Genomic DNA, 144179 nt, shown 5'->3' with positions numbered 1-144179 from the left:
GCCGGGATCACGCCCTGAGCCGAAGGCAGACACTTAACTGCTCTGCCACCCAGGCGCCCCGTGACTCTTGATCTTAAGGGTGTGAGTTCAATCTCCACGTTGGGTGTAGAGATAAAAATATTTAAAAATCTTAACTTTTGCTGGGGATGCCTGGGTGACTCAGTCCATTAAGCATCTGTATTTGGCCCAGGTCATGATCTCTGCCTCGGGCTCCCCGCTCAGCGAAGAGTCGGGTTCTCCCTCTCCCTCTGCAGCTCCCTCTGCTGTACTCTCTCTTTCAAATAAATAAGATCTTTTTAAAAAACCAACCAAACAAAGATCTTTACATTTGCATCGATGTGGATGGAGCTAGAGCATATTATGCTAAGTGAAATAAGTCGATCAGAGAAAGACAAATACCGTATGATTTCACTCATGTGGAATTTAGGAAACAAAATGGATGAACATATGGGAGGGGGAAAAAGAGAGAGAGAGAAACAAATCATGAGAGACTCTTAACTATGGGGAACAAATTTAGTGTTGATGGAGGGAGGTGGGTGGGGGATGGATAGGTGGGTGATGGTTATTAAGGAGGGTACTTGTTTGATGATGAGCACTGGGTGTTATATGTAAATGATGAACCACTAAACTTTACTCCTGAAACCAATATTGAACTGTATGTCAGTTAACCGTAATTAAAAAAATAATAATAAAAAAACTTTTTTAAAAAAATTTTATTTATTTGACAGAGAGAGAGAGACAGCCTGCGAGAGGGAACAAAGCAGGGGAAGTGGGATAGGAAGAAGTAGGCTCCTAGCAGAAGAGCCTGATGTGGGGCTCAATCCCAGGACTCTGGGATCACGCCCCAAGCTGAAGGCAGGTGCTTAATGACTGAGGCACCCAGGCACCCCTTAAAAATAACTTTTAAAAATAAAATAAAATACAAATAATTTTCTTTACTGATGGAGAGAAAATATGTAGGTCAAAGACAAATAAATATAAAATTATTCTTTTGGACTTTGATCAAAAGGATATATACAGGGGTGCCTGCGTGGTTCAGTTGGTTATGTGTCTGACTCTTGATTTTGGCTCAGGTCCTGATCTTGGGGTCATAAGACTGAGCCCCAAGAGGGGTTCCGCAGTCATGGAGGAGTCTGCTTCTCTCTCTCTCTTTATCTCTCCTTCTCCCTCTGCCCCTCTCCCTGCCCTCACTTGCATGCTCTCTCTCTCAAATAGTAAATAAAATAAATCTTTTTTAAAAAAGGATAAATACAGCACTCTCAAAACTGACTCTTTCAGGCTTCCAACAAGCTTATGAATCCCATTATATGAAAAAAAAAACCCACAGCTAATATCATCCTCGATGGGGAAAAACTCAGAGCTTTTCCTATATGGTTAGGAGCAAGACAGGGATTGTTAAACATAGTACTGGAAGTCCTAGCCTCAGCAATCAGACAACAAAAAGAAATAAAAGGCAGGGAAGAAGTCAAACTTCCACAATTCACAGGTGACATGATATTCTATATAGAAAACCCAAAGGATTCCAACAAAAAACTGCTAAAACTCATCAATGAATTCAGTGAAGTCTCAGGATACAAAATCAATGTACAGAAATCTGTTGCATTTCTATACACCAAAAATGAAGCAGCAGAAAGAGAAATCAAGAAATGGATCCCATTTACAATTACACCAAAACCCATAACATACCTAGGAATACACCTAACCAAAGAGGTAAAAGATCTGTACCCTGAAAACAAAAAAAAACACTGATGAAAGAAATTGAAGACGACACAAGGAAGTGGAAAAACACTCCATGCTCAAGGATTAGAAGAATAAATATTGTTAAAATGTCTATATTAACCGAAGAAATCTATACATTTAAATGCAATCCCTATCAAATCCTATATGTTATTTATTTCATTATTATTCACATTTTTATTTTATGGAAATTTTTTTACAATTAAAGCATAGCTGGATAGCGTGATCTTGATCTATACAGCTATTGGCCAGCTCCTCTGTGAGAAGATACCAAATGAAAAGGATTTGGATTGCTAGTAAGGAAACTTCAAGTCCTTTATCTTCTATTTCTTTGTTCCTTCTAGACAACTGGAAATTTTGATCTGCTGGATTCAATAGGTAGGGTAAAAGTTGTAGGAAGCTATTCTGTGCAGGCTAGTTGAATGCTTCAAACGAAAGGAAACAAAGCTAGGGTGATTGCTGCATCAGAACAGAAAACTCCAGGGGCACCTGGGTGGCTCAGTCCCCTGATCCCAGGGTCCTGGGATCGAGCCCCACATCCGGCTCAGCAGGGAGCCCGCTTCTTTCTCTCCCACTCCCCCTGCTTGTGTTCCCTCTCTTGCTGGCTGTGTCTCTTTCTGTCAAATAAATAAATAAAATCTTAAAAAAAAAAAACAGAAAACTCCAACTTCCTTGTGAAGATTAACTGGATACTTTACACTTTTAAGCAGAAATGCTTAAACTTTTCACTTCGTCTTGCAAAAACACTATTTGCAGGTCATTGATTGCAGTTCATTAGTGGAAGTTCACTGCTAGCTTTCTTTTAAGAAGTAGATTGTAACACTTCTGGGATCCAGGTAGTGATGTGGTTTTGGAATATAGGTGAGATTCAGTGGGGTAGAGTCTGAAGCCGACAACCAAGAAAGAATTCTTGAGACGTCTTTGGTGCAAAATGGTGGTTTATTAAAGCACGGGGACAGGACCTGTGGGCAGAAAGAGCTGCTGCACGGGGGTTGTGAGGGGTGGCTGATTATATACTATGGGGTTGGGGGAGGTAAGTGAAAAGAGAGATTGAGAAAATACCTTCATATGTTGAAGAAGACTCACAGGATACCAGAGGCCTTGCCATTGTCAAGTTAAAATTGTTTTTCCCTCTTGCAAGGCATTAGCATTAAGATGGTTGGGGGCTCCCTGGAAGAATGTCACACATGTCCCACCCAAGAGTGGGGGGGTGGGGGGTGGGGGGAAGTTGCAGGGTATCAGCTTATGCTTTGTGTTCAGCCAGCCTTTTGCTCCCTCATCAGTAGGGTGATGAACAGATGATTTTAGATAATTGCCTTCAATTGCCTGGGATTCAAACTTGAGTTTCAAATGTCAGAAGGAAGTAACCTGATCTCTGACTTTCAACCAGTAGTTGTTAGAGTCCCAGCCAAGTCTATCTCCTGCTCATGTTGAAATCTTCAAGAAGATGGAAGAGAGTGGGGGATACCCTCATTTTCTGAAGCCCTAGGATATATCGCTAGTGTGTGTATATATATATATCATATTCAATCTCTAGTATGTAAGCCANCTTCAAGAAGATGGAAGAGAGTGGGGGATACCCTCATTTTCTGAAGCCCTAGGATATATCGCTAGTGTGTGTGTGTGTGTGTGTGTATATATATATATAATATTCAATCTCTAGTATGTAAGCCACTGATAAATTTTCAAAATAAGGTAAAATTATGACATATAAATATGTAATATTTATAAGCTAAGAAATTATTTTATAAGATGTATAAAATAAACACAGGTCCTAGATTTTACATAGCTCATTAAATGATGAGAGAACTGGCAAAATTGTTAAAATGGATTCAAAGGAGGGGTCAAAGAACTACAACCTTATATGGAGTAAAGGAATGTTGAAATGGAAGCAAAACTGGATTTTGCTGTAGGAGTGGGTGGTAGAGACGTCAATTCAACCTTCTTCTGGCAGGATTTATTTGCATATCTATAGATGGTAAAAGGCAGAGTAATGCCTCCTTCCCCTACCTCCAAAATAGTCCAGCCTAATCCTCAGAACCTGGGAATATGTTAGATGGTGAAAGGGAATTAAGGAGATGCAGCCATCTGAATTAAGATTGTTAATCAGTCGACTTTATTACAGAGATTATCTTGGGTCATCCAGATGGGCTCAATGGAATCACAAGGGTCTTTAAAAGTGGAAGAGGTTAAGCAGGAGAGTCTGAGGGAGTTGCAACTATGGAAGGATGGTCAGAAAGATGCAACGTTGCTGGCTTTGAAAATAGAAAAAGGGGCCAGGAGCTCAGGAATGGGGTGGCCTCCTAAAAGCTAGAAAAGGCAAGGAAATATAATTTCCCCTACAGCCTCTAGAAAGGAGTGGAGTCCTGCAGATACCTTGATCTTAGCCCAGCACAACCTGTGTGGGACTCCTGGCTTCTAGAACTGTAAGAGTAAAGTTGTGTGGTTTTAAGGTGCCAAATCTGTGGTGATTTTTAAGAACAGCAATAGAAAACTAACATAGTAGAAAAACAATTAGTTGCATTGCTATCAGTTGTGTACAACTTACAGAGTTTAAAAATAGCTCAGTCAAAAACAAAGGCACACACACTTACATATACATACATGCATAGTTAAGACCTCATTCTCATGCTATATCTGCAAAGCTTATGGAGCTTACTTTTTGGGCAGCAAATAAAAGTAGGAATGTATTCCTAATGAGATGAATGACTCAGCACTTAGCAATTGCAAAGATGCCCTATCCAACCTCAGGATCATTAATCACTGATGGAAGCAGAAATGAGCAAATTGATGACTTGATGGTTCAGTAGAATCCCCCCTAGAAACTGGGGAGAGCCAAATCATCAATAACTCTGGAATCAATTCTTGCTCCATCAGCCAATTTCTAGCCAAAAGGAGTAATGGCCTTTTAGTAGCCAACTGCTCCAGCTTTGGGGTTGTGCTACAGCAGAATTGTCTTCCTTCAATTAAGATAAGCTGGATAACAGGAATTGATGTTCACGCTAAGGAAACTATTATCAAGTCAAAATTCATAGACATGGGGGGGGGACACAAAATAAAATAAGTATCGGATAAAAAATGATTATTCAAGTGGAATTATATTGTTTTTGTTTCCTGGCATCTATACTTCGTTCTTTTCATAGCAACAGGCTTAGAGTTTCAGGTGAGACTGATCCCACACATATTCCTCTTACTACTCCATTCAGACAAGAGTGGGTGAATGACCTAAGACTGGCTCATCTGTCTTAATGATACTTTAAGAATTTTGAGACCAGGGGCACCTGGCTAGCTCAGTTAGCAGAGCATGTGACTCTTGATCTCAGGGTCCTGAGTTCAAGCCCCATGTTGGGGGTAGAGCTTACTTTAAAAATAAAATAAAATAAAATACTCTTCACATTCAAGCACACTCTTTGAAAAAAAAGAAGTGTGTGTGTGTGGGGATGACCTGGTTGGCTCAGTCAGTAGAGCATGTGACTCTTGATCTCCAGGGTTGCATAGAGCTTACTTAAAAATAAATTTAAAAAATAAAAATCGGGTGCCTGGTGGCTCAGTCGGTTAAGTGCCTGCCTTCGATTCAGGTCATAATCCCAGAGTCCTGGGATTGAGCCCTGCATCTGCTTCTCCCTCTTCCTCTGCCCCTCCCAGCACCCCTCCCCTGGCCCCGCTAGTTCTCTCTTTCTCAAATATACAAAATCTTTTTTAAAAATTTTAAAAATAAAAGAATAAATAAAAGAATTATGGGATCAGATTTAACCCATTGAAAACCAAACTTGGATCATTACAGTCCCTCTGGTCTTTTCAAAGTAGTCAATCCTTTTGCCCCTTTTCCCCCATAAGTCTGGGATTAATTTCTGGTTACTTACAGTCAAGGGAGTCCTTACTAAGACAACCATCTATGTTTGGTAAGTTATCTCACTATTGTTAAAGATAAAACGAAGGCATATTAAAAATTTTAAGAGCTTATCTCAGCAAAAATCAATTCGATTCAGGCAGTGCCAAACCAAAAGTGATAAGAAGTGCTCTGCTGACAGGAGCTAGGAGAAAGACTTCTATAGCAGAGAAAAGGCAGAAGCAAAGCAAAGAAATTATTTGATTGGCTATAGCTTAAACTTTTTTATTTGCAAATAAATAAGACTTATTTGGAAAGTCTAGTTGGTTCTTTGTGATTGATTATCCTTAGATTTTCTTTTCTTTTAAAGATTTTATTTATTTATTTGACAGAGAGAGAGAGAGAGAGAGGGAATGCAAGGAGGGGGAGCGGGAAAAGAAGAAGCAGGTTTCCCGCTGAGCAGGGAGCCCGATGTGGGGCTCAATCCCAGGACCCTGGGATCATGACCTGAGCCTAAGGGTTTGCTTACTACACTGATAAGGTATTAGCACCACCTCAGTCTACTGGGTTCTTTGATTTAACACTGCCAAATACACTGATGAAGGAAGAACATAAAGGAATAGACCAGGGGAGGGAGCCCTGGGTGGCTCAGTTTGTTAAGCATCTGACTCTTGATTTCCTCTCTGGTCATTATCTCAGGGTCATGAGATCGAGCCCCACATTGGGCTCCCTGCTCAGCAGGGAATCTGCTTAAGATCCTCTCTCTTCCTCCTCTTCTATGCCCCCACCCTTGGCCCCCATGCATCTGTGCACTCTCTCTCTCTCAAATAAATAAATCTTAAAAAAAAAACAAAACACCCAGGGGAAAAATTCCAATCGTTAAATAAACAAAAGCAAGGGGGTTAAATAACATCTATTCATAACATAAAATGATTCATGATACTTCTTGCAGAAGAAAAATGATAGATGTCCCTCCATTCAATAATTAGCACCAACCCCTGAAAGCTCTTACAGAATCAAATATCTTGGCAGAGTGGCTTCAGCTTCTTCCCCTATGACTTCAGTATATTTTATACTGTCCCCAAGTTGCCTGAAACACTGTCCTACACATCAGGATCTATAGTTATGTGATGCCTTGGTGACATAGTCTGTTAAGTGTCTGCCTTCAGCTCGGATCATGATCCCAGGGTCCTGGGATCAAGTCCTGCATCAGGCTCCTTGCTCACTGGGGAGCCTGCCTGCTTCTCCCTCTGCCTGCCACTCCCGCTGTTTGTGCTCTCACTCACTCTGACAAATAAATAAATAAAATCTTTAAAAAAAAAAAGATCTATAGTTATATTTGAAGCCCAAGGGAATGACACAGAAATGGAGAAAAGACAGTCTTTGTGATGCTTCTGCTCTAGGGAGAAACCGCAGCAGAAGAAAATCTACCAGTTACTAAAAGTAAGCACCATTTGTAAGAATAACTATAGTACAATCTGATAAGTTGTTATCTCCTTATTTTCACCCGCTCAAAATAAATTATTTCTTTTTTGTATTATTCTAAAACCTCCGTTGTAGGGCTACATCTGTGGTCCTTTTAGTCCTCAGCACATCTGAAAATGCAGAAGAAGCAAAAAGAATAAAACCAAAGGAACTCAATTATTTGAATAATATGATTAAGTTGGGTCAGTCAGCAAAATGAAGTCAACCTACTAAAAACAGTTTAATGGGGAGTATCATCCTTCATAAATCAGGCAAACAAACCATGAACCACTTGGAAAGCAACTTGGTTTGTGCCCTTTTCATTTATCTTAATGTAACAGATCCATGGAGCCTTGGCCTGGCAGTGTCTAGTTAAGCTTGGGGTCTAATGTTGTGGGACACATTCTTCCTCCATTCTTCCTCCATATATTTACTTACTGTTTCTATTTAGCTTTCAAAGGCAAAGGAAAAAATTTTTAACTCATTACAAAGGACTAGTATCAAAACATAACTTTAATATTTAAACATAATTTTTTAAAAACTCCAGCAAACCAGTAATAATAGATAGCATAAGAGACAAACAATCCAATAGAAAAAGAGGCAACAGAATAGAAAACCTGAATGGCCAATAAAGTAGTGAAAGGATGCTCAACTTCACTGCTAGTACAGAACATGCCCATTAGGGGCGCCTGGGTGGCTCAGTTGTTAAGCATCTGCCTTTGGCTCAGGGCGTGATCCTGGAGTCCTCGGATGGAGCCCCACATCAGACTCTTCTGCTGGGAGCCTGCTTCTTCCTCTCCCACTCCCCCTGTCTGTGTTCCTTCTCTCCCTGGCTGTCTCTTTCTCTGTTAAATGAATAGATAAAATCTTAAAAAAAAAAAAAGAACATGCCCATTAGAACAAAAGTGATATATACCATTTTCATATGCATAACATTGGTGGAAAATAAAAATAACAAATGTTGGCAGGGATTAGGGATATTCTCGTGATCTAAGTACAACCACTAGGAGTAAATTTGCAATTATTATTAATAAACAAAGTTGAAGACAACCTGACCTACCAATTCCACTTCTACTTTTATTTATTTTTTATTAATACTTTTTTTGAGTAAGCTCTATGCTTAACGTAGAACTCAAACTCAACCCTCCCCCCTGAGATCAAGTTGCACGCTCCACCAGGAGCCCTATATTCCACTTCTAAATACTGACTCTAAATAAGTTCTTGTGCAAAGCTGTCCATTTCAGAATTGATTTTAAAGGTAAAAAAATGTTCATTAAGATGCCACATAAATTCATTTTGGTAATTCATAAATAGGATACCATAGGATAGGTGAACTAGGAGTAAGAGAACTAAACCTAGGTATAGTAACATGGTTACATCTTAAACATAATGTTGACTGAAAAAAGTAGATTCCAAGAGCATGCATGAATGGTATGGTACCATCTATTTTCTTTTTAAGATTTTATTCATTGGAGAGAGAGCACAAGTGGGCAGAGGGGCAGAGGGAAAAGGAGAAGTAGACTCCCTCTTGAGCACAGAGCCCAATGCTGGGCTCCCTTCCACGACCCGGAGATCATTACTTGAGTAACCAACTGAGGCACCCAGGCATCCCAGTATGGTTCCATCTATTAAAAATGTAAAAGGATACTAAACTATACTGTATATTTTTTATTATACATGTACAGAGGTAATACCAACATATGTAATAAAAGTATAAAATCATGAACAGAAAGAATACAATAACTTCAGTGAAAAGGTAGCTCTGGATAGATAGAATAATAGAATGGGAATGGGTTTCAACTGTGTATACTGTTTGATAGAAAAGAAAAAAATCTGAATTAAATATGGCAAAAAATTAACTTCTCTGATACATGTATCCCTGGGAGCACAAAAAAAAACCTCTCTAAAAAATGTATTGGCATTCTATATTTCAATGGAATGAACCAAAGTGAAACTTCCATGTATTTGTTTTCCTAAAAGTTATCTTTTTGAGAACTTGTCACACTGGTTCTTTCCACATTCTGAAAGGCATCTCTTGCAACTTTCTAAATCTTAGCTGTCAAATTTTCCAGGGCACCAAACAAAGGGACAGTTTGAAATAGTAAGATGTTGAGAAAGAATTAAACTGTGTTACAAATCCTTTTGCAATCCAGCAAACTTGCCACAGTTTTCCTTTATTCCTCAACATCATCAGAGCTGACAGTTACTCACCAAGAGTAACAGAGGTGTTTGTGAGCTTGGGGCTCTCCTGGGAACACTGTACTGTGCTCTGTGATGTGTGTTAATCCCTCAGTTTCACCCACTTACTCCTTAAAATGTAAAATGTTGAATAAGAATTTCTGGATACAGTTGTGAGGCCCTTTGTCCTGACTTCCCTTACAGATCCCAGGGCAACTTTTTTCCCTTTACCCATTTAGGGTGTAGAGATTATTTAAAATAACATCTTAAAAAAAAAAAAAGACTATCAACCAAAAGTCCTCCTCCACCTTCTTCTTTTCCCATTGTTAAGTTTCTCATGCTTGCTTCCTTGAAATTTAAGACCTTTGAGAATGTAAAGTCATTGAATTATGAGAAAAGATGAAATAAATTCTCTAAAGGAATAAGAATATATCCAGGGGTTTCAATGAGGATTTTTTCTGATGGGAAAATTGGGAGATCGGTGTTAGTGTCACTGGGCAGTGAGACTGAGTTGGCATTCGAGTAGGCACATAGTGGTATGCTGGAGGCAGCTCATATTGCCTTGCAAGAGCCGGTTGTTAAACTTTTCAGAATTTTGTGAGCTAGTTGTTATGCACAGCCATTACTAAAAGTTAAAGTGTATAAATTTACAATAAATAAAATTATAAACAGATAATAGAGGCATGTGCCTGACTCAGTTGGTAGAGCATAAAACTTTTGATCTTGGAGTTGTGGGTTCAAGTTCCATGCTAGGGGTAGAGGTTACTTAAAAAAATAAGATAATAAACATTTAAAACTCAATAATTCTTAATTATTTTTTACTACATTTTATCATTCTCTATGCCCTTGAGGTTATTTATGTATATTGTGTCTGCATGATGGAAATATTATGTAATAGTGTGTTATGCACATCTCTTCCCAATTCCACATTCAGTGACACTATGTCGATAGTTTGAAATATGTCGTGTTGGGGTATTTACAACATGGCAATACCAGCAAGCATTACAAATCAAGGCTCAATTTATTATTTTGTTGATTGTCTAGACTTAAAAGTTATGGAGAGAATGTTGATGCAGATTAAACTTTAAAGTGTGTTATGTCTGTAGCTGTTAACATTGTGAATAGAATTAAAAAATTGAGTAGGGGCGCCTGGATGGCTCAGCTGTTTAAGCATCTGCTTCTGGCTCAATCATAATCTCAGGGTCCTGGGATTGAGCCCCACGTCGGGTTCCTTGCTCAGTGGGGATTCGCTTCTCCCTCTCCCTCTGCCCCCCTCCCTCTGTCCCTCGCTCCTCTCTGCTCGTGTTCTTTCTTTCCCTCAAGTAAATAAATAAATAAATAAATAAAATCTTTTAAAAAAATTGAGTAAATATTCTTCCAGTATTCAAAAACTATTCAATTTAGCAAAGAAGTTGCTCACATCATTGTTGAAAGAGTGAAGTTTCAATATATGTCTTAGTTGTTTCACTTTCATTTTATTGCTTAACAAAAATATCGAGCAACATTCATGGAATTGTGCTGGTTTATCAATAGCAACAATATGTCGCTTTGGTTATAAGAGCTCAGTAAAAATCAACAAAAGTGCTTTGTGAGAATCAATTGGTTATTTGGAATTTAAATAGAGGACATTTTATAGGTTAATATTTTTGTAACAAGAACATTTTTTTAAAGTGTTCAGGCTTGAACTCATAACCGTAAGATTGAGAGTCACATGTTCTACTGTCTGCTCCAGCCAGGCACCCCATAAGAGGATTCTTATAAATCAGTAATACAGGGGGAGGTGGGTGGGGGGATGGGGTAACTGGGTGACAGGCATTAAGGAGGGCACGTGATGTGACGAGTACTGGGTGTTTAATGCAACTGATGCATTACTGAACTCTATATCTGAAACTAATGATGTTTTATATATTGGCTAATTGAATTTAAATAAAAAAATCAATAATACATATACATATATATTGTTATGGACTGAATTGTGTCCTTCCAAAATTCATATGTTGAAGCCCTAACTCCCAATATGACTGTTTTTGGAGATAACATCTTTAGGAGGTAATGAAGTTTAAATGTGGTATAAGGGGTGGCCCTACTAATAAAACTGGGTGGCCTTATTAAAAAGGGAAGCGAGGGGTGCCTGGGTGGCTCAGTCGTTAAGTATCTGCCTTCGGCTCAGGGTGTGATCCCAGAGTCCTGGGATGGAGCCCCACATCAGGTTCCTCTGCTGGGAGGCTGCTTCTTCCTCTCCCACTTCCCCTGCTTGTGTTCCCTCTCTCACTGGCTGCCTCTCTCTCTGTCAAGTAAATAAAATCTTAAAAAATAAATAAATAAATAAATAAATAAATAAATAAATAAATAAATAAAAAGGGAAGCGAGATCTCTCTCCCTTCCCTCTCCCTACCAGGGAAAGGTCATGTGAGCACACAATGAAATGGCAGCCACGTACAAGTCAAGAGAAGAGGCCTCAGAATGAAACCTATCTGCCAGCACCTTGGTTTTGGACTTTCCAGCCTCCAGAATTGTGAGAAATAAATTTCTGTTGTTTCAGCCACCCAGCCTATGGTATTTTGTTATGGCAGCCCAAGCTTAGACACACACACACACACACACACACACACACACACACACACACACGCACTGCTGATAGGTACACAAATAATCGTAAGAAATGTTAAAGAATGATAAGTGCTATAAAAATATGGAGTAAATGATATGTGAGGAATGCAGGGGAGGTGGCATTTTAGGTAATCCAGGCTATAGATCATGAGGACCTGAACTTGGGCAGTGACCTTAGAAAAACTGAAGTTTGCATGGCTTCAAGAGGGCACCATTTGACTTTTCAGCTACAACTAACTAGCACCTGGACTGCCCATGGGTGTTGGATATTTCTCCCACATGTATGTAAAACAAACCACTTAATCCCATGGGTTTTAGTTTGTTCCTCTTAATTATCCTCCATCCTATTGCCAGAGTGATTGTTCTGAATCTCATGATGTCACATTTATGCTTAAAATTGTATCATGATTGCCTGGATATCAAGGTCAAGTTCAGATCTTCTCCTTAACATGCCTGCCTCTCTACCTTAAATCTTTTACAATCCACTTCTCCCAATCCCACCCCTACTCCCAACACAAACATCCCTTCCTTCTGGTCATACTCAGTCTAGTTCCTTTACTCTGTCCTGTTGCTTCATGAACTTTCTGTTGCCATACCTGAAATTCCCTCTTCTATTTAGCCAACTTCGCCTTGTCCTTCAAAATTTAGGGCCAGAATTACCTTTTCCAGAAAACCTTCCCAGACCCTTTCTGTTTTAGATACCCTCCTCTGAGCTCATTGTGATTAACTTGGCCTCTGCCCATATTTCACAAGTGCTGTGCTGTGGTACTGGTTTACTTGTCTGTCTTTCCCACAGTCTGTGTCATATTCATTCTTTTTATCCTCCATGCAAAACATGGAGCCTTTCACGTTGTAAGTCTCATTAAGTGATGTTGGAAGAATTAATTTTTTTAAAAAAGATTTTATTTATTTATTTGAGAGAGAGAGTGCCAGAGCATGAGCAGGGGTAGGGGTAGAGGCGGAAGGAGAAGGAAGCTGCCTGCTGAGCAGGGAGCCCCACGTGGAGCTTGATGCCAGGGCCCTGGGATTATGACCTGAGCCCAAGGCCGATGCTTCACCAACTGAGCCATCCAAGGTGCCTGGAAGACTTAATTTGTAAGTAGAACCACAGGGCTTAGTGAGTTCCTGGAGGAAAAGAGCAACAAAACATTTCTGAGGCTCAAGTAACAGACATTTTGCGGCTTGGACATTGACAGGGAGGACCACCTGGGAGCTGGAGAAGAGGGAAAATTTGCTTTGCCAGGCTCTCTTCTTAGCTTACACAGCCAATCAGCATGCAGGACAGGTGAAACTGAAACAAGAAAAACTACACTTCCCGTCATGCCTCAAGACACCGCTCTCGGTTTCCCCTCTTCGTCACCGCCTCTTCCCCACGGAAGTGAAAGGAGCACTTCCGGGTTTGGCACTAACCAGCACCCGGCGGCGGCGATAGATCGGCCTTTTTGGGTCTTGCTCCGAAGCTCCGCCTCCCTCCGGTTTTTCCAGAAACCCGGCTTTGCTTTTGGTGGTGTCGTACAGGTATTTCCCGGCCACTTCGGGAGCTCGCAAGGCAGTTCGCTGCTCTGGAGCGGACGAGACTTTTCTGTTGAGGTTTGGAGTTCCCGTAGGGCGCGGCGGGCTTGTGGCACGGGGCAAGGAAACCGGTTACCGGAATCGTGGCCCGGTGCTGACATCCCCTTTCTTCCCTTCCCGATTGCAGCGTCCCAGACGCGTGTGTGGGTCTCCCATGGCGGATACGGCTCCGAACGGCCCCCAAGGGGCGGGCGCAGTGGTAAGTGAGCGAGCAGGGTCTTCTGGCTTGATTTACTAGAGTTAGGGAGGAGCGGAAAGTGTCGCCAAGTCTGTTCTGGGACGTTCCACCTCAGTGCTTAAAGGGGCTGGGATTAGTGATTGAGGTGGGGGTAGCGTATAGACAGAGATGTTGAGGAAGCTACAGGTTTTCTGTTTCTTAAGCCACTGTGGGCCGGGCTGGAGCAGGTGGCTCTCTCAGCTGTATGCCAAGGAAATAGGGCCTTCTTACCCCCTCCCCCCCTTTTCTAATTGTCTTAGGTTCCAAGGTTGAAGATGCCAGCTGAGGTGGTGTCGTGACACAGGCCTCATTCCGCACACGCGTGCTAGCAGAGAACGTCTCTGCCCGTTTTATGCCATTCTATGGAAATTACGCAGTGGGGGAAGAGTAGTCTTTTTTTTTTTTTTTTTTTTTCCTTTTCGTCATTTTGTCCTTCTTTACGAAGAGAGATACTAGGCTTCTGTAAATATTTTATTCTTAACATGGAGATCTGCTTACTAGTTATTTGTACCCAAAGCATTATTGCTCTCTAATTTTAAACACTGTGAATTGAGCATGTCACTTTTTCCCATTTAAACATTTTACGACATTTCCATTTATAGACACAGTTTTCTTTTTTCTCTATTTTGTTGAACACTTTGAGAATTATTTGCATTCACAGTGATGGCTAATTCATAAATACGTAACTGTTCTTCTACAATACCACAATGCAGTCATTGCTGCAATTTTTGCAGTTAAATTTGAAAAAGTTAACATTGATACATGTTATACCTGATTTATAATCCATATTCAAATTTCCTCTGTTGTCTGTTAAAGCTGCTTCCTCCTTATCCAGGATTTAATCCAAAGCATGCATTGCTTTTACTGGCCTTTAGTCTCTTTTAGTCTAGAATAGTTCCCTTTGCCTTCCTCCTGCCATTTTTGACTGTCAAGAGTTCAGACTTGTTTTGCTTCTCAAATTGAAGTTGCCTGTGTTTTTCCTCTCATGACTAGATTCAAGTTAAACATTTTGGCAGGAATATTACATAAATGATAATCTGTCATTTTCAGTGCATTGTATATTTCAGGAAGCATTTTATGTTAATTTGCTCATCATTGGAGATAAGCTTGATTATTTTGTTCAGGTGGTATCCAGCAGACTCTTCATTGTAAAGATACCTTTTTTCTTTTGTAATTAAAAAGTATTCTGTGGCATGATGCTTTGAGACTATGTGAGTAGTTTTTCACCTTAGTAGGTTTTCACCCAAAGTTTCATTGATGTTTTTTGCCCAAACTATTTATAACATGGCTGGGCTGTTGACTCTTGAAGTGTAAACCAGTACACTTTTTTAAACCTTTTTTATTGTGTACTAAAATGTAGATACATAAAAGTGTACAAAATGAATACATCAGTGATTTATTACAAATAAACACCCTAACCAACCAGATTTCATTTCATTTTATTTTTTTAAAAGATTTTATTTTATTTTTTTAAAGATTGATTTATTTTAGGGAGAGAGAGCACATATGTTCATGCACACGGTGGGGAAGGGTAGAAGGAGAGGGAGAGAAACTTAAGATCATGACCTGAGCCGAAACCAAGCGTTGGAGGCTTAACCCACTGGGCCACCCAGGCACCCCAAAAATATTTTATTTTTAAGCAATCTATATCCAAGGTGAATCTTAAATACACAACCTCGAGGAGATCAAGAGTTGCATGCTCCACTGACTGAGCCAGCCAGGTGCCCCTAAGCTAATGGATTTTAAAGAACATGTTCTAAAATAAATTTCAGACTATGGTGTAAAGTCTCAATATTTGTGGAGAGCCCGAGTACTAAGCTAGAATCATTCTTCCACTTGACTGTGGGTGGTCTTTTAAATTTAGAAGAGTCACAATATAATAGGTTTGGATACAATAAACCAGGCATATTTCTGAAATTACCTCCGTATTGTTAAAAAGACATGCAGTGAAACATCTTTGGATTTTAAAATGTACTTGCATTTTTTTCAGAAGATTTTTATATCTTTTTTTTTTTAAGATTTTTATTTGTTTATTTGACAGAGAGATCACAAGTAGGCAGAGCAGCAGGCAGAGGGAGAGGGAGAAGCAGGCTCCCCGCTGAGCACAGAGCCCTATGTGGGACTCCATCCCAGGACCCTGGGATCATGACCTGAGCCGAAGGCAGATGCTTAACCGACTGAGCTACTCAGGCACCCAGTTTTTGTATCTTTCAAAAGATAATTAAGTTGGATTGCTTAGAGTAGTGTTTTAGACTCCACGTCAAGATTTATTATTGACTTTGAAATCCATTTAGTGAAAACACTATTTCTAAACATTAAATAGAATACAAAAATACCAAAATCCATTACACTTAGGAAAGATATTATTTTATGAAACTTTATAGAAGTTTATCCATGTATGGTTGTATTGGACTTTGACGTAAAAATTATTATTATTTTTTTAAAGATTTTATTTATTTATTCAACAGAGATAGAGACAGCCAGCGAGAGAGGGAACACAAGCAGGGGGAGCGGGAGAGGAAGAAGCAGGCTTCCAGTGGAGGAGCCTGATGTGGGGCTCGATCCCATAATGCCGGGATCACACCCTGAGCCGAAGGCAGACGCTTAACTGCTGTGCCACCCAGGCGCCCCTTGACTTAAAAATTATTAATGTAGATTCTATCAAAAAAATGTAAAAGCCACTTTAGAATTTGAATACAAGATACATTTTGGATGAGAAAAACCTTCCTAGGGTTTATTTAATCCAAACTGGCTTTGTGTGATGCCTTTTTACTCAGATCTGAAACCTACCTATTTGAATTTGAGATTTCTAAGAATAGGCATTATGGTTCTCTTGAGAGCAATTAGTTCTTATTTAACGTTCTTTTTAAATAGATGAAGCCAGTATTACAAGTGTTGAAGGAATACAGACAGTTGTAGTTAAATTTCTGTTCAAAGGTTTCTTTCTTAATCAGTCTTTATTTTTTTAAATATCAGCGGTATTTTTCTGTTTAAGTACTTAGCTGCTTTCTGCATCAAAACTATAAGGTGTTTGGAGGTGTTGCTGGGTGTAGAGGTGAAACAATTGTCTTAGGAGTTTTCATTTAATGATCTTACATAATTGCTACAGGATCATTAAAACATTTTGAATAGGAATAAGACTATGTAATATTCATCATTGGAAAGATAATTTGCAGGCTTAGTTTACTACAGTATTTTTTTTTTTTTAATTTAGCAATTCATGATGACCAACAAACTGGACACGGCAATGTGGCTTTCTCGCTTGTTCACAGTTTACTGCTCTGCTTTGTTTGTCCTCCCTGTTCTTGGGTATGTATTACACAGATTTTCTGCCTTTGATACTCAGTTGTTTGGTTGTTTTTTATGGACTACCTTTTATGTGCAAGACTTGTTAAACTGCAAGAGGTTCTGGGACAGATAAAATACAGGTCTCATGCTTTAGGTGCTAATAACTCAATAATAGTACCAATTGGAGGATTATTTTATGTCATCTACTTTTAGAAGCTGACATCACTTTGAAAATCAAAGAAAATGGATGTGTGGGGATGAGAGGAGTTCATATTTTTTTCATTTGTGATTTTTTAACTTAAAAGGAAAGTGACTGCTTTGTAAAATTCATTTGGATGTATATATGAGGTGATGCTTCTAAGAAGGTATAATAGGTTCCATTTTTCTATTGACAAGTAAGAGATTTAGGTGTAGTGCAATTATGATGCAATCCACAAAGGAGGAAGAGACATGGTAGTTGTTAGGTCTCATGATAACCTCTCCTCTGGTAATTTGCAGGTTGCATGAAGCTGCAAGCTTTTACCAACGTGCTTTACTGGCAAATGCTCTTACCAGTGCTCTGAGGCTGCACCAAAGATTACCACATTTCCAGTTAAGCAGAGCATTCCTGGCCCAGGCTTTATTAGAAGACAGCTGCCACTACCTGCTGTACTCACTCATCTTTGTCAATTCCTACCCTGTGACAAGTATCCTTTTTGTGCCTTTTTGACAAAGAAGCCACCCACCAAGTGTATAGGAGATCTCTTCTGATTATTTTTTGCAACAGGAAGGGTTCAGCAATGAGGGTTTCCATGGAGCCTGGTTGGTTGGTTTGTTGACACTTAATTTGAATGAAGGTACATTTAGTGTAAGAATTTCTGACTCTCAAATGTGAAATCTAAATTTGAAGAGCTGATGTGGGAATTTAAAATTTTGTATCTTTGTTCTTGACTCTTGTAAGCTGCTCTGTTAGCAGTGGATATTTTAAACTTCATATTCCAAGCACAGGACTGTGGAAAACTTATTTTAGTATTTACACTTTTTTTCTATTTAATTCACATCTTTGGGAAATTGTCCATATATCTTGCTTTAAAAAAAGAGAAATCCTCAGCTCATTCAATTCCTAACGAGCTAGAAACAAATGGAAATTCATGAAGAAGTAACTTACTTAGGCAGAAAATTGGATAATTAATAAAAACAATAAAAATTTAATATTTACTGCGGATAGAGTAGAAAATAAGGACACATGGATAATCTTTGGAGCTAATGAGAATGAAATAATTCATTTGGAATTGTATGTTTACACATTTCAAAAATGTGTTGGGTGATAATAGGTTTTCTCAAAAGGCTGGGGAGGGTTAGGGAGGAGTGCCAGGATTTAGTATGTTTGGGAAGCACTGGATTAAACAGTTGTAAGTAGGTTTCTTTACTAGAGGACTTTTGATGTGCTAATGTGCGTTGTGAGGCAAAAGAATGACTGGAGTTTTTCAATCATTTTAATAGTTGTGTCGCCACTATCGTCCCTGTGTCCCTCCAGAAAGTATTTTGTGCTTTAGGTCTGCTCTTAAGAGTTCTTAAATGTTTCTGATACATTCTGATATAGTCATAAATGATACATATACGTCTACATAACTATACCTAATGGAAAACACAATAAAATGTGTCTCTAGGGCTAAATATTACTTATGTAGCTAATACTTTCTGTGTTCGTGAAGTATCACATTTTAAATAGATTTTTAAATAGTCTTAGAATAGGTAACCAAAATTTTTTGAGTACCTATTTTGTCAGTACATACAAACTTGGCATATATTAACCTTGCAACACTGAGAAAAATCATAGTGAGCATCATATTGTAAGATTTTATTTATTAGAGCATGCACCAGTGGCGGAAGGCAGAGGGAGACGCAGACTTCCTACTGAGCAGGGAGCCCACTGTGAGGCTCCTTGATCCCAGGACCCTGAGAAAATGACCTGAGTGGAAGGCAGACGCTCCCAGGTGCCCTGAGCAATATTGATAAGGACAGTGAAGCTCAAAGAGTTTCAGATAACTTGCCTGACATCACATTGGCAAGTACATAGTAATGCTGACAAGGTCTATCTGACTTAAAAGGTGTATGTAATTTACAATTAATGTATGAGTAAACTTCAGTATAGTTTTGAAATATTTGTCTGTACCTAGGCAAAGCCAGTCCACATAGCATGTGGTCACTAAGTTTTGTGGAGTGAATCCTTGATGCCAAATGAGGCTCATGACCTGTTAAGACAACCTCTTCGCCTTTTCTATGCAATTGTTTGTTTGCTAGCCCCTCTATGGGAATGTTGAAGATAAGGATTTCGTGTTCCTTAAATTCTTACATTGGGGTGGAGGTTGGGCAGTGGTGAGCAATAGTATAGCCTAAACTAGTAACTGGCAAGAAATACTAATCTGATTCTTAAAGTAGTTGGGTATTATGTTAGTAAATAAAGGTAGCCCGAGTCATATTACAAAGTTGTGTTCTGATCTTTGGTCTTAAAAAAGTGATGCTGTTCTTGCTCGAACAATGATAGGTACTTAGAGTTTAACTTCTAGACTTTCACCCTTTATATTTTCTGAATAGTTTGAAAGTGATATTGAAAGCTAAGATTATGAATCTCTTATCAAGGGTTTGTGAACTATAGAACGTTAGCAGTAAAAAACTCATTAGAGGGGCGCCTGGGTGGCACGGCGGTTAGGCGTCTGCCTTCGGCTCAGGGCGTGATCCCGGCATTGTGGGATCGAGCCCCACATCAGGCTCCTCTGCTATGAACCTGCGTCTTCCTCTCCCACTACCCCTGCTTGTGTTCCCTCTCTCGCTGGCTTTCTCTATCTCTGTAACATAAATGAATGAAATCTTTAAAAAAAAAACAAAACAAAAAACTCATTAGAAATCTGTAGCTTTTTTAGAGGGGAGGGGGGGTATCTTTTAGTGGATTTAAAAAATTTTTTATTTTTAAGTAATCTCCACACCCAGTGTGGGGCTCGAACTCACAACCCTGAGATCAAGAGTGCATACTCTACTGACTGAGCCAGCCAGGAGCCCCCTTCCTGTTTTCAGTATTTTTTAAAAATTTTATTTAGGAGGGGAGGGGGGTGGAGGAATGGGATAGGCTGGTGATGGGTAGTAAGGAGGGCACGTATTGCATGGCACTGGGTGTTATACGCAACTAATGAATTCATTGAACTTTACATCAAAAACCAGGGATGTACTGTATGGTGACTAACATAATATAATAAAAAAACATTAAAAAAAAAAGCACTAAAAAAAAAATCTGTAGCTTTTTTTTTTAATATTTGAGAGAGAGAGTGTGTTTGTGTGCTCTCAGGAGGTGGGGGGCAGGGAGAGGAAGAGAGAAGCTCCAGACGACTGCTTGCTGAGTGTGGAGGCCCTGCTGAGCACAGAGACAGGGCTGAGCACAGAGGCCGACTTGGGGCTTCATCCCACGACCCAAGATCATGACCTGAGCTGAAATCAAGAGTTGGATGCCTGGGTGGCTCAGTCGTTAAGCGTCTGCCTTGGGCTTAGGTCATGTTCCTTGCATTCTGGGATCTAGCCCCATATAAGGCTCGCTGCTCAGCAGGTAGCCTGTTTCTCTCTCTCCCACTCCCCCTGCTTGTGTTCCCTCTCTCTCTGTCAAATAAATAAATAAAATCTTTAAAAAATATATTTATTTGGGAAAATGAGTGGGGGAGGGGGAGTGGGAGAGAAATCTGTAGCTTTGATGAAGCTTGGCCTAAGAAATGGAAGTTAATATCAGAGCCATGATTGGAACCCAGATATCTTGACTGTCCATTCAGGGTTCTGTTTTCATTACTTGCATTACTTCTACTGAATCAGGCTTCAAGTTAGCATATGTGTCAAAGTTTAAATTTAACCATATAAGTAGCAGCAGAATTTTACAGTGGCCATGAAGAGGAGAGGCTTGTAGCTTTCATCAGTTCCAGAGGGATCTATGATTGATTAAAAAGTGCAAAACTATATATACATGGTCTCTACTGAGGAAATTGGCATTTTACTTAATTCTTGTGAGTGTTAGGGAAGAATTGGTCAGGATATCAATTTGGAGAATTATATTAGGTAGGATTTTTCTAATCCTTGGGTATAGGTCACTGTCTTGCTTGCCAGTTGGAATTAGGCATTTCTGGATCCTAATGAGTTACGGTGGTAATGAATCTGGAACTCCTTGTGTAACGATAACCACCATTTCCCATCACAACAAAGCTTTCAGTTAGTGTAGAAAAATATAATGGTTCACTTCTTAGAAACTGCAAATACTTTTTTTTTTTTAAATGAGGGTAGTTTAAACATTTTTTTGATTATTTTTTCAATAAACTCTACACCCAACATCAGGGTTGCCCTCCCAACCTTGAGATCATGTCTCATGCTCTACTGACTGAGCCAGCCAGGCACCCTGGAAACTGCAAATACTTTTAGGACATCTATTTTTGCTATTCATAATGGAATAACAGTCTATATCATTTTATGAAAATACTTGACAAGTTTTGTTGTTGTTCTTGTTATCAGCCTGGCAAAAATTGGGGTAAATAGGGTCTTTTGAGCAATTTTCATTTTTCAAAAAGCTGAATGAAAATTGCATATTTATCTATGACATAAAGCCAAACAGTTGAACTCAAATACGTGTCTGTAATTAAACTGATGAGACTCTCAATTAACTATTACACAAACCCAAATATATATTCACTTTTTATTTGTACAGATTGAGAACACATGAGCTGCACAAGCTCGATAGGTGCAGTATCTTGAAATAATGGGGATCTTGTAGGAAGAGAAATAATGAAAGATCCTTAGTTGAGGAAAATTGGGGAAGTACTTTTTATTTTTATTTATTTATTTATTTATTTTTTTTAAAGATTTCATTTATTTGACAGAGATAGAGACAGCCAGCGAGAGAGGGAACACAAGCAGGGGTAGTGGGAGAGGAAGACGCAGGCTCATAGCAGAGGAGCCTGATGTGGGGCTCGATCCCACAATGCCGGGATCACGCCCTGAGCCGAAGGCAGACGCTCAACCGCTGTGCCACCCAGGCGCCCCATGGGGAAGTACTTTTTAAACGTTTTTATTTTTTTAATGTAAACTCTACTCCCAATGTGGGGCTTGACCTTATCACCTCGAGATCAAGTACCCCCGGAGATGGAGTCCCATGCTCTACTGACTAAGCCAGCCGGGGCACCCCCAGGGAAGTACTTTTTAAACCATTACCCCAGACTCTTTCCTAAGCAATTGTGATGAGGAAAGCAAGACCAAAGACTGTCTTTGTATTTGAAGGCCAAATTATTCTGGCCAGGATGGCCATTGTGGGGTTAAAAGTGGTAATATTTTGAGGTGTCCTAGATTTTGATTGAATTTAGCAAATGTTTACAATATTTTATTATCTAATAGAAAAGAAAAAAACTTTTTCACTGTTAGTTTTCTTAAAAAAACTGTAAGCTTTAGAAAATGAAATTGTTTACAGGTAAAAAAAAAACTTCATTTGGTTACAAAGTAAAACAAAACAAAAGCCATCACTTAAGTCCTTTTAGCAGATGCTGGTTCAGATTTATACTGGGCATAATATATAGTCTGTTTTGCAAAGTACTTGATAAATGTTAAATATTTTCTTTAACTGTTTTCTCCAGTGAGTATTTTCCCAGTCTTGTTATTCTCTTTGCTTCATGCTGCCACATACACGAAAAAGGTCCTTGATGTAAGTAGAGCTATGCTGTTGTTTTGACTCCTGAATTGCAAATTGTTGGCATGAATTTGAGTTCTAAGACATTTTGGTATTTGTCACAAAAGTTTTCTTCAATCCCTGCAAACTTGTTGTAAATTATTAGTGATTTGAAAGTTTTAAGTTTGAAATTTTTTAAGTTTCACAAAATACATTTTATCAGTTAAGGATTATATGGCAAAATATCCCCCAGTTCCCAGAGAATTTCTGAAGTTTCAAATAGATCTCTTTTTTTTTTAAAAAAAATCATTTAGGTTTGGTAAGTTGTCAGAGATCTCTTGTTCTGTCACTGTTTAATTTTAACATACCAGGTAAGTAGAGTGTACTGGATTTCTTTTACATTAGTGTTCAGAACTGCTGCTTTCCAAAAATATTTTCTTATTCCTAGTTTGGAACATAAAGCCTCATTTAAGTGTGCCAGGAGGATTGACTGCATATGCACTGATCTGTGAATTAAAGTATCCAAATGTTTGCCTTGCATTGGCCTGTTTCTTTTTCCTTACAGTTCTTTGGTCACAGCAGTAATTGGACTCTGTAATTGATTTAGTTAAGGATTCACAAATACCTTAACTGTATTACTAGGTAGTCTGGTTTTGTTATGGTTAGATAGAAATAACCACCGTTTTTTTGGTGAAATAAGCTAGTCTTTTTTTTTTTTTTTTTTTTTTTACAAAAAAATAAAGCATGAAAATGACTTACTAAAGCTGTCTTTTTATTTTTCAAATACACAAAATACAACAAAGCAGGAAAATACACTAAATTTTATATTATTTTAAAAACTTTTAAATTACCATTTCCAAAGTAATTATCTTTTGTTATATTACCTGTTGGATATGCTGTTTATCTAAAGAAAGAAAATAATTGAGTAATCAAAATGCTTCATTATTTCTAATACTTGTTTTCTTATGTTTTAGGCAAAGGGTTCAAATAGTTTACCTCTGCTGAGATCTGTCTTGGATAAATTAAGTGCTAATCAACAGAATATTCTGAAATTCATTGCTTGTAATGAAATCTTCTTGATGCCTGCTACAGTTTTTATGCTTTTTAGGTAAGAATAAGAATACATTTGTCTTGAGAGGCAGATAACTAAGTGAATATAATAAATGTATTAACTCATTTTATCTTGCTTAAATCCGTTAAAGTGGATACTGATGTGCAGAGCTGGATTGATCTTAGCAACCATTTTTCATTTTATCATAGAGAAACTGACATGTTATGGTAAACCTAGGAACTTGTCTTATTTGTCATTCCTTGTGATTTACCATTTAACATTTTGAAAATTAATTTTAGAACTGCTGCCTTTGAAGGAATCTTGGGAAGCCTAGTTTAGTGTATCTGCCATTATTTAGATGATTTTTCTTTTATAAAAATTTCAGAAAAATTATGGTCTGGTATTAATAGCTGCCTACTATCACCTCCATGTTTGGTTTGTATCTTTTTTTTTTTTTTAAAAGATTTTGTTTGTGTATTTGAGAAGAGACACAGATAGCAACACAGAGCATTAGAAGGGAGGAGAGCACGAGCTGGGAGGAGAGGGAGAAGCAGGCTCCTCGCTGAGCAGGTAGCCTGACTCAGGGCTTGATCCCAGGACCCTGGGATCATGACCTGAGCTGAAGGTAGATGCTTAACCAACTGAGCCACGCAGGTGTCCCTTGTTTGTATCTTCATCATAGAAGTAATGCATGAGTAAAGAAAGCTATCCTGTTAAAAATTAGAGCATCAGGTTAGTATTGACCCTCCCCATTACGATTCTTGAATTTACGTTTTAAAACTACATTTCTGGGGAGATGAGTGGGAGAATGGGTGAAATAGATGATGGGAATTAAGGAGTGCACTTGTGATGAGCACTGGGTGATTAAAATGAAAACTTACCAAAAAAAAGAAGGAAAAGGGAAGAGCGTAAGTTTTGGTTACCAAGTCAAAAATTTTTCTCTGTCTCTGTTAATGTGTTTATTTTCTTTGTTGTGGGGGGGGGAATTACTAGGTTCAAAGCTAAATTGGAAAAAATAAATAAATAATTCAGATCAGGAGGAAAAAATAAAACTACATTTCTGTTTGGATTATTGCTTTTTTTAGTTTTTCCAATAAGGGGACATTGCAGATAAAAGCTTAAATATCATTTGACTCTGAATCTTTGCAATTCTGTCCTCTCCTATGTGTATGTGCATGTAGTACTTTATTTATACAGGGGCGCCTGGGTGGCACAGCGGTTAAGCGTCTGCCTTCGGCTCAGGGCGTGATCCGCGTTATGGGATCGAGCCCCACATCAGGCTCCTCCGCTATGAGCCTGGCTTCTTCCTCTCCCACTCCCCCTGCTTGTGTTCCCTCTCTCGCTGGCTGTCTATATCTCTGTTGAATAAATAAATAAAATCTTAAAAAAAATATATATATATATTTATACAGATACATAGAAAATACATATTATGGGTGTGGGGTTTTTTTTTGTTTATTTGTTTTTAGTTTTTTATTTTGCATTAGAAGTGCCATAATGCATCAGTTATCTGCATCTTGCTTTTTTCCACTCCTGTAATATGTTTTCATGACCTATTTATATTGATAGATACAATTGTGGTTTGTTCCATTTAATGGCCATGTAGTGTTTGGTCATACTCATATGCTGAATTTCACTACCTGTTCCCCTGTTGGTGGAGAAACATTTGTTTCCAAAGTTTTGCTTTTCCAAATGTTTGATGGAGCAAACATCTTTTTACCTTTTTTTTTTTTTTTTAAATTTAATTTATTTATTTTAAGTAATCTCTCCTCCCAGTGTGGAGTTCAGACTCAGGACCCTGAGATCAAGAGTCGCATGCTCCCCTGACTGAGCCAGCCAGGCGCTCTTCTTTTCACCTTTCTGCTTATACTCTTGTGCCTGTGTTTACTCTAAACCAGAACTAATTTTGCTGAGTCTAAGCTAAGTGGGTTTTATATTTAATAGACCATGTCATATTGTCCTCTAAGATGTCTGTCTGTATTAACTGTTTTCCATAATCTCATTAACTTGTAAAAACTGATTTTTGTTTATGAAATATTTCATTTTAATGTGCATTGCCTTAATTTGTGAGATTTTTGCATGTCTGACTCTTAGCAGTCTATAAGCTAGTAACAGTTTCATAGATTTCCTCATAAATGCATTCATTCCATTCTTTTAAGTAATGTTTTTCTCTGGAAATTCTAGGATCGCTGCATGTTGCTCAGGTTGTGGGATCATGAGTTAGATGATACAATCTAAATAAAGTCTGGAATGGCACAGTGGAAAGACTTCTCATTGGGTGTTAGGGACGTGGATTCTAGTTGATGTGATCATTAGCCTTTTGAGCATTGGTTTTTCACATTTAAAAAACTTAAACCTTAAACTGATTTTAATTTTCAAGATTATTGTAAAAGAGATGAGAATTTACCAGAAATGTTTAAATAGAGAAATCACTTTGTTATTCTAAAACACTAAAAAGTAAGATTATAAGATTTTATTCAGTCCCTAGTTGGAAAGGCTGATGATGCTTTAATATGTCACTCACATATACACATACTATATAAATTAAAAATAACTTAAAATCGTTATTCCTTAGATGCTTCCTCCATGATAGAGGCACAATCTATTATTAGAAGGCTTCATTATATTTTTCTGAGTAATGCTGCAAGCTTTGTATTTAAAATTGAAGGTAAAGTCTGTGAGTTTATCTTATATATACATGAACATGAGTATAAAAAAAATAAAAGGATGAGTTATCTGTAGCTTTATTCATTAGTAGAGAGCTTGTTACATAATAGTAATGCATAAGATGAACTGGTTGAAGCTATAAAAAGAATGAGGTAAATTTATGTGTTGTGATGGGGATAAACTTCAAGATATGATAAATTAAAAAATTTGTTAAGAACTGTGTAGGGTGAACCCTTTTATATTTTGGGGTGTTTTTGTGTATTTAAGGGCATAAAGATATTTTTTTCTGCTTCAGTTTCTTCATCTTTGAAATGGGAGTGATAATGCCACTTTCCTCTTAGAATTGTTTAAGTGGATTCAGTGAATTGTAAAATGAGCACTGTATTAGTGTTAGTCATTATATACACTCATGTATATGAATTTTTTGAGGGATGTATTAGAGACTGAGCTGTAATTCTGAGGGAGGAGCTAACTTGGATGATGGAAAATTTGTTTTTCATCGAATATTCCTTTCTATATTTTCTATAGTATGTGTATTTTTCAGTTTGAAGAGTTAAAGATTTGTCACAGGAGTTATTGGTGAAAGTGGTTGTAACATTTAGTTTAGTGATTACTTTGTAATCACAAATTTTTATTATGAAAGTAATATCACAATTTAGAAGGAACGCTAAAAATTAACTTTAAAAAAACCGTGTTAGCCATCTTTAATGTAGTTCTTCAAAAAGTTTTAAAATACAATTATAATAATATGCATAGTTTTATACTCTGCATTTTTCAAAGTTGCTGTATGGTTTTCATAATCAAGATTTTGGGTAGTTGCATATTAACTCTTATCAAGTAAAGATAATATACTTAGCCTTGCTACCTAACTGTCCAAATAGTGATGCATTTATTTATTTATTATTATTTTTTAAGATTTTATTTATTTGTTTGATAGAGAGAGAGACACCAAGTGAGAGAGAGAACACGAGCAGGGGGAGTGGGAGAGTAAGAAGCAGGCTTCCAGCAGAGCAGGGAGCCCGATGTGGGGCTCAATCCCAGGATCCTGGGATCATGCCCTGAGCCGAAGGCAGACGCTTAATGACTGAGCCACCCAGGCGCCCCCAAATAGTGATGCATTTAATTTGTAGTTATTGGTAGTAAATGTCTTAATCCAGATAATCTTTCCTAGGAACGAATTCTTGACTTAGAATTTCACAAATATATGTCTCTTGGGTATTATAATTGTGCTTTTTAACCAAGGAAAATAGTAGAATAAGCTATGTAAGTTTACTGGGGAGCCTGTGTGATTTTACTAGGTTTTTTTTGTCCGTTTTTTTATATAAAATGACCCGCTTTTCATTTACTATGTTACAAAGTTTCAAAATTTGATGAACAGTTATTAGTGGTAATTATGGAAACATTTGTACATTTTCTTTTTTCTCTTTTGAAGATTTTATTTATTTGAGAGACAGAGAGAGCATGAATGGGGGTGGAGGGCAGAGGGAGAGGGACAAGCAGACTCCCTGACCAATCGCAGGACCGTGAGATCATGACCTGAGCTGAAGTTAGAAGCTTAATCAACTGAGACACCCAGGCACCCGTATACATTTTCTGGTTCATTTTATAGCTTTTAAACTTTTTAAAAGTAATACATACATGAATATATGTTTATAAAAATTTAAGAAATAACATTTTACTCCTTAGCAATCATATATATTCTTTTATTTCATTTTTTTTAAAGTAAGCTCTATGTCCAACTTGGTGCTTGAATTTACAACTCCAAGATAAAGAATCACATGCTCTACCAACTGAGCTAGCCAGGGGCCACTCTTATTTCCTTTTTAAAAGGATAACTTTGATTTGGGGGTGCCTGGGTGGCTCAGTTGGTTAAGTGTCCAACTCTTGATTTCTGCTCAGTTTATGATCTCAGAGTCATGAGATCAAAGCCCTGTGTTGGGGGTCCACAGGCAACGGGGGTCTGCTTCTCTCTCTCTCTCTCTGCTCCTTCCCCTACTCGCACTCTCTCTCTCTCTCTCTAAAGTAAATAAATAAATCTTAAAGAAAAAAAGAATAGCTTTGATTTAGTCATGATAGGTATTACCATGACCATTTCTTCTTTTATTTATTTTTAGAGAGAGTGCACACGTGTGTGCCAAGCGGGTGGGGAGGGGCAGAGGGAGAGGGAGATAGAGAACCTTAAGCAGGCTCTATGCCCAGCACTGAACTGGACACAGGGCTCAGTCTCATGATCCTGATGTCATGAACTGAGCCGAAATCAAGAATCAGACGCTTAACTGACTGAGCACCCAGGCACCCTTACCATGACCATTTAATGAATGAAGACACACACATTTTCCAATTAAATTGCTCTAAGTTTCGAGAGTATACATATGAATTGATAATGTATATTTCTTATCCTTGTATTTGTTTATTTCAGTGGTCAAGGAAGTTTGCTCCAGCCTTTTATATACTATAGATTTCTTACTCTTCGATACTCCTCTCGAAGAAATCCATATTGTCGGTAAGCTGGTGATTAGTTTAAATGTTTTATTTGTTAAGAGTATTGTGAAATATAGTATTTACAACTTGTAAGAGTTGTTTAGCTTTTATGTTAGAATTGCGAAGCAAGTGATATTTTTGTAAATCTAAATTCCAGGCCTTAGGAGGGTTGGTGAGGAGGTGGTTGTATTTCTTTTTAGAAACGGAGACCAGATTTACCTTGGTCTCCAGTAAAATAGTACTCAAATAAAATAGTATTCAAGTTTAAGGAATTTAAAGATGTCTAAGACATTAGTCCCAAACTCAAAGCACTTTCCTAATTGAAGAAACAAAACCGTATGTCACGTAATAAGGAAACAGTAGTTCAGAATACAGTGTTCACAAACCAACATATGATGCATTTTTATGTTTGCTTTATCATATCAATACTGTAGTCCACAGGCAGGAGAGATCATTGAGCCAGAAAATAAAAAGAGCCCATGAAAATTTCACAAAGCAGAGATTTTAATTTGTCCAAGAAAGATTAAGCCTTTGAATAGACAGAATAGGTAAAAGTATTTTAGGTAGGAAGATAGTAGGAACACAAGTTCAGAGGCAAGAAGGAGCAAGCCATGTTTAAGGGGCATTGAATAGACCTGTTAGACTATACCAGAGTTGCAGCTAAGATTAAAAAGGTATATTGGAGCCAAATCATAAAATTTCTTGAATTTCAGGATAAGAAGTTTGGAATTTATCTTAAATGTGTGAGAATGGTGGTTTGGATATGATCATATTTTGATAGGCTTGTGCAGAATAGTTTGGAGTGGAAAAATGAGGAAGCAGAAATATTTTAATGAGTTACTGTAATGTTCAGGAATGGAGGCTTCTGTGATACAGTAAGTTATGCATGCGGATCTTGGAAGTTAGAGTAAAACTGAAATGGATAGCTGTTTTTAAAAAAGCTTCTTGGTTATGTTATTGAGAATACTAATGTTAACGTAGTTTTTGTTTACAAATTTAAAATGAGTTTATTGTATAGTAGAATTCAGGCAGAAATCCAGTGAGTAAAGTTTTAGCATGATCTTTATTTTCACGAGCTAAGTAAAAACTGAAATTGAATGCTGGTCCATCATTTGCCAGGTGTGTAACTTTAGGCAAGTTATTTAAATTTTAATTTGTTCATTGGTAGAGGAGAAAATCTCCTCTTGGGGATGAAATGAAGTAATGTTTTAAAAGTGCTTAGATTCTGTTATGTTTTTAATACATACTTTATTTTCCTTTTTCTGTGATTCTGAATGTCCTTGGAGGGGCTTTTATGCTCTGTTAGACAATGTCTTTCTCACAGTACTTTCTAAAATAGAGCTGACTTCAGATGTAGGTTCTTAATGAGTCCCTAGTCAGAAATAAACCTTTAGTTTTACTTGATTCCGTGAGTTTTTACCCCTTTTTTTTTTTTTTCCTGGTTCATGTATTCATTTGAGGCAATATCTTCTGGGTCCCTGACTTAGTATCCATTTTTCACCAGCAGATTTGTTTTTCTCTGCTTCTTTATATCCTTTTTATCTCTACTCCCATTTTTTCCACATGCCCTTAAATCAAATTAGCACACAGAGAAATTTAGAAGAGTCCAGTGGGATAAAAAAGGAAAGGACAGCAGTGGACCCGGGTGATACAAATATATGCTAATAAGCATTTTCAAAGATCTCCCGTAAGCACACAAAACAAATCAAAACAGTGGAAAGGTAATGGGAAATATTTGAGCTTATAAATATTGATAAACAGCCTTTAAAACTACATTTTCTATGCTACACTTTTTTGTTAGGGATTTTGCCAGTTTGTACCATTTTCACTTATCATGATATCCATTCTCAAGTTAGTGGTATCAGTCCTTTGTAGATGTCTAGTGTAGATTGGTCAGAGCTGTGCTGTCTAACATGGCAACACCAGCCACATTTGACCTTTTTTTTTTTTAAGTAGGCTCTGTGCTCAGTGTGGAGTCTAACGTGGGGCTTGAACTCATAACTTTGAGATCAAGAGTCAGATGCTTAAGTGATTGAGCCACCGACGTGCTTGCCCCACATTTGATCATTATAATAAAAAATTAATTAAAATTCATAAACTTTAAAACTCAGTTCCTGAGTCACATTAACCACTTTCATGCACTCAGAAGCCATGTGTGGCTGATGGTCACCCTATTAGCGCAGAGAAACATTTTCATCATCACTGACCGTTTGTTGTAAGTGTTGCTCCAAAGCAGCTCAGCGACTTGGTCTAGGTTATGCCAGGGATAGAGCCAGGAATGAAAGAACTAGCCCTGTGACTTTAGGCAAGCCATTGACCTCTTTGGGCCTCATCTGTAACCTGAGGGGTTTGACTAGAGTATTTTCGAGGTGCCGTATAGTTTTATTCATTGGAGTCATTTATTCAGAAGACAGTGATTGTGTGTTGGTGATAACAAGTTTATGTAGGATTGAAGTATTTGCTTTCTAGAGACTTAGAGCTGAGTGAGTTAGAAAGCTGTGTAAGTCTGTGATGGTGACAGTTCTGTGAAAGCACAGAAAACTGAGGGAGGCAGCTGAGAATTCACTGAGGAGGTGGTAATAGAAGCCAAGTCTTTTGAAATCTTGAGTTCTGGCACATGGGTGCCTGGAAGTGCATGTTGCTGGAGTTAAGGAAAGTATGTAGGGGAGTAATGAAGATCTGTGCCTGGAAGGTAAGACAGGGACTAGATCGTGAAAGGGTTTGGAATTTATTTCAAGACAGGAAGAGCATTTGAAGTTCATAATACGGAGGGGTTGAGAACATGATGAGATCTGATTTAGAAATATTCCAGAAGATGCATTACAGGCTCAGCAAGAGGAAGAAAGGACCACTTTGGAGACTGTGAGAGTAGTCCAGAGCCTGAACTAATTCGTGTAAAATAAAAAGGGGATAAATTTGAAAGATTTAGCAGGTCGGAGCTTAGGGTTTGGGGAAGACTAAGATGAAGAAGCCCAAGACAGGATACCGAAAAGTAGAACAGGAATTCTCTTTATGCAGGAGGAGTCAGCACATAAAGTGAAAATTCAGAAGTGAATAATCAAAATTATTTTGGGTGATCTTTCCAAATCTCTTGTAAATTACAGTTCAACCAGCATGCGTGATTTTGTGTCTGCTAGCCTATACAGTGTATGTGTGATGTGTACAGGATGTAATAAAGAGTCCTTCAGAAGCAGCAAGCACAGTTAAAGTCGACAACCTGTTTTCGGCACAAATGTGCAACATAACTGGAATATAGGAGTCATGGCAGAGAGTGGGAGAGGAGGAGGTGAAGCAGAAAATTTGATCAAGACCAGATTCTGGAGGGCATTTACGTTAAGGAGATGGACTTTAGTCTGGAGGTAGACAAGAGCTGGTTTGATCAGTGGGATGATCCCAGTGGGAAGTGGCATTTATTGAGCACCTTCTATGCTGTCTCACTTAAGTTACCGTATGACTGACTCCATGAAGTACATAGTCCTATTTTATAGATGAGGAAAGCTCTGAGAGGCATTATATTTAAGGCAATAGTTTAAGGAATATAGTAGGTGGGATTGCCCATAGTATATAATTTTCACTTCCTTGCTCTCTTTTTTAGAGCTAGTTGAATTTACCAAAGTTAAATGTGAAAATGATGTGACTCTACTGTAAAGAAGATATAAATCACCCCTTATCTCAGCCCTTGGAGATAACCATTTATTTTAGATGCTTTTGTTAAATGAACCCCTCCCCCTCAAAAAAAACCCACACAAATGTTGATGTTGAGAATTTTATTTTGTGCATTTCCTACAGTGCATTCTAGTATTTTTACTTCAGAATCTTTAGTGACTGGGAAATTCCTTCATCAACATTTGTTTTGTATTCTTTTTCCTTTTGTGTCTGAATGAAACTCTTTTATCTTGCAGGACCTTGTTTAATGAACTGAGAATCGTTGTTGAACATGTAATAATGAAACCTGCTTGCCCACTGTTTGTGAGAAGACTTTGTCTCCAGAGTATTGCTTTTATAAGCAGACTGGCACCAACAGTTGCGTAGTATAATATCCAGCTAAGTTATATATAGTAGAAATAAGCATTTTTAGCAGTTGGTACTTCTGCTAGGGGTTGTTAATTCCAGGTGTAAAACTGACCTCAATCCAATTTACATAAATGCATCTCAATGGAAAAATTATGGTTTTCCTGGCATGTTAAATCAAGCCTTTTAAAAAGGTCCCAAGAAAATTTTACTGTGCTGTTAATGGTTAAGGAAGTTTCTATCTTGTGACAAATGTATCAGAAATTTTTTTAAATGCTGCTGTGCCTTTATCCTGAAGTACATTTATTTCTCTTGTAAAAGTAGCTCTAAAATTTCAACCTAATTGGTACCCTAAATTTATATCTGGGATGATTTCATTATGGTAATATTAACATACATGAATTCATTATATTTTGAGACAGTATTCTTTTGCCATTCAGTAATTTTGGTTGATGATGTTAAAAGAAACATTTACCACTGTATTTAATTTCAAATTGTTATTAAATTGATCTTCTCCTTTGTTAGGATTTATTTTGGATATACCATTATAAGAGGAATTCTGCATGCTTCTTGCATCTTATGCTATGATCTTCCAAAATTTTATTCCCATAACTACTTAATGTGGCTTTGAATATTTTTTAAAAAGGCTGAACTGTAAGCATGTTAGCCAATTGGGTAAATATCTGGGGTCACAGCTGTTTTACATCAGAAAGCCTTAGTAGTTATACAGCTTTCCTTTCAGAGACCCATTAAGGAACCTTTCTCAAATAGGAAACCCTTTTACAAATGTGGACACACAGATGATTAGTATTATTATAGTTGATAGAATTACTTAGATTCTTGACTGCTAAGGTTTTTTAGGCTTGAATTTTCATAGACAGTTGGCAGCAGTTCAGATGTCTTTTGAAAGGAATGTAACTGAAGATTGAGCATATGCCGTGCTTGGTGTCTGTTCTGAAATAATAATGAAGATTATCCTGTAGATTACATACTTACCCATCAAATCTGATTTAAAAGGTTAAACGGAAAGGTTTATAGGTAAGTTAACTGATTGGGAATGGGGCTGGAAGAGGAATTGTGGGGGAATAGTGTGCATTTTAATTTCGTAATGCATAAGTAAATTTGGGAGTCTTGGGTGTATTATGCAGCTGTGATTTGAGTTGTGTAATATGTTAAATCCTGTTTGTGGAGCTGCCATCAGCTTCTTTATAAAATTCATTCTGATCTTTATTATCGTTGCATGATTAGAAATGTTTAAAACACTGCATAAATTTTAGTACACATTAATGTAATGGTTTTTGTAACCAGTTTTCTTCTGTCTGCATGTAATTGGATTTCTCAGATAGTAACTTGTCAGTAACATCAGTTTTCTTTTTGTTCAACTTTCCCATCTCTGGAAATGTGATATCTACTTGATAGCTCAATTGTAGCCAACTGTTTTTGTATTTTTGTAATATTTATCTACTAAGTTAGAAAAGCAGCCTCATGCAATACAGTTGATTGGGCTGGGTGGGTGGGTGTGTGGTTAGCCTCATTATCACCATATATGTAATCTGATGGTGTTAAGAACTAATTTTCTAGAGCAATAAAGTGACTGTAATGTTAAGTAAATAGTATATTATTGATTCCTAATGATGTCTTTAAAAATTAAGTCTTGAATTATATCAAGAAATTTTGGCAGCTGAAGTCATATTTATTTTTAAGTTACTAGTTTTTTTGTTTTCTACAAGTTTTTTAAATCTTGAGATAATTTTAGATTTATAGAAGAGTTGCAAAAATAGCACAGAGAGTTCTTGTATACCTTTTACTCAGTTTCCCCTTATATTAATATGTTACATAACTATACAGCATTTATCAAAACTAAGAAATTAACCTTGGAACAATACTATTAAAGTATAGAACTTTCTCAAATTTCACCATTTTTTCTGTTAATTTTCTTCTTGTAAGCTGTTTTTATTGATTGTCTTCTAATGAAGTATGAGTATGCCTCTGTTTTGAGTTTTTCCTCTTTAGTTTGGAAATTCCTGTTGGTCAAATAGATTTCCCTAAAGGAAATAATTTCACGTTGGTTTTGACAAAAATAATTTTAATATTAAAACTTAACAATGTGGATACCCTATGCTTTAAAAGTTGAGGCTTTTTTATCACATAGCAGGATTATATTTCTGATATGCTGATGTTGGACTGTTCTTTAATGGAAGGCTTGATTTTTAAATAAAGTACTCCTCAACTCATGAAAAAGTAAGTTTTACAATTTGAGCATTACTAGATGTTTAGTTTGCATGAGATGGTAGCTAGGAATTCCGCAATATGTATATGTACAACCGGCTGATTTGGCATTTGGAATTATAGTTTAATATGTACATCTGTCTATCAAATTAAAATTAAGGAAATACAGTAGCAGTATATGGAATGAATGAAGTAGGAGAAACTATAGTATATAGCTGAACTTAATTTTACTCCCAGGTTTAAAAAAGTTAACACTCAGAATATCTAATTCTTGAGAAGTGGTATAATGCTATTGTTCTTCTAGTACTTTCAGATATTAAACCCTCTTGGACAGGTGGAAGCCTAATATAAAACCCACTTTTATTATAACAGGAATTCTGTATTCTTTTTGTATACTTGATTCCTCATGAATTTAAATTCTATTTTAATATCAGTCCAAAGAGAAATTTCTTAAATAATAATTTGTATTTAAATTTTCTTGGAATAAAATTTACCAAGGTCGATGCTCTTGGAAGTAAGCAAGTAATTAAATTTAGGTACTTAGGAACCTCCCTTACAGGAAAAATCAAGGCATGCTGATATTGAACCAGAAGTTATGAAAGACTTAGGAGGTCTGTTTTATAACTATGAATTGTAAAGCTGTCAGGATACTTTTTCTAAAAGTCAAGATCAAAAATTCTGATTATGTTTGTAAGTTTAGGACGTGAATATTATTCAACGTGGAAAGGAAAATGAGTGTATATGTAGTAAGGTAAGTGGAACCGAGAGACTTTGTTTTTTTTTAAAGTTTGAGATCAGAGTGAATGAAATTAATTTTGAGGGATTGTGGTTAAAGACTCTTATCTAATCCTCAGGAGTTTATTTTGATTAATGTAGTTATTCTGAAACTCTTCCCCCACTGATGCCCGCCCAAATCCCCCTAGGATCTGCTAGCCTCAAAGCTAACACCCAAATTTTAGACCAGTTTTGATTCTTACTCTACTGTAATGAAAACCTCAAGGGAGGAAGTAACCACAGACAGTTACGGATATGATCAGTAGGTGGCACTCTTTCCTCAGGTCACAGGCCCTGTTGGAAGGTTAAATGCCACCAAAAGTGTGGAGTCAGCTATAAAACTAAGGTTCTGATTTCATCCTTTTTAATATGTAATTACTCAAAATTCAACAAAAACTTAGTAAGCATTTACAATGTGTACATAGTAATGTATTGAAACTACGTTACTCTGTATTCAATTATAGTGAAATCGTAGTAAAATATTGAAATGTTGAAAAGCTGGAAGAGTACCCTGCTAATGTTTACTTTCTAGTCAAATGGTAAAACAGGCCACAATTAGGACCGGCATTATTCAGACCATGGGCTCTGTGTTGTTTTTTTTCTTTATAAATAGTGCCTAAATCACCTAAATATACATCATTTGTAAAATTGTTCTTAATTTTCAGATGTGTAGAAAAATGGTACTTAAAATTTTTTCATGGTCATTTTGTAGGTACACAAGGTATAGCCAGTTCAACCTCTTAAAATTCAGACTTTTCATGGTAATATAAAAGCATATTGAGAGTTTTAGTTATTATATCAAGAATGATACCTGGACTTGTAAATTCAGTTTGAGTTGCAGAGACAACTGATTTCTCTTTAACATCTCACTGGAATTTCTCTAGGATTAGGGGAATTCTGCAGAGGCTATATGATAATGTCGTTCAGTAGGTATTGTGCCAAAGGTATGTGTTTGTAAATCCAGGAGTCTTTTCCCGAGTTTGTTTTAATGAGCAGACCTCTTCTAATATTCAGAGTGGAAAGGTGTTACTGCATCTGTATTAAGGATAAGAAAGGAACTGCTAAAAGTTTGGAAGGATTCCTGGTAGTAATTATTCTAGGACATGTGTATCTTCTAAGGTGGTATTCAGGTGGGTTCTTAGAAGGAACCTGTTTTTTCTGTGAGAGGGGTAAACTCTAGAGTGCTCTAGTGCAGTGCAAATAGGAAAACTGCATTGAATTTGAGTGGTTGTGATAGGAGATAAAGTACAGGATTTTTAAAAATCTAAAGCAGATTCTTTTTCTTAGAAAAGTGATAAAAAATTGATAGATACCTTTGCTGGAATCTAAAAATTAATTCCTATTAAAGGAGAAGGAAAGTCTCAAGAGTCGTTTCACCTTTTCCTTCATAACATTCTTAAAGCTAACTTTTTGATATATTCACTCCTTTTAAACTAATTTTTTTTCTTGGTTCATGACAGTTGAATTCCAGATTTTCTTTTGTACCTTTAAAGCAGAACAATTGCTTTTGACATAAATTTTTGCTTACATATATATTTCTAAGTTGAGACCAAATGGGCAAAGTCTTGGACAGGTAACATTTGTGATGTGTCTATATTGGAACAAATGTAAAAGGGTCACAAAGATTAGAAAGAGTCCTAAAAAACTGCTTGATTTATAAATGCATTAGTTCTGGTGCTCCATATAATGGGATATATTGAACTAAAAAATTTGTATATATAGTATGTCAGCATTTCTTAGTAACTTCTCTTGAATCCATTTTTAATATCTAATATTGTACAGTTTGGGGAGTTATACTCTTCAGGCCGATACTATCCAGACTGTATAAATTTATAAAATAAATTGAAAAATTCATCATTCTCCTGTATTCAAGACCAACGCACATAAATGCTAATGTAGGGCTCAGAGGGGAAATATATTTCTCCTGAATATTTGAGAAAATGTGAAGTCCTTTCAAGAAAATCTAATAAACATAATAATCATAGCCTGCTGACACTAAGGAAAAAGGACCTCATTCGCTCTTTCTTTTATGCAGCGATTTACTGGTCCCTCCTGATTTCCAAATTGGATCACTGTAGTAAATTATCTATGCTGGTACCTGTGAAAGTAAGCCCTGGGATCCATATTTGTTTTGTGTTCTGCTTAAATCAGCAAGAATGATAAATTTGATGGTGTGAAATTGAAAGTGTCAAGGGCTTTCTTTGGTGATTGAACAAAATGATGTCTCCACTTTAATTTATTGTGACCCTTTTTCACTCTATGTGCTTTGTATATCTAATATTTATTTCAATACAAATTAAATTCTTGTTCCTTCATCTGTATTGTTATATATCTGAGATTTTATTGATGTAAAAATCGAATTGTGTAATAAAAATCTCTCTGGATTTAAGCAGATTTGAAAATGTTATGTTGCAAAAAAAATTTAGAGTTGGAATTCAGCTTTCTATTGTGCTTCATTGCCTTCTTGTTAGAATAAGGTGAATTTGAACACTTCTATTGTCCTCAGCTCATCACAAATAATAGAAATGGTGTAATTTTGTGGTCTAAGTTGAAACTGGAAAAAAAAAGAAAAATTATAGTGGATCTCTCAGCTGTTTGAGTGCGTGCTTCTGTACTTTTTTGTTTAGTGAGATTTATAGCCTAGTGGATAAGTTATTTATAACCCTCATATTATTTACAATATAGCCAAAGTACTAAATCAACACAGGTTAACATAGAGGAATATATTTTTCTTCTAGGTTTTAGAATTGGCAGATATTTTCTGTGGCAATTTTAACGACTTACACTAAACAAAATGCCATACAAGTAAGTACTTTATAGTATTTTTTTTGGTTGAATTCTTCAAATTTGGACCTCTGCAACCATTATGACTGAGAGTTCCAAGAGTAACAGACCATTTCATTTAAATAACCCAAAACTCTCAAGACAAAGAATTGAAACTTGGCGTGATCCAGAATAAAATGGATGTATTTTTTTTTGTCATTAACTCCCAAAAGATACAGTTGTACGTGCAGGTTTCTCTGATCTGAAATAATGATCCTTGATGCAGTGAACTATCAGATTCATGTTTTACAGTTCATTTTAGTAATATCCAAGGCATATAGTTCATCTTATGAAGTGTTTAGAAAGACCCTTTTTATTCTTTTATCTAAAAAGCTAAATTTCCGGGGCGCCTGGGTGGCACAGTGGTTAAGCGTCTGCCTTCGGCTCAGGGCGTGATCCCACGTTATGGGTTCGAGCCCCACATCAGGCTCCTCTGCTATGAGCCTGCTTCTTCCTCTCCCACTCCCCCTGCTTGTGTTCCCTCTCTCGCTAGCTGTCTCTATCTCTGTCAAATAAATAAATAAAATCTTTAAAAAAAAAATAAAAAAAAAATAAAAATAAAAAGCTAAATTTCCTTTTGGGGCTTATAGTCTTATTGTGCTTATTTTGAATTAATATTTTATATATGAACTTCATATTTCTCTTTCCCAAGGACAGTCCTCAATTAAAAAAAAAAGCAGAAGAATATTCCTTTAAAAATACTGGAAGAGGGGCACCTGGCTGGTTCAGTTGGTAGAGCATGCGACTCTTGATCTCGGGGTTGTAAGTTCAAGTCCCACATTGGTTGTAGAGATTACTTAAAAAAAAAAAAGTCTTAAAAAAAATTGGAACAGCTTTTAGAAAACTATTTTATAATTTTATATGGGCATATTGCTGGGAATAAAATATGTTTTTGAAGTGAGTAAACATTTACCCTAATTAGAACCTACCAGAGGGTTGGGTTGTTTTTGACTTTTAATATTATAAAGTCAAAGGATCTGTAAGGCTTATTACTATTTGTTTTTTTTTGTGTTCATTATAGTTGCTCTAACATGGTTTTGTGGCAGCTATAGTTTTTTGTTTTTTGTTTTTTTTTTTTTAAAGATTTTTTTTATTTGACAGAGAGACAGCCAGGGAGAGAGGGAACACAGGCAGGGGGAGTGGGAGAGGAGGAAGCAGGCTCCCAGCGGAGGAGCCTGATGTGGGGCTTGATCCCAGGACCCTGGGATCAGGCCCTGAGCTGAAGGCAGACACTTAACGACTGAGCCACGCAGGCGCCCCTGTGGCAGCTATAGTTAAGGTATTTATGTAGCACTAATAGCTTTCAATAACATCAGTATTTTTAACCATTTGACATTAAAGTGCCCAAATAACTTTGAAGCAGATTTGTAAAATCATTCTTATTCTGTTGTCTGTATACTGGGAGTTATCAGATTCTCAGACTTTAAACATCAGAATCTTAACTTTAATTACAAACACACTGTCCCCTACTGGCAAATTTTCTGAAAAATTCTAATGGCTCGGTTTGCATGTAATAAAAATCATGGTGGGGGGAAACATAGCTTGACTCCTGATTTTTATTTCCAGTTGGTTTTTATATTAAATGCTAATTAAGGTCATGAAGGGGTTCTTACTCATGATTTCAACCTTTTAATGTTATGAAGAGTTTTTAGACCATTATCATTGGTTAATATAATCACTATTTCAAGATGCCTAAGTGAGCTAATGAATTTTTTCATCATGAGACAAGTAGACTTTTTGTCTTTGTTTTTAGACTGAAAAACCAGAATTCCAGACAAGCCCATGGGAATTCCTGACTGATAATTTGTGAAGGAAATCAGAGTACAACCCTCATTCAGACCATGCTCACTGAATGCACATTTTTATTGTCTAAGTGACGGTCTTCGGAAGCAGCACCCCATGGCTGTTCTTTGTGATACCATCATAATTTGGGTATTCATATAATTGTTTTTCAAAGTTTGTAGAATAAATCATTCAATACTTAGGAGATGCTTTCATGCATTTGCTGTTTGCCCCACCTCAGAAGATCATCTTAGACACCTCACATGTCTTCAGAGTTTTGAGCAAGGATAAGAGGAGATAACTTCTCTAGTAAATGAACATTTTTTTTTTTTTGGTTATTAATACTGATTCTCCTGTACATGGATCTCCTAATTATCATGCCAAGAAGAAACTATTACATAACCATTTAAACCAAATATTCAGAATTTTTTCCTTTGAAATAATATGTTATCACTCTCAAGATATCAGTAGAACTTAACCACTGGTTAAGTATTTTAGTGTCATTTTGTGTAATCTTATTGATAAGGGCGATTTAGCCCGTCCCCTGTATTTTCACATTTTGTTATCACCATATATGGAATATACAAAAAGCCCTTTGAAAATACAAAGCAAGTTTAGGTTGCAATTAGCCACTAGTAAATCTGGTTGTAAATCATGGTGCTAAGTCACATAGAATCTTTGAGGTTTTTTTTCCCCTGAATGTTGATCAAGGCTCTTAAAAAGAAACACATATCCAGGATCCCAAGTTTTCAACTATTTACTGTTACCCAAAGAAAATAAACTGAAAGGATAATGTCACACATGCCAACATCCATAGGAGTTCTAACAATAGATGAAGTTGTCAGTGAAGGACTGCTTTGAGCAATGGGAAGACTGAAGTGAGCAGGAGGGTACATGGGCATTGACATTCAAATTAAAACATTTTGACACTCCCAGTCTCTCACTGTGGACCCCATTCAGCAACAGGCTACCAGCTTGTGGTCTTCCTGGGCCAGTATACACTTTAATAGTGAAGAGCTCTGGCCGAGACTGTCTTTGGTTTCCTGCTGTGGGAAATAGGGCTGGATTACATTAACCTCAAGAACCCATTCCTTTTGCTGGGATCCGTCCCCATCTCTTTGCCCTGTGCTCCATCCTTGTACTGACCCTGTCCCTGACCCACATTCCTTTTGGTAGAGAAAATACTGAAGTTCAAACCCTGCACGGCTCCAATCTTATTCATAACTCCTTTGCCAACAATTTTCAATATTGGCCAGAGATAGAAGAGAAGGGAAAGGAGAATGGGCATCTCTCAAGTCGGGGGAGAACCTCAGGCCCCTGTGGCCTAAGGCTTAGTGCTTTCCCACTTCTCTGAATTAACTGAAAGACAAACCCAGGAGAAAGAACTCCCTGAGGCCTAGAGCTGAGCTAGAGTGAAAAGCCCCCAGCACTCGGAAGATCTATTGAAGACCTACTGATGAAGCATCATTCCACAAATGCTCCTATTGCTTCCTTTTTTCTGAACTTAACCCTGTCTTTATTTCCATTTTTCTCTACCTCTGGACATCTCATGAACCTTTCTTTTGGCAGTGTCCGTAACACTTGCCCCATTGTTCGGTTGCATTTACCCTGAAACCTCAATCTCCAGTCTAAAGTAATACCTCCTTGCACCTTCTCTCTCACAGTATTCTCTGTCTTACACTTGTTAGTGTTACTCACATCTTGTATACCTTTCTTATTCCTTGTCTGCTGTTACTATTAAATCTCAGAAAGGTATGTCAAAGTCTGTTACTGTGATAACAGATATTTGTCAGTTTCTCTTGGAATCTCAATTGCCTTGTGTATTATTTTAAGGTTATATTATTAGATGTAGGCACTTTAAGAAGTTTATTTTCTAGTTGAACACTTTCTATAATGACCCTCTAACTCTTGAAAATAATTTTTGCTTTAAATTTTATTGTTGATTTTAATATAGGTATGTATACACAAGTTTCATTTGCTTAGTATTTTGCCTGACATGTCTTCCTATTCTTTATGCTTCAGGTGTGTCTTTTTTTTTTTTTTTAAGAGAGGGAGAGGGAAAGAAGGAGAAAGACTCTTAAGCAGGCTCCATGCCCAGCGCGGAGCCCGACATGGGGGGCTCCATCTCACAGTCCTGAGATCATGACCTGAACTCAAATTAAGAGTCAGATGCTTAACCGATTGAGCCACCTGGACACCCCTAGGTGTGTCTTTTATGAAGAGCTGCTCTGGATTGTTCTATGATCAGCTTGGTCAAGCTGAGAACTACATTTTCCCAGAATGCCCATTCCTGGGTTAGAGTGGGCCCAAAGACAAATTTGTGTGAGAATTGACAGGCCGAAGTGAAGGAGTGGCCTTTCTTGTGCAGACAGGGTGATGAATAGTTCACCAGGTGCCCAGCAGGGTCTGGCGGTGTTCTTGCTCTTTGTACTTCATCCAGCTTTTCTGAGTGCTGCCCCAGGTCGGCCCCCTGGTGCTTGTCTGAAGACCCACAGAGGAGGTAGCCCTACGCACAGGGGCCGTAGCTTCTCATAGAACTCTCCACAAATTCCTGTTGCGTTCCCACTTCACAGGTGGATGACATGTGCTTTCTCAGTTTTTCCCTATAATTTCCAACACTAATAGTGCTTGGGGGCACTAGTTAGTATCTTTGACTATCCATCTCCCTGTTCCAGATGTTTATCTCCTCTCACATCTGTTTAAAGTCTACTTTCAATATAAATCCCTCATCCCGTAACACAGCAGCTCTTCTGCAACCAAACTCTGACAATAACACATAACTAGATTTTTTTTAAACAGTAATTTGATAACTTTTTTAACTGGATAGTTTAATCCACCGAAACTTACTGTCATTATGGATAAATTTGGGGTTGTTTTTAGTATCTTGTGCTCTTTGTCCTGCCTTTCGTGTTTGTTTTTTCCTCCTTTCTTGATCTTTTTTTTTTAATTGGATTTTTTTTCATCCTATTTTACCCATCTACCATTTTGAAGTTTACTTACTACTATTTCTTTTTTTCCATTAAACTTTAGAAATTTGAACATCCAGACCTAAAGTTCTGTGCTAAAAATTTTAATGTGTTTCTACTAGGGGCTTTGGGGCATTACTAACCTGGGACCACTTAAATTCTCAGCTCTAGATTAAAAAAAAAAAACATATAGAAAGTATAAATTGGGAACACAAGTGTTATGGATGTTGGCTGTGGTTATGCAGATTTTTCTTCTCTCCACCTGGCTCCAAGGATAGAAAAAGGCAACTTTCCTAGCTGCCTCTTTAAACTTCAAATGCAGTTCCTCATGCAGACATCTCTTGTTAGAGTTCTCTCCTTGAGTGGCCTTCTTTATCTCCTGCCTTCTTGTCTGGTACTGGCTTCCCACCTCTTACTCCCAAGTTTGAGAGGTACTAGATTGAACACTTGTGTGTATTCACTTATTCTGAAAATTCTTTACATTTTGTTATTTTGGGGTTATTTTTAAGGGGTGTGTGTGTGTAGGGGGGGTACATTTATTTTCCCATTTGACCAGATTTTTTAGGTTGATTTTAGTGGGAAAATTATTTGGGGTGTTGGCCATACTACTAGAAACAGATCAGTCCTAAGTTAGGCTTTGAGATTTGAGAGCTGGTCAGCACTAACAAAAGAAAGTTCTTTTGGTAGGGTTTCATTCTGAAGAATCCGAGGGATCCAAAGCCTCCCCCCCCCCCCAAGATAGATGGAACTTGAATGATCCTAATGGGATGCAAGGTGCAGAAAAAGAATGGGGAGAAGAGAAGGTGATGGTGGAGAGGCAAGGAGCCTTAGAAAAGGGACTACTGTCTATCTGAAGTGGACTCTGAAATGAATTGATAAGAGACTCCATGGGAAAAGTAAATGTTTTGGCATATGCTCCGAGCTCTTTATTCAGGATCTCTCTGTTTTCTTTCTGGTTGATGGATTCAAACCGACATACCAGCTGTATGTTAAAATATGATCAAGGAGTTGCAAATGCATGTAACATCAATCAAGTGTAATGTCAGAAGGTCCACAAATGGTGGTTACAATCTTTAGACATTCTCTTAGTTTCCTTGGGCCTCCTCAGTTTCCTCATTTGTAGAATGTGGCCAGTAGGGAATTATTTTGAGGATTGAAGTGAACATATTTGTACACTGTAATGGTTTGTACAAACAAATAGCTATGTTTTATATTATGTTTCTCATTTTACCTTAGGGGATTCTGGGACTCCTGGAATTTAAAGAACTTCTTTGAAAATCCTGCTTCAATATTTAGTTAAAACTTGCGTTATCATGTTTTATTTTTTTATTTTTTATTTATTTTTAAAGATTTTATTTATTTATTTGACAGAGAGAGCCAGTGAGAGAGGGAACACAAGCAGGGGGAGTGGGAGAGGAAGAAGCAGGCTCATAGCGGAGGAGCCTGATGTGGGGCTCGATCCCATAACGCCAGGATCATGCCCTGAGCCGAAGGCAGATGCTTAACCGTTGTGCCACCCAGGCGCCTCGCGTTATCATGTTTTAAGTCAGCATCTTTCTGGGCAATAAAAGAAACTGGACCTGTTAAGAGAATCCCTGCCCTGGCCTTAAAATACAAAGCCTTATGTTGGCAGTTGGATTTTTCCAGGGATATAAAGGCTTATGGAAGGGACAGAAAGCAATATTGCTATTACTTGGCAAGCATCAGATCAGCTTCTGGAATTGTGAGAGCTCTCTCCCGAAGTACATCTTCAAAATCAGTAAATGATTAAAAGTCCTCTCTAAAACATGCTCTTTCTGAACTACCCCAAATGAATGCATAAGAAGGATGCAAAAATAGTCTAAGAAATGCTCGAAACTAAATTTATCTGTAATATGCAGAGAATGAGGCCCAGAATTACAATTCTTTCATCTTTAGGGAATTTGCCAGAAATTGAGAGCGACTTCATTTTTTTTATCCCAAGTGAGACACCTAGAAGTGGTGGAGATAAGACCATTATCACTGGAAGGCAGTGGAGCATGGCCCAGCTCTAGGGCTCTGAAATCTGACAGGCTTGGTTTCAGTCAGTTCTTAGCCCTGTGATCGGTTTCTCCTATCAAATGGGGTTACTCGGACCCCGTACTCTGTGAGATGATAAAATGAGCTTAAAGCACAGAGCGTTAGCACAGTGCTTCACATATAAGGGCATACAACATTTTGGCTGTCATCATCGTCGTCATCATCTGTAATTTAGAACAATTCTGTGGAGTGCTTTATTGAATAACTTGAGTAGTTAACATAATTTCCCACTTATCTATATCCCAAACAGAAAATAACTGTAATTATTTTCCAGGTAGTGTTTAGTAATAGCTGATGTTTGTGTCAATGACCACCTCTCATTTTCTCCCTTACCCAGGTTCTGTAAAATTTTGAATTGTCAGAAGTTTGAATTTTGGAAATTACATGATATTGTGATATAATGGTAAGAGCACAGAATCTGGTTAGAACCCAGAATACAGTAGTAACTACTTCATACAGATCTATGACCTTGGGTAATGCATTTAATCACTCTTGACATCTTTTCTCTTTTGAAAAATAGGGAGTAATATAGGATCAAAATCATTTATGTATGATAGGATAGAGTTTTCTTCCCTGCTACTCCCTTCCATTTTCTGGAATGTTGTATTCTAAAGGCTACATTATTAGAAGGCTGTTTTAAAAGTAATGTTACCTAAAATAGGAAGGAGAAAAAGTATCAGTGCAATGAGGAAAGACCTAATTGCATTCAATATTTTATCCGGGGGAGCGGGGGTTAGACTCCCGTAAGGTCTTCCCCCTTTTGCCTCATGCATATTCAAGTTCTAAATCTGCCCACAACAAAAGTAGAACTAGTTGGAGCAGAGAGAGACTGGCAACACCCTTTGGAGGCAAGACCCAAGAAGAGCTGGAGTTGAGATTCTGAGGAAAGTGTAAGTATATCAAAACAACTAAGAGACTGTGTGTGTGTGTGTGTGTGTAGAAGCAATAGAAATACAATGCAAAGCACAAATGCAAGCCACATATATAATTTTAAATTTTCTAGGAGCACATAAAAAAAACAGTAAAAAGAAACACGTGAAATAAATTTTTGTAATGTTTTGTTTAACCCACTGTATCCAAAATATTCGGCAGTTATTATTATTTATATATTCTTTTTTTAATATTGTTTTTGAAATCCAGTATATACTTTATTCTTATAGCACATCTCAATTCACACTAGCCATATATCAGTCACATGCTTATTCTCCACATATAACTAGTGGCTAATTTATTGGACAACATAGGTACTGAAGGTATGAAGGAAGGTAAGAGAGTCTTTGGTGAACTTGGCCTTAGCAATGTTGCTCCCCCAGGGGCTAGGAGTAAGACTCCATGGCTGTAAATGGCGCTTAGGGGCGAGCCGAATGGAGTAAAACAATGACTCTAATCTCCACTGGTTTGTGGGCTTTGTGTGGTTTGGATTACAGGGCCTGAAAAATGAAGTTGGGATTGAACAGTTCTTGGGGTTTTGTGTATATGTTAAATTGGCCAAATTAAGACTGTTAGAGATTAAACCACCTTTCTTTTGCGTAATAATGGTGTATTAGTCTACTTGGGCTGCTACAGCAAGATACCATAGACTGAGTGACTTAAACAACAAAATTTATTTTCTCAGAGTTCTGGAGGCTGGGAAGTCCAAAGTCAAGATGCCAGCAAGGTAGATTTCATTCTGAGGCCTTTTCTCTTGGCTTATAAATAGCTACCATCTCACTGTATGTTCAGATGTGTGTATGTGGAGAAGGAGAAAGATCTCTTTCTCTTCCTCTTACAAGCCTGCCAGGCCTATTGGCTTAGGGCTTGCCCCTATAATTTAACCTTAATTACCTCCTAAAGGCCCTGTCTAATACAGGCACACTGGGGGTTAGGACTGCAATATAAGAATTTAGGGGTTGAGGGGGGAACCCAATCTCTCCACAATAGATGGGCTTAGTGTTTAAGATACATATGTAGAAAGTATTTTATAACTAAGAAATAAAAGTGAAACCTGAGAGATGGTAGAATGCCACTTTAGAGTGTAGCTGTGATAATAGCACTTTAATCTGTGAGTAAAGGATCTGTGGCCATGTTCAAGGCTGGCTCTGCCAGGTGGTGACCTGAGGCAAGTCACTTATGTTTTTAGGGCTCAGTTTCCATATCTGTAAAACAGGTAATACTTATCTCTTGAAGTGTTTGTGAGTTTAATAATGGATGTTAAAGTGCTTTGTGAATTCTAGTGCTATTTAAGTTTTTGGTGATGTTATCAAATTATCATGTCCTGCACATAATAAGCAATGAAGTGTTTTTTTTTTAAGGTATTATTTTTAAGTAATCTCTACACCCAAAGCAGGCCTTGAACTTAACAACCCCGAGATCAAGAGTTGCATGCTCTACTGACCGAGCCAGCCAGGCACCCCCCCCCCCGAAAATACTTTCTAGATGACTTCAGCAGAGTAAGGATGATTGATATACGTCATTCTATGTATCAGGTAGTGTTAATGCTAAAGCTCTCTATCAGTGTAAGAGGGTTTATACTGATGTTGAGAATACATATATTTCTGCCTTTTGATTCTTAGAAAACACATTAGGGGCGCCTGGGTGGCACAGCGGTTAAGCGTCTGCCTTTGGCTCAGGGCGTGATCCCGGCATTCTGGGATCGAGCCCCACATCAGGCTCCTCCGCTATGAGCCTGCTTCTTCCTCTCCCACTGCCCCTGCTTGTGTTCCCTCTCTCGCTGGTTGTCTCTATCTCTGTCGAATAAATAAATAAAATCTTTAAAAAAACAAACACATTAAATCATAAATGCTAATCCTGTATGTCAGAAGTGTGAAGTCATCAGAATGTCCCCAAACCAACCGTCAATAAATGGTGTCGGTTGTACCTTCAAAATATATTCAGAATCAGTCTACTTCTCTTCACTTGCCCCAGTCACCACCATGGAACAAACTGTCTTCATCCCTCACCTCGTTTGTTACAGTAGTTCTTCATTTTTCTCTTCCTTCTGCTTTTGTCCAGCGCCTTTCCCTATGTCTTTTTTCAATGCAGCAATCACAGTGATCCTGTTAAATCATACATGTCTCCTCTGCTCAAAGCCCTTCAGTGTTTCCACTCTCAAAGCCCCTGCAGTAACCCCCCAGTACCTACTGGATCACTCTCCTCTTGGTCCTCATAGCCTACTACATTTCCCCTTGTTCACTGTGTTCCAGCCACACGGTTTCCTTGCTGTTCCTTGAATGTGCCAAGTACACTTCTGCTCGTGCACACAAGTACTCCTTGTTTCCCTTCTGCTTAGAATGTTGCCCTAGATATCCATTTAACTCATTCCTTTACATCCTTCAGGTCTTCATTCAAATGTCACCTTGGTCAGACCTGTCCTTTTTCTTTTTTTAAATTAATTTGTTTTTAAAAAATTATTGGGGGAGGGAGAGGGAGAAGCAGACTCCCCACTGAGTGTGGAGTCCTATGTGGGGCTTGATCTCACAACCCCGAGATCATGACCCAAGCCAAAATCAAGAGTGGATCCTCAACCAACTGAGCCACCCAGGTGCCCCCCTTTTTTTAAAATTTAAATTCAAAATTAACATATAGTGTATTAGTTTCAGAGGTAGACTTAAGTGATTTTATCAGTCTATAATACCCAGTGCTCATCACATTACATGCTCTCCTTGATGTCCATCACTCAGTTACCCCATCCCCCCACCCTGCTCCCCTCCAGCCACCCTGTTTGTTTCTTACGATGAAGAATCTCTTATGATCTGTCTCCCTCTCTGATTTCATATTGTTTTATTTTTCCCTCCCTTCCCCTATGATCCTCTGTTTGTTTCTTAAATTCTACATAAGAATGAGATCATAATTGTCTTTCTCTGACTGACTTATTTCGCTTAGCATAATACCCTGTAGTCCCATCCACGTCGTTGCAAATGGGAAGATTTCGGTTTCTTTTGATGGCTGGGTAGTGTTCTATTGTATATACATACCACATCTTCATTATCCATCTGTGGATGGACATCTGGTCTCTTTCCACAGTTAGGCTGCTGTGGACATAGCTGCTATAAACTGCTGCTATAAAGGTGCGTGTGCCCCTTCGGATCACTGCATCTGTACCTTTGGGGTAAATACCTAGTAGTGCAATTTTTGGGTCGTAGGGTAGCTCTATATTCAATTTTTTGAGGAACCTCCATACTGTTTTCCAGAGTGGTTGCACCAGCTTGCATTCCCATCAACAGTGTAAGAGGGTTCCGCCTTCTCTGCATCCTTGCCAACAACATCTGTCGTTTCCTGACTTGTTAATTTTAGCCATTTTTGGTCAGACCTTTCCTGACCACCCTATTTAAATGTGCCACACTCCAGCCCTGGCATTTTCTTTTCCTTAGCTGCTTTATTTTTCTCTACAATGCTTACAGTCTTATAGTGCTTATCATATGGCATGTAGCATTATCATATATTTACTTTATCATCTGTCTCCCCTGCCAGAATGTAAGCTTTATTAGGACAAGAATCTGTTCCTGTTTTTTCATTGCTAAAAGCCAGTTCCTAGAATATATATTGGATTCAGTAAATATACACTGAATGTTTGAAACAACCCCCCCCAATATGGGTGTAGAGTACTAAAAAAAAAAAATGAACAAAAAAAATTGCAAAAGAATTTCATTAAAAAAAAAATTCCATGTCAGGAGACCTGGATTTAGATAGAAACATTATGTCTAATCTAGAATTAATTTGTTGTTTTTTATTTTAGAAATAATTCATAAAACTCCAACATGGTTAGTCTAACTGTTCTATACAATCAAATGCATATGCTTGAAAGGAACAACCCAGCAAAGAGATATGCTCTTAGCAAGAAAGATCAGGACCACTGTAGCCAGCCCCTTGGCAGCCCATGGACCTGTAGGCAGAGCAGGCCAGTATGTGTGGAGGAAGCCAGGGGTGGGCTCAACCAGTAGCTTTGGGGTGCCAGAATTTGTTTCTAATAGCAACTGTTAAAAAGTCTGTTTTCAGATTTATTTTTCTTCATTCCTGATTTTGTTTCTAAGCTTTGTCAGTTGCATGTTTTCTCATTTCACATCCTGATAAATAATAGCCAAAACCCATTGCCTAGAGTATGATTTCCATCATGAACTTGTACTTCTTGGCCGGAGGGTGGAGTGAGTAAACAGTCTGATGCTTTTTTTTTAGGGAAAAGGAATGAGTGTGAGCCCATTATCAGAAAAAAGTGCAGGGGTGTAAAATATTGGGCTGCCTCAGAGCTTTTCCTCTGTTACCCTAAAAACTATCCAGCAGCTAGGTCAGTGAGCAGGCTGCTGTGGAGCCCAGCTCAAAGACATTAGAATCCAGGACTAGGCTTGATTCCATTTAACCACTTTTTCCCATAAACATTTTCTTTTTTTCATTCTTTTTTCCAAGTGTGGGACAGGAATGACTCTGCCACATTATTAGAGATTTAAGTTTAGAATTACATTGTCATTACTGCACAATTTAGTTGTTGAAATAACATGTAGCAGGGGCTTCCCTGCAAGTTAATGAATAATTATTTTTTGTACTCTGGCCTCTGATTGCAATTCGTTTGTCCCAGCCATATGTGGTTAGTAATTATTTTTTGACACTTTCTAAAATGTTTTTAGCTTTTTAAAAAATATTTTTGCTGCCTATTTTTTATTTCCTTATTTTAGTTCCTTTCTGTTTATTAAATTCTTCCATTTGCCCCAATTCTTTGAAAAGTCTCCTGGCTCTTTATGGTCTCTTTCTGTTTAGGTGTGAAGAAGAATGTGAAATGCTTTAATTGATTTATTCCTTATTGTAAATAAGCCAAAGCCACAGGCAAGCTTGTTTACCATTTTACAGACACAGTTTAGGCTTCAGCCTACAAGGGCATATTTTCAGCTTGTTACAAAGCATGCTTTGGCTTCCCTTCTCCAAAGTCTGCTCCTTCCTAACCAGGAAACAGGGTGGGGACAGTTTTTACACCCCCGCCCCTGCCGTGCTCTAAAATAAATAAATAAATCTTAAAAACAACAACAACAAAACACTAATTTCATATTTAATTTAAAAACACTCATGCCCCTCTAGGGTAGAGTATACAAGACCTGTGGTTCCAACACACTTTACACACACCTGTTTCTCTTCCATGTGCTTGCTCTACGGATGGTGCGGTCAGGAGCTCAACAAGGGAAGCAGGTGATCTCTCAAGTGCATGAGTGTGGTAAAGTTGTTGTCCCCTTTCGGGAGGTCATTGTGGCTTAATCTAGCTATTTGTCAGTGAGGACACATGGGGCTCCCCAACAGGCCTCACTGAGGAGAAATTCAATCACAAGCAGCTCCCTATGCTTTGATAGTTCTTTGCAAGACTTGCTGTGTCCATCAGCTGACTACTGGCTGGCAGTGGTGAAATACATTGGCCTGATACACACATGCCTGTTGCCCCATGTTAATCTTGAATAGGATATGAAAAGGATATCCAAATGGCTAATAGAGATTTGAAAAGGTATCCAGTTTCATTTATCATCAAGGAAATGCAAATTAAAACTATAATGCCATGCCACTTCATACCTACCATGAGGTTAAAAAAAAGATAGTAGCAAATGTTGGTGCAGTCATGAGGAAACAACTTTCACATACTGCTATTGGGAGTGTGTACTGGTACAACTACTTTGGAAAACTGCTAGTAACTGCGAAAGCTGGAAGTTTGCATACCATATGACCCAGTAATTTCAGTCGTAGGAATATATCCATTGGAAACACATACACGTGTCCATGATAATTTGTATTAGCCCCAAACTGAAACTACCCAAATTCTAATCAGCAGTAAAATGGGTAAATTGTGGGATATTCATACAATGGGATCTTCTATAGCAGCGAGAATGAACACAACAATATGAATCCCACAAATATAATATTGAGGTTAAAGAAACTAGACTCATATGTACTATGAAAGAATACACAGTGTATAATTCATGCATATAAAGTCCCCAAACAAGGAAGATCAATCTATGTTGTTAGAAGCAGAATTCATGTTACCTTGAGGGGTGGGAGAGTAGTGACTGGAAGGGGAGATTCTGGGAAGCTGGTAATGCTGTGTACAGGTAACAGTTTTGTTCCTTAAAATCCTTAGAGGTGTGCCCTCAAGATTTGTGCTTTCTTCTGTGTATTATACTTCAATAAAAAGTTAAAATTTTAAAAACCCACGAGAATTTCTTTTGGTGCCCCCACCTGTGGCTTTGTGGAAGAAATTTACTCTCTTCACAAATGCTGCCCTCCCCAAAAGTACCAAATCTACTTCCTCTCAGTCTCCAGCTTATTCTTCTCAAGGATAAAGGTTATCAAACACTTCAGTCTCCTCTGTCCCCAGGAGTATTTAGTAACTTGATTTTCCCAAATGTGATACCTGTAATTCCCTGATTACTAACCTCTGAGGAAAAGAGCCAGGGGCACATGGTTATATACATAAAATTCATATATATAAATATAAATTTACATATAATACTTCCTTCCCAACTTATGAAGTGAATTGCAGAAGGGGTTATTATTGGAGAAGCTAAGATGGATAAGAGAGCTAGGACCCAGGAATATGGTTGTCATTGGAAAGTCATACTTTTTATTCCTGGATGTAAGTGGCAAAGAGTGAACCGATTGAATGCAAGTGGAGTTAATATATAGTTATTTCACATAATTGTGCTTAAGAAACAGTTACTTCACAGAATAATGTGGGGAGAAAACCCATCAGAAGAACCAATCTCTGCCTCTCCCCCGTGCACCCAACGCTCACACACCTATAGAGCTGGAGTCAGAGGACCTGTGTCTGAGTCCATGTTCTAGCCCACCTTGCTGAGTGGTGTTGGGAAAATCACTCAACAGCTCAAAAATGGAGAGGAGGATTAGCAGCCTGGGCAGATACCATATCAACTTCACATTTCACTTTCTTATGCAGATGTTTGTCTCTACATACAAACTGTGTCTGTGCAGACCCACACCGCTTCTGACCATGCCTGTACAGTGGGCACTGACATTCTTGGCCGTGGCCAGGTAGTCTCCCTTTCATCCGCACGTAAGCTGTTTTCTTTCTGAAGTGTTTAGGTGGGCAAGCTCCCTCTGCCCCCAATCCTGAACGCAAAAAACAACATGATGCCCACAAATATATGCATTCAAAATGAGATTTGTGTTCTTAGCATACCTCATGATAGAACCTCTCACTTTATTTTGCAATAGATTATCTAAGTCAATTTTCCAAATAAATGGCCAAGTTTGTCTCATGATCATAATTACTGTTTTCCCAAAGCAATAGACAAGGTGAAAGCAAGCAAGAGCCAGCTCAATTACAGAAGCAAATTCCTGAAAGATGTAGGAACTTCTTCAGAGTTCATAGAAAACCCTGCAGGTGTTGTGGTGTATGCTAATAATCAAATGACACTTCACTCCTTTCCTACTTCTATTTCCATCTCTCCGACTTAACAGTTATATTTAGTCATCTATTTATGTAACAAATCCTCTGAAACTTTATTTTTTGAAACTCAGTATCATGTTGATCATACGTAAAAAAAACCTAGGGACATACTCTCTTGACCTACATTTCAGGAAACAAAAGACCATGTCGTCATTCAAATCTTTTGAAAGACTTCGTATTTTCCTCCAAAGGATAAAACACACTGACTTAGAAAGTAACCTGTGGTGGTTAAAACCAAGATCTCTGCCTTATTTTCCTCATCTATAACTTGCGTAAGTGTTATGAATGAGATAATGCACACGGAGAGTGTGGTAATTAGTAAATGATCATATTATTACTAATATTATTTTTAAGTAAACTGTGTCCCAAATGTGGGGCTCAAACTCACAACCCCAAGATCTAGAGTCACATGCTCTACTGACTGAACCAGCCAGACACCCCTAATAATGTTACTATGTGAAATTATGTGTTTATTTTTAAATTTTCTGTCTCCTCTGATAGAAAATAAGCTCCGTGATACTGGAATCTTACCCATTTAGTACATACAGGATGCTGCCAAATGTGTCTGAAGTGGAGCAGTAAGGCAAAGTCTCTCGGTAAGGATGGCATTTCTTAAAGAATTTAGGGTCACAGGAAATTATCCCAAGGAACTCTAAAACTGACATTGCCTCAATTTTCAGCATTTGGGGAAATTCTGAGGACTGCCCAGCGGGACAAGTATATAATGACAATATAGGTGTAAACACCAAGAGAGCTGCAGAAGTATTTTAATTCAAGTCCATGGAGACCTTATTATTGGATAGAGCAACGTGAGGCTTAAACAAGATAACCCAGCATGATTTGCTTTATTCTTCAAATTTATTTGGCAAGTCAAGGCTTCTGGAGGTTTATCAAAATTAATACAGTATCCAAGTTAAGAAACCAGGGAGTACTTCAAGAATCCAAAGCAGGCAAGCATTATAGTGAAGGTCAATGGATATTTACATAAAATTAGAGCTAAGCCTTTATGTATTTTATAGAGTTGGATTTCTGTGAAAATCTATTTACAAGGAAGAGATAGGAACTTTCCAGTAATAGATATTTGGGTAATCTTGAGGTTATGGATATTTATGGCACAACATTTTTAAATGTCCACTTAATTTTTTCTTAAGGGAAGAAGGGAATCAAGTAAGTGGTGAAATTATTATTATTTTTAAAGATCTGTATTTATTTGAGCAGAGGGGGAGAGAGTGCTGCACCAGAGGGGTAAGGGGCAGGGGGGTAAGGCTTCCCGTGGGGCTCCATCCCACCATCCAGAGATCATGACCTGAGCTGAAATCGAGAGTGGGACGCTTAGGGGCACCTGCGTGACTCAGTAGGTTGGGCATCTGCCTTTGGCTCAGGTCCTGATCCCAGTGTCCTGGGATGGAGCCCCATCCAGCTCCTTGCTCAGCCCGGAGCCTGCTTCTTCCTCTCCCTCTGCCACTCCCCCATCTTGTGCTCTGTCCTCTGTCGCGCCGTCTCTGTGTCAAATAAATAAAAAAATCTTAAAAAAAAAAAAAAGCGGGACGCTTAACCGACTAAGCCACTGAGATGCCCTTACCAATTAACGTTTGTCATAGTAACTTTGTTTACCATTCTTGTGATAACTTCATCACTATGATTTCACTAATCTGGTTATCTCAATTAGCATAAAAGACTTGATTCTCTCAAAATTAGGAACATGCTAATTTATTTCCCTTTGAAATAGCTATTGTGTAGTAACATAGTTAAGCTACTCAGATTGATTTCAAAACAAACCACCATGCATTCCACTCTATTTGTTGTGCCAGCTATTGTTTTACCCCCTTGGAAAAAGCAACGTACAAAACCTAAGATTCCAGCATCCTGATGCTTATTTTCTATTCTGAGAGACAGAAAATTAAAAAAAATACACAGATAATTTCAAATAGCGATAAGCATTTTGAAGAAAATATACAATGCAACCCGACAGAGAATACCCAGACCTACTACATAGAGCCAGGGTTAAGGAAAGCCTCTCCCGAGTTTGCGCTGAGACCTGAACGAGCTGTCAGGGGTAAACACCACGGTGAATATTCTGGTTTCTTTCTGTCTAGAAACAGACTGACTCCTTTTCCGATGTCTGCACATCTCCGTTTACTCAGGCAAATCTTGAACATATGAAAGTCTTACTTTACTACATTACACACGAGAATCAGGTTCAGAGGTTAGCAAGGCATGTACTGATGCCAAAGTGAGTACTTGCTACACAAAGGTGTGTTACAAAGAGAACGACGTACTGTGGCAAGGTTCGGAGACTACTGAGTTCGGTATGTTAGCCGCCGCTTAGGCTCATCCAAGAAGGCTCCCGAAAGAGGTTAAGAAAGCCAGCATCCTTCCTTTCCACCTTTCTTCCCATTTCCAACACCTTCGCCCAAGTTTCGAGCTCAGAAAATAGGAAGGAGCAGGCAAATGCCGGAAAAGGCCCCGTCACTTCTCCCAAAGCTTTCCTAGCTGTTCAGATGAAAACAATTTACGCGATGATTTCTAACTACAGCGAAAGGATACAGATGCGGGCGAAAAACGGTGCTGACACCAAATGCCGACTGCAGCCACGCCCTGCCCGCGCCGACTGTTACGGTCTGCGGAGACAACGCCCCCCGATTTGGGCTCCTCGTCTACGTTACTTCCGCCGCCTGCGCTACCGGCGCAGATAAATGACGTTACCATTTCCGGGTCAATGAGGCCGCCTGCGGCGGCGCAGACGTGAGTGTTAGCGGGTGTCCAGTCTATGGAGTCAGTTGTTCCCCGCGGCGTTGCGGAGGCAGGAGGTGGTATCCGAGTGGGGGCCTTTGCCCCGCCAGGATGTTACCGGGCTTGGCCGCCGCCGCTGCGGCACACAGATGTAGCTGGTCCTCCCTGTGCCGGCTCCGTCTGCGCTGCAGGGCGGCGGCCCACGGCTCCAGCGAGCGCCAGGGTGAGTGTCCCGCTCCGGCCGCAGACTCCGCGGCAGCCGGCCTGGAGGAGCAGGCCGGGCTCGGCGCCTCGCCTCGGGCAATTCGCCCGCTTGCCCTTCCCCAACCCAGAACCTTCCTTTCGGGTCTCTGTCTTTGCAGTTCAGCCCGCCCAGCTGGCGGGGACTTCTGACAGCTTTCCCAGACCCTGATTTTGCCTAAGGCCCTAGCACGATTCCCACGGAAACTTGGCGGGTAGCTCCCGGGCCGGGTCGCAGACATGAAGCCAATCACCTTGTACCAGATAAGATGATACGTGCGCATCGCGGTGTCCCCCAGTGACAACCCCTCTCCCCTAGGCAATGAGAAATTGCGGAATCCTGTTAAGTGCCAGGATTTTTGGATTTCACCGACTCCCCTTCATTGAGCGCCTTTGGCTCAGTAGAATTTCTTGCCCTGCCTCCTTTTCCCATATTCCCAACTTTCCCCTCTAAATTTCATAAAAGGAGGGAGGGAGGGATGGGGGTGCTACTCATCATTTACGAATCATTCTTAAGTATGAGGTGGTGACCGTGCCACAGTCATTGAATGTGCCCAGTTTTGGATCGTAATGCAAAAGAACGAACTCTTCAGTTACGTTGAACAATCCTTTTGGTGAAAATGTGTTTACTGGAGCTGTAACCCAGAAAAAGGAGGTTGAAGAGAATTTTTATCCCTCTCCTTCAACATTCTTTTTTGACTCAAATTTAAGTTGTTCCACAGTTTCCAAAATAGCATTGAACTTGTAAGTTTTAGGCTTACCTACGTTTTTGCCATAGATTGGCATGCTGTAGCTTGACCCCTCGAGAACAGAGGGAAAAATACAGAACTAAATCCACTCCTAGTCTAATTCCTTAGATTCTTGAAGTTACAGAGTATTTACGGAAACATTTCCCAAAAATTCATGTTTGAAAAAATTTGTAGCATGTTTGTGGCCTGGCAATAGAAGTTAGAACTTATAGTCTAGTCATTCAAGTTTACAAGTAACATAGTGACGCCAGTGCTGTGCAGATAAATTAGAATATATTAATATCTTTAATTTGCAATAAATGTAAAAAGTGGCTCTTAAAATTTTAGAAGGGTTAATTTTAAAGTCATGTTCTGAGGCTTTTTGGTGGGGATAGAAAAGTTGAGTTTTTCTTTATTGGCAATATAGCTGGTTCTCTTATGAACAAAATGAATCTTCTGATTATACCGTACTCCAGAATCCCCAAGTAAACTTTCTAGCATAGTTGATTCTATTGACCAAGCAATTTTGGTCAATTAGGTATATTGGCTAAACTGCCTTCTAAGTTGTTAGAAAGGACTTGAAATAGTGTAATTTATAATTCCTATTCTCCGTAGCTGTCATCATGCCAAAAATTATGTACTCTTTGTCTCATCCGCCTGTGAACCACAGATAATAAGTACCTATTTTTTCAGTCAGAATGACTTTGCAAAGTTCTTTGGAATGTTTATCACCAGAAAATTAAAATGTGTTTTCACACTTAACATATAGTAGGTTTTAAAAATAACCTTCTTTGTGAAAATTTAGTTCCAATAGTAACTGAAACAATTTTTAAAAGGGCAGCCATTATGGTAAAATTTAAAAAGCATTTAGAAAAAGGTTACTATTTAAGTCAGATGCATGTAAGAAGGAAAGGATATTTGAAGAACTGTTGGGAAAAAAATCTAAGAACAAATGTTTTGGTTTGTCAAGAAATAAAGTTTATGCTTCTAAAACTCCTGTATGGCCGAGGGGGTAAACTTAGAAAGAGTAAGGAGAGAAAGAAACCTTAAGGGAAACAGTTGCTTTATCTGCATACTTAAAAATGAGAAATGCCTATACCCTGAAAGCTCAGTTTAAAGGTGAAAAGGAAAATAGTATTGTAGAGCCTCACTATCCAAAAGAAAGATAACGTGAGCCATGTATGTAATCTTGGGTTGTCTGATAGCCATATGTGAAACAGTAAAAACAGATAGTTAATTTTAATAATATTTTATCCAGTATATTCAAAATATTTCAATATGTAATCAGGATAAAAATTGAGATATTTTACATCATCCTTTTGTACTAAATCTTTGAAGTCCAGTGTGTATTTTATATTTAGCACATTTTAGTTCAGAATAGCCACATTTCAAGTGCTCAGTGAACAGTGACTATTATATTGGACAGGGCAGTTATAAAATTAGTATCCCTAATTTATGAAGAATTCTTACAAACCTGTGTATCTTCCGGGGGTGGGAAAAGGGTGAAGGAAATGAATGAGTTCATTAAGGAATTCAAGTGGCCAATAAAATGTGAAAATGTACCATACTTACCAATAATCATAGAAATGTAAGTTTAAGGATTTGCTATTCATCGCCTGTCTCATATTGGCTAAGTTTTTCATAATGATACCTCATAGTGAGGGTTCAGGAAAGCAGGAACTCTTTTTTTCTATTGATTGGGACATATAGTTGAACAATGTTTTGGAGGTCAGTTATTCTTTTATGAAAAGAACTTTAGGGGCGCTTGGGTGGCTCAGTCGGTTGGGCATCTGCCTTCAGTTCAGGTCATGATCACAGGGTCCTGAGATGGAGGAGCCCTGCATCCAGCTCCTTGCTCAGCGGGGAGCCAGCTTCTCCCTTTCCCTGTGCCTGCTGCTCCCCCTACTTGCGCGAGCTCTCTCTCTGTCAAATGAGTGAATAAAATCGTTTAAAAAAAAAAAAAAGAACTTTATGCTAAGTGAAATAAGTCAAGCAGAGAAAGACGATTATCATATGGTTTCACTTATTTGTGGAACAAAAAGAATAGCAGGGAGATCATTAGAAGAAGGAAGGGATAAATAAAGGGGGGAAAACAGAGGGGGAGACGAACCATGAGAGACTATGGACTACAGGAAACAAACAGGGTTTCAGAGGGGTGGGGGTGGAGGGGTTGGGCTAACCTGGTGATGGGTATTAAGGAGGGCACGTATTGCACGGAGCACTGGGTATTACATGCAAACAATGAATCATGGACCACTACATCAAAAGCTAATGATGTACTGTGTGGTGACTAACATATCATAATTTAAAAAAAATAATAACTTCAAAGGTTTATACTTTCTGACTCAGTGATTCTATTTTTTTTTTAAAGGTTTAAACCAGGGATTGGGGAGGGGTGGGGCAGAGACAAGCGGACTCTGCACAGAGCCTGACGTGGGGCTTGATCCCAGAACCCTGAGATCATGACCTGAGCCAAAGGCAGACACTTAATAATGACTGAGTCACCCAGGTGCTGCCACTGCCCACCGCCCCCCCCCCCGTGATTCTATTTAAAGTTATATAAAGAAATAAATCAGACAGGTATTACAGTGTATAACAAGTTCATTATTCATAGTGACAAATTGATAAGATTTATAGAGAGTTGGAAACTGAAATATATTATGGTGCCTTAATTATGGGCTGGTGATATATGCAACATTAAAAAAAATCAGTTTAGAAGAATAGTGACTTAGGAAAATGCTATTATACTATTAGGTAAAACTAGAAAAAAGTACAGTTAAGAATATATACTGTGATATTAACAGTAAGTTTCTCTAGAAAAATTTTTTTATTAACTTTGTGTTTTTCAATCTATAATGAACATAATCCTCTTAAATGATAAAAATGTGACTTAATTTCTATAGTAAATATTTCCTTTTTAAGTTTCTCTCATTTTGCATAGAGCACTTATTTTATTTTTCATCTATTTATACCTTGCTTCATTTGGCAAAAATTTGAGATGGGAGGATGCTCCTTTAAGTACAGCATACCAAATTAACAGTAACATGTTTTTGTTTAAATCTGAGGTTAATGGAAGTGTAGTTTTAAATAAGAAGATAAAGTTTTGTATTTTATTTTTGTCTCTAATCTGACAAGAATTTTGTTTTGTTGTGCCTGCCACCCCCAACCTCTCCCCCCTTGAATGACTAGCAATAAAAGACCGTTTTGGCAGGCTGACACCATGATCCTATGTAGTTCAAGTTAATGATAGGATTTTTAACTGTAAAATTATGCTAACTATACCATGTGCCTCATAACTTTCAGTGAGTGAGGTTCAGTTCAGCCAAGAGGTCCAGGGCATTGTTGTTCCTGATGCTGTGGTGCTGAACAAGACAAACGTAGTATCCAACTTTACTTGGCAGACACCAGGAGTGGGAAAACATGTCTAAATGCTGTAAAACAAGTAAATTGGGTGATGGGCTAGAAAGTAGCTAGCAGAGGCCATTTCATTAGGTACGCTGAGAGAGCGGTGACTGAGTCAAGTCTTGAAAAATGAAAATGAGCAAGCCCGGTGAAGAGCAATCCAGGTAGAGCAAACAGGAACCCTAAAGACCAGACTAATAGTATTCAGGAGCAGAAAAGCAAACTGCTGGGCCGTAGGTAAGGGGGGGTAGGGTATGAAATGAAGTTTGAGAGGCATTGGAGCCTTTTATGCCATACGTTTAAAAGGCAATATTTTAAAAATCCCAGTCTGACTATGTGGAAAATGGGTTGGAAAGGAGAGCGTGAATTAAAGAGATCATTTGGGAGTTATGTAGGCAGAGAAGGCTGTGTCTAGGCCATGGTAGTTAGCAGTGAAGATGGAGAGAAGTAGATGGTTTTTAGGTATGTTTTGGCATATAAATTATACAACGTGATAATACAGGTAAAGTATTTTGGACAGTGGCAATTCGTATACCCTCAATATATTAGATATTGTTGTTTTTACTTTTTTAAAGCAAATATTAACAAGAATTAAGGGCAGTAGAGATGTATACCAAGAGGAAGTGCAGGAAGCTGCCAGTATCTCATATTCTTTACTTAAAAAACCCCAAAAAACAAAAAACAGGACTTCCCTGTTGCTGGATAAAAATCGCATCAGCGGTAGTCCTCTAGGCTGAGCTACTTGATCTAGGTCACACTTTTGCTTGGTAGATGATTAGGCACAAAAGGTTTTTCTGCATCTTTGGCTAGCCGAAAGCATTAAAGTAAACTAGATAGTGTTAATATTAGTAGTAATAATAATAGAAGTAATTTGGCAATGACTACATTCTTAGTTTTTAAAAATTTAGGCATTTTTGAAAATACAGAAAAGTGTAAGTCATGGAGTAAAAATTATGCGTAATCTAGATATTTCACCAGTCACATTTTTTTTAAGTAGGCTCTGCACTCAGCGTGGGACTCAAACTCACAAACAAACCCGAGATCAAGGGTCACATGCTCTACTGACTGAGCCAGCCAGGTACCCAGGCTAGGCACATTTTTCATAGTTGAAATCCCACTGTTATTTTTTCTCATCCTTTTTTTTTTTTAATGCAACATTATGAATATTTTCCCGCATTCTTAAAAGATTTAAATGTATATACAATGAAAATATAGGGACCTCTCATAACTTATTTTTCTATTAGGAAACATGTAAGTTGTTTCCAGTTTTTGCCATGATAAATATTACCACGAAGAACAGTTTTTGCATTTTATATTATTGTGTATTTAATGGGCCCAGCAAGCTCCTGCTGTGCTCCTTTGCTTATTATTGTGTATTTTAAGTTCACACTAACCTCTTACATAATTAAGTGTAACAATGATTTAGTTTTTGATATGTCAGTGCTTTAGGAATTTGGGGGAGAAACTACTGAAATAGTCTCTGATCTTTAGAAGACTTAGGCTACCAATTTGACTCTAGTCCTTAAATTAGCCAGTAAGAAAACAGTACAAACTGCAAGAAATCTTTTTGTTTGTTTTTAGTTATAGTTATTGCAGAAGCAACATATGCAGTAGACAGAATTGTCAGTTTGCATGAGACAAAAAGTTCTTGTGTTGTTTGTTGTCTGAAAAAGAAGGCCACATTCCCTCTGAAAGCCAGAGTAGGTGGTAGGTGACAAACCAGATAGGAGAGAGAGGGCAAGTGCTTATCAGCAGTGATTGTTAGGAGCTACAGACACAATAACAGTAAAATAAAAGCAAGAGAAGATCGTTGTAACTAGACTGACAAGTAAGAGTCTCTCCGCAGTCTTGGTGAAGAAATAGCTCGTATATATACAGCAATGAGAAGTCCTTGTCCAAGCCCATAGAATAGTGAGCGCCAAACTCTCAAAGATTAATCTTCTGTATGCAGCTTATTTTAGATGTCACCTTGAGGAAAGGGTATATTAGTGGTGGGTAATATATATATATATTTTTTTTTTTTACTATTTTTCTGCCTCCTAGAATTAATGAATTCAATAATTGATTAAAAAGTGGTTGTTTCTTTCTTTTTTTTTTTTAAGATTTTATTTACTAGAGAGAGCAAGCACAAACAGGGGAAGCGGCAGAGGGAGAGGGAGAAGCAGGCTCCCCGCTGAGCAGGGAGCCCAATGCTGGGCTTGATCCCAAGACCCTAGGATCATGACCTGAGCCGAAGGCAGTCGCTTAACTGACTGAGTTACCCAAGTGCCCGTGCATTTCTTTTTTTTAAATGGTTGTGTTTCTGTTACTATGTGTTAGATATTATATTTGTTTTATTGAATCACATGTAGCCCTGTATAATTTTAGAGTATAAAATGTTAAAGAAGGTAATGTATTCAAGTTTTGTGCAATTTTTGATCTTGCATTAATGCTAAATGTGTACTTTTAAAGTTGTTGATACCTGAAATTCTACTGAAGTTAAAAATTAAGGACATTTCAAAACAGCTAGCAAGGAAGATAGTGTCAAGAAAATGCAGGAGTTAATTTGAAGAGACCTTCTGGCCAAAAATAGGACAGTTTGATCATTAATCAGAATGACTAAGTGGATTGAAATATATCAAATAATGTTTAAATGTATGAAATAATGATACATACACAAATTAATGTGTCACTACTTAAGGATGGTAGGTAGTGAACTCAGTATTTTGAGAACTGATAAATAAGGAGAGAATTTAGCCTAATTTACCTATATGAACTATACTGCTAGGTAACCAAGTAAATGTAGGGAATTTTCTTTTTTTGAAGTAGTCTGACAAATGAAGAAGTGGTAAAATCTGAATATCACCATCTTTTTTTTTAAGATTTTATTTATTTATTTGACAGAGAGACAGGCATTGAGAGAGGGAACACACGCAGGGGGAGTGGGAGAGGAAGAAGCAGGCTCCCAGTGGAGGAGTCTGATGTGGGGCTCGATCCCATAACGCCGGGATCACGCCCTGAGCCAAAGGCAGACGCTTTACGACTGAGCCACCCAGGCACCCCTGAATATCACCATTTTATAACCACCTAATGGATAAATGGTTCTGGGCATTGAACAACAGCAGACACTACACAAATAATGAGACAACCAAATATGTGGTTCCTGATGAAACAACTTATCACTGCCTTTTTTTTTTTTTTAAAAGTAGGATCTGTGTCCAGCATGGGGCTTGAACTCATGACCGTGAGATCAAGAGTTGCTTAGCTCTACCAGCTGAGCCAGCCGGGCACCCCAGAACTCATCACTGCTTAATAAGTAGTGTTGTTCTAAAAGAATCAGAATTTAGATAAAACCTTTACATCCACTGATTTATAGAACATATAGAAGAACAGGTTAAACAACACCATGGGAATTAAGTCAGCAAAATGCAGACTGGAAAACTACCAGGACAAAAATTTAGGGCAAACAACTTGGTTTCTTCAATGTAAAAATGGCTCTTAAAAAAAAACATCCTGGGGGCACTTGGATGGGTGGCTTAGTCGGTGAAGTGTGTGACTCTTGATCTTAGCTCAGGTCTTGATCTCAGGGTTGTGGGTTCAGGCCCTGTGTTGGGCTCTGTGCTAGTTGTGGAGTCAACTTAAAAAAAAAAATCCTGTGGCGTACAGGAAATTTAAAAGACATCTCAATCAGCAGTAGTGTGTGGATCTTACTAGGATCTGTTCACACATAAGAATTCTAACACTTTTAACAGTTGGAACTTGAGGATATTTAATGATATAAGGCATTGTTTATTTTGTTGTAATGGTAGTTTGGCTGTGTTTTAAAAAGTTCTTGTCTCTTAGAATGCATACTGAAAAATTTATGAGTTAAATTATTTTATGTCTCAGGGGCGCCTGGGTGGCTCAGTCAGTGAAGCATCTGCCTTCTGCTCGGGTCATGATCCCAGGGTCTTGGAATTGAGTTCTGCGTTGGGCTCCTTCCTCAGCGGGAAACCTGCTCCTCCCTCTGCCTGCTGCTCCCCCTGCTTGTGCGTGCTCTCTCTCTCTCTGACAAAAAAATAAATAAAATCTTAAAAAACAAAATACTTGTTTGTTGTCTGAAAAGTAGTTTCTCTTTAAACACTTCAGCACAGTCTCCATAAAAGCATTTGATCAGCGGGTGAAAAAAAGCATGGGTGGCATATTGCCTTTGTTAGGTGATAGTCACAAAAGATACTTTGAATAGGACTGACAAGTCAGAACACCAGTGGCCATGGTAAACAAGATGCTTTTCTGGAGGGTGAGTTTCTTAGGAAAATTTGCTTTAGCCCTTGCTTTACAGATTTGTCTAGTAGGCTACAGATTTTAATGTGCAAGGAGGTACATTGTTATATTTGCTTTACTTTAGAGTAAGCCTTTAAAAAATAGAGGCAAATGACCAAAAACATACTGGGCCTTCAACAATTACTTGCCAAATAAGTGAAACAGTCAGGAAGTTTTTCAAAAAAAGTTCCAAGCCTGAAGCTTGAGTGAATATACTGCTTTATGTTCCTCATGCTTTTCGATTTATCTTTGACATTCATGATAACTTATGTTCCTGATGAATTCTCTGAGTCATTAAGACAAGTTTTATTTTCCTGATTTTGGAAGGCATATATCTGTACATGCACATACATGAGTTAATATTTTTGGAAGATCATTATTAAGCAGTTACAAAGTTTCACCCTTGGGGCGCCTGGCTGGCTCAGTAGGTAAAGCACGTGACTCTTGATCTCCGGGTTGTGAGTTCAATACCCAAGTTGGGTATAGAGATTCCTTAGGGGAAAAAAGAAAGAAAAAGTTTCAGCCCTTAAATGCTTAACTCTCTATTCTCAGGAAAAACTTGATTATCTCTAATGATATAACTTCATTATTTCACCTAACACTTGAAAAAATATGTAGATTATTCACAAGGTATTCAAGGTCTAGTACTCATAGTAAAAAAAAAAAAAGGGTCACAGGAGAGTAGAGACAGATTTAGTTTTCTGCCACTTCAGTGCAAGTGTGGAATATATTTTTCTTTGGTATTGCAGCCCTCCAAAGCCCACAGTCAGCCAGATGCAGCCGCTGAAGTGCTTTGTAATTAGTCTTCTATTCTTCTCTCAATTAGAATTCCTATATACTGAGGAATCTCACCAAATGTTGATCTAATTATCTGATTAAAAAAATCAGTGACAGTATGAATGACTGATTAATATAATTCACTTATTGATTATGAAATGAAAGGAATAAATCTCTAACTAGCAGAAGAAGGACATAGGGTAATTTTGAGTAGGAAGTCCTCCTTACCTCCCCCCTCTCAGAGTTCTCTATTCTGAGAAGTACATTATGCCAACATTTTTTTAACATGCAACAAGCATACAAAATAAAAAGTATTCTATGTCAGAGATGTTTCAGAAGAGGTGAATAATAAGAATGTCTTACCTGATTTTACATATTTTAAGTTTCCAGGGGCTCCTAGGTGGGCTCAGTGGGTTAAACATCGCACTTTGGCCCAGGTCATGGTCTTGGGGTGCTGTTATCGAGCTCCGTGTCAGGCTGCACGAGGAATCTGCTTGTCCGTCTGCCCCTCTGTCTGCTCTTGCTCATGTGCGCTGTCTCTCTCTCTTTCCCTCAAATAAATTAATAAAATCTTTTTAAAAAGACACTTAAAAAAGTTTCCCATATAAATAAATTTACAAATTAGAGAATAGGAATGTTATCATTATTTTTTCTTTACAAAATGTAGCCCCCATACACCTAGGGATCAGTGAAACACCTCTATAGAAAGGGTGGGTGCATTTGGGTATTTAGCAGAATGAAAGTTTTATTGTTATTCTGTAAAATTACTCTCTTTTTAATAGTGGGTATGTTTTATTGGGTATAAAATCTTTGTTGTGAGTTTGTTTGAAATTAATTTTTTTTTCTTGTAGAATGGCAGAATTTAGTGACATTGGGAAGTTTTTCAGACACGGTTCGCTGTAGTCACCCATATATTTATACACTGAGTCAAGTGAAGTCATACTCCACAAATGTTCAAAAAGAAGGACAGGGATCACAGACTCTCAGAGTGGAAAAAGTACCATCATTTGATGAAACAGGTATGTATAAATCTTTTAAAATAAATTATTTTTCTGTTGACTCAAATAGCTTCTGTAAGATTATTTGTCCCTAGAATGTTTGATAGAGCTTATGTACAAAACTATCTGAATTAGTGTTTACTTTGTGGAAAGCTATTAAACTGCTAATTTACTTTCTTTTAATTTTTCTGCTTTTGACTCAGTTTTAGTAATTTCTATTTTTTTTTGGAAGTTTGTCCACTTAATCTAAAATTTTAATTTATTGGCATTAAGTCCATAATAGTCTCTGTATACTCTTAGCAGCATATATAGTTATAGCCTTTTTTCCCCCCATTCTTAATAGTGTTTGTCATTTTCTTGATTAATCTTGCCAGAGCTCTGTTCATTTTTTTATTTTTTCAAGTAATATTTTTTTGCCTTGAACATTTATATTGTATGTTAGTTTCCTGTTTTGTTAATTTTTATTCTTAACTTAATTATATCCTCCTGCTTTCTTTGTGTTTATTCTGTCATTCATTTTTAAATTATCAGGTATCTGTTTTGTTCATTAATTCTGAACCTTCCTTCTCTTCTAAAATAAGCATTTAAGCCATGATAGCCTTGATGGATTTGGCAGTCTTCTTTAACAGTTCTCCCTAAAATTTTGCTTTATATTTTTTGAAGCTTTGTTATTAGGTACATAAACATTTAGAATCATTACATTACACTGATGAATTACACCCTTTTTTTTTAATGTAACAACTCTTTTTTTTTGGGGGGGGGGGTAATATCGCTACCAGATTTTATTACTATTTGCCTGGTATAAATTTTCCCATCCTTTGACTTTAACCTTTTTTGTCCTGATTTGATAATCTTTGTCTTATAATTGGAAATTCAGTCTGTTTACATTTACCGTTATCACTGATATGTTTGGGCATATTTCTGCCATTGTATCATGAGCTTCCTTGAGGGTTTTTTTTTTTTTTTAATTTCTTTTTTGCCTTTAAAAACTTTTTTGCTTTTTTCTTTTTCTTTTTTCTCATTGCATTATCCTCTCTCCCCCATATGCACACACATACATGCACTTGTTTGGGAGTTAGATACTCTATGTACTTCCAAGTCTAAAGGTAATTAAAAAGTTTGCATTTTTTTCTGAAAAATATAAAGAACTTAGAATGCTTTAATTCTGGTCACTTGCTCCCAACTTACATGCTTTATTGGCTAGTATTTTGTGTCTGTTCTGCTCTTTCCCTTCTATACAATATACATTGTTATTTGTTCAGATTTCTCTAAAATCTTTGTTAACCATCTTTTCTTATTTCTCTGGTTTTTCTGTCTGATATGCATCCTATACAACTTCCTTTAGGTGAGGATCTTTATGGTAAAGGTTCATTTAAGATGTTATTCCAGTGTCTTTTGGCTTCTCTTGCTGTTGAGAAGTCACATGTCATGCTTTTGTTCTCATGTCTTTTCTATTTTATTGCTTTTTAAATTTGATTAACTTTATTTTGAGAGTCTTTTTCTTTGGTGTAAACTGCAATCTTACTAGGTATGTATTTCTGTATACTAGGTATGTATTTCTATGTATTTATACTGCTGAGATTTGTTGGGCTTCTAGGATCTAGTCTACAATTCTCTGTCACTTTCTATTACCTTTTCTCAGTTCTCTCTCTCTTTCTCTCTCTCTCTCTTTTTTTTTTTTTTAAAGATTTTATTTATTCATTTGAGAGAGAACATAAGCAGGGGGAGAGGGAGAGGGAGAAGCAGACTCCCTGCTGAGCTGGGAGCCCAAACTGGGGCTTGATCCCAGGACCTGGAGATCATGACCTGAGCCAAAGGCAGATGCTTAACTATCTGAGCCACCCAGGCACCCCTCTCTCTCTCTCTCTTTTTTTTATTTCCTTATTTATTTGAAAATTTATTTGAGAGAGAGAGAGTGAGCAAGTGCAGCGGGGAGAGTCAGAGGGAGAGGGAGAGAGAAACTCTAAGTAGATATGGAGCCCGATATAGGGCTTGATCTCATGACCCTGAGATCATGATCTGAGCTGAAACCAAGAGTCGGACACTTAACCGACTCTGCCACCCAGGTGCCCCTTTGCTCATTTATTTTTAAGTAATCTATACACCCAGCATGGGGCTCGAACTCTCAACCCTGAGATCAAGAGTCACATGCTCCACTGACTGAGCCAGTTCTCAGTTCTTTTATCTCTTTTTGGAACTCTAATTAGAATTGTGTTAGATTTTCTTGCTTTATTTTCCATGTTTCTAAACCTCTCTGTCATATTTTGTATTTCTTTATCTTTCTGGCCTGAATTCTGGATTATTTTCTTAGGTCTGCCTAGTTTGCTAATTCCTTTGTTAGTTTGCCTCTGATCTACTGGTTGATATGTGTGTTGGGTTTTTAATTTCAGTGATTATATTTTTCATTTCTAGAAATTGTTTATTTTTCACCTTGCTTATTTGTTCTCTTGTTCCTTATGTTTTCAAACTCCTGTTTTATTACATACCATATTAAACATGTCTATTTTATATTCTTTTTTTTTTTTTAAAGATTTTATTTATTTATTTGACAGAGAGAGGCAGCGAGAGAGGGAACACCAGCAAGGGGACTGTGAGAGGGAGAAGCAGGCTTCCTGCCGAGCAGGGAGCCCGATGCGGGGCTCAATCCCAGGACCTTGGGATTGTGACCTGAGCTGAAGGCAGATGCTTAACGACTGAGCCACCCAGGCGCCCCTATTTTATATTCTATAAATGAAAATTCTGTCTGAAATTTTTTGGTTCTTACTATATTATCTTTTCCTGTGTGCACTCATTCATGATGCCACATCTGTGTTTTTTAATTGAGAGTTGTTCATTTTCCATGTAGTTTTATATTTTGGAACTATTTGAAGTCTCTCTGGATTGAAGATGCACTCCTGCTTAGAGTTTGCTTCTGCCTCTGTTAGCTGCTAGAAATACAGCTTGGGACCAAATTAACTTAAATTCTTCGCTCTAGACTTTTTAGACCACTTTGGTAGCATGAATTCAGACTGCAAACTTGTGTGAGGGCTGACTTAGCCATATGTTTTTCATCCCCACTATTTAACACCGAAGGAGAGGTTGGCATGCTTTCTTGCTGTTCCCTTCTGTGTGTATTTTTTAATTTTTTTTAGTTCACAGCTATACTGTCTGTCTAGCTTTTTTTCTGGGTGTCCCTGTTAGATGTTCCATCTTGAATAGAATGTAGTCTTGTTATCTGGTCTGTCATGCCCCTAGCAGCAATGGAAGTAGAAGCTCAAAGACTGTAAAAGTCAACAGAAATCTCAGGGGCAAGATTGGCTTTGGTGTTCTTACTTATTCTGTAGAGGTTCTGCTTTCCTTTTGTTTTTGCCCTCTTTGCATCGTTTTTTGAAAAGATTTTGTTAAGGGTATCTAGTCTGCTGTGCAGCATTAAAATGAAGGCCTTTATTCACTAATTTATTCAAGAAGTATTTATTTTTAAGGATTTTATTTATTCATTTGGAGATGGAACAGGGGGAGGAGCAGAGGGAGAGGGATAAGCAGATTCTGCCTTGAGCGCAGAGCTGGACTTGGGGCTCAATCCCACGTCCCTGAGATCATGACATGAGTCGAAATCAAGAGTCGGATGCTCAACTGACTTAGTCATGCAGGCACCCCAAGATGTATTTATTGAACACTTTTTATATGGCAGCAAAATAGAATGACTCTGAGTTTATTACTAAAACAGAGAATTACTAAAACAAAGTTAAGCAAACAAATATAATACTGTATAGTAAATACTGTGATGGAGGAAATACTGTATGCTGCAGGAGCACTTAGAGGGGTATTGAACTGAGTCTTGAGTGGTTGAGAAAGTTTTCCATGAGGAAATGTTATCTAACTAGGGACCTAAAAGAAAATTAGGTATTGGTGTGATGAATGGTAGAGAAAGAAGGTAAAACTGCAAGTAATTTAGTGTGATTAGATTAGTGAATACAGGACCTGGTGGTGATGTTGGTAGTTTTGAGAGCACAAAGGATATCAGGAGGTAAACAAAATCAGATCAGATTTTTGTTGAGGAGTTTGGACTTTTTTTCCTAGGCAGTGGGAATCTTTTAGAGTATTTTAAGTAGAGTAGTGCTTGATCAGGTTTAAAATTTTAGAGAGATAATTAGTTGCTGACTGGAAAACCGATTAGAAAGGAAGGAGACTGAGAGCAGTAACACAAGTGAGGGTCTAGACTAGGTTGGTTAATGGCAATGCTTTTTTTAAGTGAGTAGTTGAACTGGAGATTTAGGGGCTGAATAATTAGGACTTGGTGATTGAATTTAGGGAGAAGAGGATCAAGTAAAGCATGGTGCCTGGTTACTGACTGGATTGGATGATTGTGTAGATGATTCATTGATTTCTAAAGTTGGGAATACCAAAGCGAGAGTGTATTTTAATGAGAAGATGGTGATTTAGTTTGGACATCTGAATTGTAGGTGCCTCTGTGACATCTTAACAGATGACTGGTAGGCAGTTGGGTATGCTACTTTTCTGCTGTGAGACATCATCATCTCTTGGCTGTATTACTGCCTTCTCCCTGGGATCCTTCCTTCCGCTCTCTTTCATGCTCATTATGTTTCAGCCAAACCAGTCTTCTTTTGGTTCCTAGTAAATACAAACCTTGTTCTCATTATAGGGCCTTTGTTCTAGGTGCTTTCTCTTTCCAAGGTGTCCTTCTACACATGGCTAACCCCTTCCGGTCATTTACATCTTTGTTAGAATGTCAACTCTGCACAAAGTCATTCTTTAATCACTTCATCTAAAGTAGCCAACCACTCAGTCGGTTAAGCGTCTGCCTTTGGCTCAGGTCATGACCCCAGGATCGAGCCCCGTATGGGGTCCCTGCTTAGCAGGGAATCTGCTTTTTCCTCTCCCTCTGCCTGCTTGTGTACGCACATGCACGTGCCCTCTCTTTCTTTCTCTCTCTCTCTCAAATAAATAAAACCTTTAAAAAAATAAAGCAGCCACCCAGTCAGTCTTTAATATTAGCCTAATTTTAATTCTCTGTGTAAGTAGCAGTTAATACTGATTGATATTTTCAATATTTCTTTTACTTATTCTTCATCTACTACTTGTTTCCAAAGCCCCATGGAGAGCAGGAGCCTTAGTGCCTAGAGCAGTGGTTTGCCCATAGGGGTTCAATAAATATTTGTAAATGAGTGACTTCAGAGTTCTAACTTGGGGAGAGATTTGGGAGTAGTTATTAGCTATACCCAGGACAGCTGAAATCGTGAGTGTGTTTGAGACAGTACAGGAAGGGAGTTCAGAATGAGGAGGTAAGATCTTCTAGTACAAAAATGCCCAATGAATAAGGGTCAGATGGAAGAGGAGAAACCTGCAAAGACTACTTGAGGAGCAGCCTGGAGACATAGGAGAAAAACCAGTGAAAATATGGTGTCAGAAGAAGAGAATGTTTGAGGAATACTAAACATTTCAAGACTACCTTTTCTTTAGTTGGATGTCTTTCACAGGGGACTATCTCAGAGATTCCTGGAGAAACCTGTGCTTGTGTTTTCAATGCCTATGTTTTCATCCTTTTCCCTAAGCCCCATCCTCCCTTTGGGCTTAGTGTGCAGTTTTAGGCAATTTGGTGTCTTTCCCTTGTGATGATGGAGAACTGCAGGAACGAATATTGATTGAGAGTTTGATGTTAGAAGATGAAGGGATGGAGAGTGTAATGAGTCCCTCAGTTCCAGAAATAACCATATTTATTGGAACATAGAAATGGGAAGAGAAACAAGTGAAGAAATAATATAATTAAAGGTAAACTATGTTATAATACACTTCTGAGGTGAACATAGACTCAGGCAAAAGTACTTAATGTTGGTTCTGCTATAGGAAATGCTTGAAATTGAAATCCATGACGAGGTTTCTTTTTTCTCTGCTGACTGCAATCAAAATGTTAGTTTATTTTCTTATATTAGAAATACATTGTTTATTCATGGTTTTATTTTGGGCTCAATTTTTCAGAATTTGCTTAGGCCAAATTAGAATTTGTTAGCCATTAGATAGACAGCAAGTAAATTGCTTGATTGAAAGATAATTTGTATATTTAAGGATTTGAGATTGACTTTTGAATAATTCAAATCACATGGTAAAGTCAGGAACAGCTCATTAAGAGGCAGAGACTTGCTAAGGAATCCTTAAATTTTTAAGGAGCATTCAGATGTTTTAAATTTTAGTAAAATTAGTTTTAATTTTGCTAATGACAGCAGATGTGTGGCAAACAGCCAGGAGTTGAGCTTTTAGCAAGTGTCTAGAGATATTCATGGATAGACTGTCTAGTTATTTATTGAAATCATAAGGATTCTACTCCAGTGACACAGTCTAAGTTAAGATGTTGGTGTGCAAAATAAGTATTCATACATGTGTTTGAACCATTTACTAGCATTTCTTGTTTATGATTCTTAGCACTATATTATTAGTAGCATCTAGAGAAAAATATCCAGAAATACCATTCTTAGAACAACTCATTTCATGTGATGTGGTTGAATTACTTTGATCATTGTGGAAAAGAGGGTCTCAAGCTTTTGACAATAGATTTTAGTTGTTCAGATACTAGGTGAGTTTTGAAAGCTTTTCCTTCAGGTTTGTCTGCCCTACTCTACTCTCTCCCAAAACAAAATTTTAAGAAATTGATATATAGATTTTATAAAGATGTTTTAGAATTTGCAAATAAAGATAAACAAAATATTATTGAATTGTTCAATGTCAAATGTTACAAGTTGTAGTTATTAGTGTGTCTTAAATTCATTTATTATTTTTTTAAAAAATATTTTTATCTATTTATTAAAGAGAGAGCACAAGTGGGCAGAGGGGCAGATGGAGAGGGAGAAACAGACTCCCTGCTGAGCAGGGAGCCAGATGCGGGGCTTGATCCCCGGACCCTGGGATCATGACCTGAGCTGAAGGCAGACGTTCAAGAGACTGAGCCACCCAGGCACCCCTTAAATTTACTTTTTTATTTTTTAAGTAATCACTATACCCAACGTGGAGCTTAAACTCACAACCCTGACATCAAGGGGTTCATGCTCTACTGACTGAGACAGCCAGGCACACCTAAATAGGCGTGTTTTTAATGTTATCTTTAATTTTACCAATATATTATCATAACCTACTTAGGATTTGATGGAAAGTTTTGGATTCTGGGTATATGTTTTAGTTATCAAAACATAATATAACCTGTTAAGTCATTTCACTAAAAAATGGCTTTCACTAAAAAAACCCTAGGAATATACTAAAAATTAGATGTAAGATTTTTTGTTTCATTTTTTTTATTTTTGAAGATTTTATTTATTTTGGTGCACATGTGTGTGAGAGAGAAAGAGAGAGAGGAGCAGAGGGAGGAGAAGCAGACTCTCTGCTGAGCAGGGAGCCCAGTGCTGGGATCATGACCTGAGCGGAAGGCAGGTGCTTAACCAACTGAGCCTCCCAGGCGTCCTTTGCTTTTATTTCAAAGAGAGTTTTGCCTTTGTTAGTGCCTAGTCTGTTGACATTTAATTTATCCTTAAAAGCCTTGAAGAAAGGTAAATCAGTGGCTAAGGCAGAAATTCTGATCAAGATGGCATTGTGAATAGATGCTTTGAGGTATCTGTTCTACTTCTCCTTGGAGTGATAAATAAAATATAGAAAGAGAAAACTGAAGAAACAGCTGGACTCAAAAAAAGATGTGCTATGTCCAAGGAGTGTAACAGAAGGTGCTGGATTCTGGTCTGTAATCAGGCATTAGCAAACAGTGGTTTGGTTTGGTTAGGGTAATGGATCTACAGGTGCTACATGCGTAGCCAGGTGCTGGAGTCAGACTCATTGTTTGAACTTAGCCAAACTGTGGAAGGAGCCGAGATGCCCTGTAACAGATGTATGGATAAAGAAGATGTGGCCCATACATACAATGGAATATTACTCAGCCATCAGAAAAGATGAATACCCACCATTTGCATTGACATGGATGGAACTGGAGGGGATTATGCTAAGTGAAATAAGTCAAGCAGAGAAAGACAATTATCATATGGTTTCTCTTATATGTGGAACATAAGGAATAGCATGGAGGACATTAGGAGAAGGAAGGGCAAAATGAAGGGGGGGGGAATCAGAGGGGTAGACGAACCATGGGAGATGGTGGACTCTGGGAAACAAACTGAGGGTTTCAGAGAGGAGAGGAGTAGGGGAATGGGTTAGCCTGGTGATGGGTATTAAGGAGGGCACATATTGCAGTGAGCGCTGGTTGTTATACGCAAACAATGAATCATGGAACACTACATTGAAAACTAATGAAGTACTGTATGGTGACTAACATAACAATAAAAAAATAATAAAAAATTGTAAAAAAATGAACTTACCCAAACACTGTTATATAGGAGGCTGAACTAGTCTCTTTCATTTGTTATGTGAGGCTTTGTCTTGTAGGAGGCTGTAGGGTAGGGAGGCGAGGGAAAAACAGGAGCTGGAACCTACTGTTTGCTGGTTTGGAGACTGGATAGAAGGGTGGGAATTTCAGACTGGCAGTAGGAAATCTAGTTTAAGACAGAAGGATCAGATTGAGTTTTGAGCACTAAAGCATGAGAAGGAGAGTGAGAGGATATATCCTATTCAGAATAAGATTGTAAATTCCAAAATTTAAAAGTACACAAAGGATCATATTGAAATATAAATTTCAAATCAGCACATTATACACCTTAAACTTATAAAATCTTTTTTTTTTTCTTTTTAAAGATTTTATTTATTTGACAGAGACACAGCGAGAGAGGGAACACAAGCAGGGGGAGTGGGAGAGGGAGAAGCAGGCTTCCCACTGAGCAGGGATCCTGACGCAGGGCTCAATCCCAGGACCCTGGGATCATGACCTGAGCCGAAGGCAGACGCTTAACGACTGAGCCACCCACGCACCCCTAAACTTATAAAATCTTATATGTCAGTTATATCAATAAAAAAATAAAAATACAGGAAAAATCGTAGTTGTAAGAAAGCCAACAAAATCAAATGTGTATTAACTGTAGGTGATTCTAAAATAAGTTTAATATCCTCAAAAAAATAAATGAAGTATTCATATTTTGAAATAAACTGGCAGAGTAAAATCAGAACAAATAAATCTGGAAAAGAGCCAACTAGAAATCTTAGAAATGAAAGTGTATGTAGTCATTAAAATAAAAATTTAATAGATTAGGGGCACTTGGGTGGTGCAGTTGGTTATGTGTCTGACTCTTGGTTTTGGCTCAGGTCATGATCTTCGGATCCTGGGATCGAGCCCTGCATTGGGCTCAGTGTGGGGTCTGCTTGAGTTTCTCTCTCCCTCTCCCCTACCCCTTCCGCTCATTCTCACTCTCTAAAATAAATAAATAAATAAGTAAATCTTTTTTAAAAAGTTTAAGAGATTAAATAGTCATCATCAAGTAGAGGATTAGTACATTGAAATTGACCCTCAGTGTGCATAGGAAAGCAAAAAGATTTAAAAAAAAAAAAAATGAAAAGGCATTTAAGAGGCATGAAGCTCTAGCCTACATTTAATAGGCTGTTTCAGAGAGAATAGAGAAATGGTGGAGAAGCATATAAAGTGACGATAAGAATTTTTGAGATTTTGTCAAAATAAGAATCTTCATATCAAAAGTACACTTTGAATACCAAGCAGGTTAAGTAAAAAGAAATTCACAGATTTAAAAATGAAAGCAAAAACAAGAAACAGCCCAACTTAAAAGCTTCCAAAGAGAAAACTGAAAATGCTGTCAGTCCAGTTGTTGCTCTTTTGAGGTAGACTTTTTATCTGTCATAATATGCAGAAAACTCAGGGAGGAGTGATTTGGAGTAACATCTATGAAAGGGTAAAAGGAAAAATGAATGTTACTTTAGAATTTTACACTGATCTAAATAACCAGTCCAGAGTGAAGGTAAAATAAAAATATTTCACATCTAGAAAGATGAATGTCATTTACTATTAACCCACCCACATTAAAAAAAGAAACTTAAAGTATGTATTTGTGTAAGATACAGAGTAAACCAGAGGGAAAAAAGCATTTGAGGGGCGCCTAGGTGGCTCAGTAGTTTAAATGTCTATCTTCGGCTCAGGTCATGATCCCAGGGTGCTGGGATCGAGCCCTGTGTCGGCCTCCCTGCTCAGCTGGCCTGCTTCTTCTCTCCCTGCCACTCCCCCTGCTTGTGTGTGTGCTCTCTCTCTCTCTCAAATCTTTGAAAAAAAAGAAAAAAGCATTGGGATGTAAAAGAGACCATGAAGAGCAAGAAAGGGATAAAATGTGTGGGTAAAATTAACTATTGATGATAAAAACAAGAACAGCCTTTTAAAATATTAAATGCTAAAATTTTAGTCAAGAATAATAAGATCAAAGAAGCTTTCCGTGATTAAACTTTTTTTTTTTTTAAAGATTTTATTTATTTATTCGACAGAGATAGAGACAGCCAGCGAGAGAGGGAACACAAGCAGGGGGAGTGGGAGAGGAAGAAGCAGGCTCACAGCGGAGGAGCCTGATGTGGGGCTCGAACCCATAACGCTGGGATCACGCCCTGAGCCGAAGGCAGACGCTTAACCGCTGTGCCACCCAGGCGCCCCCGTGATTAAACGTTTTCTTTCTTGTTTAGAGGAAAGTTGAGATACTGAATAACTTTCCAGATTAGAAAGATTTTACAGGAAAGTATATTAAATTTTTAAGTGGAATCTTAAAAGAAATATAACAAATTTCAGACCATCATAGGGAATGGGGCGGGAAGAAGGTGTAGATAACTTTATCAATCTAACAGATGGCAAGAAAGGCAAAATAAAAATAAAAGCAAAATAAAGAAAAACAGATGCAAACTGAAAACAGTAAAATGGCAAAAGTCCAAATGTACCACTACTCAAGTAGTCAGATTTCATGGTGCTGCATGTCATTTAAGTACACTGATAAACCTAAATATGTGGAAACACTTTTTATTTTAATACAAGTTTTCAAAGACGTGTTCTGGATCCTCTGCTATCTCAGCTGCTAGAGTTCTTTGCTCTTAGGATTATCCTTTTGATCTGCTACACCAACATTTTCTTTCTCTTCATCATTCTCATCTCTATTAAAATACAACTTTGGTAATGCAGAGTTTGACTGCCATTTCCTCCGTGAAGGCTTTACTGCCAAGGACATTCTGGACCAAAAAATTAATGAAGTTTTGTCTTCTGATAATAAGGATGCCTTCTACATTGAAGACCTGGGAGACATTCTAAAGAAACATCTGAGATATAAAAGCTCTTCCGTGGGTCACCCCCTTTCATGCATTCAAATGCAATGATAGAACCATAGTGAAGACCCAAGCTGCCTTTGGGACAGGATTTGACTGTGCCAGGAAGACTGGAATACAATTGGTGCAGAGTCTAAGGGTGCCTTCAGAGAGGATTATCTGTGGAGATCCATGTAAACAAGTGTCTCAGATTAAGTACATTGCCAGTAATGGAGTCCAGATGATGACTTTTGCATAGTGAAGTTGAATTGATGAAAGCTGCCAGGGCACATCCAAAGGCAAAGTTGGTTTTGCGAATTGCCACTGATGATTCCAAAGCAGTCTGTCTCAGTGTTAAATTTGGTGCCACACTCAAAACCAGCAGGATTCTTTTGGAATGGGTGAGAGAGCTAAATATTGATGTCATCAGTATCAGCTTCCACGTGGGAAGTGGCTGTCTGAGCCTGAGACCTTCGTGCAGGCCATCTCTGATGCCTTCTGTGTCTTTGACATTGGGAACTGAGATTGGCTGCAACGTGTATCTGCTTGATATCAGTGGTGGCTTTCCTGGATCTGAGGACGTAAAGCTTAAATTTGAAGAGATCAGCAGCGTCATCAACCCAGCACTGGACAAGTATTTCCTGTCAGAGTCAGACTCGGGATCGAGAATCATAGCTGAGTGCGGCAGATATTATGTTGCAGCAGCTTTCATGCTCAGTTAACGTCATTGCCAAAAAACTCGTATTAAAGCAACAGACAGGGTCTGATGATGAGGATGAGTTGAGTGAATAAGCCTTTATGTATTACATGAATGATGGAGTATATGGATCATTTAATTGGATCCTTTATGATCATGCACATGTGAAGCCCCTTCTGCAGAAGAGACTGAAACCAGAGGCGAGGTACTGTTCAACTAGCATATTGGGACCAACATGTGACGCCCTTCATCACATTGTTGAGAGCTGTGATTTGTCCAAGATGCATGTGGGCAGTTGGATGCTCTTTGAAAACGTGGGTGCTCACACTGTTGCTGCTGCTTCTGGTGGGTACCAGAGGCCCACTATGTACTATAAGATGTCGGGGCCAGCATGGCAACTGATGCAGCAAATCCAGAACCATGACTTCCCACCCGAAGCGGAGGAGTAGTACGTCAGCCCTCTGCCTGTGTCCTGTGCTTGGGAGAGTGGGTGAAGCATCCCCTGTTGCCAGGGGGATGCTTCAGCCAGAATTCACGCGGAGGTGCCCCTCCTGTAGCTGTTAACTTTGAGTTTAGCTTGAATGGTGGGATGTGGGGGGACCATTTAACTTAATTACTGCTAGTTTTGAAATGTCTTTGTATGTAGGGTTGGCACAGATGCAGCAATATGGAAGGCTAGGAGATGGGGTCAGCTATCTGTGTTCCTGTGGAAACTATTTGAATATTTGTTTTTATAGGATTTTTATTCACTTCTCAAACATGCCACTGAAGAGTGCCTCAGCTGCTGGGCAATCATTTATAGCTTACACATTGGCAGAATGGGCCAAAAGCTTAGTGTTATGACCTGTTTTAAAAATAAAGTATCTTGGGGTGCTTGGTTGCCTCAGTCAGTTGGGCGTCCTACTCTTGGTTTTGGCTAAGTCATGATCTCAGGGTTCTGGCGTCAAGCCCTGCGTTGGGCTCTGCACTTAGTGTGGAGTCGTCTTAGGATTTTTTTCCCTCTTCTTCTCCCTCCCCCTCTGCCCCTCTTCCTCATAAATCTTTAAAAAAAAAAAAGTGTTTTGAGGAGTACCTGGCTGGCTGAGTTGGTGGAGCCTGCAACTCTTGATCTCTTAAGATAGAGAAATCTGTTTTAAAAAAAAATCTTGAAATAAAAAAAAAAACACAAGAAAAACCAAAGTGACTATCCTGAATTTTCTGCTGATTTCTAGAAAAGAGAATAGTTTGAGATATTTGTATGTATCTCTAATTGTTTAGCTTGTTTTTATACTTTAGTGTGTGATAACTTATTGGGTGTATGCTTTTGTGATTTACTTTTTTCATTAAATTTTACTAAGCTTTATCCTAACAGTGTATGTGTCTGGTTCATTAATTTTTGTGTAGATAATTAGAGTAGGTACTTTTGACGGTTGTGTGAATTAAATGAGTTGATAAATGTGAAGTGCTTAGAATAAATAGTGGTTGTCACATAGTAAAGGCTCAAAGAAAGATAACCATTATTATATTTATTATGTTCACTACTGTATAAAATCTGTGACTAAAACATGGGCTATCTGTCTTTTCTCATGCTTATGTACATTTGGGTTTCCAGTTTGAAGCAACAGAACAGTGCTGCTCTGAAACACTCATACACTTTTCTCCTTGTACTCTTGTGCACGTTCCTATTAAGTCAAATATATTGGCTTAGAAGTTGAATTTTGCTAGGTCATAAGCTATGCTTATGTTCAGCTGTATCAGATAATGGCAACTTGCTTAGCAAGGTAATTGTGCCTGTTTTTATTTCCACCGCAGTGTATGAGTTCCTATTGCTCCGTATCCTTGCCAACATTAGATATTGATACATTTTTTCATTTTTTCTAATCTGATGGTTGTAAAATGGCTTCTTGTGGTTTCGTTTGAATTTTGTCCATAATGAGGCAGCCATTTCTTCATATGTTTATTGGTTAATTGTATTTCCTTTCCTTCTTATTCTTGTCTTCTCTATTTTTCTAACGAGTTGTCTTTTTCTTGTTGATATGGAGGAATTCTTATATATTGATAGTTATCCTCTGTTGATCCTATTTGTTAGAAATATCTTCTCCCAATTTGAGGCTTTTCTTTTTCTTTTTTTTTTTTTTAAGGATCTTTTGATGGACAGAAGTTTTGAATTTTAATTTCATTTTTTCTTGTTTAAGAAATCTGTCTCTAGCTAAAAATATTCTCTGTTGTTGTCTGTTAGGCCTGTAAATGCCTTAACATGTAAGTCCTTAATCCACCTGAAATTGGCTGTTTATGGGGTGAGATAGGTTTAATTTTTAATTTTTATCTAATTATTCATTTATTTTGTGGGGGAGGGAATTGTACAGTTGTTGCAGTAACCACTTGGTAGTCATCCTTTCCTCATTGAATAATATCTCTAGAATTGGGTTGTTTTTTTTTTTTTTTAAGATTTTATTTATTTGAGAGACAGAGAACAAGCAGGGAGCAGAGGGAGAAGAACAAGCAGCCTCCCGCTGAGCAGGGAGCCCGACACGGGTCTCAATCCCAGGACCTGAGATCATGACCTGCGCCAAAGTCAGTTGCTTAACCGACTGAGCCACCCAGGCACCCCTCTAGTGTAGTTTTGAGTATAAGGATTTATAGTGTGTGTCCTCGTTTTGTTCCTTATTTTAAAGAAATGCATCTAAATTTTCACCATTGAGTTTGTTAGAGGTTTATTTTTTTTAAGGAAATTCCTTTTTGTGATAATTTTCAAAAAAGTTTGAAGCTTGCATGGGTGTTGAATTTTAGTAAATGCTTTTTCTTTAGCTTCTGAAATGATTCTATAGCTTTTGTCCTTCAGTATGTTAATGAGGGGCATTAATAGTTTTACTAATGTTTGACTATTCTTGAGTTCCTAGCATAAATCCAACTTGGTCTGTCATATATTATCTTTTTTATATATTGCCAGATTGTTAGCTAATATTAAGTTTATAGGTTTGTATGAAAGCAACTACTTATTGTTACTTTTTAAATAAACTTTATAGCAGAAAATATAGGCGCTGAACTGAAAGCTCCACTTATTAAGCAAGACTCTCTCCAAGTAAGAGGTAAATATATTTTATTCTATTTTTTATTATAATGGTGTTTTGATTTAAATGTACAAAATTAGTTTATATAGAGTTCTGTATATTTATATTATTCTGAGTGTACAGTCCATTTTTACTTTTCTTTATACCTACCATAAAGATTTATTCTCCTGCTTATAAGCTAATTTTCTACTGAAGTTCACTTTGCATTCTGGTTATAAATTTTGTGGTAATTGTTTTTTCAAAAGCCCAAAGAAGGGAGCAATGGCAAATAAAAGTCATCAATTGCTTTATCATTTTTAGAAAAGTAATGTGATTAAAGAAAAAGAGACCAATACCTTTCAGTTACAGCATGTTCAAATCCAGATAGATTTTGGACATTCTTGTCCAACTTTCTCTTTTAGGAATAACTGAATGACGAAGGCATTCTTCTTTGCAGCTCTGCTCTTTGTAACAATAGGCTCCTGTCTCCAAAGCAGCGTGTTGTACAGGGCCGGTAACTGTGACTAGAAGCACCATGGCTTTGGCATCAGATGAAAGAGGACTCAGTTTGTGGCTCCAGCATGTACTAGCTGTATGGCCTTGGGCACTTACCTTGGGCCAAAGTTTTCTCCCTATAAGATTGTGCTAAAAATGGGATTTCTTTTCTAGGATAATCTTAAAGATGATCCGTAGTATACAGTTACAGTTAAGAATAATTAACATAATTGCCGTCATCATCGTCAGTAATCTGGGCTAGGACAGGCCAGTAGGGATTTCTATATACTTTGAAGAAATCTTTAAAAAGTAATATAAAAAAACTCATCTTTTAAAAGGAAGTAGTTCTTCGCTCCAGAGAAGCTCATCTGGATATAGAATTTTAGGATCATTAGAGTAGGGCAGTGTAGAGACTTGAAAGTCATGGAAAAAGAAACCTGAACTTCCTTGGATGTAGTTTTTTCAAATAAAGTTTTTATTTTTATATTGAACTTTGTTTGGAATGTTCTTATTATTTGTGCATTTGATTTTAATAGTTAATATGTTATTTTGAGTCTTTTTTACCTACTGTAGTGATGAATCATTTTAGTCTTAATTTGTTCTTTCCACTTCAAAGTACAGTGGAAAACTCATTAATTAATATCTGAGAATAGAAAAGAAGTAACAGGGTGACAGTTTGAAACAGAACATATGACTTTCTGTTGTTTTGCCCTTGCTCTTCAGATATTTGCCTATTTTATTTATCTATGTCATATGACCAAAAGCCTCACTTTATAATGATTTATAAATATAGACCTATATTGAGTGTAATTTTTAATTCACAAACTATAATTGATACCAAATTGGTATTTTGTTATTGATACCTCTGAGATTTTTAATGAACAATTTGATCTTGGTAAAAGGGAAACGATTTACTAGAAGGCAGTATTTTACCTATACTCTGTAATAAACGTTCTGTAATTTTTAACTGTTAAAAATATTTCTTTAGTTCAGCTTTCATATGGACTATGTGAAAAGTCTAGCAGCTTTCTTGCTTTTTTGACTGCAACTCACATAAATACTAAGGACCTACTATATATATATACACACACATATATATATACACACACACATATACACACACACACATATATGTATATACATGTTATTGTATGTAACTGAAACAAAAGTTTTCACAAAAAGTACTTATTCATTGTATGTGGTACTCTTTGATCACTTTCTATTTTCATTTTTTATAAAATGCTGGTTTCACCCTACAGTTTGAAAAACATTGAACGAGCATGTAATTTTCTTATTGAAACTTCATTTTCATTTGACCCCAGACAATTTATTATTATTATTTTTAGACCCTAGACAATTTATATTGTATTAGTACAATTTAAACAGACCAGGAATACCTATATAGGGTTTCCATTAGACAAAGGATTGACATTTTGGCGTCAGTTGCAGGTGACTATGGAGATAAAATCTAGATGGCTACAAATGGAATTCTGTCCTATTCTGCACTTGAGAGATTGTCTTTTTCTGATGCCATTCAGTGCATCAGAAACATCAGTTTTCTGTGAAACTCATTAGTGAACCCACTAAAGTGTCAGCATATGTTCATCTTCAAATGTCATTTCTAATGTGCATATTTGTTATTTTTTTTATATTTTTGAATTTAGTCAAAGCAGTCCTTAAGAAGAGGGAATATGGACCAAAGTATACTCAGAATAATTTCATCACTGGAGTCAGAGCAATAAATGAGTTCTGCCTTAAATCCAGGTACAGCAGTTTGTTTTTTTTTAAATGTTGTAGTTCTGTCTAATCTAAATCACCATTTATTTCTTAGAATGTGTTACTTGCTACTATCCATGTGGAAACTTTCCCATGACTCCTTCCTAAATTGAAGAACCATTTTGTTCAGTTAAAAAAATGTTAAAATTGTTAGCTTATTAAACTTAATTCTGCTTCAGTGTGAGCAATTACAGTCTTTGATGGTATCTTAAAACAGGTTTTTCAAAATGTCTATATCACACAAGAACCGTAGGAGTTTTATTATTATGTTAATATGTGGCAGATATTATCTTATCAATAAGATATTGGTGTAATTTTATGTTTAACTTTTTAAAGTTTCTGGTTTATTTGGCTAGCAGAGTTGAGTAATTTAGTTACATTTATGTTCACACTCCAACTCTGTTGAGCGTAAAGTTCTTCTGATATCTTTTTGATATTAATTTCTTGTAATCATAGAGATTTGTTGAGATATTTGTCACAAATTAAAAATTTCCCCCTCCTTTCTGTGTCTGCCTAAAAAAGCCATAATACATGTTAAATTTCTTGGCAATTTAGTCATCAGATTTAGCCTTTTTTTCCCTCTCCCTCCTGGGCACATCCTCTATGATATATTATCCAGAAATAAGAATTCTTATAATCGTTTTATAACTCCCATAACTATTAACAGGCATTTGGGACATTGATGTAAAACAGTGTCCTGTTTCACATGAAGTATTTCATTTAGTTTTCACAAAAATTTTGTGAATTAAGTAGATTAGGTATTGCTGTCTCCACATTGTAGGCCAGGAAGCATAGTAAAGATGTCAGTGATGACCCAGCTCATTTACTGAGTCAGCATCAGGGGGTTAGAATACATATCTTTGATACCTTGTCCAAGCTTTTTACTAATATGTGATGGTTGTTGACTTATTGTACTGTACTGTATTTATTTTAAAGATTTTATTTTTAAGTAGTCTTTATACCCAGTGTGGGGCTGAAAACCACAATCCCAAGATCAAGAGTCACACGCGCACTGACTGAGCCAGCCAAGTACCCAGTAAACTCCCAAGTTTAATTTCTTGGAACTTATACCAGCTTTTTATTTATAGGCCTTTTCATAACTCTTATAAAATTTCTGTAGGAAGTACAGTGATCAAATTTAGAATGACTATTTAGCAGTGACTTGATGAAACCTTTCAGAATTCGAGAGAATGGAAAATAAATAACAGAATTGACAGATACTCTTTATGACTTTATACCTATAAATAGTATTACCATTTAGTATCACCACTTAGTATTAATCTGGATATAAACAAGTATGAGTATAAATTTTAAATTTAAATTCTTAAGTAGAGGATGGTACTCTAAGCCATGTGTTTTCCACTTTTTTTTTCATACATTAGACATTGCATTGGGGTGTCCATAGCAGATAAAATGCAAACACCAATGAAAGAGTTGAATCTCTGCATATTATGTTATGGTATTTTTAGTGAGCATCAAGAATAATTTTAATTTTTTCACTGTCTCTAGACCAATTTTTGTGTACAAAATGCTATCTTTAAACTGATCTGTATAGCCTTTAAAGATCAGGATCTAGGTAGTGGCTTTTATCTACCCCTAATAATGCTTCTAAGAACAAAAATTATATGAACCTTTTCTGAATAAATTCAGCATGTTTCTTTCTTCAGTGATCTAGAACAACTTCGGAAAATCAGACGACGAAGTCCTCATGAAGATACCGAGTCCTTTACTGTATACTTGAGATCAGATGTGGAGGCAAAGTGAGAACATACTTCTTTTAGAATAAATGTACAAGCCAAATTTTGTATTAATACAAACCCATATTAGATAGACTCAGAGGTTTTTAAATGATGTATTTTAAAAGCAAAGTATTTTCATCTTTGCAAACTTGTTTGCGAATTACTAGTATGTACTAGTTAACTAAAAGTATGTGATAATTTAGAAGAAAATTTGCTGTTGAATTTACTCTTACTGTTTAGATTTAATTTAGAAAAATTTCTTAAGTGCTTTATATTTTTCCTAAAGGATCTTATGCTTAATTGTAAGATCCTCATGTAGTTATAGTTCATCTTAATTTAATTATGATTACAATAAAGTCATTAAAGTGGTCCATTGTTGATGGCTATGTGTGTATGCACAGATCTTTGGAAGTTTGGGGAAGCCCTGAAGCTCTTGCCAGAGAGAAAAAACTGCGTAAGGAAGCAGAAATAGAGTACAGAGAAAGTAAGTATATCCAATTTCAAATGGAGTTAATTGAAAAGAAACTTGTAGGTAATAATTGCACTCCCTAATAGTTGTATGCCTCTTGGCTTTGGCTCTGTTGGTTCTAGCAAATACCAATTGCCACTTTTTTAAAAACAGTATCGGGACACCTGGGTGGCTCACTTGGTTTAGCATCTGCCTTCAGGTCATGATCTCAGGGTCCTGGGATTGAGTCCCGCATCGGGCTCCCTGCTCAATGGGGATCCTGCTTCTCCTCTTCTGCTCCCCCTGCTTGTGTGCGTGCGTGCTCGCTCTCTCTCACAAATTAAATCATAAAAAAATAAAAAACAGTTTCTTATTTTTTTTGGTTTTCTCCTCTATAGCTCTTTAAAGATGATGAGAGGAAACAAAGCTGGTCAGTGGTTTATTATAAGATATATGAATATTACAATTTATGGTCTGATTTGAAGATTATACTTGTTCTAAAAGAGGTAGTGCTTTCTTACAGAAAAGTCTGTTAATTCAGTTTCTCCATTTCTACTTTACTTTTTAAATTTTTTTAAAGATTTATTTCAGAGAGAGAGAGAGAGTCGCATGAGTTGGGAGAGGGGTAGAGGGAAGGGGAGAGAGAGAGAAGCAGACTCCCTGCTAAATGTAGAACCTGATGCCAGGCTGATCTCATGACCCATGAGATCATGACTTGAGCTGAAACCAAAAGTCGGATGCTTAACTGACTGAGCCACCCAGGTGCTCCCTGCCCCCATTTCTGCTTTAATTCATTCAGCAAATATTTGTCAAACATTTACTGTGAACCAGAAGCTGTGCTTGATGCTTCAGATTTAGTTGCAAATAAAACTCTCAGGGCATTTAACAGTCCAGTAGTTGAGTGACAAAGCCACCTTTATAGAATTAGAATTCAGGATTATGTGAAATGTAATTTATATAATTCTTTGATTTATATATATATATTTATATATATGTATGTATTCATTAATGACAAAAGTGATGCACCCTTGTGATTTAAAAAAGAATACAAAATTATAAAGAATAAAAAGTCTCCTTTCATTCTGTCTAGTTACCATCTCATTTTACTTCTTGTAGATAACTGTTGCTGGCAGTTTGGGATATATCTACCCAGAATATTTTTGATGCATTTTCAAATTTATATACATACATTTTTTTTTCACTTAAACATTAATTGGGTGACACTGTACCTATTGTTTTGCATCTTGTTCTTTATACTTACCAGTGTAACCATAAACATCTTTCCATGTCTATATACAGAAATCTACCTCTCTCTCATTCTTTTTTAATAGCTGAATAGTATTCCATTGTATGGATGTAATAAGCTTTATGTTCTCCAATTTTTTTTTTTTTTACCATTAAAAGAACACATTAGTGGGGCGCCTGGGTGGCACAGCGGTTAAGCGTCTGCCTTCGGCTCAGGGTGTGATCCCGGCGTTAAGGGATCGAGCCCCACATCAGGTTCTTCTGCTGTGAGCCTGCTTCTTCCTCTCCCACTCCCCCTGCTTGTGTTCCCTCTCTCTCTGGCTGTCTCTGTCTCTGTCGAATAAATAAATAAAATCTTAAAAAAAAAAAAAACAACACATTAGTGAATGTCATATTTGTTAAATATGTAATAATATATTATGCTCTTATTACAAATACATGGGATAAAATGTTAGTAGTATTTCAGGGTCAAAGGACATGGGCATTTTAAAATTTGTTAAAATATTCTCTGAAGGAATATGGTGCCAGTTTACATTTACACTTATAGTGTATGACGGTGACTATTTCCTCATACCCTTGACAATGCTGCATGTTACCATTGTTTTAACTTTGTTGTGTATTTGATGGGCAACAGATGGTATCTTTAATTTTGAGTTTCTCTGATGACTACTGGTTATCTTTTAATATGTTTATTTTTTTAAATTCTGTGATAATTTTTATATCCTTTACTCCTATTGTGTGTCTTCTTAAATTGATTTTCATGAGTTTTTGGTAGATTTTAACTCCTAATTTTGTATGTTCTGAATATTTTCTTTTTTTTTGGAGTTACCTACTTTTTATTTTTAAAATTTTATTTTGTTTCAAGTTTTTATTTAAATTCCAGTTAGTTAACGTATAGCATAATATTGGTTTCAAGAGTAGAATTTAATGACTCATCACTTAACATATAACACCCAGTGCTCATCACAAGTGCCCTCCTTAATACCCATCACCCATTTAGCCCATCCTGTCCCCACCTCCCCTTCATCAACCCTCAATTTGTGCTCTGTAGTTAAGAGTCTCTTATAGTTTGCCTCCCTTTCCTTTTTTTTTTTGTTCCCTTCCCCTATGTTCATCTGTTTTGTTTCTTTTTTTTTTTTTTTAAGATTTTATTTATTTGACAGAGACAGCCAGTGAGAGAGGGAGCACAAGCAGGGGGAGTGGGAGAGGAAGAAGCAGGCTCCTAGCAGAGGAGCCTGATGTGGGGCTCTATCCCAGAACGCCGGGATAACACCCTGAGCTGAAGGCAGATGCTTAACGACTGCGCCACCCAGGCGCCCCTCATCTGTTTTGTTTCTTAAATTCCACATATGAGTGAAATCATATAGTATTTGTTTTTCTCTGACTATTTTGCTTAGCATAATATTCTAGCTCCATCCACACTGTTGCAAATGGCAAGGCTTCATTCTTTTTGATGGCTGAGTAATATTCCATCGTATATATACACCACACTTTCTTTTTCCATTCATCAGTCAATGGACATTTGGGCTCTTTCTATAATTTGGCTATTGTTAATAGTGCTACTGCAAACAACGGGGTGCACGTACTTCTTTGAATCAGTATTTTTGTACCCTTTGGGTCGATACCTAGTAGCGCAATTGCTGGGTGATAGGGTAGCTCTATTTTTAACTTTTTGAGAATCTCTACTGTTTCCCAGAGTGGCTATACCAGTTTGGATTCCCACCAGTAGTGTAAGAGGGTTCCCCTCTCTCTGCATTCTCATCATCTGTTGTTTCTCTGAGTTGTTAATTTTAGTCGTTAGCGTGAAGTATATCTCATGGTGGTTTTGGTTTGTATTTCCCTGATGATGAGTGATGTTGAGCATCTTTTCATGGATCTGTTAGCCATCTGGATGTCTTCTTTGGGAAAATGTCTCTTCCTCTCCTCTGCCCATTTTTTTAACTGGATTATTTGTTTTTGGGGTGTTGAGTTTGATAAGTTCTTTATAGATTTTGGATACTAACCCTTTATCAGATATGTCGTTTGCAAATATCTTCTCCCATTCCATAGGCTGCCTTTTAGTTTTGTTGATTGTTTCCTTCGCTGTGCAGAAGCTTTTTATCTCGATGAAGTCCCAGTAGTTCATTTTTGCTTTTGTTTACCTTGCCTCTGGAGACATGTCTAGTAAGAAGTTGCTATGGCTGAGGTCAAAGAGTTGCTGCCTGTGTTCTCTCTAGGATTTTGAGGGTTTCCTGCCTCACATTTAGGTCTTTCATCCATTTTGAATTTATTTTTGTGTATGGTGTAAGAAAGCGGTCCCGTTTCATTCTGCATGTGGCTGTCCAGTTTTCCCAACAGCAGTGGGTTGAAGAGACTGTCTTGTTTGCATTGACATTCTTCCTGCTTTGTCGAAGATTAGTTGACCATAGAGTTGATGGTCCATTTCTGAGTTCTCTGTTCTGTTCCATTGATCTATGCGTCTGTTTTTGTGCTAGTACCATACTGTCTTGATGACTACAGCTTCGTAATATAGCTTCAAGTCCAGAATCGTGATGCCTCCAGCTTTGCTTTTATTTTTCAAGATTCCTTTGGCTATTTGGGGTGTTTTGTGGTTCTATACAAATTTTGGGATTGCTTGTTCTAGCTCTGTGAAAAATGCCGGTGGTATTTTGATAGGGATTGCATTAAATATGTAGATTACTTTGGGTAATATAGACATTTTAACAAGTTTGTTCTTCCAATCCATGAGCATAGAATGTTTTTCCATTTCTCTGTGTCCTCTTCAGTTTCTTTCATAAGTATTCTATAGTTTTCAGAGTACAGACCTTTTACGTCTTTGGTTAGGTTTATTCTTAGGTATCTTATGGTTCTTGGTGCAGTTGTAAATGGAATCAATTCCTTGATTTCTCTTTTTGCTGTTTCATTTTTGGTGCTGTTTCATTTTGGTGTATACAGATTTCTGTATGTTGATTTTGTATCCTGTGACTTTGCTGAGTTTGCACATCAGTTTTAGCAATATTTTGGTGGAGTCTTTTGGGTTTTCTACATAGAGTATCATGTTATCTGTGATTTGTGAAAATTTGACTTCTGCCTTGCTGATTTGGATGCCTATTTCCTTTTTTTTTTTTTTCTAGTGAGGGAGGGAGTGGGGCAGGGCAGGGGGGTGGGGAGAGAGAGAGAGAGAGATTCCTAAGCAGACTTCACACCCAGTGTGGAATCCAGTGTGGGGCTCAGTGTCACAACTCTGAGATCATGACCTGAGCCAAAACCAAGAGTCAGACGCTTAACCAACTGAGCCATCCAGGCGCCCCAGGATGCCTTTTATTTCTTTTTGTTGTCTGATTGCTGAGGCTAGGACTTCTAGTACTATATTTAACAATGGTGAGAGTGGACATCCCTGTCTTGTTCCTCACCTTAGAAGAAAAGCTCTCAGTTTTTCCCCATTGAGGATGATATTAGCTGTGGGTCTTTCATACATGACCTTTATGATGTTGAGATATGTTCCCTCTGTCCCTACTTTGTTGCGGGTTTTTGTTCTGAATATTTCCTAATGTTCCTTCTTCACATTTTGTTTCATTCCCCCCATCAGTGGGGAGATTTCAGACATAGAAGTACAGAGGAAAGTGTAACAACCCCTCAAGAATCCATCACCCAGCTTTACAATTATCAACACATGGCCAACCTTGTTTTATCTATATTTCCCTTACCCTCACTCTACTAAATTACTTTGAAACCAGTCCATTTCATCTTTAAATATTTCAGTATATATCTCTAAAAAACAGGTATTTGTTTTAGTTTATATGATAGTGATAGTTGAACTGTTTTAGAAAGTTCACTAAGCACTGCCTGCAGTAATCTGTCAGTAGGTCCGAATATCTTCTCAGTTGCACCTTGGTTGAAGATCGAGGGTGGTTTTGGATAGTGTGAATTCAGGCAAAGAAAATGAGTGACCTTCTGCTGATTATTCCTTTTCTTGACAAAATTGAAAACATTTTGTCTCTTTCCATCTAATCCAGTCAGGAGGAATAAGGAATATATTTGAGGTTCTATTAGACCTGCAATATATAATACTAAGTCATCTGCATATTGAGCCAGTGTAGTTTTTTTTTTGCAGAATCCATATCCTTTAAATCATTAGTTTAGCATTTTGAAAAGTAATAAGGAGAATCAGTGAATCCTAGTATCTGTGGGGTTTTGGCTTCTCAGAAGAAGCAAACAGTTGTTGATTATTTTTATATTCACAGATATGCTAAAGAGAGCTGCAGTTAAATCCACAGGGGTGAAATATTTCAGTAAAAGAAATATATATTGGGGACAGGGAGCTTCAGAATTTTGGTATCACTATTCAGTTAAAGGCTTCCATTGGGTTCTTTTAGGTAATAGAGATGCTAATACAGGATATGATCCAGTGTTACTCCAACAGGGCAGATTGCCTTGGGGAATTAGATGCTTGCACTGCAGTTCAGTTCTGGTTACTTTGGGGAACTGATATAATATGGCAGGATTAAAATAGAGGTAGAGGTGCTAGTATCTAAGAAAAATGTACACACATTTTTGTTTGACAGTCAGGCTTTATTTAGGAGAATCTGAATTCTTTAACTGTATTTCTAAATTCTGTACATTTCTAAAGCTTAAAGGTGACAGTATTACCTTCCCTTGATGAGTTGGTGAAATTTCTAAGTGGGAATTGAGAGACAATTATAGTCAGTAATATAGGAAGAAAAGGAGTAGAGAGAGTTTCTTGAGAGTATGAGAATTCAGTATCAAGAAGGGGAGCGGTGGGAAAGAAAGGAGATCAAGGAGAAGGGAAAGAGGGTGGAGGAGACATGCTAGAAAGGAAAGAACAAAGTAGGCAAAGTAGTGGTGCTCAAATTGTCCCATATTTGGCCAATGGAAGCACCTCAAGTTGGTTCTGAAGTCCCTTTGTTGTAACCCTAGTATTGTAGTGTCCTTGCTCTTAGGTACAATAAGATGTTTCAGGTTTATCTTTCTTTTTTTTTTTTTTAAGATTTTATTTATTTATTTGACAGAGAGACAGCCAACGAGAGAGGGAACACAAGCAGGGGGAGTGGGAGAGGAAGGAGCAGGCTCCCAGCAGAGGAGCCTGATGCGGGGCTCTATCCCAGAACGCGGGGATCACGCCCGGAGCTGAAGGCAGACGCTTAATGACTGCGCTACCCCGGCGCCCCTGTTTCAGATTTATCTTGTACATGTCCTGTCCCAGACCGGGCATTACCCATCTCTGAAAGGAGCCCCGTTTCTTTTTAGTGGTAAGAAAATTGAGAGATTGTACTTGGGGAATTAGGGGTACTTTTTTTTTTTTTTTTTTGAGATAGAGAGAAAGAGGTGTGGAGGGGCAAAGGGAGAGGGAGAAGGAGAATCCCAAGGAGCCTATTTGCCCAGCGTGGAGCCTGATGCAGGGCTCTATCTTATGACCTCAAGATCATGACCTGAGCTGAAATCAAGAGTTGGATGCTTAACTGAGCCATCCAGGTGCCCCAGAGGTGCTCATTTTTAATAGGCTGGCATATTTTTAAGGTCTTTCCAGTGGACAGTAATAGGAAATACTTCATTTTTCTTAAGAGAGAAGATATATAGCCTATTCTGAAAAACTTATGTTTTCTTTTTTTCTGTTGTGTTTTGTTACTCTTTTCTTACACTGAAAATCTTATTTCTTTTCTTTTTTTTTTTTTTTTTTTTTAAAGATTTTATTTATTCGAAAGAGATAGAGACAGCCAGCGAAAGAGGGAACACAAGCAGGGGGAGTGGGAGAGGAAGAAGCAGGCTCATAGCAGAGGAGCCTGATGTGGGGCTCGATCCCATAACGCCGGGATCACGCCCTGAGCCGAAGGCAGACGCTTAACCGCTGTGCCACCCAGGCGCCCCTGAAAATCTTATTTCTTAATCCATTAATATAATTAATTATATTTTTGGTTTATTCTTACATGTGTATACACACATACAGAAAGAATACAGTGTAGTTTCAAAATAGTAATACCAATATTATTACCATCAGGATGATTTAAGTTTTCTTGACTTTTTGTCTTAGTATATATTCTACTAGGGACGTATGGTTACATATCTTTGTTTTAAATTCACTTGAAATTTCTGTCTGCATGGATAAACCATCAAATAGATGTAAAATTAGGTTCATTTGTTTCACTTCGTTTTTGATTTTTAGAAATAATTTTGATTTTTATTTTATAATTTTGTAAAATATTTGCGTGATTCCAGAGTCACATCTACCAGACCTAACCTTTAGAGAAATTTAGTTTCCATCCTTATCTCTTCCACCCTATTCCTCTTCTCGCGTTGGTAACCATTTAAAAAATTAGTTTTGGAGTTATTTTTTCCATTAAAAAATATATTATGAAATAGCATATATACAGGTATCAACCCCCCCGCCCCCTTTCATAAATAAGGTGTACTTTCTGTCCTTGCTTTTTTTTTTTTTGGCATTATGTCCTGAGGACCATTCTATAGCAGTAAATAGAGACATTTCTTCATTCCTTTTATAATACTCCATTTTGGGGGGTACACCATAGTTTACTCAATCACTCCCCCATAGGTTGTTTCCAGTCTTCTGCTATTAAAATAATGATACCATGAATAGGCTGTACATACGTTAAAAGAAATATTCAAACACAATTTGAGAAAATAAAGTAATAGAAATTTGTTTTTCTTGTATTTTTTTTTAAAGATTTTATTTATTTATTCGACAGAGATAGAGACAGCCAGCGAGAGAGGGAACACAAGCAGGGGGAGTGGGAGAGGAAGAAGCAGGCTCATAGCAGAAGAGCCTGATGTGGGGCTCGATCCCATAACGCCGGGATCACGCCCTGAGCCGAAGGCAGACGCTTAACCACTGTGCCACCCAGGCGCCCCATTTTTCTTGTATTTTTAAACCTTGAGCTAAAAAATGAAAAATTGGTTCTTCTATCAAGATTACGTAGCTCCTATGTTTAGATAATATTGAGAAGAGAATCTTATATCAAAGTGCCTTGCTGGGGCGCCTGGGTGGCTCAGTTGGTTAAGTGTCCAACTCTTGATTTCAGCTCAGGTCATGATCTCTGGGTTGTGAGATCAAGCCCCCCGCTCAGGCTCTGCACTAGGCATGGAGCCTGCTTAAGATTCTTTCTCTCCCTCTCCTGCCCCTTCCTACTCCCTCAAATACATACATACATACATACATACATACCCTTCTTTCATTGCAAATCTAGATTTCTCCCTGCCTTTTTTTATTGTGTTAAAAAGCACAACAGAATTTATCATTTTAACAGAATTAAGTATATTCACATTGTTATGAAACAAATCTTTAGAAATTTTCTTCCCAGAACTTTTTTTTTTTTTTTTTAAAGATTTTATTTATTTGACAGAGAGACAGCCAGCGAGAGAGGGAACACAAGCAGGGGGAGTGGGAGAGGAAGAAGCAGGCTCAATAGGGGAGGAGCCTGATGTGGGGCTCGATCCCAGAACGCTGGGATCACGCCCTGAGCCGAAGGCAGACGCTTAACCGCTGTGCCACCCAGGCGCCCCCCCAGAACTTTTTCATCGTGTGAAACAAACTCTGTTAACCAGTGGGTTCCCCTTTCCCCCCACCTGTAGCCCTTGGTAACCACTGTTCTACTTTGTTTCTATGAATTCGACTGCTATAGCTATCTCATATAAATAGAATCATACAATGTTTGTCTTTTTAACTCAGTTATTTCACATAGCTTAATGTCCTCAAGGTTCATCTGTGTGCCAGAATTCCTTGCTTTTTAAGTCTGAATAATATTTCATTGTATGCATATACTGCATTTTGTTTATCCGTGGACATTTTGGTTGCTTTCACTTCTTGGCTATTCTGAATAGTAGTGCTCTGAATATGGGTATGTAAATATTTCTTTGAGACCCTCCTTGCTTGCTTGCTTGCTTTATTTTTTTTTTTAATGTATACCAGCAAGTGGGATTGCTAGATCATGTGGTAGTTTTTAATTTTTTGAGGAACTGTCCATGTTTCTTTCCATGGCAGTTGCACCATTTTATAGTCCCACCAGCATACAGAAGGTTTTCAGTTTCTCCACATCCTCACCTACGCTTGTTATTTTCTGGGTTTGGTTTTGTTTTGTTTTTGGATAATGGACATTCTGATGGGTGTGAGGTGATACCTCATTGTAGTTTTTTGTTTTTTTTTTTAAGATTTTATTTGACAGAGAGAGAGACACAGCCAGTGAGAGAGGGAACACAAGCAGGTGGGGTGGGAGAGGAAGAAGCAGGCTCCCAGCAGAGCAGGGAGCCTGATTCAGGTCTCCATCTCAGGACCCTGGGATCATGCCCTGGGCCAAAGGCAGATGCTTAACGACTGAGCCACCCAGGTGCCCCCCTCATTGTAGTTTTAATTTGCATTTTTCCAATAATGAGTTTGATATAAGCATCCTTTAATGTGCTTGTTGGCTGTTTGTATATCATCTTTGTAGAAAGGTCTGTTCTAGTCCTTTGCCCATTTTTTATTCAGGTTGCAGATCCAGATTTTTTATAATAATATTTTTGCTGATTGCCAGTAGAACATATTTAACATACTCTTAAAGAGAATAATTGTGTTAACCTAAAATGTGACTGATAGAATACGTATGAGCTAAATGTACTTTGTAATTCTTTTTTTATAAAGGGCTATTTAGAAACCAAAAAATATTAAGAGAATATAGAGACTTCCTGGGAAACACCAAGGTAAGATTATCTTTCTGATAATGTTATGTGTATATATTTTGCACAGTGGAATTTTAGCATGTCTGATCAAAATTCAAGATTTTCTTGAGCACATTGTAATTTACTGAATTATATAGTCTGTCTCTGGTTTTCTTGAAATTAAAAAAACTGGGACATAACTTCTCTTTAAATTCATAACAGTGCTATAAATGTATAAATATAGGTAAGGGAGAAGACTTTATTTTCTTAGGTTTTCAGCAAAATTTAACTCTCTCATATACTTTGTCCTCTCTCCTACTTCTAACCCTGATTAAATATTCAAACTGCCACTTTTTTGGTTGTGCTCAAAAAGTTAGCCCTTGGAGGAGAAAATCACACAGCCATTCTGATTGTTCTTTCTTATTATATGAGTATATATAAAATTGATGGGCACAATACTATTTGACAGTCTTACTGTACTTACATAGTGCATTCAGTCTCTCACTCTGAGATAGCTCTTGCATATTTTTCCTCTCTTCCCAAACTTCCTACAGCCTTCCTCTTCAGCTGATGACCTTTTTTCATCTTTCACTGAAAAAAATAGATGTAATCGGATAAAAGTACCTCACTTTGCAGCACCAGATTTACTAACTTACCTACTTGTGTGCCAGAATACTTCCTATTAGAAGGAAATTAATATTGGGACCAGTATAGGAAGTTTACTTTTATTATCCTACCTCTTATTCTCTTTTGAATCATCTTCATTTGGCTTTCATCCCCACCACTCCACTGCAATGGGTCTTATCAAAGTCACCAGTACCTCCAAAATACCAAGTAGTCATGTCCAGAGTCAGCGTTGCTTTTAAACCTAATTGGGAGGTATCTCGTGTCACGAAGTGAATGTCCCATCTGGAGAAAAGGCTAACTTTCTTCTGAGTTATATTTGAGACATTGCTCCCTTTTGGCAAAACTTAGGTTGGCAATGATGACAACTCTAGTCATATTGTATTTGATATTCTTTTCTTTTCCATTTATTATATTCAAAACTCCTTAATTTCCATTTCCCCTTGGAGTTTTGTGTTTCTGGCATCTCATTGATGGGATCTTTGTCTGCCTTATTAGCCAGCCTTGTCACTTCTGTGCCATGGCAGTTGCTGCCGCTGCCTTTGGCTGTGGAATAATTTAGACTCGTGGGACCTACCTCCTGGGAAGATCTGTTCCTAGGTCTTAATCTGTTTTATGTGGAGGATCATTGTCACCAGATTTTTGAGAGTAGCTGCTGACTTCTGAAAGCAGTGTTACTAGAGGCCTTTTGAGGATTCATACTTGTCAACCTTGAAATGTTCCAGGGTTTGAATGGAATTTCTTTTTTTTTTTTTTAAGATTTTATTTATTCATTTATTAGAGTGAGCAAGAGAGAGAGACCATGATTAGGGGCAAGGGGAGAGGGAGAAGCAGACCCCCTGCTGAGCAGGGAGCCTGACACAGGGCTTGATCCTAGGACTCTGAGATGACCTGAGCCGAAGACAGACACTTACCCAACTGAGCTCCCCAGGCGCCCCTAGAATTTGTTTCTATTACACTCTTTTGGTAGTAATAGGATAACACTTTAATTTCCCTCTACTGTTCCCATATTTCTCTAAGGAACATTCACTCTCCTACTGAAGATGGCTGCTTTCCTTCTCTAAAATGTATGGGGCTAGTCCTGTTAAATATTTTTAAGTTCAATATTCTTTACTTTTTTTTTCCCCCTGATCCAGACACTTGTTTTTCAATGGTATTTTTCTTTGTATTAGGGGAACTCTAGTAATGATATGTGTGAACTCACTGTGTCCTGGGTCTGCCAAAGCATTCTCTTGTCAGAACAGTATCTAACTGTTTGATATCTAATTTCTCCATGTCCTTTTAATACGTTTCTCCTTTCTTGTGCCATTCCTTAGAGTTCTACTTCTGTGAGTTTATTTGTGATAGTCCTTTAGAGCATCAGAAGTGCCTTCATCTCTACTTGCAATTACAACCTTGAAATGCCAGTAGTGTTTTAAGTATTTTATGCTGATTTTGCTGGTAGTCCTTTTTGAAATATGGCCAGATTTTCTAATATTGTTCTAGTGTTTTAAAAAAATTTTTTATTATGAAAAATTTCAAATATATCCAGAAGTAGAAAAAATAAATATTTGATATACCCATCTTCCAGTTTCAGTTATTCCCAGCATGTTGGCCATTCTGATCGCCAAGGGGCAGTTCTCCAATTGCTTTTATTATGGAATTTAGGGGTGGGTTTAATAGGATGCTTCCCAAGGGGGTTGTGAATCCTGGCTCCTCGTAGATCTCTTGCTTTTCCTTGGACTTTGTCACTATTTCTGATCTAATGACTACCAACGTGTTTTCACCTTTTCTGTAATCGATTTTTATCAGCAATTTGAGCTCCATGAATCTCTTTTTCTTTATAACATTCTACTCTAATTTTAAAGATCACATTTTCTTTCCTTATTTGTCTTATTTATCCCAAAAGTTCTCATACCTTTCAATATTTCTCATCTTCCAGTTTAAACAGCATCTCTTCATTTATCTCTCTGCATTTTTTTTTTACTGTTTCTAAAATAATTTTTTGGAGTTTAGTTTTTCTCTATTCAGCCAAAGGATGCAGCACATTCTCATTGTAATAAAACAGACATACTGGTTTTTATTTATCGATGAACAATAGAACAATAGAACTCAGAAATCTAGAGCCATGGTCAGAGTTTGTAGTTGCAAATCTAAATTCAAGTAAAATCATGGATAAGGTTTCTTCCTGTTGAATTCCTTGTGTTAGCTCTGGAGGCAGTTCAAAACAGAATTTCTCAATGGGGAAAAGCTGGAAGCCTTTCCCTTAAGATCAGGAACACGACAAGGATGCCCACTCTCGCCACTAATTCAACATAGTACTAGAAGTCCTTGCAACAGCAATCAGAAGACAAAAAGGGATCAAAGGTATCCAAATCGGCAAAGAAGAAGTCAAACTGTCTCTCTTTGCAGATGACATGATACTCTATATGGAAAACCCAAAGGAATCCACTCCCAAACTATTAGAAGTTATAGAACAATTCAGTAAGGTGGCAGGATACAAAATCAATGCCCAGAAATCAGTTGCATTTCTATACACGAATAACGAGACTGAAGAAAGAGAAATTAGGGAATCCATCCCATTTACAATAACACCAAAAACCATACGTTACCTTGGAATTAACTTAACCAGAGACGTAAAGGACCTATATCCTAGAAACTATAGATCACTTTTGAAAGATATTGAGGAAGACATAAAAAGATGGAAAAATATTCCATGCTCATGGATTGGAAGAATTAACATAGTTAAAATGTCCATACTACCCAGAGCAATCTACACTTTCAATGCTATCCCGATCAAAATACCGAGGACATTTTTCAAAGAACTGGAACAAATAGTCCTTAAATTTGTATGGAACCAGAAAAGGCCCCGAATCTCCAAGGAACTGTTGAAAAGGAAAAACAAAGCTGGGGGCATCACAATGCCGGATTTCGAGCTGTACTACAAAGCTGTGATCACAAAGACAGCATGGTACTGGCACAAAAACAGACACATCGACCAATGGAACAGAATAGAGAACCCAGAAATGGACCCTCGGCTCTTTGGGCAACTAATCTTTGATAAAGCAGGAAAAAACATCCGGTGGAAAAAAGACAGTCTCTTCAATAAATGGTGCTGGGAAAATTGGACAGCTACATGCAAAAGAATGAAACTTGACCACTCTCTCACACCATACACAAAAATAAACTCCAAATGGATGAAAGACCTCAATGTGAGACAGGAATCCATCAAAATTCTAGAGGAGAACATAGGCAACAACTTCTATGACATCGGCCAGAGCAACCTTTTTCACGACACATCTCCAAAGGCAAGAGAAATAAAAGATAAAATGAACTTATGGGACTTTATCAGGATAAAGAGCTTCTGCACAGCCAAGGAAACAGTCAAAAAAACTAAGAGACAGCCCACGGAATGGGAGAATATATTTGCAAAGGACACCACAGATAAAGGACTGGTATCCAAGATCTACAAAGAACTTCTCAAACTCAATACACGAGAAACAAATAAACAAATCATAAAATGGGCAGAAGATATGAACAGACACTTTTCCAATGAAGACATACAAATGGCTAACAGACACATGAAAAAATGTTCAAAATCATTAGCCATCAGGGAAATTCAAATCAAAACCACACTGAGATACCACCTTACGCCAGTTAGAATGGCAAAGATAGACAAGGCAAGAAACAACANGGGGGAATGGGATAGTCTGGTGATGGGTAGTAAGGAGGGCACGTATTGCATGGTGCGCTGGGTGTTATACGCAACTAATGAAGCATCGAACTTTACATCGGAATCCGGGGATGTACAGTACGGTGATTAACATAATATAATAAAATCATAAAAAAAAAAAACAAAAGAATTTCGGGGCATCTAATTGCATATTGTTTGTCAAGAGCTGGCCTTAACACTTAAAATCTAGAAGCTCCCTCTTGTGTTCTGTTGTCCACAGAGAACGTAGAAAATGCCATTTAAAATCCTGGTCTGGGGACCTGACTGCAAAACACTATAAAAGTGAGAAAAAATTTAAATAGGCATTTTTCTCCCCTAATTCCTGATATAGAATCTCACCTCAGCTTTCTTGGCAATACCCAGCCAGGGTGCATCTATAGCATTCAAGTGTAAGCTGCAGCAGCGTATCTTACAGGACCTGCACCCTCAGTGAGGGCTGTTTCTACTTCTTCAAGGCCATTGTAGTCTGTATGCAAGGGGACAAAACTGCCAGAAGCTGTGGTGACTTACTATGGCATGACCCCAGTAACAACCTAAAATTTTAGTCCTTATTTGTTTTCCTCATCTATTTTTCAGAGTTCCAAGCCAGTACATTAGAGTTTAATGATTCTTCTGATTTAGACTTACCCAGTAAATTGTAGACAAGTCTACCTGTCTTGCCCAAATATGGAGCCATGAAGAACAGGAGAGAATGTGTACCGACTCCCAAAATAAAGAAGGGAGCTAATAAGCATGACCAGCATTCTCTCCTAAATTTACCTCACTAAACTTAGTCAACCTCCAGAGTGCCACTGGGGAGGAGGGGAGGCCACCAGTATTGTCGGGGGGGGGGATCTCTTCTCTTGGAAATCCGAGAAGGAAGAAATATTGAAATGACTGCCATCAGTAGCGAGTATTCCTTTTCCTTGGAACACCTTCTTCTCTAGGAGCCCAAGACAGTCTTTCTCCTGGTTTTCCTTGTACTTCATTAATACCTCCACTTCCTTCATCTCTTCTGCAAAAAAAAAAAAAAAAAAAAAAAAAGCCTGCTTATTTATTCAATGTCGAAATATTAGAGATTTGTTTATAGACCCTTTTATATTTAAATCCCATTAGCAGGTCCAACTGGCATTTTCTCCAAGATGGATACCTAGTGTAACTGCTTTTCACCATGCCTCTTACTGAAACCTTAGTCTAAACCTCACCATCCTTTACCTGGAGTCCTCTCCTAATTGTTCTCTCCACCTCTGCTTTTGTCCCCTTAATTTATTCTCTACATTTTACTGAAAGATTTTATTTATTTATTTGTCAGACTCAGAGGGAGTGCACAGAAGCAGGGGGAGCAGCAGGCAGAGGGAGAAGCAGGGTCCCTGCTGAGCAAGGAGCCTAATGTGGGACTCAGTCCTGGGACCCTGGGATCATGACCTGAGCCGAAGGCACACACTTAATTGACTGAGCCACCTAGGCATCCCTATTCTCTACATTTTAAGCTATATCTTTGTAAAACCTAAATTAGACTATATCAAATATCTGCATAAAATCATATGGTGCCGCCTTTTTGCCAGTAGAATAAGAGTTATACTCCTTACCATAGTTTCCAAAATCCTATGGAATATGGTCCCTGTCTCCTTCTCTGTCCTCAACCCCTACCATTTTCCTTGCTTTCTTTGCTCTTAGCCACACCAACCTTATTTTGTCCTTTCCACATACCAAACTTATTTCTGTTCCACAGTCTTTAAATGTGCTGTATGTATACTCTGCCTGAAACCATTCTTCCAAATTTTTTTCATGGTTACTGCCTTCTCCTCTTTGAACCTCTTTCCTACTCTAGCTAAAATAACCCTACCCACATACGTCCTCCCCCCACCCCATACATGATCCTCTCCATTCTGTCTTATTTTCTTTGTTATGGTCATTATTATCTGATGTTATATATTTGTTATATATTTGATAGACTTATTCTCTATCTTCCTGAACTAAATTGTGAAATCAGTGAAGGCAGGACTCTTATTTACTGTCAGATCCCAGCATCTAGAATTGTGCCGGCATATAGTAGTTGCATAATAAATATTTCTTGAATAAATGATATAAGGCAGAATATATGAGGTGCTCTAATAGACATGTAAAGTTCAATAATAAATGTGCAGCAGAGTGAGTATTTATTCTCTGTGACGGACCAAGAAAGGCTTTACACAGAAAAGTGCCAGTTGGCCTAACATGGAATAGGATGAGTAAAAGCTGCACAAATGGAAGATGATGATAGCATTCCAGGGAGAGGAAAGAGCAGGAGACACAACATAGAAAGTATACATTGAAGGAACGGCAAAACTACATGTAACTCAAGAAAAATAGTTTACTTGGTTTGTTTCTTTTGTTTTGGTCTGTTTTGAAATTAAACATCGTCACTTGAGGTTTTTGGTATTTAGAGAGCAGTAAGGAGTTAAATTAGAGAAGCAAACTTGGCTTTGGCTGTTCTTGTTTAAAAGTTAAGTTGCTCAAGGGGCGCCTGGGTGGCACAGTGGTTAAGCGTCTGCCTTCGGCCCAGGGCATGATCCTGGCGTTATGGGATCGAGACCCACATCAGGCTCTTCTGCTATGAGCCTGCTTCTTCCTCTCCCACTCCCCCTGCTTGTGTTCCCTCTCTTGCTGGCTGTCTCTATCTCTGTCGAATAAATAAATAAAATCTTTAAAAAAAAAAAAGTTAAGTTGCTCAAGAAATAGAAAAATTTTAGAGTATATTGATCTTAGTTCAATACAGTTTTATCACTTTATCCCTAGTTTCTATGTAACCAACTCAGATCTTTTCTGGCAATAGGCAGGAAATTACTTACAAGGAAACAAATAATTAAGGTTTTGGAAAAGGACTCACATGTATACTCTCAATTTCTATCTTCTCCCTTTTTAAAGTGGAGATTCCGGAGAAAAAGAAGCAAATATCTAAATCTAGTTGTTCAGAGGGTTTGATAGAGGGCATATTTTCTGGTGTGTCAGATAACTTATAAGCATTAAACTGTTTCTCTGGGAAATTTTAAAGATTTTTTTGGTGTTTTTTGTTTATTTGTTTGTTTGTTTTTATAGCCACGGTCCAGAACGACATCAGTTTTTTTTAAAGGGCCAGGAAAAGTGGTGATGGTTGCCATTTGCATGTAAGTACCATTTAAAATAGAAATAGATTATTTTTGGTGTGTACATCTATGAATGTAAAAATTTATTACTTGATATTTATGTAAAGAGAAGTTCATGTTATTATGGAAGGAAATTGAATGAGCCTTTGTTAATTATTGTCAGTAAAGTGAGGAGGGAAGAGTCCTTATAGATATCCATGCTTGTGCTGGGTCTGTTTTTGGAGTAGTTAGGATCTAAGAATAGTTGCTCTCTGAAAATTCTTTTATTTTCCTTGGAGTTGATAGAAGTCTTTTTTAAAAAGGTGAAGTGGCTGAGATCATTTTTTGAGAAACTAAACCAACCTAGGTCATAACTACTGAAGAATATTTACATTCTTATTTTTCCCCACTTAACTTGGAAGAACATATTGATGTTTGTACCTCTTCTTTTCTCTTCTGTCTTCTTGATTCCTATTGTTTTGTTATCTTTTTTCTCTTTTACTGATTAATCTATTTTAGGATATTTAAAAGTATTAACTCCATAATTCATTAGTTTGCTTATTTCTAAAATATATACATAGACATGTCAGGAATTGTGATAGGGTCTTGAAATACAAAGATAAATTCATAATTCTCATCTTTAAGGATTGGAGGGGCACTAGACTGGAGGACGTCCTGTACAGTAATGCAGAGAAGAGGTGATGATGCCCTAAACTGAGATAGTGAAGGTAGGGATGGAAAGACATGTTTAGGTCCAAGAAGTATTTAGGAGGTATGGTCAAGGAGGGTGCCCAGGTTTCTGGTTTGGACAATTGGATAGATACGGCATCATCACTGGGGGAAGGAGCACTTGAAGGAGAGGCAGGGTAGCAGCAAAGGAAATGATGAGTTTTTTTATTTTATTTTTATTTTTTTAAAAGATTTTATTTATTTATTTGACAGAGATAGAGACAGCCAGCGAGAGAGGGAACACAAGCGGGGTGGGGGAGAGGGAGAAGCAGGCTCATAGCAGAGGAGCCTGATGTGGGGCTCGATCCCACAACGCCGGGATCACGCCCTGAGCCGAAGGCAGACGCTTAACCGCTGTGCCACCCAGGCGCCCCATGATGAGTTTATTTTTGAGTTTGAGTGATCTGCCTGTGGGGCACGCAAGTGGAGTCGTTCAACAACATTAATTCTTCTCATCAGTAAAGTGAGGTTAGCAATTAAAACTTTCTTCATTGGAAGAATGTGTGTAATATATGTAAACTGCTTAGTGTAATACCCAGTACATAATAGGTACTTAATAATTATTAATATATATGTTGGTCTGAAGTTCACAAAGGAAAGGTGGATTAGGGATTTATAGTTGAGAGTTATTAATATATCGATGATAATTAAAGCCATAGGAGTAGTTAAGATCACCTGGAGAATGTGTATGAAGTGTGAGGAAGAAAAATCCCTCAGGAGGAAACCTTGAAGAATGCTAACATCTGTGGAATGGGTAAAGGAAAAGAGCCTGCAGGGGAGACTGAGGAAGATAAAGGAGCAAGAAAGAAAGGGAAGCAAACCGGGACCTAGGAAGAAAACCAGGGATAATATGGACGCCAAGGAACACAGTCTTTTAAGAAGATAGGGGCATATGCTTCTGTGAGCTTAAGGAAAATACTAAAATGTTTTCAGGAATTTAGTAGCAAGAAACAGTTGTGGTATTGATAAGAATAACCTGTTGGGGTATCTGAGGCATAAGCGATTGTTACATGGACTGAAGACTTGGTGCAAAATGTGGAAAACGGAGACAGCAAGAGGAGATACAATTTTTTCGAGAAATTATCTGAAGTGGAAAAGAGGGGAAAGAGTAGCTGGAAGGGGATGTACAGTTTTGTTATTTATACAATGAGGATATTAATATTTATATAATAATAGCGATATAATGAAACATGGTAAGTGACTAAGTGCCTGAGGTAAACCGTATCAGTCATTACTGTTGGAATCTGAACACTAGCTTCCTCAGAGCTAACCATGTCTACTTTCAGCATCTGTTATCTTCTCGTATGACTCTGCGACTGCTTGGTCTAGATTTGTCTTCACCTCTGGCATCTGGCACCTTCACATCTGGCCTGCTTAAATAATTAGACTTTCACTGAAGTCTTGGTTTTGACACTAGTGTGCTGGACAATATCAAGTGCAGATCCTCTTTACCTAAGACACTTAATTTCCTTTCTGACTGTACTTCGTCCAAATATAAAACACTCTTCCTCATCAGTTCTCAAAATACCCTTAAGTAATTTGTTTGCACAAATCATGTTTCTTCATTTGAATATTTAATGATATCATAATCTGTATTTTTCAAACTTATACTCTTGTGACCTAAAATATAATAAATTCTTTTTAAAATATTTTATTTATTTATTTTTATTATATTTGGTTAGCCACTGTGTAGTACATCATTAGTTTTTGATGCAGTGTTCAATGATTCATTAGCTATGTATAAAATATAATAAATTCTTAAAGGCTAGAGAGTCTTTTTAATTTACTTTAAGCAGAATCTAGTATAGAGATTTATATACTCAAATAAGCTTTTGGTGGAAATTTTTATCAAAACCTATGCTAAATTGTTTTATCTTTCTTTCCTAGCAATGGATTAAACTGCTTCTTTAAATTTCTTGCCTGGATTTATACGGGTTCAGCAAGTATGTTCTCTGAAGCTATACACTCTTTATCTGATACTTGTAATCAGGTAAGGTGTAAAAGTTTTTTTCTTATTAATTTTAAAATAAATTTTTTAAGGCGTTAGTCTAAAAGTTGTAAAAACAGAATGATTCCTATAGTTGGCTTGAGGAATAAAATGAAAGTTTTTTTTTTTTTACTTTTGATGATGAAGTACATAGAAATTTGATCATAGTATTTTATTTATTATTTTTTAAATCAAGGATCTTTATTACTTTTTTTTTTAAGAGAGAGAGAAAATGAGGTGAGAGAGTAGGGAGGGTGCCAGAGGGAGAGAAATTCAATCAGGCTCCACACCCAGTATGGAGCCCAGTGAAGGGCTTGATATCATAACCCTGAGTTCATGACCTGAGCTGAAATCAAGAGTCAGATGCGTAACTGACTGAACCACCCAGGTGCCCCTCATCATAGTATTTTAAAGCAGATTTTTATCCTTTAAGAACTTAACAACAATGGAATACAAAGTATAAGATTATCAGTACTAAGTGTTGGGCAAAGGCTTTTGTATAAGAGATTCTTATCATTAGGTAGAAATTTGGTCTCTGAATATGAATTCTTATGACTATAAGGGCCAGTTTTTTGAAAAAGCTATAAAATAATCGGGGTGCCTGGGTGACTCAGTGGGTTAAGCATCTGACTCTTGATTTTGGCTCGGGTTGTGATCTCAGGGTCGTGGGATCAAGCCCCACATTGGGCTCCAGGCTCCATGTGCAGTTTGCCGGTCCCTCTCCCTCTGCTCCTCCTCAATGCACACGCCCTCAAGTGCATGTGCACCCTCTCCCTCTCTCCCCCAAAGAAAGAAAGAAAGAAAAATCTTAAAAAACTAAGGCTGTAAAATAATCACAGGCGATTAATGAACTAAAATGATTTGACATTAGACTTTTTTTTTCTTTAGATTTTATTTATTAGAGAGCATGAGCTGGGGGAGGGCCGGAGGGAGAAGGTGAGAGAGACGTTCAAACAGACTCTCAGCTGAGCATGGAGCCTGATGTGGGGCTTGATCTCACCACTTAACCAACTGGCACCCCGGCACCCATAAACTGGGATTTTTAATTCCTTTTCTTGAATGTGCAAATAAAGATTTTTATAAAATTAAGAGCAACAAACAACAAAACCCGAAGTCAGCAGAAGGAAGGAAATAAAGATTAGAGCAGAAATAAATGATATAGAAACCAGAAAAACAATAGATTAATGAAACCAGGAGTTGGTTCTTTTTTTTTTTTTTTAAATGAGAGAGAACACACATGCCATGTGGAAGCGGTGGGTGGAGAGGCAGAGGGAGAGAGAATTTTAAGCAGACTCCACTGTTACCATGGAGCCCCACATGGAACTCGATTTCAGAACTCTGAGATCATGACCTGAATCGAAATCAAGAGTCAGGTGCTTTACCAACTGAGCCACCCAGGCACTCCTAGGAGTTGGTTCTTTGGAAAAAAGTCAGCAAAATTGATAAGCCTCTAGCTAGATTCATCAAGAAAAAAAGAAAAAAAGACTCAAAAATCACAAATAAGAGAGAAATAACCAATACCACAGAAATGCAGAAAACTATAAGAGAATATTATGAAAAATTATATGCCAACAAATTGGATAACCTAGAAGAAATGGATAAATTAACCTACCAAAACTAAAGAGGAAGAAATAGAATATTTGAACAGCCTGATGACTAGCAAAGAAATTGAATCAGTAATCAAAAACTCCAGGGACACCTGGGTGGCTCAGATGCTTAAGCGTCTGCCTTTGGCTTAGGTCATAATTTTGGTCCTGGGATTCAGCCCCTCATCTGGCTCCCTGCTCAGGGGGAAGTCTGCCTCTCCCTCTGCTTCTCCTCCCTGCTTGTGCCCGCCCCCCCCCTCTCTCCTCTCTCAAATGAATAAATAAAATCTTTAAAAGAAAAAAAAGCCTCCCAGCAAACAGAAGTGCAGGACCAGATGGTTTCGCAGGTAAATTCTACCAAACATATAAAGAAGAGTTAGTACCTATTCTTCTGAAACTATCCCAAAAAATAGAAGAAGGAAAACTTCCAAATCCATTCTATGAGGCCAGCATTACTCTGATCCCAAAACTAGATAAAGATACCACTAAAATACAGGCCAAACCTCTGATGAACATAGATGCAAAAATCCTCAACAAAATACTAGCAAACCAAATCCAACAATAAATTAAAATAATCATTCACCACAATCAAGTGGGACTTATTCCTGGGTTGCCAAGGTGGTTCAGTATTCCCAAATCAATCAATGTGATACATCACATCAATAAGAGAAAGGATAAGAACTGTATGATCCTTTCAATAGATGGGAAAAAGCACTTGATAAAGTACAACATCCATTCATAATAAAAACCCTCAACAAAGTAGGTTTAGAGGGAATATATGTCAACAAATAAAGGACCTATATGAAAAACCCACAGGGAACATCATAGTCAATGGGCAAAAACTGAGAGCTTTCCCCCTAAGGTCAGAAGCAAGACAAGGATGTCCACTCTCACCACTTTTATTCAACATAGTACTGGAAGTTCTAGCCACAGCAATCAGACAACAGAAAGAAATAAAGGGTATCCAAACTGATAAGGAAGAAGTAAAACTTCCACTATTTGCAGATGACATGGTATATATAGAAAATCCCAAGACTCCACCAAGAAACTGTTAGAACTAATAAGTGAATTAAGCCAAATCTCAGGATACAAAATCATCATACAGAAATCTGTTACATTTCTATATACTAATAATGAAGCAGCAGAAAAAGAAATTAAGAAAACAATCACATTTTGCAATTGTACCAAAAATAATAAAGTCTATAGGAATAAAATTAACCAAAGAGGTGAAAGACCTGTACTCTAAAAACTATAAAACACTGATGAAAGAAATTTAAGAAGACACGAAGAAATGGAAAGACATTCCATGCTCATGGATTGGAAGAAAAAATTGTGTTAAAATGTCTATTTTACCAGGGCGCCTGGGTGGCTCAGTTGTTAAGCATCTGCCTTCGGCTCGGGGCGTGATCCCAGGGTGCTGGGATCAAGCCCCACATCGGGCTCCCTGTTGGGAGCCTACTTCTTCCTCTCCCACTCCCCCTGCTTGTGTTCCCTCTCTCGCTGGCTGTGTCTCTCTGTCAAATAAATAAATAAAATCTTAAAAAAAAAAAAAAGTCTGTATTACCCAAAGCAATCTACAGATTTAGTGTAATCGCTATCAAAATACCAACATTTTTCACCAAGTTAGAGCAAACCTAAAATTTGTATGGAACTACAGAAGACCCTGAATAGCCAAAACAGTCTTGAAAAACAAAAGCTAAGCTGGTGGTATCATAATTCCAGGCTTCAAGTTATATTACAAAGCTGTATTAATCAAAACAGTATGGAATTGGCACAAAAATAGACACATAGATCAATGGAACAGAATAGAAAACCCAGAAATAGACCCATAATTATACAGTTAATCTTCGACAAACCAGGAAAGAATATCCACTGGAAAAAAGACAGTATCTCATAAATGGTGTTGGGGAAACTGGACAGCTACATGCAAAGGAATGAAACCAGACAACTTTCTTATATTGTACACAAAAATAAATGCAAAATGCATTAAAGACCTAAATGTGGGGCCTGAAACCATAAAAATCCAGAAGAGAGCAGAGGCAGTAATTTCTCTGACAAAGTATTGGGACCACATCAAAATAAAAAGCTTTTGTGCAGTGAAGGAAACAGTCAACAAGACTAAAAGGCAACCTGTTAGTGGGAGAAGATATTTACAAATGACATATCTGATAAAGGGTTAGTATCCAAAATATATAGAGAACTGATAGAACACCCCCTAAACAAATAATCCAATTAAAAAATGGGCAGAAGACATAAACAGATATTTCTCCAGAGAAGACATGGAGATGGCCAACAGACACATGAAAAGATGCTTAGCGTCACTCCTTATCAGGGAAGTCCAGATCAAAACTACAATGAGGTATTACCTCACACCTGTCAGAATGGTTAAAATCAAAAACACAAACACCAGCGTTGACAAGGATGTGGAGAAAAAGGAATGCTCATGCATTGTTGGTAGGAATGCAAACTGGTGCAGTCACTGGAAACATTATGAAGATTCCTCAAAAAGTTAAAAATGGAACTACCCTATAATCCAGTAGTCGAACTACTGGGTGTTATCCAAAAAATACAAGAATACAGGGACACCTGGGTGGCTCAGTCTGTTAGGCATCTGCCTTCGGCTCAGGTCATGATCCTAGGACCTTGGGATCGAGCCCTGCATGGGGCTGCCTGCTCAGCGGGGAGCCTTCTTCTCCCTCTCCTGCTCCCCATGCTTGTGCTCTCTCTGTCAAATAAATAAAATCTTAAAAAAAAATACAAGAACACTCATTCAAAGGGATACACGCACCCTGTGTTTATAGCAGCATTATTTATAATAGCCAAGATACGGAAGTAGCCCAAGTGTCCATCAGTAGATGAATGGTTAAGAAGTTGTGGGGGATATATATGTGTGTGTATATATACATATATGTATATAAATGGAATATTATTTGCCATAAAAATTGAAATCTTGCATTTGCAACAACATGATTGTAGCTAGAGAGTATAAAGTCAGTCAGAAAAAGACAAATACCGCATGATTTCATTCATATGTAGAATTTAAGAAACAAATGAGCAAAGGGGCAAAAAAAGAGGCACAAATCAAGAAACAGACTCAACTATAGAGAACAAACTAGTGGTTACCAGAAGGAAGGTGGGTGGGGGGATGGGTGAAATAGGTGATGGGGATTAAGAAAGGCACATATGATGAACACTGGGTGATGCATGGGAGTATTGAAGCACTATATTGTACACCTGAAATTAATATAACCCTGTCTATTCACTATACTAGAAGTAAAATAAAAACAATTTAAAAAATTCAGCAGATGGTTGCCTCTGATGTTGGAAGGGATTGACTGAAAAGAGGTACAGGAGAATTTTCTGAGGTGATTGAAAAGTTCTGTGTCTTGATGGGAATATATGTTAAAAGGATGTTGATTTGTCAAAGCTTAGGGGTGCCTGGGTGGCACAGGCATTAAGGGTCTTCCTTTGGCTCAGGGCGTGATCTCAGAGTCCTGGGATCGAGCCCCACATCAGGCTCCTCCACTGGGAGCCTGCTTCTTCCTCTCCCACTCCCCCTGCTTGTGTTCCCTCTCTCACTGGCTGTCTCTCTCTCTGCCAAATAAATAAATAAAATCTTAAAAAAATAATAATAAAAATGATTTGTCAAAGCTTAAAGAGCTGTATATTCAGGATTCTTGCATTTCGTTGTGTGTGAATTTTACTTCAAATTTAAAATTTCCATATGTGGAAATGTGATTACTGAGTATATATTTAAAAATGTTAAGGAATTAATATTAATATTTAAAAATATGGTAATGGTCTTGTGTCTGAATTTTCTAAAACTCTGTAGAGTTTTAGTCATTCAGATAAAATATTTAAAGATGAAATGGCGTGAAGCTTAGAATTTACTTCAAACTGTTCATGGGAGGAGTGGGTATGGATTAGAGAAAACAGATGTGGTTATGTATTTATAATTACTGAAGCTGAGTAACGGATGAGTTGGATTTATTGAAATGTTCTATTGGATTTTTAAAAAATGTTTTATCCATCTCTCTGTATGTTGACGATTCCCATAATATAAAGTGCAAAAATAAATGATGTAGATCGTGATCATCTTTTTTTTTTTTAAGATTATATTTAGTTATTTGACAGAGAGAGAGCACAAGCAGGGGGAGTGGGAGAGGGAGAAGCAGGCTTCCCTCTGAGCCGGGAGCCCGATGTGGGGCTCAATCCCAGGACCCTGAGATCACAACCTGAGCTGAAGGCAGATGCCTAACCAACTGAGCCACCCAGGCCCCAATTGTGATCATCTTTTTAAGCGCGCGCGCGCACACACACACACACACACACACACACACACACACACCCCTCACCCTCCCTGAAATCTGGCACAAATATATTCACAAAAGCAATATTAACAACAATATGCAAGTGTATGTAAAGATAGTCTGAAATATCCATCAGACTCTTAAATGATTCCCTCTCCTGTCCTATTTAATTTCTTTACAATGAGAATGTGTTAGTGTTCTAACTAGAAAAACAAACTAATTTCTGTAATAGATTGAGTGGCAACAGAGGTAAATAAAAGCTGAAATCATGTGGTATTGGTGTTTTGAGAATCCTTGGTGAAGAGTTTGTCTTGGAGTGCTCAGAAAGGCTTGGACGAAAAAGATTTCCACTGGGCCTTACTGAGTAGATGGAAATTGTATTTCTTATGTTCTTTAAAACTATTTTAGGGGTGCTTTGGTGGCTCAGTTGGTTAAGCGTCCAGCTCTTGATTTTGGCTCAGGTCATGATCTCAGGGTTGTGAGATTGAGCCCCGTGTTGGGTTCTGTGCTGGGTGTGGAGCCTGCTTGAAGTTCTCTTTCTCCCTCTCCAGCTGCTCCTCCCTGACCCCACTGCTGCACCCTCTTCCCTCTTCTAAAAAAAAAAACAGAAAACTATTTTAGAAGTATAATAATATTTTTAAAAATTAATTCTAAAAAACTCCTAAACTCAATAGAGTATAATAGAAGTATAATTTTTTTTAAAATTAAATCTAAAGAACTCCTAAACTCAATAGCAAAAAACCTATCTGATTAAAAAATGGGAAGAGGACCCGAATAGATATTTTTCCAACTAAGACATACAAATGGCCGAAAAGTACTTGACAAGGTACTCAGCATCACTAATCATCAAGAAAACGCAAATCAGAACCACAATGAGCTCACCTCACAGCAGTCAGAAGGGCTATTATCAGAAAGACAAGAAATAACAAGTGTTGGCGGGCACGTAGAGAGAAAGATACCCTTGTGCGCTGTTGATGGGAATGTAAATTGGTACAGGTGCTATGGAGGTTCATAAAAAAAAAAATAGAACTGCCGCATGATCCAGCAGTTCCACTTCTGGGGTTCTTATCTAAAGGAAACAAAACACTATGAAAAGATATGCGTACCCTCATGTTCACTGCAGCATTATTTACAGTAGCCAAGACTTGGAAACCACCTAAATGTCCATTTTGATAGATGAATGGATAAAAAAGTAGTGTATATGTGTGTACACACACACACAGAAATACTATTCTGCCATTAGAAAAAAAAAGAAATCCTGCCATTTATGACAACATGGATGGACTTTGAGGGCATTATGCTAAGTGAAATAAAGTCAGACAGAGATAGATACGGAATGATCTCACTTACATGTGGAATAAAATTAAAACACCCCAAACTTATGGATATAGAAAACAGATTGGTTGTTGCCAGAGACAGGGAGTAAGTGGGGGTGGGTGAAATGGGTGAAGGTGGTTGAAAGGTATAAACTTCCAGTTATTAAAAAATTAATTTGTCATATTTTTATAACTGTAGTATTATTTCTTTCTTTACCTTTTGAGAGACTAAAATACCTTAAGTTTTAAATTTTGACCTGTGCTTCTAGTGATATCTAGGTTTACGATTTCTGTAACAGTTCATTTTTTTTTTAGAACTTTTCTGCTAAATAATATACAGTACCTCATTAATATTAATTGATATGAATGTATCGAGCACCTGAGTTTACAGTGTAGTGTTTAGAAGAAATCAGTCTTTGTCTTCTGTAAGGAGGTCAAAGGGGGAAGCATGTGTAATGCTTCTTAGACAGTAGTTACTAATATTCATTATGTTGCAAACCAAACAGATGTAGGTTATATTTATTAACTGATTTTATATATACACACACACACACCACGTGCCACGCACACACACACACACATTAGTGTGTATATATGTGTATACACACAAACACATTGTAATTGTGCGGAAAAAGGTCTGAAAGGACACATATCAAACCTATCTTATGCTACCCTACCTCTGGGAGGAGTGAGGGTGACAGGATTAGGGATGGTCTGTGATATCTTACTTTTATAGGAAAAACTAATACAGTGGTCCACATTCAGTTTATAAAAATCTTGATATCCTACACTTCATTGCATGGCCAACCTGAATATTAAGGATTTTAAAAATAATTGAATACGCATTGGCTATTTTGTAAACATAAACACATATATACACACACACACACATAATGTATATATACACACATAGTATGAATTAATGAATATTTCAATTTATAAGTTTAAAAGAATTCTGTGTTCTGTCTTAATTTGCTCTCATTTTCTTGGTTTGATTCACTGAAAAGCCATCATCTGTGTTTTAGGTAGTTTTAACCCTCTTTTTCTTTGGAATCCAGTAGAAAAAAAAAAACTTGTAATACTCCGTGTATTTAGGGTGGGATTTCCAATATCAAAACTTAAAAGTCCAGTCATATATTTGTTTCAGCCATTTTCAAGGTGGTATAATCTCTATATATTTTACTAGAGAAAATGTTTCTATCAGGTTTTTTGTAACCTACAGGGAAACTTTATCTATGAAGAATTTTGTTATCTTGAAGCTTTCTGATTATTTGATACTATGCTGAGAAAATGGAAAAGCCCCAGATTAGGCAAATAATACCATGTGGGATATTCATTCAGAGGCCTTGTATTTATATTAAATAAGTAATTCTAATAAGGTAATTTTTTTAAGATATCTAAATTCACATCAAATTAGAATAGAAAGGACTTACCAGGGGCAAGCGTACTAATATTAGGAGTTTCAGTGGATAACTCTCTTTAACAAAAGATACAGTTGAAAAACCAAATAAAGGAAAGAAAGAAAGGAAGATCAAGTCCTCAGAGGAAGGAAGGAAGGAGAGAAAGGGGGTAACTAGGATTAAAGACATGGTCGTAATTTTGTCATATTTATGTTTTTGTTTTTCTAGAGAAATAAAATCTTAGTTGTAACCCTACATCTTTATTCCCTCTTTCCACACCCCAGATAATCACTGCTCTGTATATATTGATATGTATACTTCCTGTGCATGACTTTGAAGTTTGAGTAGAAATGTATGTGTCTGTATACAATGTATACTGTTTAAAATTTTTACTGTCTTTGTATAGCAATACGTTACTTTTCCTGTAAAAATACCAGATACTGCAGACTATCCTAATCCTGCTTCTCTCCTCAAAGGTATAAGCAGTTGAATGTAAATTCTTTTAGACCTTTTCCTGTTGTCTACAAAAATGACATAAGTTTTTTTGTACTTTACACACTGTTCCTAAACTTGATTTTTTTTTTCTTCTACTTTAATAGTATGTGTAGGAGCTTTTGCCATGTCAGTACAGAAAGCTCTGTTCAACTCCATTCTTTTAAACTGTTGCAGAAGTAACTATGGTTTGGCAATACCATCATTTATTTTGCCATTCCTTATTGATGGATGTTTAGGTTGGCTTTCACATATTTCGTCTTTATAAGCAATGGTGTTTTGGACCCCTTAGGGTTCATCTTTATTTCTCTAAGGTAGAGACTGTAAACCAGAATTGCTGGGCTGTGGTGTATATGCATGTGAAGTGGTTCTTTGCCATTGTCACATTGCACACTCCAGATTGGTTTTACCACACTGTACTCTCCATCTTGCTAATAATTATTTACCCTTTTTCCTTCTTCTCCATAGGGTTTACTAGCAGTGGGCATCAGTAAGTCTGTTCAAACACCAGATCCAACTCATCCGTAAGGACATTGCCTTTATTTTCTTTTCTGTTCTGTTCTTTTTGGCAGCAAGTCATTGAAATAAAAGCAGTTGAATTTTAGAAGTCTCCTGCAGTTTACATATCTGCATTTTTGTGTTAAAGATTAGGTCATTTCAGGGCGCCTGGGTGGCTCAGTTGTTAAGCGGCTGCCTTTGTCTCAGGGCGTGATCCTGACGTTCAGGGATCGAGCCCTGCCTAGGGCTCCTCAGCCCGGAGCTTACTTCTCCCTTTCTGCTTATGTTCCCTCTCTCACTGGCTGTCTCTCTCTCTCTCTGTCAAATAAATAAAATCTTAAAAAAAAAAATAGGTCATTTCTTTCACTGTAGTATTTAAACGTAGAACTCAACCACAGTGTCAAAATAAATTCAAGATATAATTTGAAACTGTGTTTAAATTATTTTTATGCTTTGTAATAGATAGAGATCTTGTCCTCTTCATATTTGATAATTAATAACAAAGCACATATTTTGATCTTAGAGTTCTATTTTTTTTGGCTAAAAGAAACATATTCCACATTTAGACTAGTAGGCACTGAATCTAAAATTTTAGTGGTAACTTTTATTAAATCCTATTTAATGTATTTTAATCCTGTTGTGACTTTGAAATAGTATTCTGCTAACATTTCAAAATTATTTATTTGTAAAATGAGTATTCTTTTATAATATTTTGAGTCACATCAGTTATTTGATAAGAGATTTTTTTTTTTTAAAGATTTTATTTATTTATTTGACAGAGATAGAGACAGCCAGCGAGAGAGGGAACACAACCAGGGGGAGTGGGAGAGGAAGAAGCAGGCTCATAGTGGAAGAGCCTGATGTGGGGCTCGATCCCAGAACACTGGGATCACGCCCTGAGCCGAAGGCAGACGCTTAAGCGCTGTGCCACCCAGGCGCCCCAGAGATTTTTTTTTAAATAACATAACCAGCTAATACTTTTGAATTCCACATGTATCATTTATTTAACAAGTCTCAGTAATAAAATCTGATCAACCTTAGGGTAAAAAAAATGTACTTTTATTTCTGTAAAGGAGTCTCTGTGCCTTATATAATGCCTTTTTTTTACTCAAAAGCAAGACACTACTGTTTTCTTATAAATAGTAGTATATTTTGAATATCCTAGAACTATCAATAAGCAATTATAGAGAACACCTGGCTTTCTTATCTACTAATTACATTATAGTTTTTTACTATGTCAAGAAAATTTTTTTCCTGATTGGTTTTATACAACAAAATTTTAAAAACAGGATAAAATTTTGCAGTTTTAGATTGTGGACGTGATTTCTTTTTAAGGTATTTTTGACAGTCTACTTTAGTGCTGCTCAATAGAATTTTCTACGGTGATAGAAATATTTTATGAAATCTGTCCAGAATGATAGTCAGTAGCAACATATGGCTGTTGAGCATTTGAAATGTGGCTAGTGTAAAGAACTACATTTAAATTTTTATTGTTTTAATTAATTTAAATTTAAATAGCATTATGTGGCTTATGACTAATATGGGACAGTGAAGATCTACATAGTTAAAATTTTCAGTAAGTCCCTATAATTTCTTGAAAACACATAGAAGGAAAGTAGTAGCACTTAATTTAGATCTTAATTTACTTTAACTGAATTTATATATATATATATATATATATATATCTCCTATATTACTTTGGGGGGTACATTGAGAAAAAGTAAATTTTTCTAAATCAAGCAGGTTGAATATTATCACATCTATAAACTGAGAATTCCGTCTGGCAAGATTACTACATATTTGCAAAAATAATTACAAAGCAGTTTTAATTAAGATCTATTGTTTAAATTTGCATCTGCCAGAAGGGTGCCATAGAGTTTGGTTTTGGGAGTAAATTTCCCAGGAAATATTTTTATTAATGAGTGATTCCTTTCCTCATATAGTATGTCATGTTTTTGATCTTCTAAAACTCAGTATTTTTTGATACATACAATAGTACAAAATATTACATATATTGACCAAAGATTATTAAAAAATAAATGAGATAAAAAAAAAAAAACTTGCCATAAAAACTCCTAGAAAACTGAAGCTCATAGTCCTAATAATAGTAGTTAGTTGATGTGTGCTGAAGTATTCAGAACCAGCCCCAAGTAGCCAACATCAGATTATAGGCAAGAAGACCAAAGGTTCAGTTAGAAGCTGCATTACAGGGAAATTTTAATGTCATCATCTCCATTAAACATCTGAATGCATTTTAAAAAGATTAATTTTATCAGTATTTGTGGTATGTAATAGTAAATTGCCTCTATTTAATCAAAACAGACTATATGGAAAAGGGGTTAGAAAATACCTGAATTCAGTCATATTCTCTGTTATATATTTTCAAAGATATTGCAGTTTTTTCTTATTATATGTTATTATCTGATTAGATTTAAGTTATGGCACTTACATTTTACTTACATACAAAACCACAAACATCTTTAAATTTTAAGAAGTTTTTGGTTTTCTTTTTCATTGACGTAACATGTATTTTAAAACAATTTGTATTTCTTGTAAACTGAAATAATTACAGTCGTAATAATGATAAACTGTCTTTTTATTTTTCAGGTATGGCTTTTCAAATATGCGCTATATTGCTTCACTAATTAGTGGTGTTGGTATTTTCATGATGGGTGCAGGATTATCTTGGTACCACGGAATCATGGGATTGCTTAATCCTCAACCAATGGAATCCCTGCTATGGGTAATCTTTTTTTCCCCTCAGTTTTCAAATAATATAAGAGTGATTAAGTATGGTAGAATGCCTTTGTCATATTGATTTAAAGAAAGGGACTAACACATGCCTTTTTGACTGTAATATAGGATTATGTGTCTGTAGTTGTGTTTTTTAGAACATGACTACATATGAACTCTAAATTCATGATTCAATGATGTTAAACAAGAGTATCTCCGTAGTTACAGGGGCACCTCGCTCGCTCAGTTGGTGGACCGTGCGACTCTTGAGCTCAGGGGTGTGAGTTCAAGCCCCATGTTGGGTATAGAGATTACTTAAAAATATAATCTTAAAAAAGAAGAAAAAAGAAGAGTATCTCTGTAGGTGCAGTCATAAAGTACTGATTCCTGGGTTGAAATCTTGGGCAGTTCCATTACTTTCTTCAGTTATATTGAAGAACAAGAAGATCTCTGTTCATTTTAGTCCTAGGAATAATCTGTCATTAATAGAAATATCCAGTGCCACAAGATAGTCATAAGTTGGAATTGTTGCATTTAAAGACTTTTTTTTTTCATTCATGGAGGTAGAAAGCCTATAGTGGGAGAATGGGAGGATGGGACCATGGTCACCTTCTGTATTTTCCTAGCTAAGGCTTTTGCCCTTCTCTCCTCCTGAGCTTGCCTCTGGCAGCATCAAAGGTAGGGAGAAAGGAAAGAAAAGTACTGCTTTACTGGCACCAGCATCATTTTGCATTGGTTTCCTCTGGCCTTCGTAGATACTTAAAGCTGCCTTTTTCTCTCATGGAAACTTCTTGGAGATTACCCTGTGTGGCCACTCTGACTCTGGCTCCCTTGACAAGCACAGATTGGTCATGTGGCACCCCTTCCTAGCTTCTGCTTCTTATGGTGTAGTTCCAGACTCTTTCTGCTGAGGTTGCCTTGCATTTTCGAGAGTGTTCTTTGGGCAGTTGATCTCTTTTTAAAAGACTCTTACTCAGAATTCTGTGTGGGCTCTGTGTGTTAAAACAGACATCTTTATTTATTTTTTATTTTTTATTTTTATTTTTTTTTATTTTATTATATTATGTTAATCACCATACAGTACATCCCCAGATTCCGATGTAAAGTTTGATGCTTCATTAGTTGCGTATAACACCCAGTGCACCATGCAATACGTGCCCTCCTTACTACCCATCACCAGTCTATCCCATTCCCCCACCCCCTCCCCTCTGAAGTCTTCAGTTTGTTTCTCATAGTCCATAGTCTCTCATGTTTCATTCCCCCTTCTGATTACCCCCCTTTTCTTTATCCCTTTCTTCCCCTACCGATCATCCTAGTTCTTATGTTCCATAGATGAGAGAAATCATATGATAATTGTCTTTCTCTGCTTGACTTATTTCACTTAGCATTATCTCCTCCAGTGCCGTCCATGTTGCAGCAAATGTTGAGAATTCGTTCTTTCTGATAGCTGAGTAATATTCCATTGTATATATGGACCACAGCTTCTTAATCCAGTCATCTGTTGAAGGGCATCTCGGCTCCTTCCATGATTTGGCTATTGTGGACAATGCAGCTATGAACATTGGGGTGCATATGGCCCTTCTCTTTACTACGTCTGTATCTTTGGGGTAAACACCCAGTAGTGCAATGGCTGGGTCATAGGGTAGTTCAATTTTTAACTTTTTAAGGGACCTCCACACTGTTTTCCAGAGTGGCTGTACCAACTTGCATTCCCACCAACAATGTAGGAGGGATCCCCTTTCTCCACATCCTCTCCAACAATTGTTGTTTCTTGCCTTGTCTATCTTTGCCATTCTAACTGGCGTAAGGTGGTATCTCAGTGTGGTTTTGATTTGAATTTCCCTGATGGCTAATGATTTTGAACATTTTTTCATGTGTCTGTTAGCCATTTGTATGTCTTCATTGGAAAAGTGTCTGTTCATATCTTCTGCCCATTTTATGATTTGTTTATTTGTTTCTCGTGTATTGAGTTTGAGAAGTTCTTTGTAGATCTTGGATACCAGTCCTTTATCTGTGGTGTCCTTTGCAAATATATTCTCCCATTCCGTGGGCTGTCTCTTAGTTTTTTTGACTGTTTCCTTGGCTGTGCAGAAGCTCTTTATCCTGATAAAGTCCCATAAGTTCATTTTATCTTTTATTTCTCTTGCCTTTGGAGATGTGTCGTGAAAAAGGTTGCTCTGGCCGATGTCATAGAAGTTGTTGCCTATGTTCTCCTCTAGAATTTTGATGGATTCCTGTCTCACATTGAGGTCTTTCATCCATTTGGAGTTTATTTTTGTGTATGGTGTGAGAGAGTGGTCAAGTTTCATTCTTTTGCATGTAGCTGTCCAATTTTCCCAGCACCATTTATTGAAGAGACTGTCTTTTTTCCACCGGATGTTTTTTCCTGCTTTATCAAAGATTAGTTGCCCAAAGAGCCGAGGGTCCATTTCTGGGTTCTCTATTCTGTTCCATTGGTCGATGTGTCTGTTTTTGTGCCAGTACCATGCTGTCTTTGTGATCACAGCTTTGTAGTACAGCTCGAAATCCGGCATTGTGATGCCCCCAGCTTTGTTTTTCCTTTTCAACAGTTCCTTGGAGATTCGGGGCCTTTTCTGGTTCCATACAAATTTAAGGACTATTTGTTCCAGTTCTTTGAAAAATGTCCTCGGTATTTTGATCGGGATAGCATTGAAAGTGTAGATTGCTCTGGGTAGTATGGACATTTTAACTATGTTAATTCTTCCAATCCATGAGCATGGAATATTTTTCCATCTTTTTATGTCTTCCTCAATATCTTTTCAAAAGTGATCTATAGTTTCTAGGATATAGGTCCTTTACGTCTCTGGTTAAGTTAATTCCAAGGTAACGTATGGTAAAACAGACATCTTTAATACACTCTCAGTGAGAGTGCAGTTGTTTTTTTCCCCCAAACATAATCATCTACTCTGTTGGCACAATCACTATCAGTAGACTTGCCAATAAATTTATTTTTATATGTGCATTAGACAGAGTTCACTGTAATCTCTAAATACCAGGGATGCACATCCAGCTTTCTGAGCAATCTTAACAACTTAACTTTTGGCCTTGACCATAGCTCTTCTGCATGGATTAGTGGGTGTGGAGCCTGTAAAACCAGGCTTGGGCATTCTCTTGCAAAGCCTGAAGAGATGGTACAGCACCTCATTTTGGAATGCGGGAGTACTTATAACCTAATTTGTTGTCAGTTTGAATGAATCTCATTTAACATCTTTTCTTCCATTCTGAAAATGTTCAGCCACTTTATAGATACCTCATTCTTCTACCATTCATCTGAATTGTGTAGTATGACTTTACAGAGACTAAGTGGTTAATGAAAATTAGTTAAATTTTAAATCGTGTGTAAGTTTTAAAGCTACTAGGAGCTTGGGGTGCCTGGGTGGCTTAGTCCGTTAAGCATCTGGGTCTTGATCTCAGCTCAGGTCTTGATCTCAGGGTCCTGAGTTCATGCTCTGTGTTGGGGTCCATGCTGGGTATGGAGCCTTTAAAAAAAAAAAGCCTCCTAGAAGCTCTTCTGTCTTCTTGCAACTAAATGAGGTTACATCAGACTATGACTCTTAGTTAATAAATAATAGAGTCAGTGTACCGCAGACCAATTTTTGGTTATTAGGTATTGAAATCTTTTGCTGAGATATGCTGTTTCCCTTTATTGGGTGTTATGTATCTTAAATCCTTTCAGGAAGGAGATAGAAGGATTAAAAAAATTATTGGGCAGTTTAGCTACTGTTTTAATTATGTTGTAAGTTGGCAGTAAGTTTCAGTGGAGATATAGCCTAGAATTGAGACTGGAAAACCTATATTCTGGTTCTTACCCTGGTTTCATTTCTATGTATTCAAGCAAATCACATAGCCTTGGGACATCTCAGTTTCCTTAACAGAATTATAAGAGTATTAGACTAGGTTCAGAATTTTCCAAACTTCTATTTCAGGGAAGCCCAGGGTTCCAAAAAGATAATGCTGAAAATTCTACATATATTTCGTTTGAATTTCATTTAAATTTTTAAAAATTTGTGTTGCTAGGTTATCTCTTGGATTAAAGTTTTTTGCAAATCTTTATTTAATTCAAGTGTGTCCTGGTACTGTGAGGAAGGTGGTGTAATCCCCGTCCCCCACATTGATCACTATTTGTAACTGTTTATCTTTCTGAATCAGGATTGGTACTGGGCATCCAAACAAAATCCAGAAGTTGCATGGGTCAGGATATGAATCTTACTGTATCCTGGTATCTGCACTCCAGATTTCAAATGTTTGTGTTCGTTTTGAACTTCAGAAAATTTTTTATACTAATTTTTTCATCTCTTATATCATGAATTTAACTTAGGTCATGGTATAACATTCTGTAGATGGATAAATTACTCTTCTAAGTATTAAAAAAATGAAATGACCATCAAATTTTTAACTTTTATTTCTTTCCTTGTATAGGATACACCATCTCTCTCATTGCCCTCATTTGAGCTGTCCCCCATCAAGATTCTTACCTAGCTAGAATTTGAATTTATGTTTCCATTTTAAACATCATAAACTTTATGCGTGAATCATTTTGATTCTCTAATGAAATACTAATGCTTTATTTTAATACTTATTTTCTAGGCATATTGTATTTTAGCGGGATCATTAGTATCTGAAGGAGGTATGTACTGTTACAGTATCTCTTTATTCTTATTTTAGTAATACATATTCAGCAGTCCATTTTTATAAATTGTTAAATTCCACTGATTAAAGAAAAACTATGGAACTAGGAACCTACTTTGAGGGAGTAAATTCTTTGTATAATGTATTATGGTTATTACTCTGAAGGTTGGGGGCAAGGGAAAAGCTGGTTTTTTTGTTGTTGTTGTTCTTGAGTGTCTTAATCATAACACTCAGAACATTTGGAGTGGAGTCTAAAAACATAACCATATATTGAATTTTTAAAAACCACGTTTTACTGGGGCACCTGGGTGGCTCAGTTGGTTAAGTGGCTGCCTTCGGCTCAGGTCATGATCTCAGGGCCCTGGGATTGAACCCCGCATTGGACTCCCTGCTCTGTGGGGAGTCTGCTTTCTCCCTCTCCCCCAGCTCGTACGCTCTTTCCCTCTCTCTCAAATCAATAAATAAAATCTTTAAAAATAAATAAATAAAAATCAGGTTTTCGTGTTAATCATGGAAGGCTGACTCTTTGCAATAAAATATTTCCAAGTTTCTGCAGGTTTCAGCTGTAGCAGTTGTATGACAGAAAAGTGCTACATCATGTAGGAAACTGCCTAACTCATTGCTGTATTCACAATATGCTTACGTCTAATACATTGTCACTTGCTGTGCATAGTGTTCCCTTCATCTTTGCCGTCTATATAATGGTGATAACACCACCTGCCTCAAAAGCTTGGGAGGATCAAAAGTGATTGTGCTTAGTGTGGTGCCTGCCAACTAGTTGCTGTCCAGTAATTAAGGTCATTAAGTGGTGGTAACGGTATTTAAATTACTGTGGTTTAGAAATAGGGGGTTCCTTGTATTATGATGATAATTAGAGTCTTGATAATGACTAGTTAATATAGAACTTTTTTTTATTGACAACCCTGGCATTAAAAGTGTTGTACCTATTTATTTTGAGATGCTATCTTTAAAATTTGGAGGCATGAAGTTTTTTTCTTGCTGATATGAATGCTTTTCTTTCAGCAACACTTCTTGTTGCTGTAAATGAACTTCGTAGGAGTGCTCGGGCCAAAGGAATGTCATTTTATAAATATGGTAAGTATGTTAGAAACCACGTGTCTTACTTCACCTCCTTTATTTTCTAAAATTGCCCAGTACTGTTGCTTTTTCCTTATAGGTGTGTGCGAGATATATCTCAATGTCTTCTCTGTGTGGCTCTTACATTATGTATCATCTCTTTTAAAAAGAGAAATGTAGTGTGATACGAACATGAATACTTTATATTTGGATTTTAACTTAAGTGAACTACAGTTTTTCTAGATATGTTTATATATCTAGAGAAAGTAATTTGACCTTAAATTTCAGTTACTTCAACATTTAAACCAATAAATTATGTTTACATTGGATAGAGTTTCTAGAATCAGGATCTTGCACATTTTTTATCTTAATTTTTATCTTAATTTTAAATGGATACTTACTAAAATGTTACGAGAGTATCAAATTAGAATTTCAGAAAGTTTCTTTTCTTGTCTCTACCCCAATGATTAAGTAATGGAAAGTCGTGATCCTAGTACAAATGTTATATTACTGGAAGATACTGCAGCAGTCTTGGGAGTGACAATAGCAGCTACATGTATGGGCCTTACTTCTATAACAGGTAAATATTTCTTCAGTTAGATGTGACTTATTTGTACTACTTAAATAATTCTCTAATATGTGGGTATTTTCTTTTATATCATTGAATAATTTTAAACCAGTCGACTGTTAAATGCTAATTCCATACTAACCAGTTATTTTTTTTTTTTTAAAGATTTTATTTATTTATCTGACAGAGATAGAGACAGCCAGCGAGAGAGGGAACACAAGCAGGGAGAGTGGGAGAGGAAGAAGCAGGCTCCCAGCAGAGGAGCCTGATGTGGGGCTCGATCCCAGAGGGCTGGGATCACGCCCTGAGCCAAAGGCAGATGCTCAACCGCTGTGCCACCCAGGCGCCCCTAACCAGTTATTTTTATAATACAAATAAGACAGTAAAAGTCTTCAGAGTTCTCTCTCAGAAATTTTCTCCTAGTTTGAAGTAAACAAGGCTGTTGTTAGAGCATTTCTGTAATGTGCTAAGCCTTTCTAGCTGTGCCTTAATAAATTATGCAACTACTCTGAACTTAGTATTGATAATATTTGGCCTAGTGACCTCAAAGGTTTATTGAGATAATATATGGAAGAGAACTTTAATACACTCTAAAATTGTAAATAAATATATATTGTAGCTTTTGTTCATTTGTCTTCCACTGTTATCGCCAATAATAACGCTGTTGCTTTCCTGTTTCCTGGACTCTGTAATTGGCGTTTATCCTCATTTTGGTAGCTAGTTAAATGTTTAGAAGAGCAGTTAAATACAGGTGAATGAGAAGACAGAGAAATCATTTTTATTTTCTAAAACAAAAGAACCATGTAGTATGAAAAGACTCCATTTCTGAGGTTGGAACTCTCTTGGAATGGAACTTCTTCCATGCTTGCCTGTTTGTCCTTGCATATTTGAAATAATTTTAGGTGATGAATTCCCACAGTTCTACAGTGTTTCTTAAAATATCTGAAATATGAATGGGTCTTTCTTATTTTTAATGTACATCTTAAGACTAAACCAGCATTCTCTGATATTCAGTGTGATCCAAAATATTTCTAAAAGTTCTGATTGTTTTTTTGGTTGACCTTACCATTTCAGACATTTCTTAGACTTATTACTTAGCAAGATTTTAGGCTTAAGGAAAGTGTCACTTGATGAATACGTCAGCTTTTAATAGATTATTTTCCTTTGCATAATAATAAATAGTCAAATCAAACTTACATAAATTTTTGTTTTGAGAGTTTCACATTGTTTTATTTAATTAGCTAAATTAATTCATTTAAATTAAATAACATGCCAAGAAACATTTTGCAACTAATATTTCTGTGTTTTCTGTAGGATTATTTATTCGTGTATATTTTTAAGTAATAATTAGGCAAATTTGGATCTTTAGATTTTTATTTAATTTAATTAATTAATTTATTTTTTTATTTATTCGACAGAGATAGAGACAGCCAGCGAGAGAGGGAACACAAGCAGGGGGAGCGGGATAGGAAGAAGCAGGCTCATAGCGGAGGAGCCTGATGTGGGGCTCGATCCCAGAACACTGGGATCACACCCTGAGCTGAAGGCAGATGCTTAACTGCTGTGCCACCCAGGCACCCCAAATTTGGATCTTTAAAGAACAGTATTTGATTTTGAACTCTGTAATTACAAACCTCCCAGTGCCTTATATTTTACAAATGAATCTTTTTTTTCAAAATGATTATCATTATGTTCACTTAGCCAACATATAGTACATACAAATGGGTCATTTTTAATACTTTGGTACAGATTAGTCATTTTACTTTTTTAGTGTTATATTCTGACTAAATGTTAGTAAAATTAGTATGTAAATTGACTTTTTTTTTTTTTTTTTACTAAATTGAATGTTTTACAAGCATTAAGAGAGTTAAATTTAATATTGACATTTGATTGTTGGGATAAAAAGAATTAATTATAAAAGCCTTGTATGTAAGATTTATTATAAAAATTTAAAATACATTTATTGATGTCTGTTTTATAAATATTAACCTACACATTCGTAGATAATAAATCAACTCTTCTCTGTGGTTCTGGGAGAGAATTAATACCTAACAACCAAAGGCAAACTTTAGAATCAGAATCACCTGGAGGGCTTAGGAAGACAAAGAATGCTGGTCCCAACTCCAGACTTTCTGATTCAGAAAATCTTAGGTGAGGCCTAAGAACTTGCGTTTTTACCAAGTTCTCAAGGGATGCTGATGCTCCTGGTTAAGGAACTGTACTTTGAGAACCACTGCTCTAACGTACCTGTAACATGTAATGAATTAACTCCTCCCCTTTGTATCTAGAATGGTACGAGCTATGCATCATCCTTGGTTGAATGAGAAGAGTGATCCATATCATTTTTTGTGTGGCTTAATTCTCTCACAGAACCTTGATAAGAAGAGACAAAAATGGTTATTTTTTTCAGCTGTTGAATTTGTGGTGTTGTCAGCATGGGACAGGAAAAGTGCTACTGATATATCAAAAAGAAATGGATTTTATTATATTATCAGTATGTATATGATGTCTCTAATCCAAAATGCTCTGAACCCTCAGTCATATAATGACCATATGCAAGAAATAGGTCTTAAATAATTAAACCACATAATACTCCTATGTAATATGAAGCATACTGTAGCAACCCCATTTTGTAGTATAGTCAGCTTACTAGGAGAAAGTCATTAAAGGAATTAGGAATGAATTTCAGGTCCTTTGTTTTAATGATTCTGGTTCTTTACTTACTAAAGCTGATTGAAATAATAGAAAATGTTAATTTACTGACTCCTCCTGTGCTTTATTTAGGTAATCCACTGTATGACAGCCTAGGTTCTTTGGGTGTGGGCACGTTATTAGGCATGGTCTCAGCATTCCTCATCTACACTAACACAGAAGCACTCTTAGGGCGATCCATCCAGCCAGAGCAAGTACAACGGCTTACTGAACTCCTGGAGAACGACCCATCAGTAAGGTCAGCTTATTCCAGTGATGCTGCTAAGGTTTACAAAAATACATTAAGAAATAGAAATGCTTGGTTTGTAAATACTTCCAGAAGAGTGTGTGGTTCCCTAGCCTTTAGCCTTTTAATCTAGGACTTTGTGCAACCTTACAAGAAAAAAAGTGAAAGCATTTAGGAAACTCCCTGTTTTCTTTTAAATTCTGTATATCTTTAATTTTTAGAATAAGGAACAGTTAGATGATGTAATGGGAACAGAAGTTTGCAAGTGGTTATCTCCATAATGTAGAATCACTTATGTGGAACCTTCATATTTATTTTTGCCTTATATTTGTACTATAATTACAAATTGCTATGTTAAATTTAAGAAGATTTCTATTCAGTGGGGAAGTGGTTACCAAATTGAATATAATTTATACTCCTTTTGAAAATAGACTTCTTGTTTTAGATAATTTTAAAAGTTCTTCCTTATAATCTTTATCTTTTAAATGATATAAAAGTGAAGAACTGAAGGGGCACCTCACTGGCTTAGTCAGTAGAGCATGCAGCTCTTGATCTCAGAGTCATGAGGTCAAGCCCCACGTCGGGGGTAGAGTTTACTTAAAAGAAAAAAAAAATGAAGAGTGGGGCACCTGGGTGGCTCAGGTGGTTAAGCATCTGCTTTCAGTTTACGTCATGATATCAGGGTCCTGGAATCGAGCCCCATGTTGGGCTCTCTGCTTAGCGGGGGGAGTCTACTTCTCCCTCTTACTCTCCCTCTGTGTTCACTTTCTCTCTCAAAAAAAAAAAAAAAAAGAACTGAAGACTTAGGAGATAATCAGAACAGATAACAGTGTTCTAATTAGTACTTGTTAGTGAAATTCAAGTTTCAGAGTAATATGGGAGGAATAAACTGTTAAAATCCCAATTTTCTGCTAGCTACGTACATACGTTAAACTTTAAAAGAATGTGTTTTTCTTCTGTGTTATAACCAGATCTTTTTTTTTTTTTTAAGATTATTTGAGAGAGAAAACACAAATTGGGGAGGGGCAGAGGGAAAGAATCAAGCAGACTCCCCACTGAGCATAGAGCCCAACATGGGGCTTGATCCCACAGCCCTGAGATCATGACTTGAGCCAAAATCGAGAGTCGGACACTTAATAGACTTGAGCCACCCAGGTTCCCCTTGTAACCAGAATCTTTAAGGTTAATCTTTCAAGAATGACCTGTATATCTGAATCAGTAAAACAAATGAGCAAATTATTACTAGATTTATATTCTAAGCCCTGCATTTTTAATCTGGAAAAGTAGTTACCTAGCTAGATCTAGATTAGAAATTGAGTATTCTTAGAATCAGTATTAGGCTTAGCACTTCCTCAGTAAAGGGAAATATCCTTTTCCTTGTAATATCTTTGTCTGATTTTGGTATCAAGGTAATACTGACATTATAGAATGAGTTGGGAAGTGTTCTTTCCTCTCTATTTTTTAGAAAAGTTTATGAAGAGTTGGTATTATTTCTTCTTTTAATGTTTGGTAGAATTCACCAGTGATGCCATCTGGGCATGGGCTTTTCTATGTGGGTAGTTTTTTGATTACTTACTCTACCTGTTTACTTGTTATAGGTCCGTTCAGATTGTCTGTTTCTTCTCAAGTCAGTTCCAGTAGTTTGTGTCTTTCTAGGAATTTGTGCATTAGTTCTAAGTTATCTAATTTGTTGGCGTACAACCATTCATAATTTTCCTTTATAATCCTTTTTATTTCTTTAGGGTTGGTAGTAATGTCTCCTCTTTCATTTCTGACCTACTAGTAATTTGAGTTTTCCTTTTTTTCTTGGCCAGTCTAGCTAAAGATTTGTCAGTTCTGTTGATCTTTTCAAAAAGCCAGCTTTTAGTTTGATTTTCCGTTTTTTTTCTGTATTTCATGAATTTCTGTTCTGATCTATATTATTTCCTTTCTTCCGCTTGGGTTTAGTTTGCTCTTCTTTCCAGTGTCTTAAGACGGTAGTTTAAGTTTTTCATTTGATATCTATCTTTAAAAATATAGGCTTTTACAGTTACAAATTTCCCTCTAAGCATTACTTTCACTGTATTAGTCAAATAATGAAATTTATAATATTTTGTTAGGACAGAGGTAGATATGCTTTTTTAAAATGAAAAAATTATATACCTTCTTGCCAATCTGGACAAGTTTTGTGTCATTTTAGGCATATATAACTTTATAAATATTAAATCATTCTTATTTTTATCCTAGTTGATGAATATGCTTATTTCTATGGCTAAAGAATTTTAGACTCAGTATTTGGTAACTTGCTCAGGATCACTCAGAAATTAGGGTCAAATGTTTTGAGTATTTGGAGTCTCATTTAGGCTTGTTTTCCTAAAGCTCTCTATATCCCCAGGATTCGGAGTGTTTTTTGTTTTATATATCCCATAAAGAAAAGGTGTTAATAGTGGTTATCATAGAAAGAAAAGAATTTCTCAACAGTTTTCTAAGGAAGATTGATTCCTGAGGGTTAGGGCAGAGGGATGAAAGGCAGTTATAACACTAGAACATCTTCCTTTTCTGGGAGGCAGAATGGTTTAATGGAGAGACCACTGGTTTCTGAAGATTGGAGGTGAGTCCTACCTCTGCTGTTGACTAGCTGAATTACCTTAGGCAAGTCACCTAGGCCCCTCTGGGACTGTTTTATAGTCTGTAAAGTAAAGATGCCAACTTAACTACTTTCTGAATTCCATTCATTAAATGCCTGCCGTGTAGTTGCTACCATATTAAACATTGTATGTATGTGTTGGCTCATTATTCCCCATATCAAATCCCCTTAGGTAGTTATTATTAACCTCATTCCAATAGAGTATTTCACAACTGTATGAAGACTTTTAAAGAAGCTTTTAAAAAAAGGATTATGAGACAAAATGACAACATTGTAGAAAAGCAATTTAGAGTTGATTTTTTAATCCGCAAACTATAATAATTCATGAATATACAAACCATAAAATAATATTTATTAAGTTTGCATCTTTGTGTGGCATTATGCAAAAATAGCTAAATGAACATTTGTTTGGAAATGTATAGGTGGAACTTAATGGTGAACACTCTGAAAGCCATCTTGGTCCATTTTCCTCACTGATGGAAAAAAACAAAAATTCTGTATTTTGTGCCATTAAAATGTGTATGTGTGCGTATAAATTTGTATGCATTGTTATTGATTGCAGGGCAATTCATGATGTTAAAGCCACAGATCTGGGATTAGGGAAAGTAAGATTTAAGGCAGAAGTAGATTTTGATGGACGAGTTGTTACAAGATCATATTTGGAAAAACAAGATTTTGACCAAATGCTACAGGTAAGTTTATGTATTTGCTGTTTTCTTATATGTCAAATGTTAAAAAATTACTTTTTCAGTAAATAAAATGAAACTTTCACAGATCTTAAAATCACTTCAGCTTTCAACTTCCTAGGGTTCCAAAACTTGACAGAGACCATTTTATTTGCTGTAGATTGGGTTGGGGGAGACAGCAGCAGAGCAAACTACTGTTCAGGTGCTTGTCACGTGCTAGGTGTTTTATATATGTTCTCTGATACACTCTCAAAAGCGCTGTGAGGTAAAGAAATAATATTTTCAGTTTTATACGTAGGCAGATTAAGACACAGAAGGATTAAATAACTTGTCTAAAATTGCAGAGCCACAATATGGAGTAAGATGTGAATTTAGATCTCTGTGATTCTACAACCTATGCTTTATATTAAGAATTGCATTTAGAAGAGAATTTAGAGGATAATATAACGAACAGTGCAAAGGTTACCACTTGCCTTTGTCAGATCTTTACGTTTTACTATATTTGCTTAGGATCTTAAAAAGAGAAATAAATTGTTACAAAAACGGGTGAAGCCCTTGTTTTCTCCTTCTAGATCCCATTCTTCTTCCTTCATCCCTAGAACTAAAAATTGTCTTGAATTTAGTACTGTCATTTCCATTTAGTTTTTATTCTTTTCAACAGATTTTTCTTAGCACAGTATATAGTGTAGCATTTTTGGATATTTCAAAATTGATACAAATGGTATCATACCATCTGATTTCCTCTATAGTTAGCTTAACAGCATGATTTTGAGATTCCTTCATATTAATATATGTGTGTAAACACACATACACTTTAATTTAATTGCTATATAATATTCTCCTATGAATATACTGCAACTTATTTATCCAGTTTCCATTTGATGGACATTTATGTCCACAATGGCATTCTCATATGTTTTCTTATTCAAATGTGTAAGAATTTCTTTAGGGTACTATACAGCTAGATTTAAAATAGTTGGGTTGTTGAGTAAACTTGGGGCGCCTGGGTGGCTCAGTCGGGTGAGTGTCCAACTCTTGATTTTGGCTCAGGTCTTCATCTCAGGGGTCGTGAGTTCAGGCTCCGTGTTAGGCTCCATGCTGGGTGTGGAGCCTACTTAAAAACAAAACAAAACAAACTTACCTTCAACTTCCCTAGGTATTGGCAAATTGTTCTCCAAAGTGTGTCAATTTAACATCCACCGTCAGTACATCAAAGTTTCTGTTGCTTCACATTCTTACTAGATGGTATTATATTGACAGTTTTGAATTTTTGTCATTATGATAGATGTGAAAATTACAATTTATATTTAATTATAATTTCTATTTTCCCCGGTAGTAGTAGTGAGGTTAGTAAGCACTGAAATTTATTGACCATTGGGACTTCCTCTACTGCTTGCTTATTTAGTTAATTTCTGTTATTCTGACAAATTAATAAACATTTTATTTTTAGTGTGCTGGACACTAATCCTTCCTCAGTTGTGTATATGCAAATATCTTTTACTAGTTTGTGATTTACCATTTCACTTTGTTATTGTACAGAAGGTTTAATGTGTTTTTTAACTTTATGCCCAATTTATAATCTTTTTCTCTAGGCTTATTATCTTGCTTGAGAAATACTTCCTTACTCCAGTATCATAAAGATATTTTTTATTCTAAATCTTTTGTAGTTTGTTTTCTGCTCTTAGTTCTTAAATTCGCTTAGAATTATTTTTTTCTTTAATGATCTAAGGTAGGGGTTAAATCTTTTTTTCCTGTAGAAAAATAATTGCCCTGACACTGTTTATTGAATAGTCTGTTCTTTTCCCACTGATTTTGTAATGCTATCTCTGTGAAATATTATACTTAATTTTTTGTTGAATTAAATTTTTTTAGAACTAGGTGATCCATCACCTTTAGCATGAAAGTTTTTCATTTAACTTAATGGTGTTTGTTATAATTTTTTAAAGAAATCATCAATGTACTACTATGATTTTTTAAAAAGTTATTTTGTTTTCTTGCTATTGCTTTCTTTATAGGAAATTCAAGAAGTGAAAACTCCTGAAGAACTAGAGACCTTTATGCTTAAACATGGAGAAAATATTATTGATACTTTAGGAGCTGAAGTAGATAGACTGGAGAAAGAACTGAAAGTAAGATGTATTCATAATAAGCATAATGCCGACTATTTCTGAAGTACTTACTCTGTGTCAGAACACTATGTGGATTGTATCACGTGTATACGTTTATCTTCTCAGTAACCTCATGGTGTATGACTAGTAATTGTGAATGAGAAAAATCACTGGGTTAGAGAAGTTGGGTAATTTACTCAAGGAAGCAGGAGATTGGGATTTGAACCTTTGTTGGTCAATTCAAAATACTGTGCTTTCAGCCACTATCCTATAGTGCTTGCATAGTTTCTAAAGTAGCTAAAGGTTTTTTGTTTGTTTTGAAGTAAAAAGCATTTTGAAAGTTTCTAGAGAAAGGTGAAAGGGAAAGTAGATTCTCTTCAAAAGTTTGAAAAACAGAATGTGACCTTGAACATACACACATCTTCCTTTTACTCCATCTGTCATCATCTTATATTTTCTTTTTGCTTCTGTTCAGTTGGAGATCATTACAACCTGTTGGCTTTTTACTGAAATATTACTTGATAAGACTATCTTTAAAAATCTCAGTCTTCTCAAATTGTCATTTATTGACTCTTGAGTTCAGGTTATTGCAATAAATAAAACTTAAATGATCTTTAACATACATAGCTTCTTGAAGGCAATGCATTTTCTTCAGCTGTTATTGACCATTCTTTAGTTTTGTTAAAAATTGAAGGGAAATAAAAATTTCAGAGAAACATTTCTGTCAGTACTATTTTCTTTCAGACTCTAGGTGCCAGAGTAATAGAAGCACTTCAAATAATATTATTATGTTTATGTTAATACTATAGTTCACAACATGATTTTCAAGTTTGTAGATGAGCAGTTCTCAAATATTTTCGTTTTAGGGGGCGCCTGGGTGGCACAGCGGTTAAGCGTCTGCCTTCGGCTCAGGGAGTGATCCCGGCGTTATGGGATCGAGCCCCGTATCAGGCTCCTCTGCTGAAAGCCTGCTTCTTCCTCTCCCACTCCCCCTGCTTGTGTTCCCTCTCTCGCTGGCTGTCTCTATCTCTGTCAAATATTTTCGTTTTAAGATTCTTTATATTCTTAAAAATTATTCAGGAGCCAAAGAGCTTTTATTTATTTGAATTAATATTTATTAATATTTACTAAATTATATATTAAAACTGAGAGTTCAAAAAATACTCATTTAAAAAGCTATAACAATAAACTCTTACATGTTAATATAAATTACATTTTAATGAAAAGTATATTTTCCAAAATGAAAAAAATAGTGAAAAGAGTGGTATTGTTTCACATTTTTGCAAAAATCTAAGACAGCTAGATTCCTGTATCTGCTTCTGCATTCATCCTGTTGACATATATTGTTTTGGTTGAAGGATATGAAGAAAAGGGAAAAGGGAGGAAGTATTTAAAAGTATTCTTATAGCATTTTCAGATAATTGTGATGTTCTTTTGGATATTACACCAGTACCTGACAGCTGTAGCCTCTTAAAGCTTTGTTGCAATGTGGAATCTGAAACGATATCAGAGAATTTTTCATAAACTGTTTGTGAAGTTAGGGGCACAGTCCACAAGGTCACCCCTCATTTCTGACACCAATTGCAAATTTCAAGGGGTTCCTCATATCACCCTCAGGTTTGATAATTCACAAAAAGGACTCACAAAACTCACCGAATGCTCTTATTTATTTATTTTTAAAAGATTATTTATTTTAGAGAGGGAGAGAAAGAGTGCGAGCGGAAGAGGGAGAGAGAATCCCAAGCCGACTCTACACTGAGTGTGGAGCCCAATTTGAGGCTTGATCTCAAGACCCTCAGGTCATGACCTGAGCTGAAACCAAGAGTCAGGCGCTTAACTGACTGCTCCACCCAGGCACCCCCACTGAATGCTTTTATACTCATGGTTATGATTTATTATAATGAAAGGATACAGATTAAAACTAGCCAAGGGAAGAAGTGCATAGGACAGAGTTCCAAACACTGAGTTTCAGTTGTCCTCTTCCCATGGAGTCAAAGACACTTATTTTCTGGCAGTGATGTCCAGAGATTTTATTGGGGCTCTGTAGTTGACCGCTTGAGTGGCCAACCTTTCATATGCAGCCACTCCAAGGAAAAGACCACACTTTTAGTCTCCAGTCCCTTGTGGATATACAGCAGATACTGTGTGGCCAAAGATGAAGACAAAATTGTCAATCAGGACGTTCCAAGTGCCTAGAGATCACCTCCCATAGCCAAGGGCCAAGGCCAGACCTCTCTCTAGGTATGATTAATTTTCTGCTATACACTGTTACTTGAAAATCCATTGGTCTATCTTTGTACTTTGAATGGATCTTTTAACTCATGCATGATTCTGGAATGTTATGAATTGGCCATTTGGAAAATACTAATTCACTGAATTTATGCATATCTTTCAAATGATGATACATTTCTAAGGATTCGGAAGCTGTCAGGGTCATGGTGGTAGATACAAGTTTTTCAGCATTGTGATTTTCATTTGAAGCCTTGCATTTTAGCATTAGCAACAAGTATTGTTGTTTTCCTTGAAGTAACAGATTTATTTTGTTCATTTTTTAAAAAGATCCCTGCCCAGGTGCCTGGGTGGCTCAGTTGGTTAAGTGACTGCTTTCGGCTCAGGTCATGATCCTTGGTCCTGGGATCAGGTTCCACATCAGGCTCCCCCTGCTCTGTGGGAAGCCTGCGTCTCCCTCTTCTTCTGCCTGCCACTCCCCCTGCTTGTGCTCGCGCTCTCTCTCTCTTTCTGTCAAATAAATAAATAAAATCTTAAGAAAAAAGAAAAAAGATCCCTGCCAAATGCCCAAATTTGAATAACCATAGTTTGTTAGTTTTCCTTTCAAGTAAAACTGGGGTTTAGATAAGCTCACTTTTTTTTTTTTTTTTAAGTAGGCTCCGTGTTCAGTGTGGGCTTGAACTCACAAACCCTGAAATCAAGAGTCACATGCTCAATCAACTGAGCCAGCCAGGAGCCCTAAATGGTGTTTAGATAAAAAAGCATCGGATTCAACCCATAATGCAAGCAATCTCAGGGGTGCTTTTCCTTGTGACATCAGACTTCAGAAGGGCTTTGGAAATACTTCCCACTTTGTCACAGAATATTTTATTTATTTTTTAAAGATTGTATTTATTTATTTGAGAGAGAGTGTGCATGCGTGAGTGCAAGTCGGGGAGGAGCAGAAGGGGAAGGAGAAGGAAAGACTCTCAGACTCTGCTGAGTGCAGAGCCTGTGGAAGGCAGATCCCTGGATCCCGAAATCACCACCTGAGCCTTACCACCCAAGCTGAAGCCAAGTTGGTGGCTCAACCAACTGAGCCACCCAGGTGCACTTTCACACAATATTTTAAAAAATGTACTCAAGGGGGCGCCTGGGTGGCTCAGTCATTAAGTGTCTGCCTTCAGCTCAGGGCGTGATCCCAGGTCCTGGGATCAAGCCCCCATCGGGCTTCCTGCTCTGCTGGGAGCCTGCTTCTTCCTCTCACACTCCCCCTGCATGTGTTTCCCCTCTCGCTGGCTGTCTCTCTCTCGGTCAAATAAATAAATAAATAAATAAAATCTTTAAAAAAAAAAATGTACTCAAGGATTGAGGTTTAATAAACTGATGTTTTCACTACTCCATTAAGGACATTTTGTTTTATTTTTTCATTAAGGACATTTTGTTTTTTAGATTTATTTTAGAAAGAGAGCGTGAGTGGGGGGAGGGGCAGAGGGAGGTGGGCAGAGGGAATCCCAAGCAGACTCTGCGCTGAGTGCGGAGCCCGACTAGGACCCTGAGATCATGACCTGAGCCAAAATCAAGAGTCGGATGCTTAACCAACTGAGCTGCCCAGGCACCCTGATCATTGGACATTTTAAAGTGAAACTGGCTTTTTAAAAAAAAATATGTGTCTGAAAATAAAGGAACACAGTGACTATGAGTACAGTTTGGTGAATTGTACAAAGATGCCATTATTTTTATCTAGCATTGCTTTTGTATGTCATTAGAGGAAATAGCAGCATAGTAAAGGCAAATAACATCAGTGTTACTATGAAAATAGTTTTGACCTTGGAATATCCCTTGAAAAGGTTTCAGGGGGAGCCTGGGTGGCTCAGTTGGTTAAGCAACCAACTCATGATTTCTGCTCAGGGTGGTGAGATTGAGCCTGGCATCCGCATCAGCATCCAGGCTCTGCACTCTGCACGGAGTCTGCCTGAGATTCTTTCTCCCCTTGCCCCTCTCCCTGCTTGTGCATGTTCTCACATGTGCGCGCACATGAGTGCGCACTCCCGCGCTCGCTCTCTCAATCAGTCAATCAATCAGTCAGTATCTTGAAAGAAAGAAAAGGTTTCAGGATCTTTTGACCACACTTTGAAAAATCACTCTTCTAAATATAATGCAAGATGATTGTTTTTATGCAAGGTGACATGAGAATAAATAAACTTTGATTTTCCATTCTATTTGTTTTTATTTCCCTGACATGGATAAAATAATGGACTTTTAGACTAAATCTTTATTTTAGCTTTACTCTTTAGTAGAAACAATTAAGTCAGAAGTCAGATCTAAGTTAACAAATTGGTTATTCTTATATTTACTCTCATCATAATCAGATAAATTTATTGTTTTTATTTAGCTAACTTTGTGCTTTGATTAGAAGCTATTAAATCTTTAGTAGACTGAACTAATTCATACATGTTTTTGAATTATAAGTCTTTCAAACCAGGAAACAAAGTTTAACCCATGATTTCAGGTTAAAAGCCTCTCTAAGGTCATAAGGTATAATTTATCTTAAGGTTCTTCATAGTTGAGGCAAACCAAGAGAGTGCATGAATGTAATTCTTGTTTCTTGTTATGAAAATCAGCTGATTTTTTTTTGAAAACTACAACTTTAGCATATTCCCTTCTTTTTAGTATCTAAAAATGTTTGCCTTCTAAGTTTAAATTTAGTAATTATTGAATTATTTTGAAAGATCACACTCAGTGATAAAATTTAGCAGTATAGCATCTCTGTTGTGTAATACCATTGATCTAATTATTAGAATAGATGGTATTTTTGGCACAAAATCTATAGCTTGGATAGTTCTGTGTAAAAACATGAAAAATAATAGAAGCTAATTTATAAAGTCCCATATTATAAATGTGAAATATATTTTGTTCTTACTTTGAAGTTCTTTGAACTGCTAATTAAAATTTTTTTGTTCTATCTCTATATTTCAGTCTGTGGATAGACCCTTCTATCCCTCCATGAAGTTTTTTGTGTTTGGGAGGCAATAATTGTGTTGGGAATTAATGCAGTGGGAAGATGCCATAGTATTTGTAAATTCCTAATAAATAGTATTCCAGTTAAATGTTCTGCTCTTTAGTCTGTCTTTGACTTCTCGAATTGCATGCTCCTATAGCATTTTCTTGAGTCTGCAGCATTGCAAAATAAATTGTACAGTGTGGTTTTTATCTCTCCATAGTGAGTTTTGGAATAAATTTGTGGTATGTGAAGTGTTTGAGTTGGATAGTGCCTAGAACATAATAAATCATAAGTATTTGTTGAGGGACGCCTAGGTGGCACAGTCAGTTGGGCGTCTGACTCTTGGGGTCGTGGGATGGAGCCCCAGGCTTTGTGCTTGGCGTGGAATCTGCTTGAGATTCTCTCTCCTTCTCCCTGTGCTCGCTCTCTCTCTCTCTCTCTCTCTCTCTCAATTAAGTAAATAAATCTTTTTTAAAAAATGAGTATTGAACAAATGAATGAAAATTATAAGTTGAGCACCACTTATTTTCATTTCTGTTTAACAATATTTATTCAGTTTCTACTATGCACGTGATTTCTTTTTAGGCACTAAACATTAACATTTAAATTTTTTCAACAACTTGGTTTTTGCCTGCCTTTCCAGCCTCCTTACTAATCCCGCCCTTTTTGCAGCTTCTGTGGCTAACTACACAGTACTGCCAGTACATACTTCTCGGGCTCCCTGACTTTGCTCATGCTTTTTCTTCTGTCTAGGTCCTCTTCATCATCTCTCTGGAAAACTCACTACTTTCAAGACTTGTTTAAATAATATATCCTTAGTGAAGTCTTGCTGGATCTCATGAGTTAAAGTAATAGATCTGACATTTTTGTTCCCAGAGTTAACATTATAGTACATTGTAATGGTCAGGAGCTTGGGGTCTGGAATTTATCCTGGCTTCATCACTTCTAGCTACGAAACTTTGGGCAGGCTAGTTAATTTCTTCAGACTTCAGTTTTCCCATATGTAAAATGGAAATGATTGAGTTATTAGAGGATTTTAAAACATACACATGCACGTGAAACCCCTTACTTAGCACAGTACTTGACACAAGAGTAACTGCTCCTTAAATGTTAACTCTTATTATTATTAGCTCTAATGCTATAACTCATAGATGGTTATTGATATACTTGGCTCCCTAGCTAAACTGAGTCCCTCAAGGTCAGGAACAGACTTATTTAATAATCCTAGCTCCACTTTCTAGCACAGTGCCTGGCCCAAAACTATATGGGTTGTTGCTAACGTATATAAAACAAGTGAATATCAGTTTATTTCTTCTGATTATTATTGTCTTCCAATGATCTTCTTTTTACCCCAAATGAGTATATTTCCAAAGCTTTGCAATGTTTGGCACATATGAGATTCTTAATACATTATTGTATTAACGAACATATGAACAAACTCAGGGAGGTGGGGCTACTTACCATGCTGTTCATAGTGTGTAATATTCCTCTGTTGATTTTTATCTTGCTAACATGCTACCATGAAATCGTTTGACCATATGTTTTCAGTGACTTTATTGATCTAAAGGAATAAAAGGAAACAAAACTCTGTCTTGCAATGAATAATGTGGCGGTGATTTTTCCTTCCAGAAACGAAATCCTGAAGTTCGACATGTAGATTTGGAGATATTATAGATTTGATGGGATGAATCACCTTGGAGGAAGCCTTGGAAACAAGTCTGGCGAGCCTGCCCTTCCACACCAAAGGAGTCCATGCCACTCAGAAGCTGTTTGTTAAGATGGAGGAAATATTCAGTGTGAAGGGCAATTCAGCAGTCTATAGACCTAATACTACTTCGTACTTCTAAGAGACATATTACAAGTTGGATCAATTTGGAAATCACGTCTTTATGTTTCAGTAGGGAACATTTTAGTTATTTAAATTGTTCATAAGTTTTCATGGTACCCTGTCAGGGTGTATTGTACCTTGCAATCATGTTTCCTTTCTTTACATCGGTAAAAATAAGCAGCATCCATAGGACTATGATTTTTAATTTTGTGACCACCGAAGATTTCACTCCATCAACACCTGCCAATCTTGAACATTCTGGCTAAATCTTGGTTTTTGAACAGTCACTCTGTTTTTTTCCTTGTAGAATGTGGAAACTATTTCTACAGAATTCTGCCCTGAGTACTAAGAGGAGCACTCTCCTAACCTAGTTATCCATAAATGTTCATTCCAGAAATGGCTTAGTTACTGAATTGAAGGGAGACATGTCAGTCCACTCTGTTAGGTTATAGTAGTTGCCATTTTGTAAAATTTCTGTCTCTTCCATAGCCTTTTTTCTTTGTTTAGTTTAATTTTTCCAGTGTAGGAAATACAAAATAACTCTAGATGTTTCCATAGGCCAGTTTGATGGCTGGTTTTTTTGTTTTTGTTTAACTGGCTTCGGTGCCATAATGTGTATTTACTAGGAGGTAATGCATTTATAAGTGTTTTAACATTCTGTAAAATGGACTAGAAATATTTATAATTTTACAGACAGGACAGCATTTTATTTTTAATTTATTTAAAAAGGCACTACTCATGTAAATCTGAACTATGGGGTATTTCTTGCTTTAAAAGAGAAGTAAATCTCTTCTTTATGCGGAAACTTGTGGCCATGATTTTGTATAATATCATAGTCAATAGTGTGTCTGTAACGTGAGTTTCTTGCGGTTATAAATGGGCATTTAACATAATATATGGCTAAAACATGATGTAAGTAGCTTTCTAGTGATCATAAGGTATCATGGTGAAAAAACATACAATTCAATAATGGAAAATTTAGTGCAAAACTACAGCTGTGTCTCCATTCATCAAAACAACTCACATGCACTTTACATTGTCCAGGCAGCAGTGAGCGTTGTCCAGGCAAGAGCGGTGGCTGGGTGATTTCTTGGCTGGATAAATGAGTGTTTGACCTAAGGACCTAATTAATTGTATGAGGTCGATATCTAAAACCTTACTTAGATTGAAGTTTATGAATCACAGCAAATTGTAATGCTGGAAACAAGAAATAAACATTTGACTAAAAGGTTTGTAATGGTAATTTTTTGATCTAGAAATGTCATTTATTGGAAAATTATGAAAATTTATATCAGTCTACATTTTTTTACCATTACAGAGCATTTTGCATGTTGTACATTTTAAGTGAAATAACATTCCAGTTTTATTTTTGAAGGTACAAAATTGTTACGTACACACACAGAATTTGTTTCTCTTCTTATGGTTTCAAATTCTTTACCCCTTCTCCCCCTTTTTTTAAACCTTTTTTGACCCATTATACTTCACTCTATACTTCTAATGTCTTCTTCCCTCCCCTTCCCTCTTCTCATTTGTTAGTCCATGTCACTGCCATTTGGGGAAGGTACCAAATTATATCCAATTTCCTCCCAGTAAAATTACTCTGAAAAATTTCATATAGCTACATGAGAGTAATTAACTCATTTAGAAAAAAACATCAAAGTTGGTGTGTACAAGTTATTCTAAATGGTAGATTTTTTAAGGACTCCCTAAAAGAAACCAATTCCTGGTACTTCTTTGAGTTTTCTAATCCGATTTTGATTGAGGTCATACCTATTCTTAATAATAGAAGGCTTATGTTTCTGTCTTTTCTTTCCATTTCTGTTCTGCACTGCTGTTGTAAAGTTTAACAAAATTTGACATAAAGATGTACGGCATTATCTAAGAATTTGAGTATTTCTGTGGAATCAGGAAATGTATGCTATCACTGCTCTGTTTTTTTTCTCCTTTGAAGCTAGAGTCCAATTTGAATTTTTAAAACCAGAAAATTTGGGCCTCTTTTTTTAAAAATAAGAGAATATCTAGTTCAAGTTCTTGTTTTTGTGTTTTTCCAAATTAATCTACTTTAAGGCTTGACCTGATGATGCATAGCATTTGAACATGTAAGCATATAAATCTTAATATTTTCAAGGGAAATAGCTTCTGTGATAGAATACTTGCAAAAGCAATGTTGGACAGTGAAAAGAGCAGTCAAGGGCCCATGACTCTGACTTGTACTAAGCTGACCTCAGGAACTCAAAGGTGAAATATGCTTGTTTCCGGCCCTGGCTGAGAATGGACCTCCAATCAGCTGTAAGTAGTAGGCCCCAGACTGTGTCAGGTGGCACAGTTTTCAGGCTGTGGCAGTTGGGAGGATGAGGGAGACCTATTTTTAAGCGGACCGTCTTGGTGGCCGGTAATATCCAGTGCCAAAGAGGGAGATTCCTAAACAAGTACTGAGGAAACTGAGATAGGATTAGACTGGGAAGTTTTCAAATTTTTTTCAAAAACAAATTTAATCTCTGCGTACATCCTCCTACCCACACACCAAATCACAAATACCCAGAATAACAAAATGGCGGAAGACTGGAATCGGGCATATGGTTTCAGTGGTACCTTAACTACCCCATAATTTGGAAAATGCTTTTTGCTAAAATTACACCATCTAAAGGAAATGACTTAAGTTTTAAATCTGATAACTTTTTGAGGTAGAATGCTGGAAACTACAGAAAATTGCACAGGCATTTAGAATGTATACTCTCTTTCTTAGATTGCATTTGTCAAGCTTTGGCATTTCTTTTAAATGTGATGACCCCCAATTTGCCAAACTGTCAGAAGTCAGTGAAGCAAAGAATTGAAGGTAAAATGTTGATTCAAAGATTGTCTCCCCTAAATCCCTCATCCCTGTGTCTGAAATGGAGAATTGGAAGGCATTTATGTAGAAGATTGGTCTGGCAGCCTTTATGTTTGCATTAAGTTGACTAGCATCCCTAGCTTTGGCTTTATGGAAAAGAAAATTTTTGTGTCTATTATATTGTATTTCATCTCTCTGATTTTGCTGGCAGATTAAGATGGTCCTGGTCCCTCAGGATGCTTTTTCCTTAATAAATATCATTGTAAATAAGAGCAGTTCACTTATTAGTTTGTTTTTTTTTTCCCTCCTCCTGATAAATGTTTCGTCAACTTAAATCCTCCTTTATTTCATGTACTAATAAGAACTAAACTGTAAACTGTAGATTGATATATTTTATCTTAAAAATGCCTGTATTTTTGAACAGAATTTATTTTTCATTAAGTATGCTTGATTAGTTTGTAAGTTTCCTGGTTTTACAAAACCAAAATATAACAACTCTTAATCATTTTATAATCAGTTTTCAGGATAAGGAGAACGGTTATGAACATACTGTTAGGATGTCATATGTTTGGTAAAAGTACGAACCCAAGATGTTATATCCCTTATTGGTATATATTATTACATTTTGACAAAATTAGATTATTTAAACATGTTAATTAGGTTATTTCTTCTGAGATGTGTTTATGTAGCATATTTAGAGAAAAAACAAAACACAAAAACACTAAAAGCTGCAACCTAGAGCCAGCTTGTTGCACTGCGGCCCACGTTGAATTCTCTACTAATCCTAATATAGGAATTCCAACTGTATTTTCTTTTTTACAGAAAACTAAACCAAAGTAATTACCTAAAGTAATTTAGTATTTTGAGAGCACATAATTCCCTCCCCCAAATCAAAATTTATTGAAAATAGAAGCACGGGAGTGCCTGGGTGGCTCAGT

The 144179-nt window shown here is 37.2% G+C and overlaps 2 protein-coding genes and 1 pseudogene across 4 annotated transcripts; all 3 read left to right on the top strand.

The window, feature by feature from the left end:
* The first annotated feature begins 13177 nt into the window (after positions 1-13177).
* Positions 13178-40590, top strand: TMEM33 (transmembrane protein 33). 3 transcript variants are annotated; one of them, XM_011227716.3, is made up of 10 exons: positions 13207-13408; positions 13518-13589; positions 16822-16916; positions 17394-17581; positions 22529-22596; positions 23535-23668; positions 28698-28781; positions 32662-32782; positions 38512-38578; positions 40350-40590. In XM_011227716.3, exons 2-9 carry the CDS (start codon positions 13545-13547, stop codon positions 38560-38562), a joined length of 786 nt encoding a protein of 261 aa, XP_011226018.1. In that variant the 5' UTR covers positions 13207-13408; positions 13518-13544; the 3' UTR covers positions 38563-38578; positions 40350-40590. The 3 variants fall into 3 exon arrangements, with proteins under 3 accessions (XP_019657534.1, XP_011226018.1, XP_019657533.1); XM_019801975.2 differs by lacking the exon at positions 38512-38578 and having other exon boundaries at positions 13178-13336; positions 40350-40582; XM_019801974.2 differs by lacking the exon at positions 38512-38578 and having other exon boundaries at positions 40350-40585.
* A 15946-nt stretch (positions 40591-56536) lies between these two features.
* SLC30A9 (solute carrier family 30 member 9) lies at positions 56537-143513 on the top strand. Its single transcript, XM_011227719.3, has 18 exons — positions 56537-56771; positions 66828-66995; positions 81876-81938; positions 84059-84158; positions 85838-85930; positions 86311-86393; positions 96232-96290; positions 103642-103709; positions 106284-106386; positions 115956-116011; positions 118593-118728; positions 123327-123366; positions 124392-124463; positions 124918-125025; positions 127798-127963; positions 131140-131269; positions 133279-133392; positions 140213-143513. Exons 1-18 carry the CDS (start codon positions 56660-56662, stop codon positions 140255-140257), a joined length of 1716 nt encoding a protein of 571 aa, XP_011226021.1. The 5' UTR covers positions 56537-56659; the 3' UTR covers positions 140258-143513.
* LOC105238577 lies at positions 77985-79832 on the top strand (annotated as a pseudogene).
* Positions 143514-144179: the final 666 nt, after the last annotated feature.

The sequence above is a fragment of the Ailuropoda melanoleuca genome, chromosome 11 (assembly GCF_002007445.2).
Source record: "Ailuropoda melanoleuca isolate Jingjing chromosome 11, ASM200744v2, whole genome shotgun sequence".
NCBI classification, from domain to species: domain Eukaryota; kingdom Metazoa; phylum Chordata; class Mammalia; order Carnivora; family Ursidae; genus Ailuropoda; species Ailuropoda melanoleuca.
This window is presented reverse-complemented; position numbering and strand designations above follow the sequence as displayed.

Bases quoted from the DNA above. Each gene is read 5' to 3' on its own strand.
- SLC30A9 (XM_011227719.3), top strand. From the start codon at position 56,660: ATGTTACCGGGCTTGGCCGCCGCCGCTGCGGCACACAGATGTAGCTGG. The intron at 81,939-84,058 runs GTAAATATATTT...TTTTGAATTTAG, and splicing joins AGACTCTCTCCAAGTAAGAG to TCAAAGCAGTCCTTAAGAAG. The intron at 96,291-103,641 runs GTAAGATTATCT...TTGTTTTTATAG, and splicing joins ACTTCCTGGGAAACACCAAG to CCACGGTCCAGAACGACATC.
- TMEM33 (XM_019801974.2), top strand. From the start codon at position 13,545: ATGGCGGATACGGCTCCGAACGGCCCCCAAGGGGCGGGCGCAGTG. The intron at 17,582-22,528 runs GTATCCTTTTTG...TGTTTTCTCCAG, and splicing joins CAATTCCTACCCTGTGACAA to TGAGTATTTTCCCAGTCTTG. The intron at 32,783-40,349 runs GTTGCGTAGTAT...CTTTGTTTTTAG, and splicing joins TAAGCAGACTGGCACCAACA to ACTGAAAAACCAGAATTCCA.